General features: G+C 53.4%; 11 protein-coding genes and 1 non-coding gene across 15 annotated transcripts; 6 read left to right on the top strand and 6 right to left on the bottom strand.

Moving 5' to 3' along the window:
* Positions 1 to 11,799: 11,799 nt before the first annotated feature.
* On the top strand, positions 11,800 to 16,283 carry LOC128063485 (dipeptidase 2-like). The gene is made up of 10 exons (XM_052656253.1): positions 11,800 to 12,002; positions 12,272 to 12,398; positions 12,698 to 12,827; positions 12,915 to 13,056; positions 13,350 to 13,419; positions 13,539 to 13,715; positions 14,324 to 14,408; positions 15,058 to 15,133; positions 15,798 to 15,933; positions 16,026 to 16,283. Exons 1-10 carry the CDS (start codon positions 11,800 to 11,802, stop codon positions 16,281 to 16,283), a joined length of 1,404 nt encoding a protein of 467 aa, XP_052512213.1.
* A 2,059-nt stretch (positions 16,284 to 18,342) lies between these two features.
* On the top strand, positions 18,343 to 22,350 carry DPEP3 (dipeptidase 3). Its single transcript, XM_052656271.1, has 10 exons — positions 18,343 to 18,608; positions 18,900 to 19,026; positions 19,513 to 19,642; positions 19,731 to 19,872; positions 20,104 to 20,170; positions 20,283 to 20,459; positions 20,751 to 20,835; positions 21,338 to 21,413; positions 21,887 to 22,022; positions 22,111 to 22,350. Exons 1-10 carry the CDS (start codon positions 18,343 to 18,345, stop codon positions 22,348 to 22,350), a joined length of 1,446 nt encoding a protein of 481 aa, XP_052512231.1.
* Positions 22,351 to 28,932: 6,582 nt separating this feature from the next.
* SLC12A4 (solute carrier family 12 member 4) lies at positions 28,933 to 50,693 on the top strand. 2 transcript variants are annotated; one of them, XM_052656669.1, is made up of 25 exons: positions 29,010 to 29,092; positions 32,987 to 33,150; positions 33,979 to 34,073; positions 35,431 to 35,562; positions 39,242 to 39,388; positions 39,477 to 39,531; positions 41,410 to 41,540; positions 42,765 to 43,006; positions 43,152 to 43,366; positions 43,924 to 44,088; positions 44,166 to 44,264; positions 44,550 to 44,607; positions 44,943 to 45,117; positions 45,570 to 45,688; positions 47,100 to 47,198; positions 47,357 to 47,476; positions 47,678 to 47,782; positions 48,036 to 48,204; positions 48,497 to 48,692; positions 48,793 to 48,962; positions 49,048 to 49,179; positions 49,262 to 49,369; positions 49,538 to 49,725; positions 49,847 to 49,978; positions 50,138 to 50,693. In XM_052656669.1, the coding sequence occupies exons 2-25, from the start codon at positions 33,039 to 33,041 to the stop codon at positions 50,229 to 50,231; spliced, it is 3,258 nt and encodes a 1,085-aa protein (XP_052512629.1). In that variant the 5' UTR covers positions 29,010 to 29,092; positions 32,987 to 33,038; the 3' UTR covers positions 50,232 to 50,693. The 2 variants fall into 2 exon arrangements, with proteins under 2 accessions (XP_052512628.1, XP_052512629.1); XM_052656668.1 differs by lacking the exon at positions 32,987 to 33,150 and having other exon boundaries at positions 28,933 to 29,092.
* A 125-nt stretch (positions 50,694 to 50,818) lies between these two features.
* Positions 50,819 to 54,173, top strand: LCAT (lecithin-cholesterol acyltransferase). The gene is made up of 6 exons (XM_052656671.1): positions 50,819 to 51,089; positions 51,807 to 51,963; positions 52,040 to 52,155; positions 52,250 to 52,345; positions 52,428 to 52,652; positions 53,590 to 54,173. The coding sequence occupies exons 1-6, from the start codon at positions 50,819 to 50,821 to the stop codon at positions 54,162 to 54,164; spliced, it is 1,440 nt and encodes a 479-aa protein (XP_052512631.1). The 3' UTR covers positions 54,165 to 54,173.
* A 1,355-nt stretch (positions 54,174 to 55,528) lies between these two features.
* PSMB10 (proteasome 20S subunit beta 10) lies at positions 55,529 to 59,459 on the top strand. Of its 2 annotated transcripts, none has more exons than XM_052656263.1 (8): positions 55,529 to 55,802; positions 56,039 to 56,126; positions 56,218 to 56,315; positions 56,427 to 56,567; positions 56,844 to 56,959; positions 57,070 to 57,128; positions 57,759 to 57,910; positions 59,123 to 59,459. In XM_052656263.1, the coding sequence occupies exons 1-8, from the start codon at positions 55,747 to 55,749 to the stop codon at positions 59,163 to 59,165; spliced, it is 753 nt and encodes a 250-aa protein (XP_052512223.1). In that variant the 5' UTR covers positions 55,529 to 55,746; the 3' UTR covers positions 59,166 to 59,459. The 2 variants fall into 2 exon arrangements, with proteins under 2 accessions (XP_052512223.1, XP_052512222.1); XM_052656262.1 differs by lacking the exon at positions 59,123 to 59,459 and adding an exon at positions 58,036 to 58,226 and having other exon boundaries at positions 55,565 to 55,802.
* Positions 59,460 to 60,509: 1,050 nt separating this feature from the next.
* CTRL (chymotrypsin like) lies at positions 60,510 to 62,418 on the top strand. Its single transcript, XM_052656690.1, is given in 11 exon segments — positions 60,510 to 60,570; positions 61,184 to 61,292; positions 61,382 to 61,466; positions 61,571 to 61,655; positions 61,709 to 61,730; positions 61,831 to 62,013; positions 62,055 to 62,089; positions 62,092 to 62,127; positions 62,130 to 62,202; positions 62,260 to 62,366; positions 62,369 to 62,418. Coding segments are annotated over 11 exon segments (846 nt in total).
* A 237-nt stretch (positions 62,419 to 62,655) lies between these two features.
* On the bottom strand, positions 62,656 to 87,497 carry PSKH1 (protein serine kinase H1). Its single transcript, XM_052656172.1, has 3 exons — positions 87,387 to 87,497; positions 76,635 to 77,661; positions 62,656 to 64,922 (listed from the first exon to the last, which is right to left on the bottom strand). The coding sequence occupies exons 2-3, from the start codon at positions 77,589 to 77,591 to the stop codon at positions 64,605 to 64,607; spliced, it is 1,275 nt and encodes a 424-aa protein (XP_052512132.1). The 5' UTR covers positions 77,592 to 77,661; positions 87,387 to 87,497; the 3' UTR covers positions 62,656 to 64,604.
* Positions 87,498 to 88,337: 840 nt separating this feature from the next.
* On the bottom strand, positions 88,338 to 88,419 carry TRNAS-AGA (transfer RNA serine (anticodon AGA)). Its single transcript has one exon. It is a non-coding gene; the product is annotated as a tRNA-Ser (tRNA).
* Positions 88,420 to 92,110: 3,691 nt separating this feature from the next.
* Positions 92,111 to 93,711, bottom strand: NRN1L (neuritin 1 like). The gene is made up of 3 exons (XM_052656934.1): positions 93,337 to 93,711; positions 92,505 to 92,619; positions 92,111 to 92,396 (listed from the first exon to the last, which is right to left on the bottom strand). Exons 1-3 carry the CDS (start codon positions 93,422 to 93,424, stop codon positions 92,111 to 92,113), a joined length of 489 nt encoding a protein of 162 aa, XP_052512894.1. The 5' UTR covers positions 93,425 to 93,711.
* A 97-nt stretch (positions 93,712 to 93,808) lies between these two features.
* EDC4 (enhancer of mRNA decapping 4) lies at positions 93,809 to 104,880 on the bottom strand. Of its 2 annotated transcripts, none has more exons than XM_052655357.1 (29): positions 104,628 to 104,880; positions 102,207 to 102,363; positions 101,728 to 101,839; positions 101,327 to 101,426; positions 100,868 to 101,057; positions 100,614 to 100,761; positions 100,420 to 100,524; positions 99,977 to 100,086; positions 99,816 to 99,899; positions 99,628 to 99,723; positions 99,429 to 99,531; positions 99,137 to 99,317; positions 98,970 to 99,042; positions 98,760 to 98,851; positions 98,479 to 98,678; positions 98,292 to 98,407; positions 98,054 to 98,204; positions 97,299 to 97,732; positions 97,101 to 97,205; positions 96,865 to 97,017; positions 96,744 to 96,780; positions 96,430 to 96,607; positions 96,168 to 96,323; positions 95,949 to 96,064; positions 95,702 to 95,867; positions 95,429 to 95,615; positions 95,118 to 95,337; positions 94,583 to 94,746; positions 93,809 to 94,346 (listed from the first exon to the last, which is right to left on the bottom strand). In XM_052655357.1, the coding sequence occupies exons 1-29, from the start codon at positions 104,710 to 104,712 to the stop codon at positions 94,154 to 94,156; spliced, it is 4,212 nt and encodes a 1,403-aa protein (XP_052511317.1). In that variant the 5' UTR covers positions 104,713 to 104,880; the 3' UTR covers positions 93,809 to 94,153. The 2 variants fall into 2 exon arrangements, with proteins under 2 accessions (XP_052511317.1, XP_052511318.1); XM_052655358.1 differs by having other exon boundaries at positions 98,479 to 98,666.
* A 732-nt stretch (positions 104,881 to 105,612) lies between these two features.
* NUTF2 (nuclear transport factor 2) lies at positions 105,613 to 121,618 on the bottom strand. Its single transcript, XM_052655592.1, has 5 exons — positions 121,505 to 121,618; positions 110,969 to 111,096; positions 109,266 to 109,337; positions 109,083 to 109,181; positions 105,613 to 107,397 (listed from the first exon to the last, which is right to left on the bottom strand). The coding sequence occupies exons 2-5, from the start codon at positions 111,065 to 111,067 to the stop codon at positions 107,284 to 107,286; spliced, it is 384 nt and encodes a 127-aa protein (XP_052511552.1). The 5' UTR covers positions 111,068 to 111,096; positions 121,505 to 121,618; the 3' UTR covers positions 105,613 to 107,283.
* Positions 121,619 to 124,005: 2,387 nt separating this feature from the next.
* THAP11 (THAP domain containing 11) lies at positions 124,006 to 125,870 on the bottom strand. Its single transcript, XM_052655833.1, has one exon. It carries the CDS (start codon positions 125,612 to 125,614, stop codon positions 124,712 to 124,714), a length of 903 nt encoding a protein of 300 aa, XP_052511793.1. The 5' UTR covers positions 125,615 to 125,870; the 3' UTR covers positions 124,006 to 124,711.
* Between the last annotated feature and the right edge of the window lie 1,530 nt (positions 125,871 to 127,400).

Here is a 127,400-nt window from a genome sequence, read left to right as displayed (position 1 = left end):
GGGGTCCAGCCCCAGTGGATCCAGGGAATTCGAAGGGTGGATGGAGTCGGCGAGGAAAACTTATTTATTTATTAATATAAGATTAGATTAGGAAGAAATAGTGTAGTAAGAAAATTAAGTGGAGAGAAGAGGCTGATTAACTTGGGTTACGTGGAAAACCAATAAAGCTCCAGACAAGGAGCTTGCACCGTCTACGTTAGGCCGCCAGCGCCAGTTCGAATATCGGAGAGTGCCCCGCCTTGGGCTCTCTCTCTTACGGATCTTAGAAGCCGGGACAAGTAGACACAGTGAGCCTCCACGTTCCAAGGGATCAGCCTGAAAAGGAGAGGGAGGGAGCAAGAGAAAGAATCGACACGGGGGAGGCCAGGCTTGTGCGAAAACCCCCTCCAACTTTATTATTTAAAAGGTGTTTATATATATAACCCTAAATTTTACATAATGGAAGATACAGAGTCACGCAGGGGCAGCAGTCCTGACCCTTTCTGAATATCTTTTTTGTATACAAAAGGTCTCAGGTGATTTACATTATCTTCTGGCCAGAAGGCTTGTTAATGCTTTTTGGCTCTCTTCCTTAATGAATGTTAATTTCGTTTCCCCTGAAGTGTTTTTCTTTAATCTGCATCTCCTTAAAGCATTAAAGTTACATCTCTATGGAACAAAGGTGCAGTGGGTTATAACAAAGAAGGTACTTAACACAAAAATCTAATGTTGCTAATACCAGGTCTACTACTTGTTTTTCTATATGCCAACTATATCTAAAAATAAAGGATATGAAAATTTGGCAGCAAGTACTGGCTCAACAAATGAAACTTTAATCAGTCCTATTCTAGTGATTTTGACTCCTCGGAAGCCCCTACATTCCTAGGATGTTTTAAGCTTCCTGTGCCTCCTGCGGTCAGGAGGCCTCAAACAATCACACGCGCAGCTGTACGAGTCCTGCAGGCAGGCTAGAAAGCCATCAGAGGGGTTTTTGGATTGAAACACTCTTTCAAATGCAGAAGACTAAAGCCCTGAATTGACTTTTTCCAGAGAATGTCAGAAGAGTGGCAAAGCAGGCAGATTCTTATTTTTGGGGGGTGGATGCTCAGGAAATTCCAGGGGGAAAACCTGAGGTCTGATTAGCCTTGCTATCAGAGCTCGGCCGCATGACCTTGTCATGGGTGGAATTCATCACGCTGGCTCCCGGCAGTTATTACCAAAGGCTGCCCCAAACTTTCCTTCCTGTGAACCTGATCAGGCTAAGGGCAGAGCTGTCTCTTTCCTTCTTTGAGTCGGATCAAACTGTCTTAGTAACACCTCTTCACGGTGTTAACCATGTTTTTCACCTGGGTTGCTACTTAGCCTGTTATCTCATCTTTTCATGGTGGAGAGAAGGGGGATTATAATGATTTTTGCTTTTAAGGGAGAGGGGAGTGTAATGCTTACGTTGTCATTTTGTCATGAGTTTGTTTTGAATTTCCTGTTAAAATGGGTCTATCACTCCCACTTAGTGAAGTCATTAGGGCCCTCATTTTGCACATTTAACATCTCTTGGTGTCACTTTAAATTGGGATGAGCTTGTCCTCACATTCCTATTGGCTGTAAATCTGGACCCTGATATGAACCTACCATTGAGCAGAACCACTCCACTGCCTGTGTAGCCTTGGGTAGGCCCCTTAACCTCTTGGTCTTTTAAGTCTTGGCAGTTGTAAAAATGTGAGAGGGCTATTAATTTATATTTGGCGTAGAACAAGGTCGAGAAGAGTGTGTCTTTGCTTTTATTCTTTCAAACTGGTATGACTCCCCACTCTTCCCCATGGGTCCATATCTCACTAGTCCTTCAGGCCCACTGCCAAGCAACCTTCCCCAATTCCCCAGTCCACACAAATCTCTGTCTCTCTTTGGGTTAGTACCATACAGCCTAGTGTCTCTTAGGTCAATTTTGCCTCTCAAGCCAATCTCAGAATGTGGGTTTCTCTTGCCCACCCATGGCACCAGGGGCTGTGCCAGCCCACAGGCATACTCCCCAGAGGGTGGCTACTAGACTAGGGCACATGTAGGGAGGCCCAGGTGTGAGGGGCCGGGCAAGGTGCCTCTCTGCCTTCACTCTGCTCTCCTCCAAAAAACCCCAAGAGCCTGCAGCCTGCCCCTCAAGTCACAGGTTCCTTATATGACCTCACTGGGTAGTGATGACCTCACAGCCCTTATCACAGTTTCCATGGCCAGGTAACTGCACAAACATGCTACTCTCGGAGAAACTTCCCTACCAGTCCTCTACCAGATAGCAGTCTTTGGCTGTGTAAGAGAGAATGTCTGATCGAATCGTCTATATTCACTCTAACTTGTCCTCTGTCCCCTGGGAGGGCAACACAGCAGGTAGGCTGAGACTGGACATCTGTATAAGAGGTGTTGTGTACACACAGCCTCACCTGGCCACCACGTGTTCCTTTTGGGCTTGCCCACACACACACCTCAGCACTTTCCCAATGAGTGCCCTGGGCACCTTCAGGGACCCACAGTGCTCGTTGCTGAGGATAAGCAAAAGGTCACCCCTGGGCAAGTGAGCAGGAAGGTCCTGGTCTTTAAATGTAGCCTTCCTCTTTGGGCTACAGGACGCTTCCATTCAGATCCTTTCCTGATTGGCCTCTTAGCAAGAGGCAAGTGCATTTTTGTCGGCAAATAATAAATGGAGCAGTTTGAGGAAGAGGGCTGCTCTTGAACTGCACCTTCAAGCCCAGGCACCTTCGTGCAGTTATGGGGACATCTACATGGGTCCCCTAGGACACATTCCAGACTGAGCTGCTGCATACTGGGGGAAACAGTGGTGTGGTATTGAGGGAAAGACCAGAAGAACCCAGGGGAGTGATGAAATGCTAATAAGACTGGAAGGCTGAGGAGATGGTGTCCCAGGAGGCTGATGCGAGTCTAGACTTGGTACCCACAATCTGGTTCTGAATCTCCTGGTCACTCTGCCTCAGTATTTTCTAATCTAGATACAAGTATCAGAGGGCTAGAGTTCAGTGTGGATGAAACAGGCAATATAAATGGGGCCCAGGAGGGGTTGCCAAGGTGGGAGGGGTTCTTACCAAATTAGACTCCTTTTCCCAAAACTTGAAATGCATTTCCATTAAAGACAGACCTTAAGGAATGTTTTCTCTGGTGTGGAAGGGAGAGAAGGAAGGGATCCTGATTGCAATTATTTTCAGGTTTTCTCTGGAAACGGCAAACAGAGTTCCTCATCGGCTGCAGTCACAGGCTCTAGGAATTGCTTTGGCAGCCAATGTTCCTTCTCTAGGGACTCATGGGGTGATGGGCAGAGGCTGTGTTTTGGATATCAAGCAGACTAAAGGGCTTCAGCCAGAAACTGGGAGAGAGGTGAGAGGGGGAAATTCCGGCAGGAGACTGTGTACAGCAGAAGCGACTGATCAACGGTTTTCTTTGCAGCAGTTCTGGCTCCCATTTTCCCTCCTACACCTGGTCACTGCCATGTCCTCTACCGAGGGCATGGAGAAACACAGGCAGGCTGGCATGGGGACACATGCCTGGTCGGTGGCTACCGGGCCTATGGGGATGCTCCTGTGGCCACCCCAGCCAAGGTGGAAGCAGAGAAGCCAGTCCTCAGCCGCACTCCCAAGAGACAGCGAGCTCTGGCGGAGTCGGATAAAGACCTCAGTTGCTCCAGCCCCAGAATTCAGCGACTGCAGCATGGTGGCAGGAGGCTGACCCCGCAGAAGCTTGCCAGCTGAGCCACACTCTGAAAAGAGGGCGATGGTTTAACTGCCTAAGGGCAGCAAATGCTGCTTCCTGCAGTGACCCCCACTGCCACAGATTAGAACCTGCGCCATTCTGTCTGAGCCTTCCTTCCTCAACCAGGAGCCTCCTTCCACACTAAATGGCCATGAACAAGGAACCTCAGAAACAGGGTTGAGAGTCTGCTCTGAACATCCCAGGACTGAAGCTGGCCTGGAAGAAAACCTGATGTTCCTCTGCTCAATTCTCAGGAGCCCCTCTGTGAGCAGAAGAAAGAATAATCTGCACACTGTGAGCCAAGGAGGACCCAGGAGCAGAGAGAAGTGTGGAGTAGCCTTTGCAGGGGCCCTGTCTACCACACAGGCTCCTGCCTGAGCCATTGGCCAGCTGCCACCACTACACACCAAGGGGAGCTGGGCTTTTCCAAACTGAAAGAAGCAATGTGCGACTTCCCAAAAAGCCTCCTGCCTTGGATCAGGAGGCAGGATAAAGAGACCCAGAAAGACCTGCTCCCTGGAGCAAGAACATGATGGAGAGTCAAGTGGCAGCAACCCCTCCCCGAGGCTCACATGCTCCTTTATTCCCAGCCCTTTCTGGCCCCAACGGGATCCCTTACTGCTCAATAAAATGTTTTTCTGTAATAGTGTCTGACTTGAAATCCAAGTTATCTAAGACCAGGTCCCAAACCTCCCTGTTTCCTTTAAGTATATTCCCACAGGGGGCTCCTGGTCCTTTGAGAACTTCTACCTCTAAAAAGACCCTTGGGGGTAGTTTCTACCTATGAGGCTTCTGCAATGACACCTGTGCAAATTGGGGCAGGATGTAGGCAGGTTCTTTAAGAAATGTGGAGCCTGATGGGTACTTCCCTGGGTGTGTGTGTGTGTGTGTGTGTAAGGAGAAAAGAGGAAGGACTGGGAAGATGTCGTTCCATCTGTTGATCCATTTATTCAACAAATACTTACTGAGTACCCTGGTGGTGCTAGTGGTAAAGAACCTGCCTGCCAATGCAGGAGACCTAAGAAATGCAGTTTCAACCCCTTTTTTTTTGGAAGATCCCCTGGAGGAGAGCATGGCAACCCACTTTGGTATTCCTGTCTGGAGACAGAGGAGCCTGGTGAGTTACAGTCCATTGGGCTGCAAAGAGTCGGACATGACTGAAGCAACTTAGCAAGCACACATGTACCCGTTACATACGAGCCGCTGTGCTGGTTGCTTGAGATGTTTCAGTGAGTGAGATGATTGAACACCCTCTTCTCATGGCACCCACAACCTAAAAGAAGATACAAACAATAATTTCAAGTAATTATAATTGCTATACAGAAAAGTAGAACAGGATAATGGGGTAGAGTGATGAGGGGTTGCTATGTTATACTAGGTAGTAAGGGAAGGCTTCTTTGAGGAGCTGACATTTCAGTGGAGATGCAAGTGAAAGAATCCTGTGAGGAGCTGGGAAGAGAATTTCTGAAGGAGGACATGGCAAGCACAAAGACCTTGAGGTAGGAGTGAGGCTGGCCTGTACTAGAACCGGCAGAAGGGCCAGTGTGACCAGGGAGGAAAGAGAATGAAAGATGTGGTTGGAGAAGTAGGAACAGGCCAGATCATAGTAGGCCTCATCAGCCATACTGAAGAGTGTGGCTCTTAAGTGTGATGGGAAGTTGCAGAAAGGATTTGAGCAGGGGAGTGAAGTGATCTGATGCAGGTGCTAGAAAGGCCACTCTGACTGCTGTGTGCCATGTCAGTGAGTTGCTGGATGTTACTGGTGGAATGCCTCTTTCAGCAGTTAAGGGGACAGTTGATCCTGGAGAGTTGGGGCAGGGGAATATTAGGAGAGAAGAAAGATTACAGGGTTTGGGCCTGTATCTCAGGCCCATCTTCCTCATCAGCGAATCGGATGTATATACCGCATCTTTTTTTTTTTAGCTACTTTTAAAATTTATTTTAATTGGAAGCTAATTACTTTACAATATTGTGGTGGTTTTTGCCATACATTCACATGAATCAGCCATGGGTGTATATGTATTCCCCATTCTGAATCCCCATTCCACATCTTCTTTATCCACTCATCCATGATGGACACTTAGGTGGCTTCCATATTTGGTTATTGTAAATAACGTTGCAGTGAACATGGGGGTGCACATATCTTGAGTTAGTGTTTTTGTTACCTTTGGTCAAATGCCGAGAAATGGAATTGCTAAATCATCTGATAGTCTTATTTTTAAATTTTGAGGAACCTTCAAAATATTTTCCATAGTGATTGCACCAATTTAATTCCCACCAACAGTGTGCAAGGGTTCCCTTCTCTTCAGGTCCTCTCCAACAATTGTTTTCTTCTTTTGATAACAGCCATCCTAACAGGTGTGAGGTGACAAGTCATTGCGGTTTTGATTTGCATTTCCCCAAAGGTTAGTGAGGCTCAGCACATTTTCATATACCTCTTGGCCATCTGTTTGTCTTCTTCAGGAAAATGTCTATTTAGATCCTTTGCCAGGATCTGACTTTTAAAAAGAGCCCCTCAGGAAGTTCCGCTGGAGAAGAAACTGGCAACCACTCCAGTTTTCTTGCCTGGAGAATCTCATGGACAGAAGAGCCAAGTGGGCTAGAGTCCTTGGGGTCACAAAGAGTCAGACATGACTGAGTGACTAACGCACCTGTCTTTTAGAGATGCAACCTTAAATGTGGATGAAATAAATGTCTGATTTGCTTTAAAATATTCTGCAAAAGTGGATGGGTAAGGTATAAATGAAATAAGATAGGGCATTAGTTGATAACTGTTGAAGCTAAGCAATGGGTACAAAGGGGTTCAATATACTCTTCTCTCTACTTTTTCATATGTTTGAACATTTTCCCTACTAGGTAAAAAGAAATAAAAACTTCTCAGATGGAGCCTATGCTCAGCCAGATTTGGAATCAGTGAGGACTCAGGTGGTCAGCTTCACAGGGTAAGCTAGTTTGGCAAGCCCTGGAAGTGAGGCAGAGGAGGGCAAGCTCCCCGTATGAAAGCAGGGAGCGGGGCAGGCAGGTCTGGGGCAGGGCGTGCTATGTGCAGCATGGTGTTGTGGAGGACAGGTCTGACAGGCCTCAGAGATGAGCAGGAAAGAGACAACAAATCTGAACTCGAGGCTAAATGAGCAATCACGTATGTTGTCGAGCAAACGATTGCTTGCTCGGGGCAGGCTCCCAGCACCTGGCGCCCCCATAGCCAACTCTTCTGTGTGTTATGCCAGTACATGTGATTGATCACCGGAGACTCGTCCAGCCCTCTCACTGCACACCTCAGCAAGAGGCCAGCACCGGCAGGTAATCAGCAAAGGATATCAGGACAAAGAGATGAATGGAAGGCATTCTCCACGAGAGAGGGAGCAGCTGGAAGTCGAGACGTCCAAAGAACTATCTGACTTGCCAGGAGGGCACTACTGCGATCATGTGCCTGCCCAGCAGCTGGTCTCCCCACACCTGTCCTTCTCAGCCAGGTTTAAGGCAGGTAGGTTCTACTCCAGGGCCAGTGGGCTACTCTGCCTACCACTGCTGGCTTCCCCAGGTGCCTGCCTTATGAACCATGAACTTTCCTCACTGAAGACAAGAGTCAACCCTGGTGAGCCCGGCAGCGGTGAACAGGAGGTATGCAGTCAGACATGGCAGACCTGACCAAACAGCTGCCTGTCATTCTTCAGAGCTCTGGCCTGTCAGGGCCTGGAGCACACACAGAGGATGAGCTAAAAGAGACAAAGTCTGAGTAGGTCTGGCTTGGGGTCCCAGAGCCCAGACAACAGAAGACTAAGGATATTTCTCCTTCATAGAATCTTAATTCCATTGTCCTTACAAGCTTCCCCCAAATGGGAGGCATGGGGATAAATAAGGAGCTTGGGATTAACATATACACACTACTGTATATAAAACACAACTAACAAGGACCTACTGTATAGCACAGGGAACAATATTCAGTATTTTGTAATAAACTCTAAGGGAAAAGAGGCTTCCCTGGCGGCTCAGGAGTAAAGAACCTGCCTGCCAATGCAGGAGATGCAGGTTCCATCCCTGGGTCAGGAAGATCCCCTGGAGAAGGATATGGCAACCCACTCCAGTATTCTTCCCTGGGAAATCCCATGGACAGAGGAGCCTGGCAGGTTACAGTCCATGGGGTCACAAAAGAGTCAGACACAACTTAGTGACTAAACATCACACCAACACATAAAGGAAAAGAATCTGAAAAAGAAAAAAATATACACACACACATATCTGTGTGTACATGTGTGGCTAAATCACCTTGCTGTAACCTGAAACGACACAACTTTGTAAATCAACCATAGTGAAAAAGTGGAAGTGTTAGTCGCTCAGTTGTGTCTGACTCTTTGCGACCCCATGGACTATAGCCGCCAGGCTCCTCTGTCCGTGGAATTCTCCAGGCAAGAATACCGGAGTGGGTAGCCATTCCCTTCTCCAGGGGATCTTCCTGAGCCAAGGAGATCAAACCTGGGGCTCTTGTATTGCAGGCAGATTCTTTACCATCTGAGCCACCAGGGAAGCCCAAATCAACTATAATTCAATTTTAAAACAAAAAGAAAATATCAATCAGAGGAAAAAAATGAGGCTGGTAAAAACCTACCTCGTGGGCTATTGTGAAGACTGAATGTACTATGGGCTACTAACCGGCAGCATAGCTCTGGGCACACAGTAACTCTGGCTCCCTGGATGCACTGCCACTGGCTGTCACATCTCCGTGTTCTGGGAAGGAAGGGAAGGCAGCAGCCTCCCATGCTCCCAGTCAACTCACTCTTCACTGGATGCTGGTCTAGTGCTTGCTGTGCTCAAGTGTGGTGCCAGGTGCCAGAATGTGGTGGTCGTGGCCTTACTGAGTTCACTTGCCAGCTCCAACAGGGGCAACCACTTCTGACTGCTGGGGCAGGGTGGGGTGGGGAGGAAGAGGGAGAGGTCCCAGCAAAACCTGAACCTGAGCAGTCTGAGAGGTTCACTCATGCCCCTGTTTTTAGAGAGGGTAAGTTGCCAAAGAGGGTTTGGATTTAGCAGAGTTCTCCATGGTATGTTCAGCCTTTCCTGATGGCAAGATTTCCTCCCCTGGCCCTGCCTCAACAGCGCCACCATTTAGAGGCTGAGGGGCAGCATGGCTGGTGTGGCTAGAAAATAGGGGGCAGAGTGGTGGTGGTGGTGGTTTAGTCGCTAAGGCTAGTCCGACTCTTGGGAGCCCGTGGACAGTAGCACGCCAGGCTCCTCTGTCCATGGGATTTTCCAGGCAAGAATACTGGAGTGGACTGCCATTTCTTTCTCCAGGGGATCTTAGAGGTTTGTGTTATTTGTTGAAACTGGAGAAGCAGGTGAGGGCAGACTCCCCAGGACTTGAAAGCCAAATAAAGGAATACAAGGTTTAGGAGCAATAAGAAGCCACAGAAAAACTTTGGGCAGGAGGATGGCACCAGATTTTTCAAAGAGAGAAAGGTATGCCTGCTCTGTGGGAAATGAACTGGAGATGGGGAGACCAGAAGGAGGTGAGAGATGAAAATGACCTGTACTGGGAAAGGAACGGTGGGCATGGAAAGGAGACATACCCAGGAGCTGTTTGGAGGTTGAATCAGCAGAACTTGAAGATGCCCTGAAAGAGGGGTAGGCAGAGAGTAGAGGGTATCATGGATGACGTTCAGGTCAGCTCTGGAGCCAGGCCCTGGGCTTCTCTGCCTCCATCCTCTTTTCACTTCCGCCCATTGTCGGCAGCACCTGGGAAACTTTTGTCACAACCTCTGCCCCCAAACTGTCCCTGTGTCCGGGGGGATCCTAGAGGACGAGACTTTGCTAGTGTGCTCGTTTCCCCCTGGTGGGGACAGGGCATGAAGATGCCTTGGGTGAGATTAAGGGAACAACACATCACCTTGTTGGCTAAAATCTGCTTGCTGCTTGGGTGTGAGTAGTCCCACGCCCCTGAGTATATAAGAATGTACATGTGTGTGTGTTTCCATAATCAGCTTTATATGGTCACCTCAAGGCCATGGCCACCAGTGCCAGCCTGTTTAAGGACTGAAGCTGAACGTTACAGAAACGTTGTTGCCTGGCTAATCTACAGTAATGGTGCCTACCTCCTCTAGGTCAAAACAGCCTGTCTAGACATCTGGTCCCCTCAGAATAGCTAAAAAAAGAAAGAACAAAAAAAGGCTAAAGTCTCTCTTTTCATTCCTCTGTCAGCAGCTGCTGTTTGTCTGCACTTCCTGAAGGTCTATCAAGAGTGGAATGAACTGTTTATCCCCCAAACTCATATTTTTTTTGGCCTGGAAACCAGCCCAAGAATTTCTCCTCCCTCTCCCCACTGTGAGAGTGACTGTGGGGCCTGCTGACCAGCAAGGGGAGGGAAAGGAGTCAGGTCTGAGTTTGGGTGCCAGGGCAGGGATACACCATGCTGTACTCAGAAGCAGAGCCCTAGGGGACCCACGCTCTGCAGGCAGGCTGCCTAGAGAACCCTCCAGCTGCAGTGAGCAAGGAGCAGACTCACCTCCGACATAGCACTACCAGTGTGCCCTTCCTCTGGCCTGTAGGCACTGGGCAATGTCAAATTCAATATACATGAGCCTTGAAATATACACAAGCAGGGACCCTTCCCCTCCCAGGTAGCCCAGGACCTCTAGTTCTGCTGGAAGAGTTTTACTCATTTCATTTTTAGAGAGATTTCTAGGGTCTCCAGCACTCAGACTTAGGTCCCTACCTCTGAGCTAGTCACTCCTGCCACCCGGGAAAGGTTCCAAAGGCCGAACAGCTCCATGGGCCACCAAGGATCAGAGCAGAAACTTGAGAGGCTGGAGATGAAGGAGTTTGGGCAAGGTTCCAAAAGCATCTCAGTGGCTGAGCTTCTGTAAGAAGGCACATCCCCAGTGTATGTGTGTGGTGGTGGTGGGAGGGGAGCTGTTCCTAGAGGAGTCAGCTAGGGTGAGGGCCTGAAACTAGAAATGAGGAATGGGGTGGGGCCTCAGAGCAAGCACAGGTACTTAGACCTTGAGGTTTCTGGGAGAACTAGACCCACAAGAGCCACGAGATACAGCGACTGTAGCAGCAGAGCCCAGAAGCCAGGCATTCCACACTGAGGTAGGAGGGATCCTGGCCAGCAGGTCAGCCCGCAACTCTGGGAGGAAACTTCCTGGGGTGGGGAATCTCCTGCCATGGAAGTGACTTCAATTCCTTCCACTTAATAGCCTACTAACTGGGTTCTTGCTCTGTTGAGTAAAAGGGTCCTTGACTTTTCCCAGATGGTTGTTCAGTTCACATCACCAAAGTTCCTCAAGTGAGGCCCTGGAGAAGTGCAGCAACTCCTGAAGGCGCTCTTTCCAGAGGGTGACTGGGGGAAATGGGGGAGGGGCGCCCCTGACAATTCCCAGTTGCTGGCTGAAGTCCCCTGAGAATGGTCACGCACGCTGGGGAGTCAAATAGTGGGAGACAGAAGGTCGGGGGCAGAGGGGCCGTTCCTGAATCTAGAACCCACAAGGTTAACCCTCCATTTCTAAAAACTATCTCCTCCCTCACACCCACCTCTCGTGGCCTAGCACATGGAAACTGGGAGCCCAGATCAATGGAGACAGAGACACTGGCACGAGGCCCTGGGATGGGCGGGGCAGGCTGCAGACAGATGGGGACAAGCTGTGCTCCTGGGAGGGGCTGCCTGGGGCTGAAGGCCACTCTCTGACAGAAGCGACCTGGCCTCTCTCTTGGACAGCAAGGTTAGAGGCAGGGGGAGAGCAATTTAGGGCGGCGCCCTCAGAATAGAGGGGTCGGGAGAGGGGTGGGGGCGGAGGGAACCCGAGATGGGAGGGGAATGGGCCCAAGGTGGAGGCCAGGTTAGCCCACAAGAGCAGCCTCTTAGCAGAGGGCAGGAGGGTAGTTCGGGCCCCCATGGCACCCGGGCTTTGCAGATTATGGCTCTCTGCACAGGGGTCGCAGGGTCCTGTGACTCTGTATCCCCTCCCTCCATGCCCCTCTCCCAGAGGCTGCGCTACTGCGTGATCTGTGTCAACTGGCAGAACCCCAGCACCCCCACCGCTCTCAGACCCACCTCTGCCCGCCTGCCCGGCCCTGTGCAGCATGCCAAGTGGGGGCCTCGAACATCCCCACATGCTCACCCAGCGGCCTCTGCTGCTCCTGCTGTGGCTGCTGTTGCAGCTGGTAACCCGCGCCCAAACAGCACCGGATGCCCCTATCGCCCTGACCAGTCTGGACACCTCCAGCACACTGAGTCTGGGGGAGCGTGCGCGGGCCCTGATGCGGGACTTCCCGCTTGTGGATGGGTGCGTGGGGGATGGTGGGGGCCCAACCCAGCCCTGGGCAGGTGAGGAAGTCCAGAGCATGCAGAGCTAGTGGGGTGGCTCCCTCACACCACCGCTGGGTGTCCTCTCCATCATCCATGGGTGCCCTTCTCCTCTTCTGTCACTCCCTCTCTGGTGGGAACCCCCTCAGCCCAGGCCTCAGCTAGTCTATGTGACAGTGTGAGGTGGGGGAATCCCCTGGCTGGCCCGAGCCCAAAGGAGCCCACGCATTTGCCTTGACCTCCCTCCAGCCACAACGACATGCCCCTGGTCCTGAGGCAGTTTAACCGCAAGGGCCTACAAGATGTTAATCTGCGCAATTTCAGCCACGGCCAGACCAGCTTGGACCGGCTTAAAGATGGTCTCGTGGGTGCCCAGGTACCAAGGGGACACACAAGGTGCCACCATGGCTCTGGGGGAATGTGGGGGAATTTGGGCGGGTTAGTCACATTGGAACTCAGTTACCATAGCAACCTAGAAAGTGCCATGACAAGGATGCTGGGGGCTAACAGGGGTCACAGTGAGTCAACATAATGGGTACCCAAGTACCACAGAACAAGCCATGCATCACACGTGACACTGGGCACAGGGAGTGCTGCACCAGCTGTGGAGGCGGTGAGAAGCCCAGGAAGTTCTAAAGGAACCCCTACCCAAACCATCCCCTGGCCTTCCCTCAGTTCTGGTCAGCCTACGTCCCATGCCAGACCCAGAAACGGGATGCTGTGCGCCTCACCCTAGAGCAGATTGATCTCATCCACCGCATGTGTGCCTCCTATTCTGAGCTGGAGCTTGTGACCTCAGTTAAAGGTAGACAGATGGGTGGTGGCGGGTGTCAGGGGCTTGATTAGGTTACCCATGTCTCTGACAATGACAATCTGCCCCACCTGCCCCCAGCTCTGAATGGTACCCGGAAGTTGGCTTGCCTCATTGGTGTGGAGGGTGGCCACTCACTGGACAGCAGCCTCTCCGTCTTGCGTGCCTTCTATATGCTGGGTGTGCGCTACCTGACACTCACGCACACCTGCAACACGCCCTGGTGAGCTTGGTGCAGATGGTATGGGCCCAGTGAGGCAGGGATCTGCCCAAGATCATGCTGGGGCCCAGACCAAGCTTCACCCCTGGGACTTGGCCCTGAACCTGGAGTAGGGAGGTCTACAAAGCAAGACTGGATCTCCAGAAGAGCCCTCCTACTGCCACACACAGTCCTGCTTGGGTCCCTCCTCTTGCTCCAGGGGAGTTGCAGGTGTAGAGGGCTCGATGGAACCTCTGTCTAGCTTCTTGTAGCTGAGTCATGACCACCAGTCAGACTGCCTCCTGGCCACCCTGCAGGGCAGAGAGCTCAGCTAAAGGCATCCACCCCTTCTACAGAGATGTCAGTGGGCTGACCAGCTTCGGTGAGGTGAGGACCCTGGCCCCATACCCTGCCCCATGTGAATGCACAGCCCTACCTGGTCCCTCCAGATAAACGCACCTAAGACAATGCAGCCCTGACATCCTCTCCCCAACCCATCCCTGCAGAAGGTGGTGGCAGAAATGAACCGTCTGGGCATGATGGTGGACTTGTCCCATGTCTCAGATGCCGTGGCACGACGAGCCCTGGAAGTATCGCAGGCACCTGTGATCTTCTCCCACTCGGCTGCCCGGGCTGTGTGCAAGAGCACCCGGAATGTTCCTGATGACATCCTACAGCTTTTGGTGAGAGACTGCCCTTGCCTGCAAACCTAAAGCAAGACATTCAAACCAGGAGCCCTTGAACCTGAGCTTCTGCTCCCTCAATTTCCTCAAACCCCAGGTTAAAGATCTTCTGCCCCCAAACGCAAGAACCACAGCCCCTGAACTCTTGAACTCTAGGTGGGGGTTCTAGGTGGTAAACATTCCTCGAGAACCTCCCTGGTGATCCAGTGGCTAAGACTCCGTGCTCCCAATGTAGGGGGTCCGGGTTCCATCCCTGGTCGATAGATCCCACCCACCACAACTGATAGCTCACATTTTGCAACTAAAGACCCTGCCTGCCACAACAGAAGATCCCGCATGCGACAAGTAAGATGGAGGATCCTATATGCCACAACTAAGACACGGTGCAGCTAAAAGAATAAATAAAAATACTCCTCCAAACCCACAAACCAAGTGCCAAGACACCACCCAGACCCAGAGCTGAGGCTTCCCCATTCACACAAACCCAGAGAGGAGACGTCTCTGATCTCAAAGCCAGGACTGAACACCTTCCTCAGAGGGCTGAGAGAGTGAAGAGGCAGGTGGTTGTGCCAGGGGCCAAGTCAAATGTCCATTGTCCAACCCTGCAGAAGAACAATGGTGGCATCGTGATGGTGTCTTTGTCCGTGGGGGTGTTACAGTGCAACCCGCTAGCCAACGTGTCTACTGTGGCAGGTAAGCCTCACCCTGGGCTCTCTGAACAGTTCTGATTTGGACTCAAAGCAGGGCCCAAATTTGAGGAGGACCTCAGAAGGGCCCCAGGGGTTTGACCCACTGTTGGCAATAGACATTGCTCCCCCAAGCCCAATAATGAACAGTACACAGTTCTTGGTGCCATGTGGAATTGGAGCCATGGAATTGAAACGGATGCTGATGGATATCCGGGAGGCAGTCAGACAAAGAGCCCGTGTGCTGCCCATCTGCACCTCTGCAGGGGCTCCAAAGCACATTGTCTGTGCCTCTGGTCAAGGGATTGGGCAGCTCCATAGGTCTCTGGGGTCTCTGTCAGTTGTTTTCTTGTTCATTTCTCACCACCCATGGAGAGGCTACCTCACAGGTTCTCAAGGGAACTCAGAGGCAGAGTGAATCTTGGCCCAAATGGGTGGCTCTGAGGTCCACTCCAAATCTGAAGTCCAGTCTGGAGCCAGCCAGGATCACTTCAGACCAAACCTCAGGGCTCTCTACTCGGTGCTCTGGGTGCCAGGCCATGAAGGAATTGGCCTGTTTGGCCTACAGGCTGCAAGAAGGGGAATCAACAGAGGCCAGTCCTTACCACCAGGCCTCCAACCCTGAAGTCCCACACTGCTGACTTTCCATCCTTCAGATCACTTTGACCACATCAGGGCTGTCATTGGATCCAAGTTCATTGGGATTGGAGGAGATTATGATGGGGCTGGCCGGTGAGTGCATCCATGTGGGCTTGTCTTGGGCTGATGTGTCACGGAGGGCTTTCATAGCCACGGTGCCCACCATACTATGGTCCTCATGGCCTTGACCATAGCCTCAGGTCTGCTGGCCCCACTGGTATCTCCCCTCTCCCAGGGTCTGTTTGCTGGGCTCTCCTGTCTATCTGCATCCCATTGGCCCTACTCTAGACCATCATATTTGGCTAACCCAACCAGACAGACCTCATCTGCCCAGCATCTGCACCCAGCCAGTGCCAGCAGACCCATGGCCTCTGAGCAGACTCTTAGCAGATGGTTAGGGTGGGCTAACCATCTTCTTTGCCTGCAGTTGGGTCTGTGCATGCAAGGGGGTCAACCCAGTTCTTCAAAAGCTTTTCTTCTTTTTATAAACAGAAGGAAAACTTTGCGTTCAGTGAAAGGCATAGATCTTAATAGTTCAATTCAAAGAATTTTGATGAATATTCAAGGAGCTTTAGGGCTCTTCTTCTGAAGGATGAAGAGCAGGCTTGAATCATTTACTCTCTCCAAGTCTCCATTTCCCATATTTGACCAGGGCTGGGGTTCAGTGGACCCTGCACACACAGGACACTGGTTCTGACTCAGGACCGGGGGCAGGTCTGAGGCCCAATAGCTGGCTAGCTGGCTGGTGGCCATGCAGGTTCCCACAGGGTCTGGAGGATGTGTCCACATACCCAGTACTCATAGAGGAGTTGCTGAGGCGAGGCTGGAGTGAGGAAGAGCTCTGGGGCGTCCTTCGCGGAAATCTGCTGCGGGTCTTCAGCCGGGTAGAGCAGGTATGCTGGGCTGGGGCAGAGGGGCTCTGAGCAGGTGTGTGTGTGTGGAGGGGTTGCTGTGGGAGCTGCTGCCCACTGACTAACGCCTCCAGGTTCGGGAGGAAAACAAGGGACAGAGTCCCTCAGAGGATGAGTTCCCAGATGAGCAGCTGGGGAGCTCCTGCCGCTCCGTGCTCTCGCATCTGCAGCAGAGAGAGAACCTGGCTCAAGACCAGAGACTAAGCAGAACTCCAAGGCATGGGAATCCTATTTTGTCAACTATGCGGTCATTCTCAAAATCTTCCCCCAACACAGCCCCAGGCCTCACAGTTATTGCTGCCTTCCTGGTCCTCATTCTTTGGCTCTGGTGATCCATTAATCCTGCCAGATGTCACTTTGGCAGATGCAGACATCCACAAAGTTTCCTCTCATGCAAGCACAAACATTTCCCCAAAATAAATGTTTCAGAAATGGAATCAGCATGAGCTGTCCTTCTCTGCGGTTTGGTGGGGGACCCTGCAGTTCAGACACCAGGTACTCAAGGCAGACCTGCTGGCAGTGGCCTGAGGAATCCCAGGGGGTTTGGCTCCGCAACAGGAGAAGACAGTGGGAGGCTCTGGCTGCAGGAAGGCAGACTTTACTCATTCCCTCTGAGTAGCTCACCTCAATCCTGACCCACTGTCTACCACCTGGAGATCTTTTAGGGAATTCTGGCTCAGATTCCCAAGAAGAGAACCTGCCTGGATCACAAATGATCTTTGTTTCTATTTGGACAGAGCCAGAATGTCAGGCTACTTAATAGACTACAGACCTCTAACGGCTGGACAGCTCTAGAGGTGGGCCCACCCCTCCCCCTGCTCCTCAGGGACTTCCTAAGACATTCAGTCTACTTAGCCACTACATCTTCCCCCAGTCCATAAATGATAATGAACTAGGGACTTCCCTGGTGGTCCAGTGGCTAAGACTCCGCATTCCTAATGTGGGGGCCTGGGTTCAATCCCTGGTCAGGCAACTAGATCCCACATGCAGCAACTAAGAGTTCACATGCCTCAACTAGAAGGTCCCGCATGTGCAACTCAGACCCTGTGCAGCCAAATAAGCTAAAGAAAAAATATAAAAAAATATGAGACGTAAATTGACCAGGGAGTAGGTAACCCCCTTCCTAAAACGGTTAGGACTACCCTGTAGCTCAAACGGTAGAGAATTTGCCTTTGATGCAGGAGACCAGAGTTCAATCCCTGGGTTGGGAAGTTCCTCTGGAGAAGGAAATGCAATCCACTCCAGTATTCTTGCCTGGAGAATTCCAAGGACAGAGAAGTCTGGCAGGCTACATTCCGAGGGGTCACAAAGAGTCGGACATGATTGAGGGACTAACACACATAACACACAGGTAACCCTCTTCCCAAGATGGCTATTATTAACTAAAGTTAAGTATGTATAGTCCTCTAGAGTCTTTTTTTGTGTATGTGTATGTCAACATAGGTACAGAAGTAAATTTGGGGGAGGATTTTTGTTTTGTTTTCTGGGCGGAGGCACACCCTACAAAACGAACCTATGCCCTGCATTAGGAGCACACAGTCTTAACCACTGGACCACGAAGAAGTCCCCAGAAGTAAATTTTAATACGAGATGTGGTAAAGAATCTGCCTGTCAATGCAAGAGATGCAAGAGATGTGGGTTTGATCCCTGGGAAGATCCCTGGAGAAGGAAATGTCAACCCACTCCAGTATTCTTGCCTGGGAAATCCCAGGCACAGAGGGGCCTGGCAGGTTACAGTCCATGGGGTGACAGAAAAGTCAGACACAACTTAGAGAATGAGCAGGCACTAAAACAAAATGGCCTCCCATAAATATTATACTTAAATTTCATTTTTGTTAAAAATATATAGGGGATCTTTTTCTTCTGCCAGTCAAAACATACAGATCTAAGTCACTCTTTTAAATTTTAATTCTTCCCAGAATTTCATGGAATATTTAACCAGTTGGAGTGCAGGCATATCCCTGCAGCTAAAACCCCACATGGGCTTGCGACCTGTCTGCCTAGAGGTGAAATTGGGAAGATTCCTGGGTCCCTCCTAGTCACCCCCTGGCCTCCTCCCCAATCAGTAGGCCCCTGGCGCTTGGGAGGAGTGGGTGCAGGGCAAGAAGCAGGGACAGAGGTAACCGGCAGTGCGCCGCCTGAGGGCGCTCGGGGCAAAGGCTGGCCTGGCCCAATGGGGCGCCACCCTAGATGTGAAGTAAGGGCCTACCGCCCCCTGGCGGCAACGCTGGGCGGCGGCATTGCGGATCCCGGAGCTAATCTGCCTCACGAAGCCGTGCCGCTGCGTCACCAGCATCGACGGTCGGGACCCCACTGTCGCCCTCTGCCCCTCTCCCGCTCCTCTTAGCTCTCGAGACCCGCCTCTGCCCGGCTGCTCGGCCCTGTGCAGCAATGCTGCCCCTTGGCCTCGAGTGTCCCCACATGCTCACCCAGCGGCCTCTGCTGCGTCTGCTGCTCCTGCTCTGGCTGCTGCTGCGGCTGGTAACCAGCGCCCAGACAAGCCCGGGCGGTCCCAGGGCCCAGACCACGTGGGGAACCCCTAGCGCCCTGACCAGGCAGGCCACCTCCAGCACCTCAACTGCGCCAGGCACCCCTAGAGGCCTGAGTCTCCAGGAGCGCGCGCGGGATCTGATGAGGCACTTCCGGCTGGTGGATGGGTGCGTAGGTGGGGGTGTGCGGGCTGATGGGCGCTGAACCCGTTCCTGGACAGGAGAGGAGGTCCAGAGCGTGAAGGGTTAGAGAGAAGGCTCCCTGACACACCCCTCTCCTCCACCACCCCCATAGGGCGCCTTCCTCCCCACTACGCTGTGGCTGGTAGAAACCCCTAACTAATAGCTGTTCTTCAGGACTATCATCTGTGTGAGGTGGGGACGTGGGGTGGCACAGGGTAGGCCCATGACCTGGAGGCCATGTCCCCTACTCTTCTTACTTTGTCCTGACAACCCCAGCCACAACCACCTGCCGCTGCTCCTGAAACGGCATTTCCAGAACAAGCTACAAGGTGTGAACCTGCGCAATTTCAGACTCGGCCAGACCAACCTAGACAAGCTCAGGGATGGCTTCGTGGGTGCACAGGTACCAGAGGGACACACATAATGGCCTCTGGGGAATCTGGGGGCCACAGAAACCTTGGTAGACAGGGATCTGATGGACATAGGACATACTATGTGCCATCATGTGGCTGCTGGGGAGTGAGTATAGGGGTGTAGGAGGTCAAGACAGGCCAGCTGCATGGGTGCCCAGGTTCTGTGGAGACACAGAAAGTGATCGGAAAATCCTTGGTGAGGGTGGGGGCTCTGAAACCACAAAGGATATGTATGGTGGATTGTCCTTGGGGCATTCACATAGCCCATGGACAAACAGCAAGCAATGATGTGTCATGATTTCAACTGGGCTGCTGGCAGCAAGCTGAATAGTCATCAGGGTACCACAGGGTCATGCGATGCTACACTCAGGCCACTGACCCACGTGAGTACCTTGAGGGCTGAGGAGGAGTAAGTAGCAGGCCTATAGCATTGAGACCAGCCTAATCTCGTTCTGGACCCCTGGGCCAACCACCAGTTCTGGTCAGCCTACGCCCCATGCCAGACTCAGGACCAGGATGCCGTGCGCCTCACGCTGGAGCAGATTGACCTCATCCGCCGCATGTGTGACTCCTACAATGAACTGGAGCTCGTGACTTCAGCCGAAGGTGGGCTGGGGGAAGGGAGGGGAGTCAGGGGCTACTCTGGTGGTTCCGGCCCTGGCCTCTGACCACTTGATCCTCTATCTTCTTCTAGGACTGAACAGCACTCCAAAGCTGGCCTGCCTTATTGGCGTGGAGGGCGGTCACTCACTTGACAGCAGCCTCTCTGTGCTGCGCAGTTTCTATCTGCTGGGAGTTCGCTACCTGACGCTCACCTTTACCTGCAACACGCCCTGGTGAGCAGACTGCCTGGCCTGGGGTAGAATGGTAGATGCTTGGTGGGGAAAGTGCCAGAGAGGTGAGGATAGAGGCTGGACTCTCAGCAGGTCCCTCACACTCCCAGAAAGCAGCTGGTCCGAATCCTCACCCTGTTCTGAGGTGGAACGCATGGACAGAGAGCCTGGATGTCCAGGCTCTGTTGGCCAAGGTGTGGCCTGCTAGATTGCCCTCCTCTGGCTGTCTTTCAGGGCAGAGAGCTCCACCAAGTTTCAGCTCTTTTACACCAACATCAGTGGGTTGACAAGCTTTGGTGAGGTAAGGACTCCTTTTCAATACCCTACCTCAGCCGCCCCTACAGGTAAGCACACACATGCATCCCTCCTGACAACCACCACCCCCCAAAAAAATCCTCCACTTGTCCCTGCAGAAGGTGATAGAGGAAATGAATCGCCTGGGCATGATGGTGGACTTGTCCTATGGGTCGCATGCCCTGGCAGAGCAAGCCCTGAAGGTGTCAAAGGCTCCTGTGATCTTCTCCCATTCGGCTGCCAAAGCTGTATGTGACAACATGCTTAACATTCCTGATGACATCCTGCAACTTCTGGTGAGTGGCCACCCCAGCCCTCAAACCCAGGACTTTATCCAAAGATCCTTGACTCTGAGCAAAGCTGCCAGTCCAGTCCTCACTCATCCTTGGACCTCTGCTGGTTAACCCTCTCCCATATCTGGAACTCAAGGCCAAATCAGTTCCCACCCAGGGGCCAAGAGAGGTAAAGCCTCACCCAGGCCCTCAGGTGAGGACTCCGAATTTGCCTTATCAGGGCCCCCAGGGCATAGGTGGCAGGCTGTCAGGTCAGAAGGGGCAAGCTGAGTGTTCCTTTGTTCATCCATGTAGAAGAAGAATGGTGGCATTGTGATGGTGTCGCTGTCCATGGGGGTGCTGCAGTGTAACCTGTTTGCTAATGTGTCCACTGTGGCAGGTGAGCCCCACTTCAATTCTTTGTGCAGTTGTAGCTTTGCCTGTGGCTGCCTAGCACACCCTGGGCCCTGGGCAGGCCTCCCAACAGTTTAGGGGAGCAGACACAGCTCTTCACTGCCCTGAACCCAGATCTGGGGCTCCAACCAGTGCAACAGGTTTTGGGGGAGGCAACTGCCTCTGCTTCTGGGTCTCTCTTTTGCTCCCATATCTCTAGACAGGACAGGCAGAGCCCTGTGAGCAGGCTCTCAAGGAACCAGAGGCATGGTGGCTCCTAGGCAGGAAAAGGTCCTAAGGGGTTCAGGCCCTGAGGTTTACTCTGGGTCCAGTGTCTAGCCTGAAGCCACTCCAGAACTCACAGCAGGCTAGGAGCTCCATGGAGTCAGCTGTCCTGTCTTGGATTGCCTTGGGCAGGGGAATTGGCCACGCTGAGCTTCCTCAGATCAGGGCTGGTCCCAGGATCTAACTCCAGCCTCATGCTACCCACCACTACCCTCATCTCCTAGATCACTTTGACCACATCAGGGCAGTCATGGGATCTGAGTTCATCGGGATTAGCGGGAGTTATGATGGGTCTGGCCGGTGAGTGTTTCCCTGGGGTTTGTCTTGGCTGGGGTACAGTGGGGAGTCCCTTAGTCTCAGTTCCCCATCCATGGTCCTCCCATCCTTCATCCTGCATTACAGACTCTGGTCTTTCAGCCCACCTGGCATCTTTCCCCTCTCAGGACCTGTTTCCTGGATTCTCCTTGTCCCTCTATGGTCCAGTGGACCCATTCCCACTCCAGGGCATCACAGTTGTTAAGAACCCCACCCCCTCTCAAGACCTGTCCAGCACATACTCCACTGCTGGCCCAGCAGATGTGCTGTGGGCTGAGCATTTGCTCAGCAGCTAAGTGCTGCTGAAGCCCAGTCTTCCAGGAGCTTCCAAAGTTGCATTCAGTAGCCTGAGGAACACGGCCTTTAACTTCCCACATGTGGTTGGGGCTGGTGCGACACTGGGCCCTCAGCCAGGATCGAGGCTGAGGAGCACAGTTAGCCAGCTGGTGGCCACGCAGGTTCCCCGAGGGGCTGGAGGACGTGTCCACATACCCGGTACTCGTAGAGGAGTTGCTGAGGCGAGGCTGGAGGGAGGAAGAGCTTCAGGGCGTCCTTCGTGGAAACCTCCTGCGGGTCTTCAGTCAGGTGGAGCAGGTATGCTGGGCTGGCCGCAGAGGGTTCAGTGGCTTCAGCGGGTGATGGGGCACTGTGGAAGCCACTGACTGCTGACTTTCATCTTCAGGTGAGAGAGGAAAACAAAGGTCAGAGTCCTTTGGAGGATGAATTTCCAAACAGGCAGGTGGGCAGGTCGTGCCATTCCCACCTCCTGACTCAGGGTCAGATTAAGCCTCGGGCCACACACCGGGGGAGAAACAAGTGGCTAACCAACCAGGCCCTCCAGAGGACCCCAAAAGCCTCCCCACAACTCATTCTAGGCCTTGTGGCTGCTGCCACCTTCTCAGTCCTCATCCTGTGGCTCTAGTGACCTGGCTAGTCCCCCAGAGGTCACTGGGGGACGAAATAACCCAAAGTCTCACGAAGTTTCCCTTCTAGTCATCCAGGCACAAACATATATATGCTGAGAATAAACATTTCAAGAACAGAGCCAGGTGTGACTGTCCTTTCTTCACGGGGAAAGGGGTTGGGTCTGATGGGCTCTTGGTTGGTGAGGGGTCTTAGGTTCTACCCCCAGCTGCCCAGTATGTTTGGTTCCCATTGGCTTCCAGCTTTCTCTCTCTCTCTGGAAAGGCAGAAGAACCTTACCTTATTCTTACGCTAAAAGCCTGAGCCCACAAAACAGCACTAAAGAATCAAGTTCAGAGTTGATCTCATCATGGAGTATAACAGAGGGTACATTCCCAATCTCTCTCTGAAAGGTTTAAAAAAAAATTTTTTTTAAGGATACCATTTATAGAATAAATTAATGTGTTTGGAAATATCAATAGAGAAAGCGTGTGAAGATTTTCCAGATAAGGTACTCTGATTTTTGTTAAACTGATTTTTTTTTTTTAATGGGCAGGGGTGGGAATCAAGTTGTTGAAAGAAAGAAAAGAAACTGTTCAGGTCTACCTCTGCTCAGCTTCCTACAGACCCTCCATCTTTTGGTCACTTTCCTCTCCCAGTCCACAGGCTGGGCCAGAGCCAGATCTAAGTTCCTTCCATGGGAACTTTAAATTAGCAGAGAGACTACAGTGCCAACTATGTTATAAATTGTGTCCATACACTTGTGGGTCTCTCTTTGAATTCTGTTCCATTTATTAAAACACATTGATATCTAGGAGAGTGAGTCTTCCACTTAAAGTATATCATCTCAGGAACTTCCCTGGTGGTCCAGTGGGTAAAACTCTGGGCTCCCAGTGCAGGGAACCCGGGTTCAATCACTAGGGAACTAGATCCCACATGCTGCAAGTAAGAGTTTGCATGCCGCAACTAAATATCCTGCCTGCTGCAATGAAGATCAAAGATCCTTTGTGCCGCAACTAAGACCTGGTGCAGCCGAATAAATAAATAAATATAAAGAAAGTGAAAAAAGCAAGTCAGAGAGTGGGGAAAGTTTTCAACATGTATACCTGACAAAAGGTATATATCCAGAGGCAGACAGGCCAGTATAAAAATGGGCAAGACATGTGCAAAGGAACTTAACAAAAGAGGATATCCAAGTGGCCAATAAGAAAATGAAAAGACTGCCAACCTTACTAATAACTAGAGAAATGCAAAATAAAACTCACAGAAAAAGATAACTAAAATTCAACAGATGAACAATAGGGTGTTATTAAGGATGTGTAGCATAAGGTTTTCTCATACCCAGCTGGTGGCAGTGTAAACTGATAAAAAAAAAAAAAACCTGCTTTGAAAAACTGTTCCACATTATTTACTAAAGTTAAAGACACGTATCAGTTCAGTTCAGTTGCTCAGTCATGTCTGACTCTTTGCGACCCCATGGACTGCAGCACACCAGGCTTCCCTGTCCATCACCAACTCCCGGAGCTTGCTCAAACTCATGTCCATCGAGTCAGTGATGTTGTCCAAACATCTCATTCTCTGTCATCCCCTTCTCCTGCCTTCAATCTTTCCCAGCATCAGGGTCTTTTCCAATGAGTCAGCTCTTTGCATCAGGTGGCCAAAGTATTGGAGTTTCAGCTTCAGCATCAGTCCTTCTAATGAATATTCAGACACATATACCCAAGATTTAACCATTTTTCTCCCCTAAAGACTCAACAGAAAGGCCTGCACACATGTGCACAGAAAGACATGAACAAACATAATTAGAGAAGGACTATTTTTAGTAATTTCAAACTGAAAATAACCCAACAATAGAGAAATCAGTGGTGTGGTATTAACTCCATGGAAGAGAACACAGCAATGAAAAAGAACAAATTACAGAGGACTTCCCAGGGAGGCCAGGTTTGATCCCTGGTCAGGAAACTGGAACCTACATGCTGCAACTAAAAGCATGCGCATGGCATCGAAGATCCCAAGTGCTGTGTCCAAGACCTGATACAGCCAAATAAATAAAAAATAAAGTTAAAAAAATTAAAAATAAAGTGAATAATTCAGTGGCATTTAGTACATTCACAATGTCATACAACCACCACTTCTATCTAGTTCCAAAATATTTTGACCATCCTAAAAGGAAACCCTCTATCTATTAAGCAGTTGCACCTGATCCTGTGATTCCCCCAGCCACCAATCTTCTCTCTGTATCTATGTATCTCCCTGTTCTGGATGTTTCTTACAAATGGAGTCATATAATACATGACCTTTGTATCTGGCTTCCTCAGTTCAGTTCAGTTGAGTTCAGTCGCTCAGTTGTGTCCAACTCTTTACGACCCCATGAATCGCAGCACGCCAGGCCTCCCTGTCCATCACCATCTCCCGGAGTTCACTCAGACTCACGTCCATCGAGGCCGTGATGCCATCCAGCCATCTCATCCTCGGCCATCCCCTTTTCCTCCTGCCCCCAATCCCTCCCAGCATCAGAGTCTTTTCCAATGAGTAAGCTCTTCTCATGAGGTGGTCAAAGTACTGGAGCTTCAGCTTTAGCATCATTCCTTCCAAAGAAATCCCAGGGTTGATCTCCCTCAGAATGGACTGGTTGGATCTCCTTGCAGTCCAAGGGACTCTCAAGAGTCTTCTCCAACACCACAGTTCAAAAGCATCAATTCTTCGGCGCTCAGCCTTCTTCACAGTCCAACTCTCACATCCATACATGACCACAGGAAAAACCATAGCCTTGACTAGATGGACCTTAGTCAGCAAAGTAATGTCTCTGCTTTTGAATATACTATCTGGCTTCCTACAGTTAACATAATGTCGAGGTTCATTCATGTTGCATTTTTTCTCCATTTTTGTTTTACTCTTTTTCTGGAACTCCTATTGTGCAGATAGTAGAACTTCTTTTTCTATCTCATATCTTTCTTGTTTTCTTTTGGGAGAATTCCTTAACTTGGTCTTTCTAATTTATGGATTCATTCTCAATGAAAACTTTCTGCTATTAGATCACCTATTGTGTTGTCTGACATACTATTGTGGTAATTTTTATACATGGTCCTGTATTTCTTTGATACTTCTCCCATCCAAAGATGGATTCTATGTCTGCCCACCCCTTGAATCTGGGCTTTGTACCTGCTTGACCAGTAAAGTATGGCAGAAGTGATGTTGTGCCCATCCAGGCCTGGGCCCAGGGAACTGTCCTGCTTCTTAGGATGCTTACTCACTCATGGACTGTAGCCACTGTACTATGAGGAAGCCAAGCTGCCCAGGGAGAGGTTCACATGAGAAGCACCCAGTGTCCCTGGTCCACAGTCCCCCTGAGCTCTTAGCCTACAGCCAATAACAATCTATTGGTCATGTGAATCATCCTTTTTTTGCTCATGCTCCTCGGCTTGTGGGATCTCAGTTTCCTGACCAGGGCCCCTCGCAGTGGAAGCACAGAGTCCTAACCACTGGACCCACAGGGAATTCCCATGAATCATTTTCAAAATGAATCCTCCAGCCCCAAGTGATGCCATGTGGAGTAGAGACAAGCTTACTCGGTTTACAGATTTGCGAGCAAATAAATATTTTTGTTGATTATCACTGTAAGTCACTATCTTTGTGGGTAATTTGTTATGAAGCCATATTTCTTTACCTTATATTTCTGCTTGTTCTTTTAAAAGATATTTATTTATTATTTGGTTGCCACTCTCAGGGGCTTTTCTCTTGTTGCCATGCAGTGGCTTCTCTTGTTGCAAAGCATGGTCTGTAGAGTGCACAGGCTTCAGTAGTTGTGGCATGCAGGCTCAGTTGCCCTGCAGCATGTGAGATCTTAGTTCCCTGACCAGGGGTCAAACCCACTTTACCTGCATTGCAAGGCAGATTTTAACCACTGGACCACCAGGGAAGTCCCCTCTGCTTGTTCTTTTTTATACTTTCTTGTTTCATATGGCTAATATTCTACCTTATCTTTTGTAATATGTTTATTAGGCTAGTTTTGAATTTTTGATCCATGTATTCTGATCCTTTCCCCAACAGATGTTTCCTTTTTTAAAAAAAAAATTTATTTATTTTAATTGGAGGCTAATTACTTTACAATATTGTAGTGGTTTTTGCCATACATTGACATGAATCAGCCACGGGTGTACATGTGTCCCCCATCCTGAACTCCCCTCCCACCTCCCTCCCCATCCCATCCCTCTGGGTCATCCCTGTGCACCAGCCCTGAGCACCCTGTCTCATGCATTGAAGCTGGACTGGCAATCTGTTTCACATATGATAATATACATGTTTCAATGCTATTCTCTCAAATCATCGCACCCTTGCCTTCTCCCACAGAGTACAAAAGACTGTTCTTTAAGATGTTTTCTTTTGAAATGTCTGTGCTTGTCAAATGTCTGTTTCTTTTTGTCTATTATTTTTGCCTATGAGTACCCTAATGGTGCAGGCTACTTGACCAGTCAATTGTACAAGGGAAATTGTATCCTAGCTACAGAGTCTTGAAGAGTCTAAGGTTTCAGTTGGACTATAGTAGCCTATCTTCCCCACATAGCACCTGACCCTACCCCTGAGGAGAGAGGTCAGGTGTGGGGGCCAGGTAAGAACTATGGGGAGCCTTTGTGGAGCATCAGGAATGACCGAGGAGGAGGCACCTATTCGTTCTTTAGTCAAAAGATGTGTTGGGGCCAAGACTGAAAATACCAAGGTGAGGAGACTGAAATGGTCCTGCCAGTGTGAAATCCACACACAAGAAACATTAAAGATCTCCACCAACACACTTCTCCCTGCAGTGAGTCCTATGAAAGGAAAGTGCCTCACAGGAGGATGAAGTGGGGTGGTGGGAAGGTGAGGTGTGTTTCAGAGATGTTTTCTGGAGAAGAAGTAGTATTCCAAGCTGAGACCCCCTCTATACAAAGGAGTCTGGTAAATGGCTGGGGTGGGGGCGGGTAGAAAGGCATCCTGTCAGGCACAGGTGCTGCACAGAAACCCCTTGAGTTTGGGGAAGTGGAAGAAGCCAGAAAGGTTGAGGCTGGGGCAGAGGATGAGGAGAGAGACAGCTGAAGAGACTGGAAGGGCCGGATGGAGCAGAGGTTTGTGGACCAAGAGAAGAGTTTGGGCTTTCTTTTCAAAAGAAGTGGCTCTTAGGACTTCCCTGATGGTCTAGTAGCTAAGACTCCATACTCCCAATGCAGGGGGTCCAAGTTCGATCCCTGATCAAGGAACTAGATCACATATGCCCTAAGAGTTTGCATTGGCTGCCGCAATGAAGACCTGGTGCAATCAAATAAATAAGTAACTTTTTTAAAAAAAAAGAAGAGATGGCTCTACCATGAGCAGGGAGTTCATTGGAAGGCTGCTACTGTGAGCAACTGAATGTGGCATGAAAGGCCAAAGCAACAGGCCTTGGCTGGGATGAGAGTAGGGTAGGGACCAGAATAGAGGTCAGCTCCCAGGTCCTCCTGCAGGGCCCAGAGACTGATTCCTGATTCCATCCCAGAGACAAAGGTCAGAGAATGCAAAGTCTGTAGTAGGTTGGAAAGATACCACTAATTCTGATATTCTAAAACCCTCTGAGTCATAAAAGGGAGAAAAAAATGGAGGTGGGCACTGGGGTTTTCTGATAGAGAAATAGCTGAAAGAATGGTCTAGAAAGATAAAGATGTTAAAGTAAAGCCACCTGAATAAACTTATCTGAAGCAATGGTGTAGAAAGTGAAAGAAAATTAAGAGTAAAGAAATAAATGGCTTGGGTAAATAGCATCACCAACTCAATGGACATGAATTTGAGCAAAGGGAGATAGTGGAGGATAGAGCAGCCTGCTTCAGTCCCTAGGGTCGCAAAGAGTCGGACTTAACTTAGCGACTGCACAATAACAAAAAGGAATCCCCAGGAGGTGAGACAGAAAAAGATAAAACTGAGATGAAAGAACTTGGCTAAAGAATCCAATGCAGCGTCTGAAGAGGCCCGTGGGGCTGGACGAGGCGGAATGGGAGTCCTTACTTCCAAGAAGGAAGCAGCCTCTAGTGAAAGGGCACGGATCCCCCAAGCAGCCTCTAACAGAGACACACTGGAGGGTGGGCGAAGGGATAGGATCTTCCTGGGGCTCCCTTGGTTTCCAGGGATGCGGAGGAGAGGTGGAAGAGATGATGAAAATGGGGATAGGGTGCCGAGGAGGCCCCTGGGCGGTTCTTGAATGAGCTCTGAGCTCCTGCCTACTCTTCCCCGGCCCTGCATCACAGAAATGTCACTGAGCGCTCACTAGGCACAAAGCTCACCTCGTGCCCCACCTCAGGAGCCCTCATCAGCCCCAAGTGCATGTCCTCATTTTACAAGCACTGCATCTGAAGCTCAGAGAGGGCGGCTCACCACCCGAGGTCACACTGGAATCGGGCCTCCCCAGGGCGTGGAATAGTACTCCCGCCCCGGGGGTTTCACTCCTCCGGGGCCCCCCTCAGGGAGGAGCCGGCCTCGAGCCCCTCCTGCTCCCCGCCCCCGAGGGGCGGCCCGGGGGGCGGGCGGAGGAAGTGAGCGCAGCGGGGAGGAATGTGAGCGGGCGGGGCGCGCCAGCCCGGAGCGGCGGGGACAGCCGGGCAGGCGGCCGGGGCGGCGGGCGCGGCGGGGCCGAGCGCGCGGGATGCCTCACTTCACCGTGGTGCCGGTAGACGGGCCGCGGCGCGGCGATTATGACAACCTCGAGGGTCTGAGTTGGGTGGACTACGGGGAGCGCGCCGATCGGGACGACGCGGACGGTGAGGGGCCGCCCGGCGGGGTCCCGGGCCGGGGCGGGGAGCGGGCCATGCGGGGCCGGCTGGAGCACAGACGCCGGGCCGTGCGCGCACACGTCGATGAGGGCCCAACTTTTCTTAGACTCCTTCGCCGCTAAACAGTCCCCAACTCCTCGCGCGCAGACACAATTTTCCTGGGCCCCCGACGCCTGCTGTCGCGGTCGGGCCTCCCTCCTCACCCCAGCTCCTCCCTTGAGGGCCGCGGGCGGGGGCTGCAGACGTGGCCAGGCCAGCGGGCCGCCTGGGGCGCGAAGAGCGCTGAACCTCCATCTGTGGCTCTTCCCCGGCCCTCTCACCTCCTGCCAACCGCCCCTAACCTCTTCTCGTCTCACCTACACTTCTGTGCTTCAGCATCTCTTTCCCTAAAATCACACTCTCTCCTCCGCTCCCCTCCCCTTCTTCTTCCTTCTGTGTGCCGCCCAGCACTCCAGTCCCCTTGGAGGGAAGCCTGAAGGGGTCTGTGGGCCACTGCCTGAGTGCTACATGGATCCCAGCTTACATCTGTAGGTACAGTGGACACTCCACCCTTGTGGAGCACTCACACGGGACCAGGCTTGTCTAGGCACTTTACCTGAATTAACTCGTTTAATCCTCCTAATTTCCCACCCTGGGATAGGTAGTGTTACTATTAGGAATGAGTGAAGTGAGGCATGGAGTAGTTATGTAACTTGCTCTAGGGGATTCAGATTGAGGGTGGGAGACTCCAGAGCCCTAACTCTTAACCTAGCTGTTAAACTGGGCCTGAAACCCGGCTTCCCCCTCCTAGCTGCCTGCCCTTGACTTTGACCATCTCTTTCCCCAGGAGGCCCCCAGAGCCCTGTCCTTGCAGGGCTCACTCTTGTGTGAACACTCCAAGAACCTGTGTCTGGGTGTGCAGCAGCACATGCATGTGTAGTTGTGCTTGTGCAAATGTACAGCTGTGGGGTTCCGCAGAGCCAGCCTGGGGTCAGGATAGCACGTTCTTGTGGCCTACGGTGATGAGGATGGTGATGTGACTGATGACAAATGCTTGGTCTGTTACTGACCGTGATGGAGATCTGCAGAGGACATGCATGTTGGTGGCATGTGTCAGGTGATGTTATCTAGATCTGACTTGGATTTGTCTCTGATGGGGACCTGACTGAGGTGATCCATGCTTCATGTGGGTGATGGCTATATGTGTGTCACTTGACTGCTGTGTGTGGAGATGGCACAGCGCAGTGGCATGGGCTGCTGGACATCATGGAGATTCAACAGGCTTGACAGCTTGTGAGGGTGTACACACCTCAACCCCTGCCGGCACCTGCCCCAGCCTGGGACCAGTGGACAGAGCAGGAGCCAGCAGCCACCCCTGCTCCTCTGCTAGCCCTTGGAGGCTCTCTCTCCCCAGAGGCTAGGTTGGGCTGCATCCCTAAGATCAGCCTGGACCAGCAGGTAGGCAGAGCGAAGCCCAGCCTCAGGCTCCGCCTTGGCCTCTCACAGAGGACTAGAGGGAACTGGCTGCCTCACATTGGCTGAGTCCTGCCAGGTCCCTCCAGGCTGGGCCAGCTCCTCCCACTATCCCCCCACCCCACCCCGCCTCCTCTTCCTCCCTTTCAGCCAGATCGTGACTGTGTCTGCAGTATGGGGGACATTCTGCACCCTGGTGAGTGGTTATGATCCTTCTAGTTGAGGGCTACAAAGGGTCAGGGGTACAAAAATAGTGACCCTGAGGGCATCTCATGGGACCCCCCCCTCCCCTCCATCAGCCTGGTATCTGAATCTCTCAAGACCCATACCTCTGCTCCAAGGGCATAGATGGACTTGTACATCCAGCCCACCGTGGGCAGAGGGTGAAGAGGTTCTAGAGGAGTACCCCTGGCAGATACCTGTACAGGGATACCAGGAGTGTCACCTGGATCCCTGCTTGCAGCTGGCGCATTCACAGCTGCTGGCCAGAACACACATATCAGAGGCAGCCCCCAGGCCCAGCCTTCATGCTGTGGTTCACCAGGGGTCTCAGGTGGCGTCTGAGTAGCTTTGGCCTGGCAGGCACGCCCAGACCTGCCCTGGGATTTTTGGAATAGCTGAGGGCAGTACAGATACCCAGGCACTGCTTAGACCCCACCTCCCCCCAATTCCCACAACCCCATGGGAGCTGTCCTTAACTGAGGTGGTTTTGGGGAACTCCATGGAATCCCTGCTGGGTGTCTGGCACCAGGCTGTCCCTTTTCTGAGGCATTTGGAAGAGTGGATGTTATTAGCTCTACTTCATAGGAAAAGAAACCAAGGCAGCACAGAGAGGGTAAGCAGGTTGCCCTAGGTCACACAGAGGGAGGCACAGGAATCCAAGCTTGGCTTCTGGCCACTGAGCACCAGGAGCCTTGGATAAAACTGCAACCCCCAGACACTCTTTAGTTGTGGCCTGTACATGCCTCCTGGGATGGAAGGGGGTCCTAAGCAGGAGTAGGGAACCCACAGCTCAGCTTTCACCTGGATCTAGGGGACCCTGGGACCCAAGTTTGGCCCTTTCACTGAGTCACCTTGCCTCTGAATCTGAGCTTTACATTCCTTGTTACTAAAAGAGAGTAAATGATACCTACTAGAGTATTGCTATGAGAACTAAAGGTAACCTTTGGAAGGGCTCTGAGCTGCCCTGGCATCATGGCTGAAGGGACAAGGGATCAACTGGGTCTTGCAGACCATCCACAGGCATTTTGAGGGTACTGCTATGTGCTCAGCTCTGTGTTTTCTAGATGCTAATACAGTCCTTAGAGAGGTGAGGTTAGGGTTAGACAATGGCGGTGGTGGTGGAAGGAAGGCTGCAGTGCAGTTTAGAATGATTTATCCTTTATACTTCTACAGAAGGGTCAGAAGAGATAGACAACAAAAATTCCTCCCCAAAGGACTCTTACTGTAAGAAAGATCAAAACCATGCAGAGGAAAGGGGCAAGGACTCTGAGGCAGCTGATGACTGGATCTAAGAAATAAATTTAGCTTAGAGATTCCTGGCAGCCACGGCAGAAAGGGAAACAAGATGAGCTTATATAGTTGCCTTTTTTGGACAGAATAAAGCCTCTGACTTATTCAGGGAAAATATTTTTGTCACAAAAATCTAAGAGTAGTTTTCAGGGACTTCTCACTGAAGGACCATCCATGTACTGGGTTTTCAGGTTTTTCTTGACTCCTTATCCTCATCCTGAACAAGCATCAAGGGCACAGCAAATGTCTTAGGGTGTCTGAGTAGCTACGTGACCACCCACCTCCCCGACCCCGAGGCTTTAAAGTGATTCTGTAGGCTGGCCTCACCTCTCACTATCTCTGTCCACTTTGCCCTTAGCACTGACCTACACACAGACATGTAGCTTCTGGTACTGAGCTGCTTCACTTACTTAGCTAGTCCAGGTTCCTAGAGAAGGTGATGTACTTTTTTTACATCCTGTGGGAAGGAACAGCTGATTTTGCCCCAGAAATTGTCATCAACATGCTTTACCTGTCAGTCTCTTGGGGCAGTAAAGAATCCACAGCAGAGCACCTGCTGAGTGATTGTTTGCTCAGAGAAGTTAAGTTTCATATTGATGGCAAAAGGATGTATGAAATGGAGGCGGCGTCATTCAGTATTTTTCGCTGCAAACAAGAGAAATGGATTGGGGGCTATTTAACAAGAAAAGGTTGCCAGGTAGCTCTCACAAAACCAGGCATGGCCAGAATACCCCACTAGTCTGGATCAGTGAAGACACTTCTGTTGGCCACCTCCATCACAGGACATCAGGCCAACACTGCTGCTGTAGTCATTGCCATCCAACACCAACGTGGCTTCTTTGAACCAAGATGTCAGCTGTGAGGCCTTCAGTCACTGCCACCACAGTTTCCAAACTGAAGGGTTTTTTTCTCCCTTAGCAACTAGAAAAGGACTCTTGGTGTCTTCTGCCTGCTTCATGGAAAGCTGGGAATGTCACCCACTGAGACTCACAATGAACAGTTTGGAAAACGAAAGAGTGAATGCTGGATGGCCAGAAAAAGCAGCCCAGTTTTGAGTGTTGAGGCAGCCGTATTGAAAGAAGGTGCATCTGGCTTCTTTCTGTGAGGTTTCCTTGGTGCTGAGGCCCTACCTCACCGGCCTGGGGGGTAGGTGGACGTGGGGACTGGCCACGCGCCTAGTTTCGGGCAAGCGGCTGGTATCTGGGGACAGGGAGGTAAACAAGCGAGTTGTGCCTACAGTCCTTGCCCAGCCCCACACCCACCCGGTCAGGCTTTCGTAGGGCTTTCCCAGACGACCCTAGACAGCTCTGGGCGCCCACTTCCATACACTGGACAGTCTCCTGCTTGCCGCTCCTCCCGGCATGCCTCAGGCGGCCCTCAAGAATGCCGTCCCCGCGCGGTGCATGATGGGGTGGCTAGGAGGTGGCTGGCTGATCATGGCGGCAGAAGGCGCCATGTGTGGCTTTCTCTATCTGGAGGGTAGCTCTTGGGGGAGCCCTGAGGACACTGAGCCCTTGGCACCTGGCACACTGGGTATTCCAGAAGGGCTGGGAAAAACGGGAGTGTGTGTCTCAGGGGTGGTCTGAAGGCGGGCCTTGACTGAGCCACGCCCTTCTGCAGCAGATTCCGCCCCTTGGTGTTAACAGTGCTGAGCTAGTGCGTCTGGGCGCTTCGCTCCTGTGCCCCCTGCTAGATGAGTGTTCGTGCTGGGTTTTGATCATTGGCCAGTCTGCCAATTCTGGCTCTTTCAAGGAGGCTGACAGGGTATGTTGGGGAAACTGAGGCCCAGTATTGTTACACTGGTCCCTAAAGTGCTCCACAGAGATGACAGCAGGCCTGCTGGGGAGAAGTGCGTGCTGGGGGCTCAGTAGGCAGCCCCTGACTAGGATTCTGTTTCTCTCTCTCTACAGGACATGGCAACCATAAAGAGAGCAGCCCTTTCCTTTGTCCCATGGAGGCTTCCAGAGGAAATGACTACCATGACAGGAACCTGGCACTGTTTGAGGTAGCTGAGGAGCCATTTTGGGCCATGGGTGTGGGCACGCAGGGACCTGTCAGGACCTAAGCCTTAGCTAAGCAAGCTGGCTGGGTGTTGTGCGTCTTTATGTCTGCGCTCCTCCTCCAGTCTCTGCTTGTCTGTCTCTCTCCCTTGGCAGCCAAGCTGCGGTTCTCTTGGCCCTTTCAACTGAAACTGCTTTCCCAGAGGCCTCTACCCCATTACTACCTCCAAGAGTGTTTACCTTTGACTTCCATGCAGCCCCTCAGCAAGGTCACCACCTCTCAGGATTTCTAACCTCAGTATTTCCTTTGTTTCTTTCACATCTGGGACTTCTCACAGTCCACAATTCTTCCCTCTCCTGTGAACTCTTCCTTGTCCTTCCTGATTGACTCCCCCAACTCTAGCCCCATCAAGTTCACCAAGACCTGGTCCTTCTCACTGAATCTGCCCCCTCTCTCCATATCTATAACCTCAGTGGATCTCTCTTTGGAAACATTCCCAGTTTTGTGACTTTGGCCTTGAATTTTATCATTTTCAGACTCAAATCAGAAGTTGGCTCTGAATTGAAGTCATGGTTTAGGCCCCTAAGTTCTGACCCACACCTACCCACATTCTGTGGAAGTCTCGTAGGCTCTTCAGTCTCCATAGACTTTCAAAGACCTGCATCTTCACTTCTTACTCCAAGCCAGTTTCTCCTTGTGTGTAGGGTCAGAAGGGAGCTGATTGATAGGGAAAAACTAAATGTGGGCAACTGGCAGGTAGAGACACAGCGCTCTGGAAGCTGTGCTAGCTACTGTGCCATATCTTGAGCCCTGGGAGGCCTCTTGACTTGACCCCTCCCAAAGATGGGCTAGGGGGCTAGGATCCCACCTTGGGGGTTGAGGTGGGTTATTCACAGGGTGTGGGGAAGACCATCCAGGAGGATCAGGGTTTGGGCAGATAAGAGAGACTTCATTTGTCCCAGACATCTCTCTTTTGACTCCTCTTTTAATTTCTTTGTTTCCCTGGGATCACTAGGGTGGCTGTTGAGCACAGATGTGTGTTCCAGAGGCCTGCTCATAGCAGGGAGGTGGCCAGCCAGAACAGGCAGGATGAAGTGTGCCTGTCTGTCCTACCCTTTCCCCTGAGGCAGGTAGTTTTGCAAATGGGCTGGTAGTGATTGAGCCAAGGTGGGGCAGAGAGAAGTGAGTGCTGGGGTGGGGCACCCACACCTGCCCAGTTGGCTGGCTTGGGCTTCCCCAGGCAGGAGCCCAAGCCTGCCTCAGGGCTTGGCAAGGGACCAGAGGCCTGGCTGCTGGCTACACACAGGTAGCCTGGTGCCAGTTGGGCCAGTTGCCAGAATGCCCTGTGGCTCTGTTTACAGGAAGAGCTGGACATCCGCCCAAAGGTGTCATCTCTTCTGGGCAAGCTCGTCAGCTACACCAACCTCACACAGGGCGCCAAGGAGCATGAGGAGGCTGAGAGTGGAGAGGGTGCCCGTCGGAGAGCAGCCAAGGTGAGCTGGTCAGAGAGGCTGCTCCTAGGAGGACAGTCAACACCATGGAGTTGGCAGTTTCCCCACGTAGCTGTTAGCATCCTGGGGAAGTAGGTGCCAGGTGTGGTGAGCATGGAGGATGGGCACTGAGTACTTTGGGCTTAAGGAGGCAAGGACTGGGCTGAGGAGGAGCCCCTCAGGGCAGAGGACCAGGGAGACCCTCAGAAATAATGGTGGGAGCGACCACTGCCTTTACTTAGGCCTGTGTGTGTGTGTGTGTGTGTGTGTGTGTGTGGCATCATACTAAGCAGTGGGCCAGGGTTCTTGCATGTTATCTTCACAAAAAATCTGTGAGGCAGTTTCTGTTATCATCCCCGCTTTACAGGTGAGGAAACTTGAGTGTCAAAGATGTTACGTAACTTGCCTAAGGTGACTGAGCTAGACAAGGTCAACACATAACACTGGGAGACTTGTGGGTTTCTTGTGAGGTATGTGACTGTGTAGAATGCCAGATCACTGGCATCCCATCAGGATGGGTAAGGGTGTTACCTTTGGAACTAGGAGCCTTGGGGCTGTGTGACCTAGAGCAGATGACTAAACCCTTCTGCCCCTTTCTTTGTTGGCTCCATTGGCAGACCTCTCCAGTAGCCCCTTGGAGTGCTGAGACTGGGGGTGACAGGAGTAAAACACTGCCTCCTAGGGCTTCCCGATCTCTCTCCTGGTCTTACCCCTGTTCACTCTCTAGGCCTCTGGCCCTCCAGTTGTCCTCTCTTTGGGATGACTTTGTTGTTGTTCAGTCACTTGGTCATACCCACCTCTTTTGCGACCCCATTGTAGCCTGATGGGCTTCTCTATCCATGGATTTCCCAGGCACGAATACTGGAGTGAGTTGCCATTTCCTCCTCCAGAGGATCTTCCCAACCCAGGGATCAAACCCACATCTCCTCCATTGGCAGGTGGGTTCTTTACCACTGGAGCCACCAGGGATGACTTTACCCTATCCCTAACCTGTGTGATGGGGCTCAGTTTAACCAAAGGCTGGGTTGTTTTTTTTCCCCTACATATTCAGTTTAGAGGCAAAGCAGCTTCCCTCCATGTCTCCTGACTCCCTGAGGTTTGGGAAGCAGCTGTGACCCAAAAGGAGCTTGGGTCTGGCACTAGCTGACCTCTTGCTGGAGGTCAGCACAGGCAGGAGGAGCCCTTGGTTGGAATAAACCACATCCCCCAGTCTCAGACCTGCCCTTGACATTTGGGCAGGTATTTGAGATTGCCCTTGAGATTGCCTTTGCCCTTGAGATTACTGAGGTGGGTGAGGAGAGAGGATCGACCAGGCGGCTGGTGCATCTCTCATGCCACTCTTCTCGGAGGCAACCCAGCCCACACTTGAGAGAGGACAGCTGATATCTTGGGGTCACACAGACCTGACCCTCACCCTATCCTGTTGGTTGTGATTTTGATGATATTTTCTGAACTGCAGATAGCAGAGAACTCTGTTTATCTCTGGCTATCCCTATTTAGCCCTGCGGTGAGGGGTGAGATCCTTGGGTAAGATCTGTCCTTTTCAGGCCAAGTCCAGGAAGCCACTGGCTGGGAGTAAAAAGGTCCCTAAGAAAGGCTAGAGTGCATCTCAACAAGGTGTTCTGGGTTGGTGAAGGGCTGTGGTCCTTGGCCTTATGAAGAGCCCATGAGGATGCTGGGTTCCAGCCTCAGCTTACCTGCCACCTCCCCTGGCCCTGGGTTTAAAGAGGCAGAGGATGACTGAGTGTCCCAGCACTAGTCGCTGTTTCATGGAGAAAGGAGGAGCCTGGTCAAGTCCACAGCAAATCAGCAGAAAGCTAGGGAGCTGGGGCCACTGAGCTGTGGTCCTCACCCAGGCGGGTGTGAGCAGGGGCCTCAGAAAAGAAAAGCTTAAAGCCGGAAAGGTGGGCCTTCAGCCAGACCACACCAAGACCCAAGGCAGCCTCTCCATGGCAGCCACTCTGGCTGTGGCCTGGTGACCTTCTGAGGCTGCCAGAGGTTATTTAGAGATGCAGAAAGCATTTCCGGCCCTGCCCTTTCCCATACTGCCCTTTTCCCAGAGTGACTCAGCCTTGAATGGGGAGGCTGGGAGCTGCCACTATCCAGTGGGTGGTCCAGGGCCTCTGAGAAGGGCTCAGTCAGAAGCCACATGAGGTGTTTCCATCACCTGCTCTGTACAGGACAGCTTGAGAGACCATTTGTTTTTACTCAGGGCCCTCCCAGGCCCTTCTGGGGTCCTTTAGGCTGTGCATGGATCCTGCACCCGGCCTGGGCCCTGGGGAAGAGTTCCTGTGGCCACAGAGTTCTTTCTCCCACCTCGGCTCTAGAGCAGCAGGCTTTGCTGGGGGCTCTGGTAGAAACTCTTAGGACCCCACAACTCTGTGCTATTCTCATGTGAGGCTCAGTTCTTCAAGAAGATACCAGCCCTAACTCTGTGCTTCAGTGTTTGCCCTGGCCTCCTGTTTAGCCCCTACTCTGCTCTTAGGTAGTTGAGACATCCTGCCTGGATGTGCCCATTAAGACAGACTTTGCTTACCTGCCCTCCAGCCTGAGTCTCCACTCTGTACGCAGGTCTTTCCCAACAGGTTATCCCAGAGGCCTTCTAAGGCATCACTCACTGGGCTTAGGAGCACCTTTTGAGTACCTTCAGGGCCTGCTGATGACAGAACAGTGAACAAGCCACGTTTACCCCACTATGGTCATTCAAGTGAACAATTACCGTGACCTGTTGTGACCACTGTGATAGAAGAGTATATCAGATACTGAGGGAATGCAAGAGGAAGTACCAACTCTGCTTAAGGCAACCTGGGGTAACTTCCTGGAAGAGGCAACAGTGAAGTCTCCTGAAGGTTTAACTGAAGAGGAATTTGCCAGGCCGTAAGGCAGGGATAACCATCCCAGGCAGTCCCCAGCACATGCCCTGGTTCAGAGGCTCTGAGGGTCTGATGTTGTCCGGGGCCGAGACTGACAGAGGTGATGGGGCATGCCTGGTAGCCCAGGCCAAGGAGCCTGGCCCACACTGGATTACAGTATAGACAATGCAGAGGAGTTTTAGTAAGGATGATGCAACTGGTCTTGGTTTTCAGAGTCCTGCTCTGGCAGCAGAGTGAGCTGGAGCATGGAGAGGTTGACAGGCATAAGAAGGCACTATCCAGGTGGCCCAGGTGTAGCGTCCCAGCTTCAGGGGATTAAGACCAAGGCAAGGCAGACTGATCTCAGGGCACCTTGAGAGGTACACTGGGTACGACTTACTTTCCCCTGGACTGGATGGGGGCGTGGGAGAGAGGGAGGGTCAGGAACAACTTTTTAGATTCTGGCCTGGGTACAATAGGGCCTGCTGGCTGAGAAAGTGGAGGTCTGATATAGACTTCACTTTCTGGAAGTGTGAAAGAAGAGAGGAAGGGAAGGTGGCAGGACCATGAAGGGGAGGTGAGGCTCAAAAGCTCACACATGGGGTTTGGAAAAGAATCAGGTTTTATACCTTCCCACTCCCTAACTATTTCTTAATGTATGAAGGTCAACATGGCCATCCAGTCAGCTCACCCTCTGTATCCCCAGGTCTCCACTTGGGATGTCCTTTTCCAGCCTATTCTCTGGCTGAATACCCTCGAGGTGGGGGACTGCCAAGCAATGAGGGGCCCCTCTGATGCTCCATCTCCCCCACTCCCCTCCTGCTCCATAGGCACCCAGCATGGGCACCCTCATGGGGGTGTACCTGCCCTGCCTGCAGAACATCTTTGGGGTTATCCTCTTCCTGCGGCTGACCTGGATGGTAGGCACAGCTGGTGTGCTGCAGGCCCTCCTCATCGTGCTCATCTGCTGCTGCTGTGTGAGTATTCTGGGGGGGCGGGCAGGGCCACAGCTGCCCCACAGAGCCCGCCCAGCTGAGCTGCTCACCTCCGTCCTCCTTCCCACAGACCTTGCTGACGGCCATCTCCATGAGTGCCATCGCCACCAATGGCGTGGTTCCAGGTGGGTGAGTGCCATTCAGGCCTGAGGTGGGGAATGGGCCCAGAATCCCCCTTGACATGCCTGGAAACACTTATTCCCTGCCCCCCAGACAGTTTTCTGGTGGGGTCTTAGTCCTTGAATCCATGAAAGTGTCACCACTTAGGAGCATCCCTGCTTGATAGAATTTGAGATCGCTGTTGTTTTATGTTTTATTTGTTCGGGGTTTGTTTTGTTTTGTTTTTAGTATAAAAGTAATTTTTTAAAGTGGGTGCTGAGGCTGATAAAGAAGGTGATAGGGCATTGTTGGTGGCCCAAACCAATGAGCCTGGCCCACACTATGGATTATAGGGTTTTCCATGATGAGACTGGACTTGGTTTTCAGAGACTCCATGTATTTATACCTTCCCTTTGGACTCCTGGATACTTATTTTATTCTTTGGTTCATAACCTTAGTATTATAATTTAATTTTTTGCTTGCACTGTTCCACTTTGGCTATTTGGCTATTTTAGGTTGGTTCCTGTGTTTGAATCCTTTTTTATTTTTTTCAAATAACAGTTTTATTAGTTTTAGTATAAAAGTAATAGGGAAAAACCAATATATGTTTATCAGAAGAGGGATTTAAAGTATAAAAAAATGTAGAAAAAAATTGAAGAGTACCCATAATCCCACCATCCTGAGTTCAAAACGATTAGTTGGCCTTTTGGTCCATGGTTTTAGGGTCTTATAAAGTATTGAGATGTATTGTTTTCCCCAAACTCTGTGTGTGTGTGTGTGTATTTCTCAAATGCTGAGAACAGTTTATTTGGTTTTTTAAAACAGATTGATGTTATCTAATTTATGTGATTATTCTCCTATTCTCTACTTTTTCACTGTTGTAAACATTGTCTCGAACAGTCTTGCACACTGATCTTTGTTCATGCCCCTGGCAGTTTCCTTAGGAGAAGGTCCTCAGTTCAGTTCAGTCGCTCAGTCATGTCCGACTCTTTGCGACCCCATGGACTGTAGCACGCCAGGCCTCCCTGTCCATCACCAACTCCCGGAGTCTACTCAAGCTCATGTCCATTGAGTTGGTGATGCCATCCAACCATCTCATCCTCTGTCATCCCCTTCTCTTCCCACCTTCAGTCTTTCCCAGAATTAGGGTCTTTTCAAATGAGTCAGCTCTTCCCATCAGGTGGCCAAAGTATTGGAGTTTCAGCTTCAACATCAGTCCTTCCAATGAATAAGAGAAAGTCCTAGAGGTGGGATTATAGCGTGAAAAGGAGTGGCCTTTTTAAAGCTTCTTGATCCTTGTTCCCAGATTTTTCACAGATAAGATTTATCAGGAGCAGTTTCAACCAGAAGCATGGGATGGCTCTTGTCGCCTGCACCCTCACTGGCCCTGAGGCCCAGGGTTGACTCAGTCTTGCCAGGGGTGTTAGACTGTGATGGAAGCACAGATTCAAGGCAGGAGAGTCAGCCATGGGCAATTAACATGTGGCTGGCCCTAGGGGCAAAAAACTAGATAAGATACAGTCCCTTCCCTGGTCTGGAGGGTCAACTAACAGAGTTAGCCCTTGGGAAGGGTGCAGTGTGCTGAGATAGGACACAATCAGCCAGGGGAGTCAGTGGGGACTGACCTAACTCCACTGAGGCTTTGCAGCGGACCTAGAGCTGCCCCAGCTGAGTAGTCATCTCACTCGCCCATGCTGTGTGTTGGAGTCAGATGAAATCAGGTCCACCCGCAGCCTGGCCACTTATTAACCATGCTATGTTAGGTAAGGTTGTCTAAACCTTCTGCTCATTTGTAAATAGGAAAAGCGGTCCCTGCACCCCTGTATGGTTGTGAAGCGTTGTCATGGGAGAGGCCCTTTTGAAGAAAAACCAGCCTTGACCTGTGTATGCTTTTTCTGTTGTAGCTGGGGGCTCCTATTTCATGATCTCCCGCTCGCTGGGGCCAGAATTTGGAGGTGCCGTGGGCCTGTGCTTCTACCTGGGAACAACATTTGCGGCAGCCATGTACATCCTAGGGGCCATTGAGATCCTGCTGGTAAGTCAGGCTAAGTCCTGGCCGTTTCTGTTCTTGTTGGAACAGCCCCTTTCCTATAAGCCAAGGCTCTTCATGCTCCCCTCATATCTGGTCCAGATCTAGGGCTTACAATGAGGAAGGCCTCTCTGAGGGAGAAAGATCTTTGTTCAAGCCAGTCTCCCCTTCAGCCCTTTCCCAGTTTGGATCAGGCATGGAAGGGGCCTGGCAGTCTTCACCTTGGCCCTGGATGTTCTAGCTGCCGAGGCACTATTTCACCTGTGGCAGGTGGTCTGTGAACTACCGCCTGTAACGCTGTGACGGGCCTCGGTGGTGATGCAGAGCCTGTCTCCCGGGCTCATGTGGGCTCTGGCCAGCTCTGTCTTCAGGGTTCTGTGCCAAGGTCTCTCAGATCCATCTTATCCTCTTACTGAAATCAGGGAAGTCAGTACCCTCTCTGTGGGCCCCAAGTGTGCTCTGACTCAGCTTCCCGCCTCCCACTGGACTGCCCGGGTGGTGGGGAAAGAGTGGGAGGGGCAATGGGGAGCATAGGTTAACCAGTGCCCGCCCCTGGGCATCCAGACAGTAGATGTTTAGAGGAACTGCCTGCCTACTTCCACCTCCAGATCCTCTGTCTGTAGCATGGAGCCTATTCCTGGATATTCTGGGGGCTTTATTTTTGTTTTTCTATTTCCCACATTCCTACATTTATTATCTGGATTTTTTCTGTAAGGAAGTTTGTCCTTTTTCCATTTGTTTATTTATTCAATTACGTATTTATATCAGTATGGACTCCTGGATATTTATTTTTATTCTTTGGCTCATAATCCTATACTGTCATTATTTATTTTGTTGCTCCTCAAACTATTCCACTTCTGTTTAGCTATTCAGGTCAGTTCCTGTGTCTGGATCCTTTTTTTTTTCTTTTTTGTAAATAATTGCTTTATTAAGATATATTTCCAAAAAAAAAAGATATATTTCACATAAAATTCACTGCTTCCCAAGTAACTAAGGGGTAAAGAATCTGCTTGCCAATGCAAGAGACGAGGGTTTGATCCCTGAGTCTGGAAGATCCCCTGGAGGACGAAATGGCAACCCACTCCAGTATTCTTGGCTGGAGAATCCCATGGACAGAGGAGCCTGGCAGGCTACAGTCCATGGGTTGCAAAGAGTTGGACATGACTGAGTGACTAAGGACATACTCCACATAGGAAAATTGAACCTCCTTTATCTGTCTTCTTGTTTCAGACCTACATTGCCCCTCCAGCCGCCATTTTTTACCCAACAGGCACTCACGACACATCGAGTGCCACCTTGAACAATATGCGGGTATATGGGACCATTTTTCTGACCTTCATGACCCTAGTGGTGTTCGTTGGAGTCAAGTATGTGAACAAATTTGCCTCGCTCTTCCTGGCCTGTGTGATCATCTCCATCCTCTCCATCTATGCTGGAGGCATCAAGTCTATTTTTGACCCTCCTATTTTTCCGTAAGTAACCTGGGAGTACCTCCAGGCGTTATACTGACATCCCCCCTACATGGATGACCTTCTCTGTAGAGGCTGCCAGATGGGAGCAAGTTGGGGTCTCGGGCTGAGCAGCTGCTGATACTTTCACCTCCCCCACGCCCCACAGAGTATGTATGCTGGGCAACAGGACACTGTCCCGGGACCAGTTTGATGTCTGCGCCAAGACGGCTGTGGTGGACAACGAGACAGTGGCCACCCAGCTCTGGAGCCTCTTCTGCCATGGCCCCAACCTCACAGCTGAGTCCTGTGACCCCTACTTCCTGCTCAACAATGTGACCGAGATCCCGGGCATCCCTGGTGCAGCTGCCGGCGTACTCCAGGGTGTGTGCTCCCTTCCGCCTGCTTCCCCCACCCCGCCGGGCCCCCGCAGCAGAGCAGAAGGAGGGAATGAGCATGGAGGGACAGGGTAGCACAGAGCCGCCCTTGTGTGGCCAGCTCAGGAATGGAGGGTGGTTCTGGCTGCCTTCCCAGCCCAGCAGTGTCCTCTCAGCCCAGTTCCTGGCAGCTAAATTTCGGTTGAACGGAGCCTGTTTTGGCCAGTGTCCCAGGCCTGCAGCAGCCCCCCAGAAAATTCTGGCAGCCCCTCTCTCCCCAGCCACCAGCCCCTGACCCTGCCTGGGATAGTTCTCACAGGAGCCATAAAGGGCCTCTGTCTCAGAGGCAGGCAGTGGTGGACAATGGCAGTTCAGCTACCTTTGCCTTCCAGACTTCCAGCCAGCCAGTCCTTTCCTGTGGCCAGAGTGGCCCTGTGGCTGAAACCACAGCCACCGGGCTGAGGTCACCCCCTTGAGCCCCCAGAACCTCTTACACCTGCAGCCCCTGGCTGGGCTGCCCCAGACTTCCCTGGGGCTGCAGTGGTGATGCGGCCGCCCCCACAGAAAACCTATGGAGCGCCTACTTGGAGAAGGGTGAGGTCGTGGAGAAGCACGGGCTGCCCTCTACGGACGCCCTTGGCTTGAAGGAAAGCCTGCCCCTGTACGTGGTGGCTGACATTGCCACATCCTTCACCGTGCTGGTTGGCATTTTCTTCCCCTCAGTAACAGGTGAGCCCTCTTGCACACCCACACTCCCTGCCCCTACTCCTAAGGGAGCCCCTGAGGGAGTCTCATTGTTTTTGGAGGCATCATGGCCGGCTCCAACCGCTCTGGGGACCTCCGAGATGCGCAGAAATCCATCCCAGTGGGGACCATTCTGGCCATTGTTACCACTTCCCTTGTCTGTATCCTTTCCCAGGCCTGGCGCTGTGGCAGGGGGGTGCGTGGGCAGGAGGCACTTCCTTGTGTTTAAGTTACCACCCGGCATGTGCAGACATACCACACACGCATGCACGTATACATCAACCCTCACACACATGCACACGTTCAAGGGGTTTGTTTGTACCCGACATGAAACCTCAGCTGCAGGTGTTCTGAGACTGGGCGAGAGGGTCCCTGGGGCCCTGTGTGGGGAGTGAGCAGGGGCAGCAGTGGCAACAGAGGTCCAGCTTTCCTTGACGTGGCTGCAGACTTCAGCAGCGTGGTTCTCTTCGGCGCTTGCATCGAGGGTGTGGTCCTCCGGGACAAGTGAGTGAGCTGGGCCCCTCCCTGTGGCTGTGGGCTCAGCTTTTGCTGCCCAGACCCCAGCCCCCCTCATACTTGTGGTCCCACACATGTCCTCAGGCTGCTGGCTGTCAGTGGTGGGTCAGTTCCACCAGGACTTTGGCTTCTAAGAGAATGGTGACATCAGATTGGTTCTGGGCTGGAAGGATAGGGGCTGGTAGACTGGCCTCTGCTGAGGGCCAGAGCTCTGTCCCCCATAGCTGTCCCTCCTGACCCTTGCCAGCCCTCACACTGGGTGGCCCCAGCCAGGGTTTCAGGGGCTCCTTGTATGGAGCATGGTCTGAGCCCGGCCCTTGCAGGTATGGCGACGGTGTCAGCAGAAACCTGGTGGTGGGCACGTTAGCCTGGCCTTCGCCCTGGGTCATCGTCATCGGCTCCTTCTTCTCCACCTGCGGTGCTGGCCTGCAGAGCCTCACTGGGGCACCACGCCTGTTGCAGGCCATCGCCAAGGACAATATCATCCCTTTCCTCCGGGTGAGCCTCTTGCACTCCCCTACCATTTGGGTGTTCCTAGCCCAGGGACAGGAGCCTGATGGGCTGCTGTCTATGGGGTCGCACAGAGTTGGACACGACTGAAGCGACTTAGCAGCAGCAGCAGCAGCAACAGCCCCTCACGCTGGCCAGGGAGAGAAGTAGACAGTAAATCGGGTGCATGCTATCCTGCTAGGGGCCAGGGCCAGGCAGCCATCCAGGGAGAGCTGCTGTTGGCAGAGTTGCCTGGGTCCAGAAGCCCCAATGCCTGTCTCCACTCACAGCGGAGAGGCCTGGGGAATTGGAGGGCAGAGTACCTGTCAGGATAGGTTTGGCTGTGATTTGAGCCCTTGAGGGACTTGGAGATGATGGAGGCCAGGCTGTGACTTGTGTCCTGATGTGTGGAATGGGACCAACTTCTTCACTTCTGACCCCATTGCCCCTGGTGTGTACAGGTTTTCGGCCATGGCAAGGCGAATGGTGAACCGACGTGGGCCCTCCTCCTGACGGCGCTCATCGCCGAGCTGGGCATCCTCATAGCCTCGCTGGACATGGTGGCCCCCATTCTATCCATGTGAGCTGGGGGCCAGGGCAGGGCAAGGGCCTTGGGAAAGTCTTCTCGCACCCTCAGCCACACCCTAGCCGGGAGCTCTGCCCAGCAACTCGCCTGTGACCCTGTCTAGGGTTGAGGATGCAGGTGGCAGACGGGTCAGGCTGTTGGGGGATGTTTGCCTAGCAGAGCTCAACCTTCTGAACCTCTGCCTTCCAGTGCTTACTCAGATGTTTTAAAGAGACCAGTAGGTCCCTTGTGCCTCTATGGGAGATACCCAGAGCAGGGACGGGCAAGCAGCAATCTCAGCACCCTTGATGAGCCGCCACTGTCCATACACCTGTTTTCAAGTTGCTTGCTTTTAAAGTTCTGGAGTCAGCTGGGCATTTGAATCTGGCAGTGCCCTGCAGGAGGTGACAAACACGCAGCAGTTTCCAGGGGTCTCAGAGACAGTTAGTGTCCTCGTTCTGCTCACCTCCACCAGTGCCAGGGCCACTGTGCCCTCCTCACACGCCTTGCTCCACAGCCAGTGCCCTCTTGCTTGTTCCATTGTGTCTGAGCCACCCTTCACCACCCCACTTGGCCGGTAGGACTGACAGAGCTCCCTTCCCCCTGAAGCTGCGCCCCCAGCCACAGCCAGGCCTGCCGGAGTCAGTGCTCCCCTGTTCCCCCAACACACCTCCGCCCGGCTCCACTTACACCTGAAACTACTCTTGCCGCAGTTGTCTCGGGCAGTGGCCCCTTACCACCCATGTCAGGATGTGTCAGCCTTGATGCTGAGGCTGCTTCTCCTGTAGCCCTAACGGGACTGAGCATGCCCCTACTGTGAGAGTCCCTGCCCCCGGCCTGCCCTCTCTCGTCAGCCCTGCTGCCTCCTTGTCTGTCCTTCCTCGCCCACCAGCTGAGGGTAGAAGTGGGCAGCCACTCCCCTCAGCCCTCTGCCTTTCCTGTCTTTCTTGGGGGGCTCAAGCAGTAGGCCTCTTCCGTCCTGGTCTCCCACACCCACTGAAGTGTCCCTCGAGTGTCTCTAATGCAGTGACTCAAAATGGCCCTCTTTGGACGCCCTCTCCCCACACTCATGACAGCCCCTCATCCAACTGGTCCCCCAGGCCAGAGGCCTGGCTTTTGTCTAGCTGCATCCAGGCACTGAACTTCCCTTTATACCATCCTCTTCCACAGCTGTTCCCCCTGTCCGCAACCCCCTCGTGGTCTCTACATCCTCTGAGACCAGGCTCTGCAGGCACCACCACAATGTCGCATCCACATCTGGCCCGGGGTGTGGGCGAAGTGAGGCCGAGACGACCTGCCTGACTGTGCCGGGCAGGGCTGTGACAGTCTCGGCTCCTCGCCTAGGCCCAGCCTGGGGAGGGTCCGGGACGTCGGGCACCTGGCCACCAAGCGGGCCGCTCAGTCCCAGCTGCTCCCTGTGCCGCAGGTTCTTTCTGATGTGCTACCTGTTTGTGAACCTGGCCTGTGCTGTGCAAACACTCCTGAGGACCCCCAACTGGCGGCCTCGGTTCAAGTACTATCACTGGTACGTGCCAGCTGGGCCCCTGAGCCAGGTTCTCTGACATGAGAGTTATGTGGGAAACCATTCTGGATGGGGTTTGAACTTTCTGGGCAACAGTTTCTATTGGTGAGAGACTGGGAGGTCCTTCCCTGACTCTGGCCCTTTTCCCATCTCTGGCCCAGGGCGCTGTCCTTCCTGGGCATGAGCCTCTGCCTGGCCTTGATGTTTGTCTCCTCCTGGTACTATGCCCTGGTTGCCATGCTCATCGCCGGCATGATCTACAAGTACATTGAGTACCAAGGGTGAGTGTGGGAGCACCCACTCGGGTGCTCAGGGCTGTTGGGCTGGGCTGTAGTTGGGTGTGGGGAGCTGAGCCGTCCTTCTTTAAGCCACCATGGCACGGGGGTTGGGGGGCTGTAACTTGGGCCTGGTCCCTTCCATCCCACATACACATGGACACAAGTCCTAGGGGGGGACCCACCAGCCTTTGGGGGCTTCTGCAGGGCTGAGAAGGAATGGGGCGATGGGATCCGAGGCCTGTCCCTGAGCGCTGCCCGCTATGCCTTGTTGCGGCTAGAGGAGGGCCCTCCTCACACCAAGAACTGGCGGTGAGTCACCCGGGCCTGGCGGGGGCATTTGAGGTTCTCAGGGGGCGACCCTGTGAGAGGGGAGAGTCACGAGGTGCTGGCTTCCCTTCCTAGTCCGTGTTCCCTGTCCTGAGCTGCCAGGGGCACCATCCTGCTTATCGGGCCCTTGGATCACTGCTACCTGAGGGGGCCTGTGAGCCAAGAGAGGAGGGAGCTGGGCTCCCTACAGACCTCTGGCCCTGGTCTCAGGCTGCCTCTCCATCCGGCCACTCAGGCCTCAGCTGCTGGTGTTGCTGAAGCTAGATGAGGACCTTCATGTGAAGTACCCGCGGCTCCTCACTTTCGCCTCCCAGCTTAAAGCTGGCAAGGGCCTGACCATCGTTGGTTCTGTCATCCAGGGCAGCTTCTTGGAGAGCTACGGAGAGGCCCAGGCTGCTGAGCAGGTACTGCTGGGGCGGGAGTCGGGGGTAGAAGGACCCTAAACCAGACTGGAGATGTCTGGGCTGTAGCTAGTGCATAGGGGAGGGGACCAGTCCTGGCCAGCCAGGTGAGAGCTGAGAGCGGGAGCCAGGTGGGTATGAAGGTTCCATCTTGCAAGCATGGTCTCTGGGTGGGCAGCTTGCCCCCATCTTCTCCCCCACCACCAAGCAGGTCTGTACCCTGGGGCCTGGGCAGGGAACCCAGCAGAGGGGACATGGGTGGCCTTGCCTTCTGACCCGGGTATGTTCCCTGCAGACAATCAAGAACATGATGGAGATTGAGAAGGTGAAGGGCTTCTGCCAGGTGGTGGTGGCCAGCAAGGTGCGGGAGGGGCTGGCTCACCTCATCCAGTCTTGCGGCCTGGGTGGCATGAGGCACAACACCGTGGTGCTGGGCTGGCCCTACGGCTGGCGACAGAGCGAGGACCCACGTGCCTGGAAGACCTTTATTGGTGTGTGAGACACAGGGCCTGGGCTTGACCACATAGGGCAGGGGCCAGGGGTTAAGCGGGGGCAGAGGCCAGAGAGTCATGGGCTGCCCCTCTTCCCTAGACACCGTGCGCTGCACCACGGCTGCCCACCTGGCCCTGCTTGTGCCCAAAAACATCGCCTTCTACCCCAGCAACCACGAGCGCTACCTGGAGGGTCACATCGACGTGTGGTGGATTGTCCACGACGGTGGCATGCTCATGCTCCTGCCCTTCCTGCTGCGCCAGCACAAGGTGGGCCAGGCGCTCAGGCCATGGCGCGAGGGGCTGGGCCCATGCAGGGGGGCTGCAACTGAGCCACCACCCTCCGTGGCCGCAGGTTTGGAGGAAATGCCGGATGCGCATCTTCACGGTGGCCCAGATGGACGACAACAGCATCCAGATGAAGAAGGATCTGGCCGTCTTCCTATACCACCTACGTCTAGAGGCAGAGGTGGAGGTGGTGGAGATGGTGAGCCCCCTGCCCACTGTAGCCCTGTGGATGCCCTGCCCAATCCCCGTAGCCTGGTCCTCACGGCTCACCCTCTCCCCAGCACAACAGCGACATCTCTGCGTATACCTACGAGCGCACACTGATGATGGAGCAGCGCTCCCAGATGCTGCGGCAAATGAGGCTGACCAAGACAGAGAGGGAGCGAGAGGTCAGTGACCTTTCTCAGCTCAGGGCAGGGTCTGGCTTGGGGAGAGGCCATCAAGTGGGGGCATCAGAATGACTCACTGCGGCCCCCCTCATTTTCCCTGAGGCTGGGTGATCACGCTGGGCCAGCTTGGCTCCCCACGGCACTGAGGCGACCTCTGGTTGTCCTCAGGCCCAGCTAGTCAAGGACCGGCACTCAGCCCTGCGGCTAGAGAGCCTGTACTCGGACGAGGAGGATGAGTCTGCAGCTGGGACTGACAAGATCCAGATGACATGGACCCGGGACAAGTACATGGCCACGGAACCCTGGGACCCCAGCCACACGCCCGACAACTTCCGGGAGCTGGTGCATATTAAGCCGTGAGTGCAGCAGAAATGGACCCAGCCGTATCCCGGCCTGGGGGTGGAGGTGGGATGGGGGCAGATGAGCCCGGTGGGGTGATCCAGGGTTGGGATCCACGATCAGCCACATTATCTGCAGGGACCAGTCTAATGTGCGGCGCATGCACACGGCTGTGAAGCTCAATGAAGTCATTGTCGCACGCTCTCATGATGCCCGCCTGGTCCTACTGAACATGCCCGGACCACCCAAGAACAGCGAGGGTGATGAGAACTGGATCCTTTGGTGGGGAGATGGGCAGTGTATGAGGTCAGGCTTGGGACCTCCTGTCCCTGGATGCCCTGGGCGTTTGCAGGGTACTCCAGCTCTGCTTGATGGGCCAGACTTCCCTGGGTGCTTCCCTGGGTGCTACTTCCTTGACTGATGCCCCACAGACATGGAGTTCCTGGAGGTGCTGACCGAGGGCCTCGAACGAGTGCTATTGGTACGTGGCGGTGGCCGTGAAGTCATCACCATCTACTCCTGAGCCCAGTATAGACTTGTGGCCTAGAGTGAAGGTGTCCAGGGTAACACAAAGCCCCCCTCCAGCACCCACCTGCCAGCCGCACTTTGCCTGGCCTCACCCTGGACCCAGCTTTACTAGGTCTCCTTGGAGACTGGGCCCAGACCTGGCCATGGAGATGGATCCGAGGTCCCTCGGGACCCTGAGAGGTTCGGGGACTTGCCCGTCCAGCACGCCAGGATGCTTGTCCTGACTGGAGAAGACTGGTGGGGGCTGACATGGGGATTGAAGGCAGCTGGCCCGGGAGCGCTATTTATTGCATATTTATTGTTTGGATGTCACCATCAGAGAGGAGGGGAAGGGTGATGAGGGAGGGATCCGGCCCAGCCCGCCTGCAGGAAGATCTGACTCAGCTCCTGTGGGCGGGGACCCCCACCAAGCCAAGTTGAATGGAACCAGCCAGCTGAAGCCTGACTTTTTTCAATAAAACATTGTGTACTTCTGGGCCTCCCGCTGCCCCGGCTCTGTTTCCCCTGGCACAGGGGAAGAAGGCGGGACTGAATCCAGGCCCAGAGCCGGCTCCCTGAGGCTGTGCCCCTTTCCAGCAACTGATGGCCAGCCCCATTGGCCAGGCTGTCCCTCCCACTGGCCCTGGGGCCCCTCCCACCCCCACTCCAGATAAGGCCAGCCCAGGACCGCTTTACCGGGCACCAGGCGCTAGGGCTGGAATGGGGCTGCCCGGCTCCCCGTGGCAGTGGGTCCTGCTGCTGCTGGGGCTGCTGCTCCCCCCTGCTGCCCCCTTCTGGCTCTTCAATGTGCTGTTCCCCCCGCACACCACGCCCAAGGCCGAGCTCAGTAACCACACACGGCCCGTCATCCTCGGTAAGCCCCCGCCAGGCCCGATACACCCGGGCTGGCCCTTGGGGAACCAGGGCCCCCGCCCCTGGTAGCAGAGCCTGCTGACGCCCTTCTGCCCATGCGTTAGCCCCGATTTTTAACTCAGTGTTTGGAGGGGCCAGAGGCTTGTCCTGAGGAGAAATCCACCCCTTCTCGCACCACACTGTTCCTGTGTCTCCAAGGTGTCTCCCCCAGGTGGGTGGAGTGGCGGGTGGGTGTGCCGGAGGGCTTGGTCAGGGCATTACAAGCTGTGGTCAGCTGTAGCTGTAGCCAGACCCTGGGTCCAGCCCCCTCTCTCCCCCCGGCCGCTCCTTCCTCAGCCCCCACCCCTGCAAGGACGAGGTGCCCAGCCCAGGAGAGCAGGAGAGGCCTGTCAAGTCCTGCCCCCGCTCCCCACACTATTTGTTCTCCTCTTGGACTTTGGCAGAGATGGAGAGTCGTGCTAGCTGTTTGCTCTGTGGGGGCAGGGGTCAGTGGCCTTGGCCCCTGGATCTTCCCTCTCTGGGGGGAGTCTGGGCTTTGGGGAGAAGGAGCAGTGGATATGAACAGAAAGAGGATCTTGTCCTTAGTCTCTGGGGGTTGACAGTGTGTATAGGAGAGGAAGGGGTGGGGCTAGTCACTGTGGTGTCGGGGAGGTGAGGCTAGGGTGGGGTCCACCACAGGGGAATGGGAGGGATCCAGAGTGAAGGCTGGTGCCCGCAGTGCCCGGCTGCCTGGGGAATCAGCTGGAAGCCAAGCTGGATAAACCAAGTGTGGTGAACTGGATGTGCTACCGCAAGACGGAGGACTTTTTCACCATCTGGCTAGATCTCAACATGTTCCTGCCCCTTGGGGTAGACTGCTGGATCGACAACACCAGGTGGGTGCCGTCCCCTCTGGCCTAGTCCCTTGCCCTGCTCCTTGGCCGGGTCTGCTGAATGTCCCACTGCCCCCAGGGTTGTGTACAATCGCAGCTCTGGGCGGGTGTCCAATGCCCCCGGTGTACAGATCCGTGTCCCCGGCTTTGGCAAGACCTACTCTGTCGAGTACCTGGACAGCAGCAAGTTGGCAGGTGTGTGTGTGCTGAGGGAGAGGTGGGGCTCTAGGCTGTGTTGGGCTTGCAGGGGCCATGGCCACAGCCCCTGGTGCTGCCGCCTCCCCCACAGGTTATATGCACACACTGGTACAGAACCTGGTCAACAATGGGTACGTGCGGGATGAGACAGTGCGGGCCGCCCCCTACGACTGGCGGCTGGAGCCTAGTGAGTGTGTCTATGTTTAGGGGGCTTGGGGGGCAGGGCGGAGGCCCCCACCACCAGCCATGCTGACCCATCCCCGCTGCAGGCCAGCAGGAAGAGTACTACCTGAAGCTTGCTGGGCTGGTGGAGGAGATGCATGCCACGTACGGGAAGCCGGTCTTCCTCATTGGGCACAGCCTTGGCTGCCTGCACCTGCTCTATTTCTTACTGCGCCAACCCCAGACCTGGAAGGACCGCTTCATCGACGGCTTCATCTCTCTCGGGGCTCCCTGGGGAGGCTCCATCAAGCCTATGTTAGTCTTGGCCTCAGGTGAGAGGGCCTGTGATCACTTGGGTCCCACGGGATGTGGGGGCGTGGTGGAAAGAAGCTGACTGTGGGCCTGGCCCTACTCCTATTTTCTCACAATGCCCAGCTGGGGGGTGTTGTCTACCACCTCTGGGAAATAGCCCCTTTCGTTGTCCTTGGAGAGCAGTGAGCCCAGCCTGGACTGTTAGACAAATTCCTGACAGTTTGTCTCAGCGATGATAAAGGGGAGGTAAACAAAGATGAAGTGAATCCCAGCAACCTGACTCATTGCTGAGTCTGACTGAGGTCTGTTCCTTCTGGCCTCAGGTCTACCCACTCAGCTCCCAGGAGCTGCTTTGCACACGGATCTTCCCTAAGCCAGGCCACAGCAGATCTGCCAAAGCCAGGGCCAGACCCCAGGAGCCCCTCCTGCCCTTCCCTGAGGAGTGGCACAGATACCTCATGTGGAGCATGTACTGTAGGCTGAGCACACCTGGACATGGTCTTACCCCTAGGAGCTGAAGTGAAGGAAACACCAGACCACATCAATGGGTGTCAAACAGAGATGGGTCTCACTTCATCCTTCCCAGAACACAGCTCTGAGCCCTGTGCAGCACAGGCCACAAGGGTCAACAGACACTTACCTGAGACAGAACTGCCAGCACTATATCCCCCCAACTCACACTCCCGTCCTCATGAAACAGTGCTCCGCTACCCTCCTGTTGTAGCCCTCCAGCTCTGCCTGTCAGAGGTGCCATGGGGGCTTCTCAGTTAACAAGTACACATGAGCACTTCTTGAATGCTAGGCCGGTTCTAGTCTAGGACTTGGAGTCTGTGTTTGGATTGGGCAAGGACAAGATTGAGTGTCCAACTGGCCTGGGCTGGGGGGCAAGTTGTGGGCCTGGAGTAGCCAGGCCTGCTGGCTGGAGTAGCCCTGTCCCACCTTATTCTCTGTCCCCAGGTGACAACCAAGGCATCCCAATCATGTCCAGCATCAAGCTGAAAGAGGAGCAGCGCATGACGACAACGTCACCCTGGATGTTTCCTGCCAGGCAGACGTGGCCTGAGGACCACGTGTTCATTTCCACCCCCAGCATCAACTACACAAGCCGTGACATGCAGCGCTTCTTTACAGACCTGCACTTTGAGGAAGGCTGGTACATGTGGCTCCAGTCACGTGACCTGCTGGCAGGCCTCCCAGCACCTGGCGTGGAAGTGTACTGTCTGTATGGTATAGGCCTGCCCACTCCTAGCACCTACATCTATGACCACGGCTTCCCCTACACAGACCCTGTGGATGTGCTATATGAGGATGGTGATGACACTGTGGCCACGCGTAGCACCGAGCTCTGTGCCCGCTGGCAGGGCCGCCAGAAACAGCCCGTGCACCTGCTGCCTCTGCCAGGGACACAGCACCTCAATATGGTCTTCAGCAATCAGACACTGGAGCACATCAATGCCATCCTGCTGGGTACCTACCGAAATAGCACTGTTGTACCCCCGACTGCCAGCCCAAAGCCCATGCCCCCTGAATAAAGACTTTCCTTTGCTGTTAAAAGCCCTGACATGTGTGCTGTGGGTTGAAGGAAAGGCACTAGGGTCCTCACACCAGGATGCATTCATCCGCAGCCACAGGCCTGGTGCTTTGCGGAGTTAGGAGCTGTGCTAAAGCCTGGGACTGAACTGGGCACCTTGAGATGTATAGCTTCCCACGAGAAGGGCATGGCAACCTACTCCAGTATTTTTGCCTGGAGAATACCAGGGGCAGAGGAGCCTGGCGGGCTACAGTCCATAGGGTCACAAAAAGACACACGACTGAAGCGATTTAGCATGCACAAACTGCTGGTTGAGCTGTTTAAGCAGCCCGCCTGTGCCTGCCTCTGCTCTGGGCACTGGGGACTGGAGGCAGCTGCACACATAGCAGTAGAATGGGCATACATGGAGCCAAGAGTACAGGATGTGGAAGATCTGAAATGTCCCTCCTAGCTCCCAAAAGGGCAGGCGAGACCCCGCCTCTGGACAGAGGCTTTTGAGTGCTAGGTGCGTGACAAGAGTTTAGAATCTAGGAGAGCGACAGCCATTAAATAGGTCACTTCACTAGTGAAGATTTAACTTTTAGGTAATGGAGCTACATGATCTGAGAGAAAAGTATAGAGAGCAACAAGGTGGCGAGTCTTGTGGGTCAGGAAAGGCTTCCCAGAGGAGGTGTTGTCAATGCAGAGATCAGATGGAATGAATGAGAAGGGTGACTATAAAGACTCATTTGAGCCTAAGAGCTGTGTGCAACTGATACAGGGTTTAACCAAGGAAAGAGTGTGACCAGATTTCCAACCTAGAAAAGAGTCCCCTCTCTGTAGCATGGAGTATAGTCTGGGGTGGAGGGTGAGGGGCAGGAATTGTGGGGAAACCAGTGCTGTGCCCAGCGGAGAAAGGATGCTAGCTGAGACAAGCAGTAATCCAGAGAAAGAAGTGGCTAGATAAAGGGTCCTTTGGGAGGTGAAATAAGGCTTGGCCATGGGCAGAGCCCAGCATGCCTACAGGCCACCTGAGGGACAACCATGATGCCCCTCCTGAGAGAGGAAGGATGGCATCTGAAACATGGAAGACAGATCAGCATCGCCTTGGCTGAGAGGACTGAGCCTCAGTGTTTGGGTTCTGGGAAGAAGGCAGAGGCAGCAAACAAGAGGCAGGAGTTGGGAGAAGGACAAAAGGTAGCCATGACTGATGCCGTTGAAGATTGATAATAATAAGAACAGAGACTTCATCAATGCGATAGCCTTAGGGCACTGAGACTTGAGGTTAGAGATGGGGTCAGGGTAGGCAGAGCTCCAGCCTCAGGCTGGACAGTGGCTAAATAGGAGGGATTTGTCCCTCTGTTAAGTCAGAGGACCCAGGAGCAGCTTGGAGTGCCAGGCAAGGGACATCTCCCCTCTTCCTAAGCTGCGAAAGACCAGAGCTGAAGGTGAAAGTGAAAGAGAAGATGCAGAAAGGGACCAGCATGCTCTGAGGAAAGGTGAAAGCGAAAGGGGGAAACAGTGCAACCCGGCAGAGGACAAGCCTTCCGGCCTTCTTTCTTGCCTGCTGATCCCACTCCTCTGACCCCCTTGCCTACCTGGAGATGCAGAAAACAGTGCTAGAGCCCCAGAGCGGCTTCTCCTTCGAGAACTGTGAGAGGTGAGGGCGGGAATGGTTGGTTTCCCAGCTGCCTATGCCCTTCAGCGAGGGCTTCCGGGAGTGAGAACCCCAGGATCTTTAAAATTTCTGGGGGCGAGAGTAGGGAAGGGTATGTGTGTTGAACGACTTCGGTTCCCAAGTTTACCCCAGGAGGTGAGGGAAACCGGGACAGAGGTAGGGGATGTGATGAGGGTCCCAGAAGAACTGAAACCTGGGCCTCTCCTCTCCGTTTCCAGAAACGCAGCCTTGCAACACGCCCTACCGGGGCTCCGGGTCCCTCACGCACGCAAGACCGGGACCACCATTGCAGGCCTTGTGTTCCAAGTAAGCAGGGAGCTGGGATGGTGCGGCCTAGAGGGGCGGCGGGAAATGGGACGTGGGGACTAGGCCAACGGCTCCTCCCCCCTACCCCCAGGACGGGGTCATCTTGGGCGCGGATACGCGGGCCACTAACGATTCGGTCGTCGCGGACAAGATCTGCGAAAAGATCCACTTCATCGCCCCCAAAATCTAGTGAGCATTCCTCCGCCTAACTCTCCCCCTCCAAGAACCGCCCCCTCGTTCCCATCCCGGGTGCCAGCACGTCCTAGCAACGCCCACACGGACCCCTCCTTTCGCCCTCAGCTGCTGTGGGGCTGGAGTAGCCGCGGACGCCGAGATGACCACGCGGATGGCGGCGTCCAACATGGAGCTACACGCGCTGTCCACGGGCCGCGAGGCCCGCGTGGCCACCGTCACCCGCATGCTGCGACAGACGCTCTTCCGGTGCTGAGGCGGGTCTAAGCTGACCCCGAGGCGGGGCAGCTGCGGGGAGGGCGGGGCTGAGAGGACACAGGACCGGGGAAAGGGCGGGGCTGCGAAGTCCGAGAGCCCGGAAGAGGCGGGCCTAAGAGCAGCTAAGAGGGCGACAGCGGGGAGCGCTGTCAGTTATGGGGAGCCAGACCGCGGGAAGGGGCGGGGTTCGGACGCGGGGGCGGTTTCGTGGAGGGGCGGGACCTGGGCTCCTGTGCTTTCCACTGACCGTACCCACTCGGCTAAAAGGTACCAGGGCTATGTGGGAGCGTCGCTGATCGTGGGCGGTGTGGACTTCACAGGACCGCAGCTCTACAGCGTGCACCCCCATGGCTCCTACAGCCGGCTGCCCTTCACGGCCCTGGGTGAGCGCTTCTGCCCGCTCCCCACGAACCTTGCTATGCTACCCTGACCTCAACGTTTATCCCACGACTGGGCGGCCGCAGTTGATCTCAGATGCCCCTCTTGCTTGCAGGATCAGGCCAGGATGCGGCCATAGCAGTGCTAGAGGACCGGTTCCAGCCGAACATGACGGTGAGTGACACCTGCGCCCCCTACCCCCACCACATTACGCGAGCATTGATGGGAAGTGCACCCACGAGCTGGGGAAACGCAGAGGAACCCTGGCCTAGTCGGGGAAGGCTTCTCGGAGGTGACTTGAGTGGAGACTGAGGGGCCAGTGGAGTGAGGGTGAGGTGCTATTCGAACAGTGCCAAAGCTTGGACTGCCTCAGAAGTCAAAACTCAAAGTGCCATTTGAACTTGAGGAGAGGGGAACAGCAGGTGCGGTCTGGGGTCTGGATTTTGTTTGGGATGGATGGAAGCAGAAGGCATATGTATGTCACTTTATAAGCAGCTAAGGCCCAGAAAGAAAAGGCAGTGAGTGGGGAATTGGGGGTGGGTGAACAGGCCAGTGGAAGCAGAGCCACAAGTGTGATTCAGAAGCTTGTGAAGATGGGGGCAGTGGGAACATGGGGTCACTGTACAGGGGGACACTGAAACCAGGATAGAGGAGCTTGGGGTGGAGATGGGGGGGTAGGGCGAGAGAGAGGGAAGTTTGGGTGTGAGCAAATGAGGCCTGGCTTCAAGATGAATTGTCTCTAGGCTACAGCCTAAGGGTGATCTAGAAGGGTCCATCAGGCCTCAGTGACACACATCATTGCAGCTGGAGGCAGCGCAGGAACTGCTGGTGGAAGCCATCACTGCAGGGATCCTGGGTGACCTGGGCTCTGGGGGCAATGTGGATGCATGTGTGATCACCGCGGCCGGCGCCAAGATGCTGCGAGCCCTGAGCTCTCCCACAAAGCCTATAGAGAGGTAGGAGCACTGGGGGTGGAGGAATCCCAGGGGAGGATGGATGGGGTGGTAGTGGGAAGACAGGGCTATAGAGGACGGGACACTTGATGGGCCCCTTTTGAGGGGTCATCCCTGCTTCTTCCCAGGTCCAGCCAGTACCGCTTTGCCCCTGGGACCACACCTGTCCTGTCCCAGACAGTGGTGCCGCTGACCCTGGAGGTGGTAGAGGAAACTGTGCAGGCCATGGATGTGGAGTGAAGTAGGCTGAGGCTCAGAGCTTGGAACAAGGAGGAATAAACCCAGAAAAGACAAATACCTACTTCGGCAGATGACTGTGTCTTTCTTGGGTGGAGGGGAACAAGCAGCCAGCAGGGCTCTGTGGCTAAGGTGTCCTGCAAAGACCATTCCTTCCAGACCATGGCTGCAATCTGGCCTGAGGGGCACCATTCACTCACCTTAGTCATCTACCCCTCTAGAACCCCAGCCCTGGCAAGCCATTGCAGGCTCAAGGTGGAAAGCCCCCTCTGCATACCATGGAGGCTCCCCCTACCACTCCCATGCCCTCTGGTCCACTGGAGACCACTGTACAACCCAAAGGGCTCTATGTACTGCCCCCACGTAGAGCCTTTACTTGCCTCATCAGTGATCAAGGACAAAGCCCACAGCTCCCAGTCAGATCGCGCCCCCCATCCCCCACCCCGCATTGCCCCACTATGGCTAAAATGCCGATGGAGGAGCTGCTTCCTGATTCCAAGGGCAAGTTCTCACAAGCACACTCCTATAACACCTTCATCTGTGGAACCCCTCCGATGACCAGGCACACCTGAGGTACTAACACGACGCTGAGCTTCTGCTTGCACTTGTTAGGCTATGACTAGGGGAACTGACTCTGTTTTCTGACTGCCAGGGGTCACAGGGCTCACGTGGGAAGAGATGACATGATACATTTATCCAGCAGACTTTTGCCGAGCACCCAGATGCTAGGTGCTGGTGGGAGCGTCCTGCCCTGGGAGAGAATGGCTGAATTCCCCTGGAGCTTTGAAACTGCTAGAATCTGCCCAGTCCCTGGGGAGAGCCTAATCCAGGCTGGACATCCCTAGGTCCCTGATTGTGCTTTTTCCCTCAGTGTTTTATTATGAAGGTTTTTATTTTTATAAACATAAAAACTGAAAAAATTGCACACTGGGGGCTTCCCTGGTGGCTTAGTGGTAAAGAATCTGCCTGCCAATGCAGGAGATGGGTTTGCTACCTGGTTCAGGAAGATCCCACATACTAAGGAGCATGGGCCACAACTACTGAGCCTGTGCTCGTGAGCCGGGAAAGCTCAACAATCAAGCCCACGTGCCGCTTAAGCTCAAAGGAAGATCCCACATACTGAGGAGCATGGGCCACAACTACTGAGCCTGTGCTCGTGAGCCGGGAAAGCTGAACAATCAAGCCCACTGAAGTCCATGTGTCCTCCAGCCTGTGCTCCACAACAAGAGGAGCCACTGCAACGAGAAGCCTGTGCATTGCAACGAAGAGTAGCCCTTGACCGCAACCAGAGAAAAGCCTGCATAGCAACGAAGCTCCAGCACAGACAAAAATAAGTAAATATATATATATATTAAAAAAAAAAAAAGCTTCTCCCTGAAATCCATCAGAGTGTTTGGGTTAAAAAAAAAAATTCCACACTGAACACCTATATACCCACCACAGGCTTTACAATTAGTATTTTGTTATATTTGCTTTATTACCTATCTATCCTTCTCTCCAGTCAACAATTAACTTTTTTTTTTCATCTTGTTGTTTTGACTGATGTGTTCTTGAATCAGCCACAGTGCTCACACTCCTAAAAGGAGGCAAACCAACTTACCCATTGCAACTCTGCACACAGGGGTGTCCTCTCTCTCTCAGTTCAGGCTTAGCTTGGAGCTCTTCAGTGAATGGGCTGTAGATACCAGGGGTTGTCCATGGGAGCCCCAAGGGCTGGACGCTGGCAGATTTGATGGCTGTCACCCTTCTACCCTTGACCTCTATCCAGGGTCGATCAGTCACCAAGAGCTCATACCTTGCCCTCCTGTGCACAAGACCCTTCCTAGACATCATCATGAACAGCGTGAGCTCTGAAACCAGACAGGTGAAGCTTTGGGTCCACGCATACCATGTGGCAGGAGAGTCATCACCTCCCTGAGCAAACCATGACTTCTGTTCCAAGTTGATAAGGAATCTCTGAGATGATGTGTTAGGATTTGCCCTGTCCTGGCCACTGGCCCTTCTACCAGTCAGGAACACTCCTGAGTGCTAAGCAGACTTCTCTGGGTCTGACACTCCAGACAGCTGTGGGAGACTTCCCTGATACCACCCACCAAGTGGTCGCCATTAAGGCTAAGCACAAGTCCTTAGTACCTGGTGCTCAACACTTGGGATGTGAGGTGGGGACCCAATCAGAGGACAGGATTTGGGGGATGGAGGAGGTGAGAGCCTCACACCTGGGCTCTATCTGATAAGGCCTGGGTGGAGGGCTCTGACACAGAACCCTCCTGCTGACACAGCATGGGAAGGAGCTGCTTGGCTTCACTCCTGGGACTTTGGCACAAGGACAAGGAGGCCCATAAAGCCAGGCCCAGTTCTCAGCCTCATGTCTGCTATAGTGTTGCTGCTCAGACTGACCCTTAGCCTCGTCCTCCTTGGCTCCTCCTGCGTTGAGTGGGCCTGGCCCAGCCCTGACTGAACAGCCTTAGGGCAACACAATACCTGCCCAAGCTTCCTGCTCAGGGGCTCAGAGAAGGGGCTGGGGTGGCTAGAAGGCAAGCAGGTAGATAGAGTGGGCAAAGGAAAAAGGATGTGGCAGGGCTGGGAGAAAGCACGAGGTGGGCAGGGGCCAGTCTCCCAAATGGGATGGGAGCTTGGGACGGGTTCAGGAGCAGGGGAGGGTTTAGGAAGCCTTGAAGCAAAAGGTGGATGTGTAGTTTAAGAGCCATCTGGCTGTATGTGGTGTCCAGACTGCTAAGGTCTGGAGTGAGTGGAGAGGTTAGGAAGGGGACAACATACACCTGGGTCAGGGGGAAGAATGGCCTGGGATGGGAGGTGGAGTAGAGCTGGTGTGAGTAGGACGGAGAGAGGTGGGAGAATGGACAGGATGTCGGGGCTGGTTGGATGGGGCAGCTGAGATTGCTGTAGAGGCCCAGAGGTGCTCATGAGGGAAGGAGCAGTGATAAGAGCCCTCTTGATCTGGACCCCTTTGGAGACACAGCCTGAGGGCACCCAGGAGGAGAGAAGTGGGCTGGGATGCGGGAAGCAGGTCCCATCCAGTCCAATGGCCAGGCTGTGGCGTTCCTGCCATTAAACCAGCGCTGCACTTCAGCCAGAGGACTGTATATGGGAAGAAGGCAGTGCTGGGCCCCTGGCCCTGGGACGTGTCCCCGTAGGTACAGGACCCTGCGGTGGGGCAGGATGTCAGGTGTTTCATGCCTGGGTTTAGCCTGGGCCCACCCCCACTGCTAACCCCTGACCCCAAGACAGCAAAGGCTTCTGCTTCTGTGGTGGGTCTGTCACCGGCCAGTCCTGGGCAGTCACGGCTGCCCACTGCAATGTTGTGGGACTGCTTCCCCTCTCCCTGCCCCACCCCTGCCCCACCTCCCCACCACCTTGCTCTGGAGGCCCCTCTCTTGTCACTCTGCCCTCCCTCTGGCTGCCCAGCCCCACTCTCACTGGAGCCCTGGCTGCCACTTTGTCATCCTGGGTGAATACGACCCAGCATCTGGTGCTGAGCCTTTGCAGGTCTGTCCATCTTGTGGTGAATGCCTGGGCTGCAGACGGGAAAGGAAGGGTGGGCAGTGTAGGTGTGTAGGCCCTAGGGGTGAGGAACTCACAGGATGCCCTGGTCTAACCCCTGGCACCCATCACCCTGGGGGCCTGTGCCCACGCCCATCCTGCACGGCCCCTTCCTGGCTCCACAGGCACCCTTCCTGGAATCCCACCACCATGAACAATGATCTCGTATTACTGACACTCTCCTCCCCAGCCCAGTACACAATGTGCATCTCACCAGTTTTCCTGGCTTCCTCACATGGCTGGGTGCCTCAGTGGTGTGGGTAGGAACTTGGGTCAAAGATCTGGGTGGAAGGGAAGGGTAGGGGCAAGCCATGTGGGGCATAAGCAGCCCCGCCCGGCCCACAGGCAGTGTGACTCGGGCACACCTGCGGCAGCCGGCTCTGCCCTGCTCACCGAGAGACGGTGCCAGCAGTACCAGGGCTCATGCTCACCAGCTCCACAATCTGTGCAGGGGCCTCCTTGCGCCAGGTGAGCACTGGCCCCCTGTCCTGTCCTCGGCACTTTCCTGTGGTACTCTCACCCCCATGCAGACTTCTCCCCTCTCCTTCCGCCAGGGTGACTGGAGGCCTGCTTGTCTGCCAGAAGGGGAACACATGGGTGCTCACTGATACGGTCTCCTGGGGCACCAGGGACTGCAGTGTGCTCACACCTGCCATGTACACTCCTTCAGCAGGTTCGGTACCTGGGTCAATCAGGCCACAGCCTACAACTGAGCCCACCACAGGCTCCGCTGAGGTCCAATAAATACTCCCAGTCCTGCTGTCTATTCTGTCTTCCTGGTTCAGGAAAAAGGAGAGGCTTTTGGGGGTCCCACTCCCCAAGGGAACTCTGTCCTCTGGCCCAACACATGCTGAGGAGTCAAGAACCTGCTAGACTAGCTGCGTCTGGGCTGAGCTCCCCATCCCCACCTCCTGGGCAACCCCTTGGTCCCCAGCAAGGAGGCCGGGCTGTCAGAATGAAGCGGCAGCTTTCCCTGGGGAAGGCAGCCTGTTTATTGAGTACAGAGGATACCTTTACAGACTGAGTACACAAAATAAATAACTGCACATTCTCCATCCACAGTCCATGGCGTCACAAAGGCCCAAGTCTCCAAACTTCCTCGGTCCTCCTCTCAGGACCAGGTGCATCCTGGCCAAGGGGAAATAAATCCCCAGAGGCACCCGGGGAAGTGGGGGGAATTCTGAGGACAGGGGACTTGGGCTTGCCACTGCCTTGTGCAAGGAGCACTGGAGACAGAGGAGCGGGTGTACAAGGCACAGGTGATGTGGCCCAGAGTGGTCTCTTTGGGCGTGGTTCCCACTGAAGGTGGCACATGCAAAAAAGTTGAGGGCCTGGCCCAAGGGAACCCACTATGAGGAACTGAGAACCAAACCCTCCCCGCTGGCAGGGGACCCGCAGTCCAGCTAAAGCTAAAGCTGGGCCCTGGCTCCTCCCCACCTGCAGAGAGCAGCTGTGGAGGGAGAGGGCTTGGGCTCCAGCCCCCGTCTGTGGTGGAGGGGAGGCACAAGACTGACAGGGGATGGTCTTGCTCAGACCTCTGGGAAAGCAGTCATCCAATTTCACCCACCTCTCGTGGGGCATCCTCCAGACGGAGATTCAGTGGGGCCCAGAATGGAAAGGTAATGCTGTGAAAAGAAGCAGGGACAGGGTGGACCAAGCAAGGCCACCGTAAGGAGGGCAGTGCCCCCACGCATTCAGGGTTCAGAGGCAGGTCACACAGTATGGCTAAGTTCCAGGGGGGAGCTGCAACAGAAGCTCAGCAGAAAGGGAGACAGTTGAGCAGTCCCAGGACCTTCCTTCCTTCCCACTTCCTCTTGGAGGATAAAAGGAGAGCACAGTGGGCATTCCTAGGCTGTCCACAAGAGTGCCCGACACTAGATGGCGCCTTTGTGCAGCTGCAGAGGAGGGAAGAGCAGCGCCTGAAGTGAGGCAACAACCGGCAGCACCAAGGTTGGAACCAGGGCTGATGCTGGAATCCGAATGGGGCTCTCCCTCAGAAGCCCCCGTCCTTTGCTTTGACCCAGGTGCCCCATCCCCCAGGTAGCAGCAGTGGGGCTCCTTTTAACCCCCCACAGTTGGGAAGGAGGCACCTGGGGAACAGAAAGAACGGGCATCCAAGGGAGAGAGTGAGGTGATAGGAGGCTCTGCAAAGAAGGCACTGAGGATGGTGGACTGGTGGCGAGAACCCTCACGGCCAGAGGCTGGAGCCTGGAGCAAGCCTGCTACCAACGCAGCCACACAGTCCAGAGGGCCAAGGGCCACTCCACGGCCTTCCCACGAGAGATCCTGGCAAGTTCTAGGGCCAGGAGGGGTCCCTGGGGACACCGGGAAGGAAGACAGATTTGGGCTGGGAGGTGGAAGACTGTTTAGACTTAGCCAGGGGCTGAAAGTCCAGCCAAGGCACAAGGTATGGGCCTACCTGGGCCTCTCACTAGAGCATAATCATGAGGGTCAGGATGCCATGAAACATGCGGGCAGGGGGTTAGGGAGGAAGGCTTGGTAGAGGAAAGCGGAGTTCCAGAAGTAACTGTCCCAAAGAGTCCTGAGACCACAGGATACCCTCTAGCTGGCAGTGCATGCCCCTTTGGTCTGGGGGAGAGCCAAGAAAGAGGTGAGACTGAAGGCCAAGTCCCGCCCTTCCCCCAATATATACCAGAGCACTTGTCCACCAAGAGGAGCATCTGTGCCAAATCAGGTTCGGGGCTCATAGGGCCCAGGACTCCCTTTGCTGTCGCACCAGGTTGAGGCCCAGAGTGAACATGGGGGCGCTGCAGGCACAGAGAAGGGGCTGAGGCCATTCACCTACCCTGGACCATGCAGGTCTATCTCTAGAGAGGCCGCTGGGCCCAGCAGTGTGTGCCCCGGCTGGGGCCCGCCATGTCTGCATCCTGCTGGCAGCTCAGCCGTTGTACTGCTGCTGGTAGCGCAGGTTGAGCTCCCGCAGCTCTCGCTCCCGCACTCGGCGGGACTTGTTGGAGCGTGTTGAACGGCTGGACCGCGTGGACTGGGCAGATTTAGTGCTCTGGCAGCGTGAGGAGGCACGTTTGAGGAGGTTCTGGGAGATGGAGCGGTGAAGATTCTTCATAGACGAAGAGGCTGCCATGCTCACCACCCATGGATGCCTCAGGGCCTGCAGTGCAGTCATACGGGCGCCAGGGTCCACCGTCAGTAGGCGGTCAATGAAGTCCTTGGCCAGGTTGGACACACTGGGCCAGGGCTAGAGGCCAAGGACAAGCATTAGAGTGAGCACACTAATCACTGCCCTCCCCAGGATGAAGATGTCACCCACATAGCACTCTAGACCTGTCCAGCAGCCCTGCGCTTGCCCCCCAGAGAGGCAATGCCCCGCTCCTCCCATGTAGATCATTCTGAGCCTCCCCTTCCCACCCAGTGCTGAGCAGAGGCTACTCTCCAGGTGACATGGAATGTGACAGGAGAAGGACCCACCCCTCCCCAAGGAACAAACTTCTAAGGTGCCCTGGACTCAAAGCCTATTTCAAGGAGGTAGCCCCAGTCAAGACCACCCATCCTACCCTAGGACAGTGCAACTCAGGGGGATCTAATGAGAATGACCAAATCTTCCACCACATCTTAAGCTGCACTTAAGCTCACATCCCCAGACACCCCATTCCAGGCCACTTCTTAGTCCTTACAGAGAGGGCCTGTCCTCTCTCCAACTGAAAGAGTGGCCAAAATGACCACCGCATTCTCTGCGTCAGCCTCAGCCTCTCAGCCATGGAGAGAAGAGGGAAAAATTCAAGGCAACTAGATTTCTTCACCTGATGGGAGGGCAGCGGGATCGCAGGAGCCCAGCAAGGACTGGGACCCTTCTCAGGGGTACTTCTCATGTCTGCATGACTTCCCTAAGTCACACAGCACTCCTGGCAGTGTCCTGTACCAGCCTCATCTTAGTGTATTCTTTCCTCAGCACAAAGCCTGCTCAGCTACACGCACCTTCATGGTGTGTGGCTGCCTCATCACAGCCACACACCAAGCAGCTGTCTGTCTCCAGGTCTCAGCCTGCACAACCCTTCAGCTGGCTGAATCCCCAGTTCTCAGGTTAAAAGACATTTGCTCATACTCCCTCTTAGCCCCAAGTCTAAACAATTATTCCAACAATTTCAAGTTTACTGTGCTCATTAGACCATGCTCATTAGACTAGTTAGTCATCAGTGCCTATTGCTGGGTATAAAGGAGGCACTCAGCAGAGAGAGACTCAGTGAGTAAACAACCCATGCATGGCACCTGATGGGTACTCTCTCCTGCAGCTGCTTCTAGGACATGGGGCTCAGAGGCCCAGGCCCTCAAGTTACTCTGCTGAAGGAGGGTGCATGCAGCACTGCTCTGAGTCCCTGCCTCTCTTGGGAGCACTCTGGCACGGGGTCTGACACTCTCCAAAGGGTAGGTGGCTTGGACTTTTGCTGAGCCTGTTCCAGACGGGAGGCTGGAAGATTGATTGGGAGGTCAGGGAGACCATCACCCTCCTTTCTGCGAGGTGAGAGGGTGGTCTGCCTGGTCTACCCCATGGTGCTCTTCACCTTAAGGAACCCCTGAACACACACACCAAGGGACTCAGGAAAGTCTGAGAGCCCACACTTGGGGTGGCTGCATGTCCACCCAGCAGAAACTCTCACACACCATCACCACCCTGCTTCTGGCTTCTTTGAGCTCCAACTCTTCCCCAAGCCCTTCCCCACTGATGCTGATGTACTGATAGGGGGCAGGGGAGCAGTGGGTGGGGAGGGGTAGGAGACAAAGAAAAGACCCATCTGGAGTCCTGAAGACAGGATGGGACAACATGGAGTTGTTATCATTACTTGCCCTTTGGAAAGCAAACCTCAAATCAACTTCTACTGAGCCAAACTGGAAGAAAGTGACTGAAAGCCCAGGTTTCTAAACAGCTACCTACCAGGGTCCCCCTCACCAATGGGCCAGCTCCCAGTGATTCCTGGGGAGCTACTGGCCTCCAGGAGGCGGGCAGTTAGGGACCCTAAGTCCTGTGCTAAGAGCAGTGAGGGAGAGCAGGGAGCAACAGCCCGCCCACACCGGCAGCCTGGTCCAGTTTCCCTGCAGGCGGGCCTGTGTAGCTCGGGGCTCCGATACTGAGGCCGACATGCAGGGGGACTGGACTGGACAGCTGCCACGCAGCTCCAGGCTCACAGTGCCAGAAAGCCTGGGGCGTGCTGCTGCCACCTGAACACAAGCAACTACTGTGAGGGGCCAGCCAAACTAGACCCCAGACCATCTGCACCCCCGTCACTCATGTGAGAGCGAGAAAAATGAAGGCATAGAGCAGCACAGATGGACAAAGCAAACCCGGAGCTGGAACGGCTGGGTCATGGGAATACCTGGGCTTGTGCTGCCCTTTTATGGTCTCCAAGAAAAGGAAAAATCACTGGGGAGCACGCTGCCACTCAGCCTGGCCTGCTGGTGGGACAGCTCCAAGACAGGGCTGCAGCGTAGGCTGGCCAAACAGGGCTGGGGCATGGACTCTGCCCCTGGCCCTTGGTCCAGTCAAGCCAGAAGAGAGGCAGCTCCTCCCCAAATGACAGAACAAACAAGTCAGGAGCCTGAACATGGACGGATGGGAGGCACCCCCACTTCAGATCCACACCCTGGCAAACCAAGGCCCCCTGCAGCTCCGGACCAGGCCAGGGCGGTCTCAGAGGCGCCTCTCCCCAGACCCGTACTGGGGGCTTAAGCATCTTCATCTCCAAAGTGACACAACTCACACCAGGCATCACCTCCTGCTGCTTGTTGCCGTTAGCACCCAAGTGAGCCCAATTGATCGGCCCCTCCTCCTCCCCCCAGGCGCTCGCCTCTCCAATTACTGTGTTCGGACAGCACTGTGAGGAATGCCGATGAGCTCATTAGTCTGAGGGCCAGCACACCCTTGCTGGCAGTGCCCCCCGCCCCCAATCTTTGAAGAGCTGTGAGCAGCTGAGCCAGATGGGTCCCTTAAGGCAATGTGACTCGCGCTATCCCGTCCTGAGAGCCAGATTGTGCAGTGGCACCCAGCCTAACCCTCACACAGAGGGACTTTGCAGTGGGAAGCCAAACAGGCCCAATACAGAAAGGTGGTCCCCAAGCCAGCCCCCCTGACAGCGGGGCAGGGGCTTATGCCGACCTCCAGAAGAGTGACCCCTTGGAGTCCCACTGAAGCGTCCAACAGGGCTCACAAAGGAAAGGAAAGGCTTCCCACATTCACACCTGGCCACGCTTCTAGCCAAGTCAAACTCAGCACCTCCTAAGAAAGTGATCAACACCTGCAGACCAACCCACTTGCCTCCCCAACATGCTCGGGCCTCTGCAGCCACATGAGCATGTCTGGCAGCATCTGACTGACCAGCCAGGTAGCATTCTGTTCCTCACATGCAGCCAAGTGAGGATAAAGAAAAGGAACGAGATGGGAATTCCTTGGCAGTCCAGCAGAAAGGGGTGCGGGTCTGATCCCTGGTCAGGGAACTAAAATCCTGTATGGCTGCATGGTGCAGTCAAAACGAGAAACAGAAAAAGGGCAACCTGTCCTGCCCTCTAGTTTCCACAGCTCTAACTGCTGGCTGTGGGTAAGGGATGGAACTCTTGCCTCAGTATACTTGGGGCCAGATCAAGGACACATACGGGCCTCAGGTGGGTGGCAGAAGGGATAGGCCCCAAGTACCACTGGCCAGTCTCCCAGAAGCTTCCACCCATTTCTGGGCCGGCAGAGGCATGGAAGGGAACGTCACAGTGTCAGCCTGCCTCGGCACCAGTCGCTCCAGGCTCCCTCTGCTGTGGGGCCAGAGGACAGCTGCAGTTCTCCAGGTGACAGCCCCCATGCTTCTGTCCAGACTCTCATGAGCTGTGCAGGCGAGGGACCCGGCCGCGAGGACGACAAGGAGAGGCTGTAGGAAGAAGGGCATCACCTCTGCCCTGTTCCTGACCAGCCAGCCAGCCACCCTCCTCCTTACACTCCAACCCCCCAAGTCCCTGCAATTCCCGATACTGTAACAGCACAGAAACCAACAGGGTGGAGAGAGGACCTCACACATGAGCACCCTCTTAGCAACTTCACCCCTCTTCACGGCCCTGCTTCTGCAGAACCGCTCCCTCCTGGTGACGCTCAGCAGCAGAATCTGACTCTCCCTTTGGAGGGGGCACCAGACCAGAAAGGGCTTCCACTCCGGCTCAGAGGCTGCACTTCCTCCCGCCCCAGTCTCACTCACTCGCTCCAGCTCTACCATCACAAGGGCCCAGCAAGGATGTTACCGGAACTACAACCAAGTAGCTAAGTCCAAGGGCTAAAGCATGAGAGCAAGGACAAACCAGACAAACCTCTTGGCTGCAAAGGGAGGAGGAAGATGCTTCCTTCTGGCAGCAGGCCCAGCTCACGGGGCTCACCCGAGATTCCCTCCGGTAAGTGGGTCTGACCACTCTCAAGCAAGGGGAGAAAGAGGTCCAGTGTCTCTTTGGGATGGCATCTGGGTGACAGACTTAAGTGATGGGCTGGAATGCCCGTGACCTGCATCCTAGGTCCAACTTGTCTGCTCACCATGGAGAAATCACAGCCTCCTCACTTTTAAAATGGAGGAACTGAATGAATGCTAAGTGTTTTTGAAGCCTGGGTTCTAAGAAGATGGCTCCACATCTTTTTTTCCCATTCGGCTGCATGTGAGGAACAGAAGCAGAGCCTTTGTTCTGACACTTAAGCTGCGTTGATGTTCTGACCTCCACAGGTTCTTTTCCAGCCCATGACGACTCTGGGTAAGGTTCCCTGGCAGAGGACGAAGGCCCAGCAAACAGCTGTTGGGGGAAGAAGGGAGAAGCCTGGGCTTCGCTGCCATGACTCAATTCTTCCCTCAGCTTTGTCTCAAGACGTGTTTTCAGCTCCAGCACTGCCGGCCTCAGAGGTCCCCTTCCTGGAGTGATGCGAGCCTGAATGAGAGCAGGCAAAAGGGCACAGAGGGAATTCTGGGAAGTGGAGCTTCAGGCTTTCTCAGGAGAGTGGAACTGTTAATATGACAAGAAGAGCACACTTTGATGTGGGCCATGAGGAAAAGTCTTTTGAAAAAATCGGCAGAATTAGACACTGTGTGGCAATAGAGCCTGCACCTCCTCCTCTGAGCAAGACACTCACACCCTGGTGTCTGGACTTCCAGCTAGAGAGAACTCACCACGCTGGGGTGGAATGTGGGTAGGGGGACCTGAGCAGCAGAGAAAGATGTTGAGGGAAGGAGTCTGACAGGAGAAAAAGAAGGACGATAATAAGAGTTTTTAAAAGAGGCAGAGAATCTCGAAGATAAAAATAAAATGAGAAAAGGCGTGATAACTTAAAGGTTACCAAAGCTGTGTTCTAAACTTGAGATGAGTAACGACATGAAATCTGCGCCCCCATGTGTCCCTGCTCAGAGTCCGCAGTGTGAGGACAGCGACAGGGGGGCGACAGGGCGCAAGTCAAGAGTGAGGAAGGGTGCTGCGTGCTGGCCTTGGAATCGAGGATGTTGACAACCTGTGTCAGTGGCCAAGTGATGTCTGCTTTTACCAGTTCCTGGAACAGCCCCGAAAAGGTTCTGGATTTCAGAGCCAGCTGCATAATGGCCTCCTCTATCTCCACTGCTGAAGTGAAGTGATTTCCAAGGCCCCCCTGGCATTTGTTTTTTGTAAAACTTCCTACCATTCTAACAATTTCTGAGGGAGTTTGAATCCTGGTGGCTGTCAGCATGTCATCCGTACCATGGCCTCTGTCCCCAGAGGCCTGTGTCTCTGCAACCCTGGGTGCAAATGATTCAGCAGAGGGCAGGCACTTGGTCTGCGTGCGCAGGCAGGAGTGAAGAGATGAGGTGACTCAGGGACCCCCTGGAGCAAAGCTCAGGTCTGGGTGTCATCCTCACACTGGAAGACAGGAACCTCTGAAGAAGGAGAGCTTGGAGAGGTGCGGCCGTGCAGGGTGGTTGGATCAGGTCATCATTAAGCACCTCGGTGGGGGTGGCTGGGGGATGAGTGTGGGAGGTCACAGCAGATTTAAAGAGGTCAGAATGTGGGAGCAACCGCCCCAGCAGCTCCCAGAGAAACTCAAGGGCCTAGAAACAACAGGGCCTGTGAAACAGCAGAGCTCTGCAGCAGAGACAGACAATGGGAAGAGCAGGAGAGGGAGGGGATGGATGCAGCACCAGAAGCTGCTCCAAACACAACCCATGATAAACCCCTTTGTTGACGAGACCTTGGCAGGGGGTGGGAAACAGCAGTGATGAAAGGACCTTGGGGTAACAAGGTGCTGTAGGTGGGTAGAGTATTTTGGCTAAACTGGCTTAGTGCAACAATGTGGGGAGATGGGCATTTGCTTCTGCCAGCACAGGAGGTGAGTGTGTAACCAAGGCAACAGCAGCAGAGAAGACAGCAGGGCTCCACGGGGCCAGTGGTGGCCCAGCGGCACACATGAGCCCCTACCCACATGGACAGCGGGAACACAAGGCAATTAAAGGCATCTAGTAGAATCCAAGCACAAGCCTAGAAATCCGCCACCTGCCTCCTTGCATTCTGCTCTGCTGCCTGTAACGTCAAATCTCCAGTCCCATGGCCCCTGGCCGCCCTCCCTACAGCTCCCAGGCAAGGCCCTACCCTGCTCCCCTGGCAGCTCCCTGTCGGAGCACCTGAAGCAGGCTGCACGAGCAGCCCCACAGGCTCTGGCCCGCTTCGTCTGGAGAGCACCAGGACACACCACACGCTCCACACCTCATTTTATCTTTGACATCCGAGGGGAGAATGGCACGTGTCTCAGTTACTATGAGATGCGGCGGCAAGCTGGGATGGTCTCGTAAACGTCCACTCTGGCTCCAGGCACTCACCCTACTGCAGGGCTCTCAGAACAACCACAGGGTGCAACTCGCCGGCCCTGAGCAAGTGTCTCTTGGCCCAAATGGATGGATGGTCAGCCTGCAGCCCAGAGACGGCCCCCTGGAGAGCCAGCCCCTCACAAACACAATGCCCCGGGGAGTGGCAGGCGGGCTTCCTCTCCCATCGGGGTTCAGGCCCCTGCCTGGCAGCACTCACTCTCCTAAGCAAGGTTCCGGGAGGAGCTTTGCCCAAGCCCACCTGTTCCTGGTGCTGTCACCTGGGCCCGCCCACAGCTCACAGACTGCCCAAGCAGAGGAGGGTGACAATTAAAAGCTGCTAAATGTGGCAGACAGCAAAGCTGCTGATGGCCTAACTCTGTCATCAGTCCCACAAGAACCTCTTCATCCATCCTGCCTCTAGGAATAGAACTCTTGACAAAAGTAATGACATTAGGCCCACAATGTTACATTTCATGTCAAGTGAATCACAGCATCTCCAAGTTGGTGGGACCACAACAGCCCTCTAGTATGGCCTACAGATGGTGATTCACCTTCTGCGTCACTCCTTTGGCAGCAGCTGCGCCAGATCTCCTGGGGCCTCCTATGAGAGGAAGCTCCTTCAAGGTGACTGTGTCTTCAACCTGCTCTCAGACTCACACAGGCCTTCCTCATATTTGGCCAACATGTCTCCCTATCACTTCCAACATGACCCCAGCTTGGCCCTCTCCACTCCAGTACCTCCAGACACTGGACAAAAATTCAGAGTTCTCCCCTCAAAATCACCTGCCACAGCCTTCCCAGAACTCTCTGTTCTCCCAAGATTCCTGCATTTGTTTCTGGGCAGGTTTGGCCAACAACCCCCTAACTGTATCTCCAAGAGGTGCCCCACTTCTTCCTGGGGTCCAGCCCCAGAAAAGAACATTCCAGGTAGCGGGTGTGACCTCGTCTGCCTGACAGTCACGTTTGGGTCCTTGCCCAGGGCATCACTGACAACCACTGGTGCTGCCCTCGAGAGAAGCTGGAGAAAGCACTGTGAATATATGTGCTGAAACACATGCTGTCCTCAGAAACCTACAGGCCTGGGAGGGAAGAGATGTCCACAGATGATGGCCTGGGAGAGGGCAGAAACGAAAACTCCAGCAACATGCTAACGCACGCGTGCTGGGGAAAGCAGACTATGGGTCTAGGAAGGCCAAGAACTCTGAAGCCAAGAGGGCCTAGATTCAAATCCCAGTCCTGCCACCCTCTGTGAGGCCCTGGACAAGCTACTTCCTCACTAGCCTCAGTTTACTAATCTGTAAAACAAGGGGATTATACCCACTGGCAAGATTATTGTAAAGATTAGATGTGCTGGGTGTAGCATCCTCAGCCCTGTGCCTGGTACTCAGCAGGCTACACGATGGCAAGGGTTGGCGCTATTTTTAATGGAAGCAATCTTTGAAATGAATAACTGAGAGCTGGTCAAACTTCTTAGGTTGACACTGGGAACAGAGGGAAAGTCCTGAGCAAAAGCCTAGTGTGAGGAGTGAAAGGAGCAAATGTCTCAGACCTGGATGGAGGGGAGTATGGGACCACGGCTGGGGGCTGGAGCATCCACAGTGTCAGCATCGAGGGGCAGATATGAAGGAGGCCCCACTTGTGTGCCTCCTTCCACTGCTGGGCCCCAGACAGGGCTGTCAAAGCAGGGCTGGACACACTCCCCAGGTAAGACGGCAGCTGGAGGTCCCTTCTAGATACGCCTCATAAGATGATGCTCCTCCTGCAATTCTATGGGAGGGTTCTGCCCCACAACTCCTCTTCCCTAACTACGGCTCATGTGTACCACGTGGGGCCCACGCTCAGGAATCCCTGATCTGCCCCAAACATCCCCAGGACACCAGGATCCCTCATTCCAAACAGGGATTATTCCACCAGCCCCCAGTGGGTCTTCCTCTGTGAGTCTCCTGTAGCACTTCCCGATGCATTTCCCTGCTATGGAGAACCCAGACGCCACCCTCCTACCTAATGCTTGGAATCTCCAAAGAATCCCTGGCACTACAGAGCTCCCAGCAACACACACAGGCCCGGCCCAGCCTCGTCAACCTCGTCAACCTCTGCTCTATTGCTCCCAATCATCTCCTGTTTATTCTGGAGCACAGTCAGCAACATCCCCTTCCCTGAGCTTCCACCTTCTCAAAGCCCACCTGCTGAAGGATGTCCTTTATTCAGGTCCACAGAAACCACTGAGTCTGACAGAGGGCTCAGGGACAGAAAGGAGCACACCAGAGAGGGCCGGTACACATGAGAAACCACTATAAGGGGGCAGGATGCTGCTTAGAAAGGCACCAAGTGCCACAGGACTTACTGTCAGAAGAGAGATGCATACCTCCCAGACTCACTGGGCTCAAAGTGGGCAGGCCTTTACTTGTACAAAAAGCTAGATGGAAACCCCCCTGTAAGACTGTCTGTCTTTCTGACTCAGAAACACCTTCTTATTCAGAATGCCTTCATAAGGGTGAATGACCATCACACAGTAGAAGATAGGTGGCTACTGAGGATGGAGGCAGGGCCCAATGCTAAGAAGGGGGAACAGTTCTACCACCTGATGGGAGCCCCACGGCCCATGTTCCAGACCGCCAGGCCTGTGCTGGAACATGCCTGCCAACAAGGGTCCATTCTGTGCTCACTTCCTATTCCTCGTCCTTTCTCCCGGGCAATCTCAAGTTTCCTGGGGGTGGGGAACAGGACTTCCTGTCTCTCTGTGTCTTCCCCAGTGCACTGATGGGTAGGCATGGACATTCTTGTCCATTGGGACAAGGACAGAAAGATGCCTGGTCTCCAGCTCAGAGCCTGATCTAATGATAAGGCCTGCTTTCCTAGTGAACATCCCGGACAAACTCCTCCCAGCCCAGAGCTCTCTGCACATGGTGGTGGAACCTGGCCCTGGGGTCAGCCAAGCTCCTGGGAACAGAGAGGGGCCACCAGGGCTGCCCAGGGATTTGCCTCTGGAACTGGGAGCTGTTTTCAGCTTCAGATGAAGAGTAGGGGGGCCAATGACTGGGTAGTTCCCCCTTCACACTGGGAGCCCAACTTAAGCCACGTGACTGCAGGGGAGCAGAAAGCAGAGACTTGAGACCCAGACTGTGCCCACAATCCCCACCCCATTCATTTGTCATTCTCTCATCCTCAGGTAATCAATAGCCAGTTAGCAAGACTCTGCAAGCTCCCATTAGATAAACTGCCTGATCAACAATTGCCAGAATCAGGAACTCTTGGGCAAACCTACAGACTTTTGGAAAGTCTCTCCTTTGCTGGCAACTCCTGGGAAACCTCCTTCCTCCGTAACTTTGCTACACCACATGGAGCTCCAAGGGCAAGCCAGGCAGGGTCCTGGCACAACACTGCCACTGTGAGGTAGATTCCGGGTCTTCTGACCTGTGATGAAACCTGGCCCAGAGGGTGACCAGGGCGGTGTCTGCTGTGACCACCCCATCATAGCTGGGGCTTCCCAGCCAGTGGGTGTTTGTTCTATTGAATCCATTTGCAACAAGAAAGAAAACGTGAAAAACTTTAGGGAAGAGCTAGAAAATGTCACTGTTTCTCCTTCATCTGTGGTCAGCACAGAGTTGAAGAAGACAGTTTCCCCTCCCTTCTTCACATCACCCTGAAATATGACCTGGGGAACCCCCCCAGGGAAGGCCTGCCCCCAGGCCCACAGGAGGGAAGTCGCTGACTGACCATGACTATGGCCTGAAGCTGTCAGGGAAGATGATGGCATAGGATCTCAAGCACTGAGGGCTCTTTGCCTTCAAGAGGCTTCAGGGAGACTCCTGCAGGAAATGCTGCTCTGGGCCAACCGGTTGAGGCTAGGGAGGAACATTCATGGGAGGAAAGCTGGGTTGCAGAAAGGGGCTAGTCCCAGAGCCCCTTCTGCTCTCTCTGGGCTGTCTGGGAGGCAAGAACAGCAGTACAGGCCTGGGAGGAACACCGTGGGGAGCCCTCTGCAGGCTCCCCCCCTGCCTTGGCAGAATCCTGTCATCAGCAAAGCTTACCTCACCTCCCACATAAAAGTCACCCCACATACTTCTCTTCATAGCCTCCCCAAGCGCACCATTCTATCCAACTTGCCGTGCTTGACATTTCCTGGGGTGAGCCTTGTCTCCTACCCGGTCAGCACCCTGCCTGAGGACCAACTAGTTCTTACTCTTTCAGCACTCCCTTCGGCTTCCAGCAGTGCTAAAACCTAACAGATCTTGTCAGGCATTAGGATTATCGGTGGATCCAAAGACACAAGACTGAAGGCCGCCCGGCTGACTTAGGCTGGGAGGTAACCATCTGCTGGGTTAAGCACAAGGTACTGCTTAAATTATACTTCAACATTTTAAGATCAGATTTTCTGGCTTCTCTTTTAAAAATTGGACTGTCTGGGTGCATGGAGTCCTCCCTGTTCTGTGGCAAAATTGGGCTGAGATGAGAAGCAGCTGTTCCATTAGAGAAGGCATGGTCAGTGGCTCACTCGAGGCTGCTGGAGCAGATGCGGGGAACGCCCTGCTCCACGGTCTCTCGGCCCACCTCTGGGCTCGCCTGCAGCGGCAGTGCTCTCAGCTGACAGCTTCCCACTGCCAGCGCCTGAACCTCTCTGCTTCCTTCGCCTGAGGACTTTCTCCACCACTAGCTGACATGCAGAACAGCCTGGAAGTGCCAGGGATTTAAAGCCTCAACAAAGAAGTCTCAACCCACCCTCTTTCCTGCCCTTCGGTGGGACGATTCTGAGCATGTTCCGCATCATTATTCGCAGGGCCCCCAGTGGAGCTGAGTTTCCTGGGCCACAGCAGCTGTCCACTCCTCCTTGTACCCATCACGGTGTTTCTCCCTTTCTGCCTCACGCTTCTTACCCTGCGCTTACTGAAATCGCATCCCAATTAAACTATCTGCTCCCAAGTCCTTGTCTCAGGGCTCACTTTTGGGGGAATCCAAACTAAGATACCCTACTAGTCTCACTTCATTATTTTTACGTCATCTGCCTGGCCCCGCGAACATGGTCCTGAGAGCAAGTCCACCCTGATCAACAGCTGCCTGATAGGAACCCCCACCCACTCAGTGCCCTCCCCAACATCCCTGAGATGGGGAAGACTCACCTCCCCCGAATAACTGTACTTGCCCCGGAGGATCTGCCGGTACAGCCGGGTGCGGTTGTCATCCTCGAAAGGCATGGTGCCACTGAGCAGGATGTAGGCAATGACGCCCAGTGCCCACATGTCGACAGAGTTGGTGTAGGGCTTGCGGACCAAGACCTCAGGGGCAATGTACTCAGGTGTGCCACAGGTAGTCTTCATCAGGCAGTCGTCACCCTTCTTGCGGGCACTGGCCAGGCCGAAGTCGGTGATGATGATCTTGGAGTCGGTGCCAGGGTGGTAGTAGAGCAGATTCTCTGGCTTGAGGTCTCGGTGTGTGATGCCTAGCGCGTGCAGGTACCGGACGCCATCCAATACCATCTGTAGCACCCGAGTGGCGTCGCGCTCAGTGAAAGAGCCCTTGGCAATGATGCGGTCGAAGAGCTCTCCGCCAGTGGCCAGCTCCATCACCATGTACACGCGCTCCTGAGTCTCAAACACTTCCACCAGCTGGATGATGTTGGCGTGGCGCACCCGGCGCAGCACGCGCAGCTCCGACTCACACACCTCCCGCCCCTCCCGGTACTTGGTCTCGATCATCTTAATGGCGTAGGGCTGCCGGGTGGCCCGATGCTCCACTCGTACCACTCGGCTGAAGCTGCCTCGGCCGATCAGAGCTTTGATGTCGTATTTGGCCGTCACACGGGGGTCAAACTTGGCCCTGTACTTAGCTACCCTGGCCCTGCGTGGTGGTTCTGAGGGAGGCTCTGTGTGGCCGGTGGGGGGGTCACCAGGGCTGGGGTTTGTACCCTGACCGGCTGCTGGGAACCCACCTTTGAGAGGGCCAACGCTGTCCACCTCTGTGATGAAGTGCTTGTACACATCACTCTTAGTGCCACTGAAGGGCTCCACCTTCTTGACCAGATCCAGCTGGACATCCTTGGGCGGCTCGGGAAGGACCTTGCTTGTCCCACAGCCCATCACGGACACGGGGGCATCCTCTCTAGCGAGGCTGGCAGGACCTGCTCTGCAGGCAGTGCCCCGTCTACACCTACACACATGGAAGAAAGGACAACTCAGCAGAGCAGGGACACTTTTGAAAGGACCCCAGCCATCCTCCTGACTCCCTCCCCCTCCATCTCTGGATAAACCTAGCCTGATGACATGACCCTAACATGGTTCCCTGGAAAGGAGGATGGCTTTGGCCCCTGAGTGCTCAGAGACCAGATGCCATGGAGGACCTTGATGAAAGACTGGGTGTGAGTTCCATGGTCTTGATGGATCTCTCCCTGGGTCTGCTTTTCAAGCTGCTCTTCAACTTCAAAGAGGGGCAGGAACACACACCAGGCTCAGCTGTCTCTGCCTCCACCCTCCCCACTACTCTCCCTGGGTCCCTTATCACAGCTGAAGTCCTGTGTTTTTTAAAGGTTAAAATCATTCCTCTTATTACTCTGACTCATCTTTTCTGAAACAAGGGTGTGGCATGTTGGAGGCCTGTTCACCGACACTTATCACCCACTAGGGCGAGGAAAGCTGCTTTTCCCCAAGGCTTCCTCCCTCATGGATACTTTCCTGGCCCCCCAAGCCCTCTGTAGGCATTGATCCCCACCCCACTACAACAAACCACCACCCCCTGCCCTGGGTCTCTGCCCTACCTTCACTCTGCCCTGGATTGCGCCTACTACTTTGCTAATGAACCATCTTCACCCAAGTAGTTGAACACTTTGTTCCTTGTGTGGCTAAAATGCCACACAAGTCCCAGCACTGGATAAAATCAATCCCAGTGAAACAGGGACCACAAGCCTTAGCATGCTGCCACCAGGGGGCCACCAAACTAGCCTGTGCTTCATTTAAGAAGCAGAGACCTTGAGCTCAGAAAGGACACTAACAACTTCATACAGATGAGACTGAAGCTGTGGATCGGTGCACTTTGCTTCTGTGGGAAGAGGATCCAGGAGTCTTCCCCATTTGTTTCCTAGACAAAAATGTTCCAACTATTAACACCATGTGGCTAGTGGGGCCCTGGGAGAAGCTGAAGTGCCAAAGTACCACTTTCTAGAGGGTGCTTCTATCCAAGTTTCCCTTCTCAAAACTTACATGAGGGCCTCATGGGTGAAAGAAAAAAGCTGAGAATGTTCTGTTCATGAGGACATACAGAACTGGGGATAAAATGATCAACTCAGACCAAGCGTTTACTGAACATCTACTAGGGATACAAGAGTGAATAAGACGTCCAATGCAGGTTATAGTTTAACATAGCCCAAAGTATGTTAACACTTGGCAAATACCTGGCAAAGCATGGTCAATAAACTCATAGTCTAAACGAAGGGCAAAACATCAAAACTGGGAATTTCAACAAAACTTTCGTTGTAAGTTCTAGGCTTGAGAAACAACAGGGGACATATGTAGAATGACACTGGGGTTGGGGGAAGCTTCGTGGAGGGGTGACCCCCATGCTGGATTTGAAATGAGAATGAGTCAGGTGAGGAAAGGTGGACGTGTTGTTTCCGGCCGAGAGAATAACACACTCAAAGCCCAAAGGTCCAGAGCGGCGCCCTGTGCCTGGGAAGGGACAGTGTGGTGGTGTGAAGACAGGACTGAAGACAGGACTGGGGACTGAAGTGTTAGAAGGCCAGCGGGAACTAGGTTGTGGAGAGCAGCTCAAGTCACAGTGAGGAGCCAGGACCTTCCTGGGAGGTGACAGGAAGCTACAAAAGGGTTTACAAGGAGAGGTGATTCTGTGTTTCCAAAGAAATATAAAGCTGAACTGGGGGAGGGTCAAGGTAGACTGAAAGGGCCAGCAAGGACGATAGCAGCCCAGACCGTGGGATGGAACGGAGAGCGGTCAGCAGGAGAACTGACAGGGACTGGAGGCTGGACACAGGAGTCAAAGGGAGACAAGGACGGCACTCCAGTCTGTCGCTCAGGATCCTGGGCAGAAGGTGAGAAGTGCAGCAGTAAGGACAGGCTTGGGAAGCAGTGGGAATGGTTCACTTCCGGATGTTTTGAAGTGGGGTGACTGGATGTAGAATCTAATGGTTGAAAAGAGCTGGTCAGGTTCAGAGACTCTGTGACTGACTGCCCAGGGGCAACACCAACCCCCATCTGCAGCCCCATTCAAAGCCCACCAAAGATCTCAGGAAAGGTGGCAGAGAGAGACCCAGGGAGGCTTTGCTGGGGCACCACGAGGGCCACAGAGCACCCACACAGAGACTCTGAGGGGGATCTGAGTCCAAGATGGTGCTGACTGATCAATGCCGCCAAGTTTCCCCCAAAACAAGCTTATCTCGGAAACATACTCAAGACCTTGATTACCAATCAGCCCATCAGATACAAAGACCAAAGATTAAGTGCTCAGGTCTTAATCAGTGTGTCAATAAGACTCTCAGAATGAGACTTATTATCATTCCTCACAGAAGAAGAAAAGAGTCCTCAACCATCACAAGGCTTTTCTCATTCCAATGCCCAGGAGATCCCATATAGGAGCTTCGGAAATCACGGTTTAAACAAAGGCATTTATAAACCAAGTTCTTTTTCAGAGGCCAAGGATTAGGACTTTGGACTTTGGGGCTTCCTTGGTGGTTCAATGATTGGGACTCTGCACTCCCACTGCAGGGGGCTTGGGTTCAATCCCTGGTGGGGGGAAGTTGTAAGGTGCGGCAAACACAACAAAAACTGTGGACTTTGGAATTCTGCAGACTCATCTCCTTCTTTAGAGAAAATACATGACTGAATGCAGTAAAGGGCGACAGCTCAGGGAAAAAAAAACAAAACAGCTCTTGGGCCAGGATTCCTGAGGCAGAACACAGGCCCAGATCCCTAAGACCACATGCTGAGCAACACCTACCACCCTTCAGAGAGAAGAAAAACTGCACGGGTGACCCCAGCACAGCTCCTCAAGTGTCACTTCTTCCCAATGGGGAGGCAGAACCCTAGAGCCAGAAAATAAATAACTGTCTCCAGATATTCCCACTGGCTCTTACGGTTTAAATGTGCATACCTAGTCTGGTCCTGATGAGAAAAACTAAGGTTTACAAAAGAAAAGGCCTGACTTTTCACTTTAAATTAGGCTAAGCAGGGATCTCAAGTCAGCAGTAACACAGTCAAGGATAATCCCTCTCTGACTTTCCTTCTCCCTTTCTGGGATGTCATTTCTCTCACATTTGTTCCAGTTGGAAACGTTTCAAAAATAGGCTGATGCTGGTACTCCACCTTCCCAACCACACACTGAGAGTGGAGGAAAGAGGGTGCCAATTCTGAGAAGGGGGACTGCTGATGATCTCCAGATCATCACAGCTGCTCCACACTTCAATCGTACCTGCTAAATTCTCTTTCCACAGTGGTTAGGTGAAAAGGCAAACACAAGAGAAGAGGCTCGCAAAATTCCCGCTGCGAAGCAGGGCAGAGTTTTCCTGTCCTTAGCTCTCATGTATGTGTTCCCAGCAGAGTGACCAGGGTGGCGGTGAATGAACAAAGTCTCAGGAAGTGACCTCCCAGGAAGGGCACACTATACCAGCTCTCACAAGTCACTATTCCATCTCAAGACACCGATGTTTGTAGAGTCGGTTTTCACACTTTCAACTCTGAAAGTGAAAAGTGAAAGTCGCTCAGTCGTGTCTGACTCTTTGTGACCCCAGAATGCTGGAGTGGGCAGACTTTCCCTTCTCCAGGGTATCTTCCCAACCTGGGGACCAAACCCAGGTAGGCATTGCAGGCAGATTCTCTACCAGCTGAGCCATAAGGGAAGCTCTGAGCTGGAGTCAAAGGACTGCTCACAGAATGTAAGTGTGAGTAGCAGGCGTGCGCACTCAGCACTACTGTCCTCACTTACAGATGCGACAGGCCAGAAAGGCAGAAATTTACCGAAGCCACGCAGAGAGTGACGGCCGACACCAAACCAAAGTCTGGTTCTCCATCCAGAGCTCCTTTTGCCAAACCATAAAGACTCCAGTAGTGCCTGGGGCCCAGCCAAGCTCCGACTCACCAAGTCAAGGCTGTGATCCCTCCTCATACCACTCAGCTCATGAATCAAAGAACCTTTACCATGGATCTTTTCTGAGGGGCGTGTCTTCTGAAACCTCCATTCCAGGCATGACCTGGATCATGCTGCTCACTGCTATGCTCTAGATTATGTTTAGATCTAGATGTAACAAGCCAAGATCACCAGACTTGTCAGCCTCTTGAGGGAAGAGGACACTTCTCAGATTTCTAGAACCCTCTGGCTCCCAACAAAGTGGTGAACTCAGGGCAGCCAGTGTTTGTTAACACTGAGCAAAAGGTGGTCTGGTTCTCAGATTTCTTTTGGCTGCAGGGCAACAATCCCAGAACCTCAGAAATTTTCAAGTGGCAGGAAAAGGCCACACTGGCGGTTAGACCAGAGCCACCATTTCTGGGCGTCTGTATAAATGTCCTCAACAGAGGAAGCTGATGCTCTTGGGTCTGTTTGGGTCTTACGGATTGTTATCTGAACTCCAAAGCAGTTTGTCCATAAGCTGCCAGACCCATCTGTGGGGAGCTCAGGGGCCTCGCAGCAGGAGACAAGGATGGATCCTGAAAGTTTTCCTGGCCACAGGAGTCTGCGGATGTCTCCCAGGCCAGTGCCCCTAGGCACCCAGCCCTCTTCAGTAACACCCTGTAAGATTGTTCTCCATGGCAAAGCTTCGCAACCTCTTGCCTGCAAAGATCTCTATATTCTGCTCTCGTGTTTTGAAAGGGTATCAGAATGAAGTAGGCAGTTATCTCTCAGGAATCCCAGAAATAAGGAACTGCTTAAAGCTCAATATTCAGAAAACTAAGGTCATGGCAGCTGGTCCCATCACTTCATGGGAAATAGATGGGAAACGGTGGAAACAGCATCAGACTTTATTTTGGGGAGCTCCAAAATCACTGCAGATGGTGACTGCAGCCATGAAATTAAAAGACGCTTACTCCTTGGAAGAAAAGTTATGACCAACCTAGACAGCATATTCAAAAGCAGAGACACTACTTTGCCAACAAAGGTCTGTCTAGTCAAGGCTATGGTTTTTCCAGTAGTCATGTATGGATGTGAGAGTTGGACTATAAAGAAAGCTGAGTGCCGAAGAATTGATGCTTCTGAACTGTGGTTTTGGAGAAGACTCTTGAGAGTCCCCTGGATTGCAAGGAGATCAAACCAGTCCATTCTGAAGGAGATCAGTACTGAATATTCGTTGGAATAACTGATACTGAAGCTGAAACTCCAATACTTTGCCCCCCGATGTGAAGAATTGACTCATTAGAAAAGACCCTGATGCTGAGAAAGACTGAAGGCAGGTGGAGAAGGCGACGACAGAGGATGAGATGGTTGGATGGCATCACTGACTCACTGGACATGAGTCTGAGCAAGCTCTGAAAGTTGGTGATGGATGCGGAGGCCTGGCATGCTGCAGTCCTTGGGGTTTCAAAGAGTCGGATACGACTGAGCAACTGAACTGAACTGAACACAGCACTTCTAACCATCAGGAGGCAAGTAAGGATAGCAGGCAAGAGTCTATAACTTTAGATAAAAAACCCCTGACTCTCACATCATACACAAAAATAAACTCAGAATGGCTCAAAGACTTAAATATGAGACAAAACACCATAAAATTCCTAAAAGAGAACATAGGCAATACATTTTCTGATATAAACTGTACCAATGTTTTCTTAGATCAGTTTCCCAAGGCAACAGAAATAAAAGCAAAAATAAGCAAATTGGACCTAATCAAACTTAAAAGCTTTTGCCCAGCAAAGGAAACCATGAAGGAAATGAAAAATGAAAAGACAACATACTGTACTAATGTATAGATTGGCAATGCATAAGAAAAAAACTGGAGGAATATACACCAAATACACAACAAATTATTTTTTAAAAATGACTAGTGTTTGCATCTAAAGACACAGTTCATTATTCACTTCCATAATGCTTTAACTTTTAACAGTTTCATAATAAGAATAGTTACGCCTTCTTTTTGGAATACAGTTAACTCAGGACCCCATTGCTTATCAAACTTCACCTATGCACCACTGCTCTACATGGTAATAATTAGTGAGCAGAGACTTCTGCTTTAGGGCTGAGATGAAAAATTTTAAAGTTTGTCATGTCCTCATTTATCCTGACCCACAACTGCATCTGAGACATCCCACCAACTGCCCATCCCATCATCAGAAATACAGCCTCTGGCAATGTACCTGGGGGTCTCCTTCCAAAATACCAAAGTTCAACCCACAATTATTTCCTGAGCTCCTGCTCAGGGCCAGCTCTGCCAGGGGCTGTGACGGACAAAAAGAAGGCAGTTATAACCTCTGCTCTCAAGGAGCTTATAACACAGATGGTTCCACATCAAGAGTCCCCTGATTTACTCCTCTTATGATACCCTGCTAGGCCACTTCCAGGCCAGCAAACTAGAAGGGGGCCCTTTGTGATCATTTTCCTCCAACAAATGAAAACAGCACATTTTTCTACTTTAGCATCACATGGGATGCCATGGCAACAGAGGGCTGTACCAAGAATTAGATCAGTGATGACCAAGCCAACACAAATTGGCTTAATACTCACTGAGTAAGATTCTTGGAAGAAAAGAAAGTTCAAATAAATAAATCTCTCTCCAGCTCTCAACAAGCAGAATTGTTTCCTTTCTTTCAGCGCTATACTTCTCAAATACTTCTCTGTGCGCTTCGGGTCAATGGAGCTATTCTCAGCTGTCTAAAAGCTTAAGGGTCAATACTTAGGCACAACTACAGCCAATTCATATCACACACTTAGGAAGCACTGAAGATCAAAGCTGCCCACATAAAGTGCTCACATTTATTAAGTAAAATAAAAGCCTAAACCGAAGTCTCACTCGTTTAACTATGAACTTGTGAGTGACAGGGAATCCTAGTATGTATTAATTCAAATTTCACAGACACTAGTATCTTCAGCAGAGAAGGCAATGGCACCCCACTCCAGTACTCTTGCCTGGAAAATCCCATGGACAGAGGAGCCTGGTAGGCTGCAGTCCATGGGGTCGCTACTAGTCGGACACGACTGGGTGACTTCACTTTCACTTTCATGCATTGGAGAAGGAAATGGCAACCCACTCCAGTGTTCTTGCCTGGAGAATCCCAGGGATGGGGGAGCCTGGTGGGCCGCCGTCTATGGGATCACACAGAGTCGGACACGACTGAAGCGACTTAGCAGTAGCAGTAGCAGTATCTTCAGAGTATTCCATTCCAAGTGAGGCGCAGCTTCAGGTCAGTGTAAGAAGCAAACAGGTTTCCTGAAAGCTGCACTTTCTTTAGCTCATTTATATAACTTATTAGGAACTGCAATTAGACCTGGACAATGTACTGAGTTAGCAAGCCCGCCCTCCAATGAGTCAGCAATCCAAATGTCTTCTAGGGGAACAGCCAACTGAAACTGCCCTCAGTAGAGGCACAGTTTTGCCAAAGCTTTCCCGGATGACTAGAAATTATCTCAAGAAAATTCATAACATAAGGTAGCTCCCTACACAATTCTCTATCTGAAGAGCAAACAGGCTTACTAAGATGAGATCCTCTTTTGATAAGGGATGAACTCTGGGAAGAATAGCCATTAGTAATGACAGTGTCTTTCATTTCCTGAGTTCCAAGTGTGCTAAGCATCTTATATAAGGGCTTCCCCGGTGGCTCAGCTGGTAAAGAATATGCCTGCAGTGCAGGAGACCGGGGTTCAATCCCTGGGTTGGAAAGATCCCCTGGAGAAGGGAATGGCAAACCACTCTCCAGTATTCTTGCCTGGGAAATACTGTGGACAGAGGAGTCTTGCAGGCTACAGTCCAAGGGGTCGCAAAGAGTCAGCCATGACTGAGCAAGCGTCTTATATGCACTCTCACTCCTCTCTCCAACCACATAAAGTAGGTGTGATCACTCCTATGATGGGATGAGCAAACTAGGACTCAAAGAACCTCAAGATATCATCAAAGTCAAGAACTGAACCTAGTTTTTTCTTACCCCAAAGCCCATACTTCTAACCACCAAATCTTCCTGCATCTCCAAGATACAATGAGACTGCAACAGTTGCGTGTGCCACAAGGCACAGCTAGCCCTTCCCACTGGACAAAGATGCAACCGTTTCCTGGTGTGATGACAAAGATCTTCAACCAAGGAGAACAGTAAAGTCATCTAAGGAGGTTTTGGCTTTTTGAGATATTTTTCGGCTATGCCGACAGAGTCTTAGTTGAGGCACACAGGATCTTCAATCTTCGTTGCAGCATGCAGGATCTTTAGTTACAGAATTTGAACTCTCAGCTGAAACATGCGAACTCTTAGTTGTGGCATGTAGGAATCCCTGACCAGGGATCAAACCGGGCCCCCTGTATTGTGAGCAAAGTCTTAGTTAGTTAGCCACTGGACCACCAGGGAAGTCCCACATGGAGAGTTTTTGGTTTTTTTAAAATACAGATTCCTACCAGATTCCAGATACCCTAAATAAAAATCTCAGAGAATGAAACTCTTGAATTTGTATTGTGAAAAACCACCCCAGGAGACTTCAGACCAAGGCTGCCAAGGCTACACCATCTACCACATGCATAAATGTGCATGTGCAAACAGGACATACACATTTGCTGTGGTCATCACAGGTTGTGGCTCCTGATATGTGCTCAGGGGCATAGCTGAATTTGTATGCATTCTTAAATCAGCAACCTATCACAGCCAAGTTAGCTCCTATGCCAGCAGAGTCAGACACTGAGATGCAGGCAGAAGACACAGTCCCCAGGCCAACCATCAGATGACACAACACAATAAACTCCAAAAGTAGTCACACGAACTGAAGTACAGAGGAGTCAACAGTTACGTGTGAAGGGAGGCTTTTCCAAGGAAATTAAATCTAAGGTGGATTTCAAGGGACAGACGTAAAATCTCCATACTGGTGGGGGGAAAGAAGAGAACTGCAAAGTGAAAAAACTGCATATCTAAGGCAAAAGTGTATTAAAACATGAAGTTAAGGGCACATTCACATACTTCCAACACCAAACTGTAAACAGGAGACAGAAGGGCCCAGGTGTTGACCTCGGGGTTATGCCTCTACCAGATTATGAAGAGACCTGAACGCCTTGCTTTAGGCTTGGTCTTTATCCTGTAGGTACCAAGAAGCCAGTTTTAGGCAATGAAAGGACTTATTCAGATTTTCAAGTGGGAATTAGCACTTCACAGCTTCAAGGAGAGGGCGTGAACGTGGGGAGCAGGATTTCCCTTATAAAAGCAGAGGGATAACTGGTTTGCAAAGCAGGCGACCCGGCTCGACTTGGGTGTGCTCTTCCCCAGCCTGAATAAGGAAGCGATCAACTGTCCCCAAGCCCTGGCGTTCAGTCGCAAAGGAGGAGGTGTGGAGTAGGTGCCAGACACGAGAAGGCAGTGAGGACAACGAGGTTAGTTCACCCTGACCAACACCGACTGGTTGGCCAGCAGGCAGGTCAGCTGACCACGTCCACCTGGCCCTGAGACAGGCTACTCAACAGAGCAGCATGTTCAAAGCCAGTTAAGCCGTGGACACTGGGGACCCCAAGCAGCCATAGCCTGGCCTGCTCCGCAGTCCCGTAGGCCCCGGCGCAACCTGCATGGGCCGAGGACTTCGGGCATGGGCCGAGGACTTCGGGCATGGGCCGAGGACTTCGGGCATGGGCCGAGGACTTCGAGCATGGGCCGAGGGCTCCGGGCTGGGCAGGAATGGGCCCAGTGCTCCAGAAAGCGACCGGAGCTGCAGCTCGTCAGCCCCTCCCGCCCATGGGGCCGTCGCCCTGAGCTGGGCCGCCTCACCTCGCGCGGGCGGCGGGCTCTTCGGCGTCTGAGCGACTGTGCCGACCCTCTCCGGGCCGCGGGTATAGCCACGGCCACCGCCGCCGCCGCCATCCTCAGGCGTCAGCGTCGTGGCGTCATCATAGCGCGCGCTTGACGCCAAAACAAATCCCAGCTACCCACGGGGCGGGGCGGAGGCGGGCTCGGGAGAGCCGGCTACGCGGTTGGTTGCGCTCCAAGCCTGTCCTGCCAATCAACGTCTTAAGTACTGGGTAGTTCTCATTTCCCGGAGGGAGTGTCTCTGTATCTCCAGGTGTCTCGACCCTAGGTTTGGGCAGGCACGGTGGGTAGTATGGGGAAAGTTCCAAGATCCTGGTTGACGTGGAGGGCGCATTATAGTGCGAGGTTGGGGACGTAGTGCATTTTAAGAGGTTTCTGGAAGTGTCTCTGGAACTTCGCAAAGGATCGGTCTAAATGTAATTAAGAAATCTATATTTTTTTAAACTGCCGTTAAAATAATTCAGGCACTCAGATGTGTTGAATTTGACCTCCATCACCGCGGAGTTGGAAGTAGTTAACTTGAGAATCGGTGAAATTAGTTTGGGGCCAACTACAGAGTAACAGTTTTTTTGTCCGTTTTAAATGCTATTTTGACTGAATTTAAGTATTGATATATCCTGCAAAGCAAGTAGATTAAAGAAAAAAAAATGTTACCATTAACGATTCTATAGGATTAGAATTATCTACTTTACAATCAACCCAATTGGGGGTAGAGATCAGAAAATGTTAATAGAAGTCTCAATAAAGTGGTTTTTACCCCCTTTTAAAATAGTATTTTTACCATTATTGTTGGTGTGCAATGTGGAACTTTTCACCGAGCAACCATAAAGAGCAAGATTGGAAAAGACCAAGGCAATAGCATTCTTCTAAACTGGCTATGCCCCAGCAGGAATCATCATAAGGGAAACATACCGTAGTCGGCAGGATTTGAACCTGCGCGGGGAAACCCCAATGGATTTCTAGTCCATCGCCTTAACCACTCGGCCACGACTACTTTCAAATATTGAAGGGATTGTAATCTCCATACATCTTCCTCATTTCTGTCTGTTTATTTAAATTTTTATTTAACCCTTATTTCATACATGGAATTGTCTTTGACTGTATAAGCTAATCTTATACTTTAAACCTGAACATATATTAACACCATAAAACATCATGGTCTGTTTTATGTACTGGGCTTCATAAAAGATTAAAAAATAAAACTTTTAGGGACTTCCCTGGTGGTCCAGTGGTAAAGACTCTGTATTTTCACTGCAGCGGGCACAGGTTTGATACCTGGTTGGGGAACTAAGATTCCCTGCAAGCTGCTTGGCCAAAAAAATATAAGTAAATAAACTTTAAAAATTATCTCCATATGTCTAGTGTGATGCTTCAAGGAATGAACTTAGGGGCCAAACAGAATTATATCCCAGCTCTGACACTTCCACAGTTGCATGAACTTAAGGAAGATATCTTCCCCTCCCGAAATCCCATGTTGGTTTGTTTGTTTTCCTTTTTAAAAGATTTATTTATTTAGTCTGAACTGGGGTTTTGTTGCTGTGCTTGGGCTTTCTCTAGTTGTAGCAAATGGGGGCTATTCTTTGTTGTGGTGTACAGGCTTCTTACTGCAGAGGTTTCTCTTGTTGCAGAGCAAAGGCTCTTAGGCATGCAGGCTCAGTAGTTGTGGCCCGGTGATATGTGGGATCCTCCTGGACCAACAATTGAACCTGTGTCCTCTGCATTGGCAGGTAGATTCCCAACCCCTGAACTACCAGGGGAAGCTCTAACCTCATGTTTCTTATTTGTATAATGGGGATAAAAATCCTGACCCCCCACAGTTATTGTGAGGTTAGAAAATAATATAGAATTCCAAGGTTGATGGGGTTTAGAAATCCACACCTCTATTTTACAGAAATTCAGCAAATTAATTCAACAGATATTTATTGAGCAAGCTATGGGCAGGTGCTGGGCTCTGGTGAAGAACTCCAGACCCCTGAGATAAAGAAGTACGTTGATGCAAGAGCGACTGGGCTCAGGATATCTAGCCCCCAGATTTTCCCCTGAACCAATAGCTATTCCATGTCTGCAGAGCTGCAAATGTGAGAAGCACCATTACCATGATCCTCTGCCCTGAACAGCTGTGTCTAGGACCCAGTCCAGTTGGCCATCAGCCCACCCTTTCCCTCTAGCTCTGGGATAAAACACACAAAGCTCTTAAGCCCCTGGCCAGATTGCAGATTCTGTCCCCACCCCCAACCCCATGCATACACTCCAGGTCACTCAATTCCAGGGAAGAGAAGGGATTTAGGGAGCAAAAACCAGGGGAAATTAGGTCACAGCAGGAGGATGGTAATCCCCTTGATGGCTGGCCAACACTACAGAGCCCCTGCTCCTGGAAGCAGGCTGCTCCTGGAAGCAGGCTGCTCCTGGCCACCCACCTCGAGTAGCTCTGGGAAGATTTTTGGGGTTTGGAGCCCCAGCACCATCCGTCCCAATAGTATGCTCAGGTTAATAGCCCAAAGAAGACATACCCTCCATACTGAAGTCATTCTTAGGCCAAGCTCTTGCTGACTGTAACATTTCCTATGCAGGTTTTAGCGATTCTGTTTTTCATTCTACACACTCCCACAAGTGCATTCTTTATACCCACCCCTATGTTGGGTGCTGGAGACACAAAGAGGACCCTTGATGAATCCACGGTGGGGGATTCTGACCTAGACCCAGACAGTAACAAGCCAGTGAGCCAGTGCTATCAATACTGAGACAGAAGAAAGCCTGGGAGCTGTGTGGACCTGAAGGAGGCTTCTGATTCAGCCTGGATTCAGGGATAGGGAGGAGGGAATACTGAACAAGAAGTAGGAGTTTGCCAGGAGAAAATAAGGAAGGGTATTCTGAGCACAGAGAATAGATGTATAAAGATCCAGAGGAAGAAAAGTCCCGCGTTTCCTTCCAGAAGATACTGGTGGTCAGCAGGGGTGGTTCTGGGTTTTTTTGACTCGAACTTTCTCCTTTAGGTGAGAAGATGGGTAAGGAATGGTTGGGAGGGCAAAGCGGGGATAAAAGTACAGGTGAAGGAAGTACAGGAGCAAAGACAGGGCAGAGTGAGTTAATTGAGGCATCTTAGCTAACTCCGGGAGATGGTGATGGACAGGGAGGCCTGGCCTGCTGCGATTCATGGGGTCGCAAAGAGTCAGACACGACTGAGAGACTGAACTGAACTGAACTGAACTGAACTAGCTAACTGGAATGAGAGGTGTTTGGGAAGCCTTGCTGAAGTAGGGCTCCTCTGGATGAAGTAGAGTGGAGGTCTCTGGAGGCTCCTGTCACCTTGGAGCCTAAGCAAGGGTCCTACCAGGCCTGATTCTGTCCTAGGGCCAACAACCCCCCAGCACGCGCTTTAGTGCAAACCTGGCCTGACAAGTTCTGGACTCCCACCCGTCCTCCCCTCCCAGCTGATTCCTTGGGCCCCTCTTGTAAAGCCCTCTCCAACTCAGCCCCACTTCTCCTCCACCATTTGTCACTCTGGCATTTTTACTATCTATCACTCTCTATCATGCTCCTTCTCTGAAACCTCCCCTTACCCCAAGGACTGAGCAGGCAGATCATTCCTCTGTGCTACTATAGAGTGGGAGTTACTCAGTAGACTGAATAAACCATCCTACATAGACACACAGCTGACTTACATAGGGCCTTGCAGACAATGAAAAAGAGTTTAATATCGGGATCAGTTTTTCAATGGAGAATAAAGTAGAGGGAGTGAGAGTAGAAGCTGGTGAGCAGGCCATGGCAGTGTTCACTCAAGTCGTGTAGGGGTAAACTTGGTGGAGGGTCCTGGCAGGGATGGTACAGGGTCGCTCCCTCTCCGAGGCCTTCTTCTTCCCTCAGGATCCTGCTCATGCTGATTCTCGCTCTTCTTCTCCACCATGAGGAACAGGGGCTCCTCACACATGGCACATTCATCTGTGCTTCCAGAAAGTCCTCTGGGATTTCTTTGACCTCATGCAGCACACCTCTTCTCAGAGAACAAGCTTGTGCAGAGCAGAGGACAGAAGGACCCTCATTGTGACCCAGTTTCTGCTGCTCCCGGTCACCTCAGAGACTCCAACGTTGACTCCAACAGGGGGTTCCCCGTCTTCTGGAACAGGCTCCCCTCAGATGAACCATGACCCCAGAGAAGGAGAGGAAAGGGTACTTAATCTGAGCTGTGTCTTGAAGGCTAAGGGGGTAGTTCAGCAGAGGGAGCATGAGGTGAGATGGTCAGGAGCCTGGAAGCTAGGAGAGGGGTGGACTGGCTGGGGGGGGGGGTGATGGGGACGCTCCACCACCTCACAAGGCCCCTACAGGCCAGCACGGGAGGGCCAGGAAGGTAGGAGTGCCAGCCTGGGAGAACAGAGAGAGAGAGACATTCCCGGACAGAACTCTTGGAACCTGCTGGCAGTGGAAAGCTCTGCCCTGCCCCTGGGAAATGAGTGTTTGTGAGGAGAAAGACTGAGTCCCCTGTGGTGGCCTTCAGCTCCGCCCATGTCATCTTGGGGATCAGTTTCTGGAGGCCTCAACCCCAGCCAAGCAGGCCTCAGCAGAAAGAAAGGAAGGAACTTAGTACAAATATAAATACCTTTAATGAAAGCCAAGTGTGCTCTGAGGAGGCCGACGGCAGCCACCAGAGCAGGGCTGGAGGCGGGGGCATCACTACCCAACTGGACTGGCTAGGCCAGGGGCCCCAGGAGGCAGGCCAGCGCCAGAGCAGCTGCCAGCAGCCGGGGAGTGGGCGCCGGGGTGGGCATTGGCGCTGTCGCCCGCAGGGTTTCCTGGTTGGTCTCTGGGCCCACCCCGCGCTCCTGAAGGCGCACAGGGGTGCCACAGAGAGTGTGCAAGTTATCTGGGTGTGGGGCCCGGCGAGCTTCTTGCTGTAGTGACTCCCACACGGTGGCTGCCTCCTCTGGGCAGCCCAATAGGACTCGCGAGGCACAGGTGTGGAAGTCATTCCAAGACCTGTTAAGGGTATGGGGTTAGGGGAATTAGGTGGGGCAGGGGGGCTTTGGGATGGAAGGGAAAAGGCTCAGATCCCAAGGGTGATGTTGCCCTCACACCCGCTCATACCTGCAGATGGTCTCCAGTTCGCCTCCGTGGCCCATGCTGTCTCCCAAGCGGACGAGACACTCAGCAAAGCCCTGGTATATGGTGTCGCAGCGGCCTGCGCCCGCTGCAGCTGCTGCTGCCAGGGGAAATACAGGGACTGCGGGTGGGGGTGGAGACTAATTGATAGGATGAGGCAGTGCACCCTCAACCCCCCAACCCCCAGAGGCTTGTTTACCAGGGAGCTTTCTGGGGACGTGACTCAGCGTGAAAGGGGCACCCCAGGGAACGAAGGGGCACACCTGGGGACCACCTGCCACCACCCACTTCTAGGATGACCCAGACAGGATAGGTGGGCATGGGGGAAGAAGTCTCATCCCAGGGGTTGACTTTCTCCGAGTTCTGGGCCCCAGGTCAGGTGAGAACAGTCCAATTGAAGGAGCATGGACATGGGTAAGGGGGACAGGGCCCCTGGCAAAAGCCAGTTTCTCTGCAGCCTAGATACCTCCCTGAACACAGGTGTTTCCCAATGGGTCAGGATAGAAGGGGTTGAGATCCAGGCCCGACCCTAGGAGAGAACCTCAGAGATCCCAGGGTTGGTCTGGGAGTCCTGCAAGAGGTCAAACCTCTGCTTATCAGACTGTGGAATTTGAGGTTCTTCCCTCTGAAAATAGGGTTCAGTTCACACCCCTCACTTTACATCTTTCAGTCACTGATCACATTCTTCCCTCCCTGAAGCCCTTTCACCTCTCCACCCTGGCTCTCGGCACTCAGCGCAGGCTGTGCCTCCGCTCCCACACAACCTACACCCAGCCTGTGGGGAGGGCGTGTGGAGGGTCTGGGTCCGGGCACTCACCGAGGGGCGACAGCAGCAGCAACAGCAACAGCCCCAGCGCACAGGGCGGTTGCCGGTGGTGACAGCAGCAGCAGCAGCAGCGCATCATCCCCAGCTGGGAGCCTACTAACAGGGCTAGCAGCTTGGAGGAAGCCCTTCGGCCCAGCCTCCGGGAGGAAGCACTGTGATTGGATGGGAGGCGGGGCTCAGCCACCCAGAAGCCCCACCCCAGTTCCAATAGGCAAAAGAGGAGGGAGGGACTCGAGAGAGGAGAACCCAGGAGCAGAGTGGGGTGCTGAGCTGACCCGGAGCGGGGGGCCCTTGCCTCGGAGATGGAGAGATCTGGGAGAGTAGCTGGGCAGATGAGGGTGGTGTCCAGGCCCCCTGGGATGGGATGGCCTAGACAGAGCTCCGCATAGGGAGAAGAGAGGGGGCAGGTTAAGAGAGGGCAGTTATCAGTCACACCAAAGACACATAAAAAGCACACACATACTCCATTTTATTCCAAAAACATTTACTTGAATTTCTCAATGTTTTTTCAAAAACAAAAAGACCCAAATTGGAGGTAAAAAGGAAATTGGAAAATTCAACTTAAGTGGTGTCATAATCCCAGGGGTTATGCTCCAGGCATGGCAGAACCCAAGAAGGCACAATACCCACCCTGGGCCCAGCCTACACCCACTGGCTACCACACCCTGCAGACCACAGCCAGTGCTATCCCCATAAAACTCTCCAAAGGTGGGAGCCTGAGCAGGTAACTGGCAGGCATGACCCCACTTTGGCCTAAGCCTGTCGGTTGGCCTTCAGTGCCACCTCACCCTGGACAAAGCAGGCTTAGCTAAGGGAGGCTGGGGGTCATAAGGCCGTGCAGCATGAGGCTGAGACGCCGGGCTGCTTTGCCAAGTGAGTTGTGTGGCTCCGCCTGCAGGAACTGGAAGAGCTTCTGGCGCACCTGAGCCATGACGGAGCCCATGTGGTCCCGAGTGATGGGGTCACTGTGGTCCAGGTGCATTACAGCCTCTTCCAGGTAGCTGGGGATGGAGGAAAAAGACTGACTAAGGTGGCCTCCAGCAGAGGAGAACGCCCCCTGGTGGCTATGAGGCCCAGAGGGGCTGCTGACAATGGAAGTCTCAAAGCCTGAGATAGGTGGGGCGGAGGGGACTGGTGGAGGTCACCAGGGAGGGGAGTCAGGTAGGAGTGGGAGTCTCTGCTTCGAAGTACTCACCCACCTTCACCCCAGCTCTAGTCCCCGACTATTCCCACTCACCTGAGCTTGAGGTCAGTTCGAGTGCCAAGATCAGAGGCCAGTTGCTGGATGAGAGAAAGGAGTACAGGCTGGGAGAGGGGGCAAGGTGGCTGCCCAAAAACCTGGCCTGGGTCCACTGTTTCACACACGTATAGCACCAGGTTCAGGTCGGCAGCTGTCAGGGCCTGAGTAGAGAACAGAGTTTATAGCTGTTGTCAAGATGGAATGCCTGCTTGTCTGGCTATGTGGCCTGGGAGAGGACAACTGCCGAGTAGGGCATCCTGAGGGAGTTGCTCAGGGGCCCAGAGAGAGCACTGAAGGGCTGCTGTTACTCTAGGGGATCAGAAAAGATTTCTGAGAAGGGTAGTGACGAAGCAAGGTGGACTGAGGTAGAAATAAAGGGATCCAGGGCCCAGGCAGAGGGAAAACCAAGGGAAATGGCCTGGAGGCAAAGAGAACCAAAAAAAGTCTGCTGCCAGACCACCCGAAGTCTGATGGAGAACGTGAGTCTTGTCAGGAGACACTGGCCTCTACCTGGGCCCAGTGCCTGGCTTACCTGCTGGAAGGCCTGATTGAGGTGGCCCTGCTGTAGCAGCTGCAGGATATGGGCTTGCTGGGCTTGGCAGTCGAGGTGGGCAGCGGGGACAGGTGTGCCAGCAGCTGAGCGCATGGCCTGCATGATGCTAGAGGTGACGGCGGCCTGCTGCTCCTTGAGAGCCACACTCACTTCGCCCTTCACGATGCGCTGTACCTGTGCTAGAATCGCCTCCTGCAGGCTGCGAGGCAAGTGAGGGAGACGAGGTCAATATGCGGTTGGGTCTGGCCCTTTCCACACCCACCACCTAGCTCCGTGCCCAGGCCACCCACCTGCCTACGGCCACGTGCAGCTGGTGCTGCACCTCAGCCCGAACGCTGCCAGACACAGTGGCCGCCATCTGCTCCGTGGCCCCCTGCAGGGTGCTGACCAGGCCCCGCAGCTGGGCCAGCACGGGCTCCCGTGCCTCCTGCTCTCGTGCCTTGCGGCTCTTCATGTGGTTCTCCAACTGCTGCAAGTCTGAAAAGTGACCAAGGGGGCCATGAGAGGGACAATGGGGAGAAGAGGATGGCTTCTCCCTCCCTGAGGCAGAAGACCCCACTCACACTCCTGTGTGCCCAGTCGGAAGCTGTCATTGATCTGCTGGAACATGGCCTGGCAGCTCTTCTCGAAGGCGGGCAGGACCACGCTCTGGAAGGCTTCCCGGTAGGCAGCCTGCATTGGCCCCTGTAATGTGTCTGCGGCTGCTCGGGCAATGGCATCTGTCAAGTTCTAGGAGTGGAGGAAAGGCTGAGTTGAAAGTCTTGAGCTCATGCCCACCACCCACTTCCCTTATCTTGGGCCCTACAGCACCTTGGACTTGAGCAGCTTAGAGATATTCTCTTTCATGCTACTCTCCACAGCTGTGAGTTTGGTGGCCACCGAGTTGCTGAGCTGGCCAGCCACAGGCTCCAGACTCCGGGAGACACCTGGGACAGGGGAAAGAGAGAGGAGCCGAGCCATGAGACGAGGTTTGACAGGGAGAGGGCCCTTCGAATCTGGCCCGCCCAGAAGTCTCCATGTGAAACTCACATGGAGGAACCGTCTTCTTGATCTCGTCTCGTATGCTGCGCTCCAGCCGCCCTGCCACCGCTGAAGACAGCGCCTGGGATAGCTGCTGCGTCAGCTGCTCCTGCAGCTGCCCACCTCGCTGCTGCCCCTCGGCCAGGGCCCGCTCCAGTCGCCGCTCTGTGCTGTCGCTAAGGAACAGACCCGGAGGAGGTCCCACATCCCGTCCTGGGCTGAGAACATGGCTGCCTCCCTGTCCCGGCTGCGCCCTTGCCCCCAAGGATACGCTCCTGCTCGTGCCTCGACTCCAGGGCTCGCTCCACGTGGCCAGTGACAGTGCTCTGCATGCCTTCAAGCTGGGCGCACAGGCGCTGCAGCAGCTCTTCTTGGCTGTGCCGCAGCTGTGCCAGCTCTCTCTGCTGCTGCCAGATCAGTGCCGGCCAGTCCTCAGGGGTTTCTGCCACCTGCCAGTAACACCAAAAGTCACCTGATGCCTGCCCTGCTCATCCCCACATCAGACCAGGGGAAGGTCTGGGTACCTCCCCCACACCCACAGGCGGAAGTCCCAGAAGCAGAAAGGGACTCTTTCTGCTCACTCACCTGGTGCTCTGTGAGCCGGGATCCCAAGGATGAATCCCTGCCATAGGTGAGAAGCACCTCAGGCCACGTCACGCAGGCAGCCTGAAGACCACCCACTCCCTGGCCCCAGGACCCCTCCTACCCGTCATCCTTTTTGCCCTTTCTCTTGAGCTTGGGTGAGGCCCGAGGGGATCCCTTGGTCTTCCAGTCCTTGGCTGGAAGACGTGGAGTGGGCACTTTGGTGCCAAAGTTCCCTGCAGCAGAGGCGAGGCTGGCCACCTCATCATCATGGTCACTGGGGGAAGAGGAAGGAGAGAGATAGGCACTTGCCCACTGGCTGGCCCTCCCAGGAGAGGAATGGTGCAGGGTGATGCCTACCTTTGCTCGGCGCTGGCGTCCTGGCTGTCGTGTTGCTGCAGCAAGTGATAAGGTGGTCGGTGGAAAGCCAGGCTCTTGTGCTTTTCCTGGAGGCCATTCCGGGGGCTGAGGAGGGCCAAGCCAAGTCAGTGGTGGATGACTCTACCTGAAGCCCCTACCACTGGGCACACTCCCCCGCCTACCCTCCAAGCTCCTCACCTCTCTGCCAGGCTGCTGCAGGTCTCGCGAGTGATGTCTGGAGCTGTAGGCCAGACCTGACTGTCAGGGGCTGTGGCCTCCTGGGTCAAGGCTGCCTCCAGGAGGGAAGGGGTACTATGCCGATCCCCATCCCCAGGGCCCCCATCCAGGCTAAGCTGGGGGCCGAGCTCGGGCCCTGGCCGGGGCCGTGGAGACAACAGGTGGAGCGCCGAGGCCGCTGAGGCCATGCTGTCTGGCTCCAGGCCCTCAGGAGCAGAGGCGCCAAAGCCACGGGACAGCGCCTCAGATGCGATCTCAGGGATGTCCTGGGACAAGGCAGTGGAGGCTGAGGAGATAACATCAGGGGAGCGGGTGCGGCTGGGGGAAGCCTGAGGCAGCCCCAGGGGTTCCACTTCTTGCAGCTCCAGGGCGAGTGCAGAGGCAGCAGTAGGCACCTGAGGGACCAAGATAAGACTTAAATGGTGGGAAGTAGGGCTAAAACAAGTATGGAGATGATTCACTGGAGTGTGCAGTGATGAGAGATGGGGCACGGGGGATGGGGACGCAAGTCATAAATGGTCACAGTCAGGAGAGGAGGGGGAAAGAGAGGCTAGGGGCTGCTCTCCAGGGACACCGGGGGCTAAGATACCCTCAGGGGAAAGATGGGCCATCTGAGGCAGAGTAGGACCAGCACATAGGAAACTGGGAGATCGCCACCAACCTCCCCACCCTCATATGCCTGCCACCCTGCACTTCACACACCCACACACACACACCTGACCAGGTCCTTTGGGAGTCAGTTTGTCGGCCGGACCTGGGAGCAGGCCGGGCAGGAGCGCACGTGGGCTTGCCTGCAGGCTGCTGCTGCTCATGGTCAGCCCACCATCCAGCTGTAGCTTGGGGCTCAAGGTCAGCTCCTCAGGTGGCCTGGTGGCAGGAGGATGAGGTGTAAGTAGACAGAGCCTGGCGCCACCTGGCACCAGCCCCTGCTCCTCCCTCTGCCCCTCACTTCACCTAGGCAAGGCGGGGTCCACGGCCGAAGTACTGCTCATAGCAGACACGGCTGTGAGAGAGGAGCTGCTGCTGCTGCTACTGCTGCTGCTGCTGCTGCTACTGGGAGATGCAGCGATCTGGGGAAACATGGAGAATGAGGGCTGTGGCCGTGGAGGGCATCCCTGAGGCCCACTCCTCCCAGGCACACCTGCTGCAGGGAGGTGCTAGGCGTCATGAAGGCGTCAGGTGTCATCAGCTTGGGCTTGGTCTCACTGCTCAGACTGAGGAAGTCAGCCGGTGCAGGCAACTCCACGATACGTCGGAGGTCAGGCTGGGAGCCATGAGCAGCCGATCCCAGGCCCTCTGAGCCCAGCTCCGGCCGAGACTCTCCAAATGCTGTGGGGAAGGCTGCCACTTGAGTCAGATCTCACACTCTGGTCAAAACCCGCTTCGCCTAACTTCCCCTAACTTCCCTCACCCCTAACTCACCAAAGTCTTCATGGGCAGGGTGCGAGGGGAGCGGGGCCACAACGTCAGGGTTCAGCTGTGGCTGAAAGCGGATCTGGACATCCTGTAATGCCCTGCAGGATGAGCAGAGGAAGAAAATGACAGTCAGAGGGAGAAAATGACAGTCAGAAGCAGCACGGTAGGGAGGGGCACTGACCTCAAACAGGCAGCCCCCCTCCCCAACACACTTACTTAGTGTGCACACAAAAGAGCTTGATGAGCACGCCGGCTGAAGACTCCATCGCACCAGCTCCGTGGGTCCCGTCTATAAGGACAATGTGGATGACTAAGCCCCTGACACTCTGTACCTTAGCACGTCCCTGCCTCCCAACACAGACCCCCGACCCTGAGCAGCTCACCGGCCCCGAGGCTGTCATTCTCCTCCTCGGCAGGCAACACCTCTGTGTGCCGCAGCCGGCAGCGACTCACAACCTGGATACCGAAGCTCAGTACAGGGTGGGTGAGAAGGAACTCAGAGATCGAGCTGAAGCAGGCCCGGCCCTCCTCCTGGTTCTGCAGCAGTTCCATCACGTAGAGGACCTGCACAGGCGGCAAGGTCACAGCTGAGTTCAGGGGCTAGGAAGACCCCAGATGAGCCACACACGCCTTCGTCCCCCCAGTGCTACCCACTCTGCTCCCACTGCAGCCTACCTTCCGCTGTACATCACTGAGGATCAGGTATTCTGCTGAGAGGTCCAGGCAAACCTTGAGGCTGGGGGGCACACTCACTGGGCTGAAGATATCTGGGGAGAAGCTGGACGGGGGGATGAGGCAGGATAAATGAGACTTAGGATGGAAAGGACCCATATCACCAAGTCTGCCTCTGCCCAGCCCAACAGCCCCTGCTTACCGAATGGTCTGCAGGCAGGTCCAGGACACCGTGCACCACATCTTCAGCTCCCGATTCTGGTCAGCGCCAGTAATGAGGAATCTCCAGAAGGGGACCCTGCAAAGCAGCAAGGCACTGAGTGGCTGGCGGGGCCCTTTATGGTAACCCAAGATCCAGCCCACCACCCTCCGGCCTGCCCACTCACTCACTCAGGATCCTGTTTCTTGTGGTTGTCACAGAACAGGAGGCAGGAGAGGGGCCGCCCATCATGAGGCTTCCACTCATGTAAACACCTGCGGTAAATGAGGGGCCCGAGTGGGTGATCTGATCCCCTATCTAGGGGAGCCCAGTCCCTCAGGCTCTGCCTTACCGTGGCTCATCCTGTCCCTCAATGTAGATCTGCCAGAACTTGACGAAGCCATCATGACTTGCGGTAGCCAGGACAGTCCCATCAGGTGAGAGGGCCCCTTCACTCAAGCACTGAGAACAACCCAAAAAGCCTTGCTTTGCCACTAACTAGAGGTGGGAGCAAGTCCTTCTCAGGTGAGGATGGAAGTGAGCTAGGCTGACCCACAGTGGATCTGCATGTGTGTATGAAAGACTGACCGAATGGAGCCCTGTGGAGAAGCCCAGATCCAGGGGGGTACAGCCAGGTCAGATGTGAGCACCACAGGAGACAGGTCACTCTGTGCTCAGAGGTCCCATGGGCAGAGTGCTGAAAAGCTGTCTGGGCAGCTGTGGGTCCAGGGAATAGATGAGGGACACAGTGGGGTGGGGCGAGAGGGCAGGAAAGGCAGTTGGTTGCAGGCTTACTGTGCTGTGGCCTTTTACCACGATGAAGCCCTGCTTGATCTGGCTGACATCCACGGGCCAGGTGCTGTGGTTGGTGCGGAGCATATCCAGGTCCCACACCTCAGCCTGGCAGGTACCGGGAGGTGAGCACTCAGCCCATGACTACCCCACTGCTACTCAGCCCCTTCCTTTCCCCCCAGGCCCAGCCCCCTCACCCGGTCCTCATGCAACAGGGCCACCGTTGGGCTGCCCTCCTCACAGCAGTCTTCACTCTCTTCGGGGATGAAGGGGCACCAGATGATCCTGCGGAAGTGGTTCAGTGGAGTGCCCTCTGGCTGGCGGATGTGGACCAAGATCTCCTCTCTGAGCAGGGTGTTAAGGGCTAGTCGGAGGGATGATGCGGTGGGCCTGGCAGACCCAGCTCCACCCACTTTTCTCCAGTCCCCCGTCCCACCCTGGGAAAGGATACTGAATTTTGCCATTAATCAGGGCCAAGCGCCATACAAACAGGTTGCCTGCCTCATCCAGGCAGGCCAGCTGTGGGGAATTGAGATGTGCAAAGGCCAGATCAGCCACGCTGCCTGTGAAGCCTTTGAGCAGGGTCCGCTCTGAAGTGCTGACACTGATCACTCGCACCATTGCTGAGCCGTTGTTGGCAGCTGGAGTCAGGAGAGTGGTAGACCGTGAATAAACTCAGGACCAGGTGGCAACAGAGAAGCCCTGCCCTTGCCTGCCTCTCTGCCATTACCAGTCTGAGGCTCAGTTTTCTCACTGGGCTCCAGAGGGCTGGGCAGAGCTGGGGGCATCGCAGATGAGCCTGCCATCAAACCTCTACAGTCTGAGGGGGCTGAGTGACCCGACAACCGCAGAGGTTTCCCTCTGGGGTGTCAAGCAGAACACCTTCCTCCTCTGTACTGCTCCTACTCACCCCGAATAGCATAGGCCAAGAAAGAGTTGGACACAGCAATCAAGTTGCCATAGTAGTATTTCTGCTCCCAGTCATACTTGGCGACAGGCTGAATTTTCACCTGAGAACCAAGAGTGAAGAAGGTCACAGAAGTCAAGGGCCGCGGCGGCTTTCCTGGAGCTGAAGTAGCCCCCAGCATGCCCGGGGACAGGAAAGGCCGTATGTGCAAGCCCAGCCACCCAGTCACAACTCTTGGGGTCAGATTCCCACAAAAACTTGGCAGCCAACACTGGCTTCCTGAGACTGGGGTACACTATCTGTCTGTTAGGATAATCCCCATAGGAACTGGCCGCATGGAATAGGGGAGGGACAGCCTAACTGTGCCCCAGCCATAATACATGCCACAACATTTTGGTGCCCACCTTGTTGCTCCCCCGTGCCTTGCTCGAGATGCTAGAATCACTGCTGGCCACAATCTCCACCTCCTTGGCCAAAATTCCAATGCCAGTGGAACTGTCGTCTCCTAAGAGGCAGCTAGAGGGGGGGTGCACAAGCATAACTCTTGTTCACCAGAAGTCTCAATGGGCAGGGTTGAGGGGAGAGGATGCAGCCACTCTGGTGAAAGCGTCAAGCGCCAGATGCCCTGCTCTGCCTGAGTCACTGGTCCCCAAATCCATAGCTTCTCTTGCTCACCTCCCTCCTTCCATGCTAAACCAGGAGCCCAAATTTCAGACTGAGGCTAAGCCCTTGTCCGTGGCCCTCATCCAAGTGAAGCATTCTACCCCAGGGCGTCTTGCGGGGAAGCAGCAGATTGCCAGACCCTCTTCCCCTACCTTATGCCTTTAGTTAGCAAATACCTCAAAGACCCCATCATCACCACTACCATCTCCCAGACACTCACATGACCTGCTTTTCCTGCAGGTTAATAGGTGGCATGGCTCGGAGACCAGGCTTGTTTGTTGAAGCACTGTCACCTGAGCAGAGGGGGTCTGGGACCAGGAGCCCATTGAGATCTCCATTGTAGGCATTAGATGGTCGCTGGTTCTCTGCACTGGGGCCTAGGGGCAGAAAGGGCCACTCTGACGAGTTTGTTCCACCTGCCCACTGGCCTCTCCTTCTGCAGGGTTCCATTTAAGAATCATAAGGTGCTCTAGGAACACTCAACAAGGCACGTCAGTGGGGAGGAGGGCCCTTTGTTCAATTCATTCTATAAGCACTGATGGTGAACCCAATGTATGCTAGGACCAAGGATGAGCATGAGGCTCTTCTACCTGGGGAAGGGGTGTAAGTCATCAAGAACCCTCTGTGGCCAGTTAATATTCAGGCCTGGGTCAGTAGAGAAGGACTCTGTGTACTTGAAGAAGGGCAGAAGAATAGTCAGGACCACAGTAGTACTGTGGCTGGAACACAAACATGGGAAGGACGGAGGGAAAACAAGGCAGCAGAGGTCTCAGGAATGAGGCTGGGGTGCTTTGATTTTCCCTGTGGTAATGAGAGCCACGAAAGAGTTTTGAATGGGAAGGTAACATGATCTGCTATGGCCAGAGGACTGACTGTTCTAAAGTGACATGTAGGATAGTTGAGAATCCAGGTGAGAGATATCAGGACCTGGACCAAAGTAGTGGAGGCGCTGGGGAAGAGAGGATGGGCTCCTAAGGCATGGAAAGATATGATTAAATGTGGAAGAAAGAAAGGAAGGAGACTGCCTCACACAGACATGGGTTCAGAAGAAACCACTATGGACATGAAGGAGCTGGCCAAAGAGGAGAGAAATTAGGGGGTAGGGTGTATGAGTAGGACAGATAGCATTTCAGTTGTTTACCATCGGCTTTACCATTAGCTGTATTTCAAGCAATCTCATAGGCTCAAACACTACTCCAAAACTCCCAGGTGGCAAGGAGACTAGGGCTTCATATTCAGGAATCTGGCAAGTTTTTAGTCACAAAACAGCCTGGGATTTCACATTGTCCTCCAGTAAGAGGAGACAAGCAAGTATCAATCTAAGAGGAAAAACTACAGGCCACCTCACTTGCATCAGAGTGAGTGATGCTCAGAGGTAAGGTGACCACTCTCCCTTCCAGGGAGGCTACTATGAGGACAAACAAGCCACATGTTACCCGTGCCAGGCTCCATCAAACCTTTGTGGCAGTTAAGAAGCATGAGAGGGCCACGCCAAGCCTGAGAGTCACAGGAGCACACACTCCAGGCCTGGGGAAAGGGGTTTGATAGTTTCAGGCAGCAGGTGGATTTTCTCAGAGATTAGAGGTTAGCTGAACCCAGCAGTGAGGACCCCCGCCTGTGTCCAAAAGGAGCCAGTTTGGGCTTTTCAGCAGGTTTAACAGGGTCTGAGGAAACACAGTCCTCAGCTCTGGCTGCTGCACATCCACACCACCATCACCAGCCAGTCAACTTCCCACAGGTCTCTGAATCTGCCATGAAAACTTTGGTACATTAACACGTGCTATTTCCTCTCTGTAGAAGGTCTTTCCTGACACCCCAGTCCCTCTCTGTATTACAAGACCTGGCCTAAATACTGCTCTTCTCTCAGCTCTTCTCAGGCATTGACCAGCCCCTACCCCACCTACCCCATCCTCCTCATAGAACCGAAACACTTCTCTCTCTCATTGAGAAGAACATTATATTACACCTCATTAACTCTGTGGCCTAGCAGCTCATTGAGGGCAGGAGGAGCTCTGGAAGTACCATTGCAAACCCAGGTAAATTTGAAATAAATGGAAATTAACTACCGCTTGCAAATGTTTGCAGCCTGATCCAATCAGCAGTGTGCAATCTGTGATTTGCCTTAATCCCAGAGAGCACACAGGAACTGGTTGGTCATCTTCCTCCAGAAAATCAGTCTTAAAATCGCAGGCCTAGAGTGTGCATTCCAGAAGGAAAGGCAAGTTGCTTTGCTGCTCAGCACAGCGCCTAGTTCTAGACCCAGAACTCGGTGTACAGAGCCCAGATTAGGCCTCTGAACTATGGTAAAAGGGTAGGGAACCCGGGCCAGTCCCAGGAACACTAGAGACGTTGCTGCCAGGACATCTGGTGGGCTTTGCGGATTCAGAGAAGAGCCCTCACCTTCAGCCGAGATGCTGAAGGACAGGGCAGAGCGGCACCGCTCGGGGATGGGGAAGGATCGCATCCTGGGCTCTGCGCACTTGGGTAAGCACGCCCCTTCGACCCTCCAACCCTCGTCTGCCCTCACCAGATGGAAGGATGCGGAGCTGGTCCTGAGGGACACCAGGGCCATGAAGGCAGCCAAGGCCCGCGCTGCCCTTCTGCCCGCTCACCGGGGCCCACCCCCACGGTCCCGGCTCACCTCCTGCCGGCCGGTCCAGCTTGAGGATGTCCCGCAGGTGCTGCGTGGCGTCCTCGATGTCGATGCTCGCGCAAGAGGAGGCCATGGGCCCAGTCGCCGGCGCCTGAGTCCGCGCCGCGTTGGTTTCACTGCCGCCGCGCTCCGTCCAGCCGGGCACAACCCCGCTAGGGCCAAACAGTGGGACGCCGGTCACGATACTCGATCCACCCGAAGCTCACAAACCACCACCCGCGCTGCGTCCCTGAGCCCCGCCAACCCCACTAACCGCCTCCACTTCCGGCCCGCCCGAGCTTCGCCTCCCGGAACCTGAGCCGGGCGGAGAAGAAAGGTTCCGGGCTGGTGAGGACGCCTCGCCCCTCCAGAAGCCCGCCCCTGCGCTAGTAGGGTAGGGGGAGTTCCTTGGGGCTGAGGCAGAGCAAATGTCCACCTTCTGGACCCATCCAAACCCTACTTGCTTCAGAATATCCTGCCCAGTCCATGTCCACTCCCAGAGCATGGACTCATGATGGGCCTAGACCGGGTCAACTCTGTTGCCTAAGCCAAACCCCTCACATACCCCAGGAACAAGCTGAACTGGCAAGTTTAGGTTTCTACTTTGGGAAGTGGGTCAGTGTAACCCAAAGCCTGAGCAGGCGAGCGTGCTGTCGCGTCCGACTCTTTGCGACGCCATGGACTATAGCCCACCGGGCTTCTCTGTCCGTGGGATTTCCCAGGGAAGAATTCTGGAGTGGGTTGCCATTCCCTTCTCCAGGGAATCTTTTAGACCCAGGGATCAAACCTGTCTCCTGCATCTACCTGCATCGGCAGGCAGATTCTTTACCACTGAGCCACCTGGGAAGGTCTGAAGGGACCTGTGAATTCATGAACCCAGGAATTGCAAGGGCAGAAGAGATGGTCCCACCACAAACATCACCTTGTTCCCTTATGTCTCCCAGCATCCCTCTGCATGACCTTGCACCGTCAGGCAAAAATAAAGAAACCATGGTTTACAAACACTTCTTTATTGCAGACATTTCAGGCACAGGTACATGGAAAAGCTGTATTGCAAATTTTATACAGGGTGGTTTAAGAGGCAGCAGATTTCTACCTCTCTCCCCAACCTCTATCCCCCAAATACAAAGCAGCCAAGAAACTAGTCCCACTGAAACCTCCTGAGTATGCTGTTATTTCAAACAGCACACCATCCAGCCCAGTGCCCAGTATAGCTAGGCTACCAGTGGGGGTCTGAGGAAGTTCCTGGCTTCCATCCAGAGTGCAGGAGGGAAGGGGGCTGTGCATGTCAGGCAAAGCTCTGGTGCCCTCACCAATCCTAAAACCCCAAAAAGGGCACCAGACCAAATCCTGGGTTTGGTTCTGGTCTGTGGTTGCTACTTTGCCATCAGTTTTACACCACCAAAGTCTCAGCGCTAAAGGGCTGGATTTGTATTGATATTAGGCAAAGTCTGTCCCCAAAACTAAGGAGGGGAAACTGCCCCAACAGTGGAGATTTCCTGGGATTTGAGGATAGTAGTGTGAGGTTGTGTTTGTGGTCAGGGAGGGAATAGGAGAAGGCCTAGAGATGTCCTACAACCTGAATCCCTCAAACTCAGAATGCTTTCTTTCATAGTTTTAAATCTGTACTCCAGCCCAACCAGGCCTGGCTCTGGGCATTGGAGCCTGGCTGTTTGAGGCACTCCTGTTCTGGCAGTGATATCCAAAGCAGATGGTACAGGATAAGAGCTGCCCTCCGCTTGGCCTGGGATTTACAGGGCATGCTGGATGTGATACTGACCCTTCTGTGGCTAGAACAGGCCCTTCTCCCTCAAATGCCTGCTCACACTTGGTCCTGCTGAGCCCTCAGTGCAGAGGGCCTGAACCTAATGGGCCATTTTTGCCAAGGCTTTTCAATCTTCGGTGGGATTCTGCATTATCTCACCTGTCATTAGAGCCCTGACCCTATCCAGTGTAGAGGTCACAGGAAACGTCAGAACTGACTGCCAAGGCTTCAAGGGAATCTTCCGTTCAGACCTGAGCTCTCCCTGTCTGCAGCTCACTTTTCCAAGACCAGGTGGAGGGAACACTGTGCCCTACAGGACTTCTAAGAGAAGCGACTTCAGAGTGCTGCCTGAGCTCAGAGTGCTGCTTCGGTGTTTTTCCTTACAACAGGTATTGCTGAGTGGGCGTAGATGTGGGACGGTGAGACATGAGACAGCCAATGAGGCAGGGTAGTTATGGATGCCCAGCCCACTATTCAACTAATTCAAACAATTTAAACTGTTAAGAAAATTTTCGTGGTTTTATTGTATCATGAGGCATTGAAACATCTGAACAAATCAATATCTGGGCGGTGAGGCAGCTGCTTTCTCCTTCACTTCTTTGGGTTACTAGAGCAACTTGTCAGTAGATTAAAAAAAAAAAAAAAAAAAAAAGACAACCTTTTGCATTACTTAAGTCTTTCCAAGGCATGCGCTGGTACAACACAAACTTCTCCTGTCAGATGCAACTAGTCTAGCGTCCAAACATCATGCACAACACCTCGGTAGCAGCAGCGCACTGCGCCCACGCCCACCGCGGCCCTGCTCGTTTGTGAATGATATTTGGAGCATCTGGAGGAGTGTGAATAGTATCGGGAAGAGGAGGGAGGAGGAAACAGCATGAGTGCCTGGCTGGGAGGAGGTCAGCCAAAGTTGTGCAGGGCAAGCCTGAACATGTCATTGGTGCAAACCCAAGCATCGTTGATGTTCTTTAATAGGAACATCTGGTGGAACCCCATGATGGGGTCTTCATCGGCCTGTGAGGAGAGAAAAAATGGTTCAGTTAAGTTGGCCAAGGAACAGGAAGGGTGTTCAGTTGGAGGAGAATGCTGACTTGGCAATCAGGTCCTTCTATCTTGGACACAAATCCTAAGAGAGCCCGTGGTACTCGTGATTGTGAACTGACATGATGTATGTAACATTGAACTTGGCACAAAGGGGACTTGAGGTGGCAGCTCATACTGCTATGTACACTTAAACTGCAGAACAACTCAACAGTTAGCTACAGCAATATAGAAGACAACATAGCGCCTCTGAGTCCATGCTTCTGGGCAAAAGTGACCAGTCTGAAAGAGTTCTGTGGCGCTTATCATGTAACTCATGGTAGTCTAAAAACTAAACAGTCTTAGTGTCTGATTATGTTAGTTAGTCCAGCCACGAGAAGATACTACTAATGACTTTGTACCTGAGAAAAGGCTCAAAACCAAGCTCACACCAATTACAACTCTACAGAGAAAAAAAAATAATGCATCCCTATCAGGTAATCTCTTTCTTGTCATGTAACGTATAATATTTGCAACAAAAAAAGGGTGAGAGACCTCCAGCCAAACTGCAGAACACCCCGATGAGGCCTAGTTGAGGTAGAAGCCTAACTAACCAGCTGTGTTTCTAACATCACTGTTTTTTCCAGGAATTATCATCAGCAAGGAGGTAAATCAGTCTTTTGGGGGTTGGACATAAACACCAGAAAGAACTTAAAGCCAGGTGAAAAGAGGCACTGCTTACTGACCTCAGCCTGGGAAAGTATACCCTGAGACCCCAGAAAAGACCTCCTCACCCCCAAGGCCTATCTGAGTACACTCTCTGGGCAGGCTATCTTGGACTGGCAGAAGAAACTTGACAGGAAAAACCAGGCCAGAAGGCAGGTCCATCCAGGTCCAGTGGAGAGGCCTAGAGGGTCACTCTTTCCCTCCACCCTTGTATTGGACTCAGGAAGCCCTGCCTAGCCTAGGGAGAAGGCATGTGGGTCTGATATTCTGGGGACCATAATGCCACATGCCCAGGAGGCTGGAACCTGGTTAAGGGGCAGCTCATCTGTCCTACTTTGGGAAGGAGAGGCTTTTTGGAAATCTTCAGTCTGTTAGAGTATAACAAGTAGGAGTTCCTGGAAGGGCGGTGGGGTGGACGGGCAGAGGCACCAAAGGACCACAGGAAAGCTTTGAAGGTTAACAGGTCTTGAGAAGTGGAATTAGAAATGCAAAGAGAAGCAGGAGTTCCCAGAATCTGCTTTGTTCAGCAGGTGGAAGAGCCAGCAGCCAGCTTGGGGAGTGGTAGCATGGACTCCAGTTCAGGGTCAGCTGCCTGCAGAAGGCTCCCCTACAGCTTGGGGGCAGTACAAAGGCCCAGTGGCTGGGATCACAGCCCTATCCTGTTCCTATACCTCACTGTCCCTTTTCCAAGAAGGCTTTATACCAGTGCTCTCCAATAGGACTTGTTGCAATAACAGAAATATTTTAGGTTTGTGCTGTCCAATAGACAGCCATGAGTAACTCTGAGCACCTGAAATATAACTAATGCAACTGAGGAACTACATTTTAATTTTATTTCGCTTTACTTCATGCAATTTAAAAATCGCCGTGTGTGGCTGATGGCTAGAGTGCCGAGCTCGTCTGGGCGTCCCCGAGGCGCAGGACGGGGACCTGCGAGGCAGCAGCATCATTACCTTGAGCTGGCCCACGACCATGCTGATGATGCAGCTGTCCGGTGTGGGCTGATGGTCCTGCGCCGTGATGCTGTGCTGGATCTTCTGGAATGGAAGGCTCTGCAAGGGAAAGAATAGGTGGTGGGCTGTGGCCAGCAGTGGTGGGAAGGAGCTGCCTGCAGTCCAGCCCTGGCCCTTACTTACAGACAATTTCTCCACAATGGCAGCTTTCCCTTGGAATTGCTGTCCTTCCCACGTAAGGCATGACGCATCAATCTGAAAACCAGGAAATCTGGGGTCAGAGCTTCAGAGCACAAGGAATATCGCTGAGGCCCTGAAAAGACCCCCAAGAGGGTCCTGCTTGGGGAACATGAGTCCATGTCTGTTTCCCTGTCTGTAAAGAAGGGAAATGAGGGTAACTTCCAAACTTCAGACGATTAACAACTTTAATTATACCCCAGCATCGCAGAGTCCAAGCTCTGAAAGACTATGTAACAAAACACAAACTTCTTAATAAGTAAGCTAATCTCCCACTTTTTATCCAAAAAGTTGTATGGCCTTTGATATGGATGAGCTCCAGGATGGCCACATGTGACCAAGACTCAGTCAAAAACCATCCTGTTGTTTGGGCAGTCAGCACCAGTCCCAGAATAATCATCGGAAATAACTTGGAAGAAAAAAAAGAACGAACTGGGAAACATCTATGTTCAACACCATCTCTAGAGCCCAGAGTCAGTTCCACAGAGGCCCCTCCCGTGGGGTCAGGGAGAGGTGGAGGCTGACACAGCCTCTTCTGGGACCCTCCCAACCATCAACGTGTAACCCACAGCTTCATTGCCTCCCCACCCCATCTTTCCTACCATAGCCTCCTGGGGCAGAGCTCAAAAGTGCCTCTGCTACTCAGCAGCTCTGACATTAGGCAAACTAGTTTTTATCCACCCCCCGACCCCGCCCCAATCTGTTTCCTGATGTTTAAAGGGAAAACGTGCTGAGCTTTACGTAAAACAACATATAAAGTACTCCTTAAAGACATTGCTAACTCTTCTCTGGGTCAGACCTGCTTTAATTGATTTCAAAAGCAATAAGACAGAAGTGCCAAAGATCCCAGTCAGACCAGTTTGAGTTTTTAAAACCCTCTACCTGTGATAATGACAATCAATTACCTGGGCCGGATCTGGCCTTCCACTGCTAAGATCCCTTTCTTTTCTTCAAAATGTCTGAACTGGCCCTGACTTTTTGAGGGAGACAGAGGAGTCTGCCCACAGCCCATCAGGCTCCAAGGCTGTGCGTGATGACTCCTATCACTTCTATCCTGGGCAGACCTGCTAGGCATGGCCTGATCAATCACATTTCTGTTTTGGGCAGGGTCAAATCCAAGTAACTCTTGGTATATATGAACATCATTAACATAGCAGTAAAAAATGCCTGCATAGAAGGGTTTCTCAAGAAACACCCATCTCCCATGAGCATTCAGGGGCTTTTAGCTCTTCAAAGGACACTGGACCTGGGGCCTCCAGGAGCGATCTGAGGTGCACTGATGATTCTTACCAGCTGCTGCCTCCAGGGGGCACCAGGAGCCCTAGCCTCTGTTGGCCGCTGCCTGGTCTGGAGCAGAGGCACTCCCAGGACCATGGAAGGGCGAGCCCAGAACGTGCTGCCTATGGTACCACTCACGTAGATCCACTAGATCACCTAAGAATCTCACTCATGCAGAAGATGACAGAAAGGCCCATGTGGCCCGGGGAGCTGGGCTAGGCCTTAAGCCCCATATCCCGCGGACAGTAGCTCAGATAAAAGGGCTCAGCCAATCGAGTGAGGGGTACCAGAACTTGTGAACTGGAGGCACTGGCCCCACATCTGAATTGATCCCCTGGAATCCCGTTTTGGTGCTAGAGCAGAAGACTTACATAAATTGCGCCTAGTTGAGTTCTGTCATTATCAAATAACTGGTAGTAATGCTGAATGAAGCTGGATCCAATCTGCTCCCAAATTGGCTTGTCTCCCATTCTGGAGCGTCACCCGGCCTCGTTGAGACCTGTAAGTCCAGCAAGACAGGAAGAGAAGTGTTGGTACCTTGGTACCGTGGAAGCAGCAGGTAGCCAGTCAGTCTCTTCACTGACCCCCACCCCTCCCAAACCTCCTTGAGCAGGCAGTGCTTTTGCTGAGGTCTGTGTTCCCGGAGAACACGGAGAGGACCCAGGGAACTGATAAACAATCCCTCAATACAGACAAGTGCAGGGAGCCCAGAGGTGGACAACTCAGACCCTCCTGGTGTCAGAATCATGTAGAAGGATGGGTCCTGAGGGCGGAGCCTGGATGAAGGAAGGTCAGAGCAAGTACTACAGAGGATGAGCTTTTGAGGAGGAGCTAAGCACTCTGCCCATTTCTTTTCATTTAATCCTCTCAACAACCTGCACAGCCAGTTACTGCTATTCTTCCCACTTTGCAGGTCAGGAACTACGGATGTCTGAGTAAAGTGTCTTCGACTGCAGCACTCAGGCCCTTAACATTACCCCAGGGCCTTACTGGCAGGTAGAAGACCCAGTGAGAGTGGGGAGAAATGGTTCCTCAAGGTCCCACTTGCAACAAAGACAGCAAGTGATCCTCCCTCACTTTGTCTTAAGGGTGAAGTTTACTTCTTTGAGGCCACATGACATCATTTCATCACCGAGAAGGGTTACATCTACCAACTGGAGAGCTGGGACCATGAGTTCAGAGGATCTCAGATGACAACAGAAATGCTGGGAGGGCAAAGGAAGGTTGGGAGGGGAAAATGAGTCATGTTTCTACACCCCATCCCAGCACTGGCTCCATCAGAAGGGCTGCCCCTCTCCGGTCTCCAAGCAAGAGGGGAGCCGCACCCCCTCCACCCCATCCTGCTACAGATATCAGGGATCCAAGGCTGCTAGATGAAAAATCCAAGCCCCAGACAAAAGAGCTTTGGTAGGCTTTGGTAGGCTCCTCCTGGGTACAGTGGAGCACATCTCGCTGCAGGACCCACGACAGCAGACCTGTTTTCTACTATAGCTGTTTCTGACTGCACAGGACCCACCCACTCTCTCCTAATAACAGGACTCTGAACCCAAGTTGTAAGGAGGGGGGTTTGACCGTGGCAGACAACCACTGGCAGTAGTGGGATCTGATGCAAGTCACTGCCATCCTGAGGGCCTCAGCCCTCTTCTCTATAAAGGGGTGGAACCCTGCTATTGACAGTGGGGTCTTACTAAGGGAACCCAGTAAAGCTCTTGACTCAGCTTGGTTAGTGCTGGCTTGCTCTGGTCGCTATGACCTCACCCTAAGCCAGAGGAACCAAAGGAAGGACAGTGGAAGTGGGTAGTAGCTTATGCCCAATTCAGCCAATCTCCCAGCCTTTGACCAACGCTCCAGCCAATGAGGGGCCAGGAAGCTGAGCCAGCTTTATTTTAGGTTCCCTAGGAGGTGGCGGCACTAAAAATAGCAGCACGGTGCTGGGATGACTAAATGTCCAGGAAAGTCTAAAAGCAGCACAGGAGAAAGCTTGGGCCCAGCTGCGCCTGCTTGGGACAAGGAGTGTCCCAGCTTGCTCTCTGCCAAGAAATAGAACAAGTGGGAAAAACATAGGATACACAGCTGCTCTCAGCTGCTCTGTCTTGGTCACATTTTCAAGGGGTCAGACTGCAACAGCACCACACGCAAACTCGGGTCACTGGAGGCATGACAGAGCCCAGCATTGCGCATCTCTGCCCCTTCCGCCGACGACTCACCCATCGCAGCCCAACCCCACCACATCACACTCCCAAGATGCCCTGCTGAGCCCCTCAAGACCTCTGGGGCAGGGGAAAGCTGGAAGAATGAACTAGGGCCATCTTGCCCTCTGTTCTCAGCAGCACTCAGAGAAGGTCTTGGAGGAGTGTGCCCATCAGGAGAAACAACATGAGCACGTGCCTGGGGACACAAGAAGAGATAAGGGCAGGAAACCGGGAAGCGGGAGATGGAGGGTGAGGGGAAATAAGACCAGAAGCTATCCAAAGAAAAGTGGCGCCATGTGGTAGGACACTGAGGTGAAGGAAGTGAGGTGTTTTTTCCTTTCTCAACATTGTTCTTAATGGTGTGTAAGTTTCTAACACAAAAACGACCTGGCAGAGGCAGAGGTGGAGTAAAGAGGTTGGAGGGATAAAGGGACAGAAAAGCCCTTTGGCTGGGTAGAGGGGACAGGGCAAAGGGAGCTCTCCTGAGAGACAGGATTACTCAAAAAGGGTGGGCAGGAACCTTCAAAGCTATGTGGATTGAAGACTTTGCTTTAGAGATGTCAAGTGGTGCCCCTGAAGCCCACAGCAATCTTGTTCAAGGACTGCTTGACCCTGATGTGTTTACCTTTGTGTAGTAATCATGTGGTCGATTTCACTGTCAGCCCACTTTACAGGTGGAAAAACCAAGGTTCAGCCTGTGGCCCCAACTTGCCCAGTACATCAGTGCTGATTCTGAGTTCTCTGGTTAAGGCCACTGCTTATTTTCTGCTAATTTTGCGTCCTTGAGTTCTAAGCCACAAGACTGGCCATGTCCCTCCCCTACAAACCCCTCACCCTTGGGTTCAAAGTCAAACACCTGAAGGCCCACAGGTGGCTATCCACACCTGTCCCTAACTCCTCAGCCATTCTCTCCTGCCTCGATCCAGCACCACACCTAAACACACCGGAACTTCAGAGTTTGCTCCTGGGGTTTTTGCATAGGTGAGTCCTCCCACTGGGATGCCCGCCCTCCCCTCATGTCACCGTTCAGATGCCTCCCATCTGGGTCTTCCTCTGCAGACCCAACTACTGACCCCCAACCCCATGTGCAAGCCTGGATCAGCACACCCAGGGCCCACTCCACTGTGGCTCTGGGCTGTGAGCATTCCCATGTGGTTCTTGCCAGATCCCGTCCCACCCCCTGAATCTCCCAGCCCAGAGTCCAGCAAACTATGGGACTTCCAGTTACTGACTCCACATCTTCCACAAAGCTTTCACCCTGTAGTTGGGAGGTGGTTATTCTTGAGCCTAGAAAAAGCAGCAGGGTGCAGGGGCCACCTCCCATCCCTATGGGACACAGGGGAGGGGTGGCTGGGCTGGGGGTTCCCCAGGATGGCCAGCCAGCCCCAGCCTTGCTTCTAATATATTTACTGTGGAAAGAAGAGCCTGGAAAGAAACACAATGCCAAGGCTGACGGACAGCCTCATGTGAGGCTGGGGACTGACCTTCATGACAGCTTCTACAGCTCTTCCGAGAGGGTCGCTGACCATCTCCTCCTGCTTCACTCAGGCTGACTGAGGCCAGGCTCCTCGAGGAGCAGAAATGATCTCGGTGACCTCTCACCCACTGAGCATCAGCCTTCACTGACCCTTAGGTCTCTGTGGGTGCAAAGACTCTCTAAGAATGTCTCATACACTGCGGCCCGTTCCCAATCAAACCACACAGAGGCAGAGATGCCCCAGTCTTGTCAATGACTTCAAGTAGTTCATAGTCCCTGAGGCTGTCATACACATCAGGTTAAAAGCTCTGGCCCAGGAGATCTCACTGGGTAACAGAAAAAAAACCCTTCATTTTGCTCCTCAAATTCTGGGTCAGTGTTCCCAGTATTTTGAAACTTGAAACAGTAGTGTCCAGGTGATGTCTCGTTTTCACTAATGCGTATTCAGTGTAGAAATGTGCTCATGGCTTTACATGCATTTTGTTCTAACACCGTGTGAGTCAACTCCCATGTTAGAGATGAGCAAAACAAGGCCCAGCAAGGTCAGCTAAATTTGCTCAAGGTCACAAGCCTAATAAATGGTGGAACTGGATGGAACCAGGCTTAGTGGGCTCCAGGACCAAGACTTCCAGTGACAACCAGTCTGGAGATAAAAACGAATGATACATAGGGCTGAAGCCCTGGTCTCTAACCTTGGCTTTTTCTGAAAGGGGCAAGACAGGCTTGAACCAGGGCTTCTGCCTCCAAACAAAGGCACCAGGCAGACTGCCACACTAAACAATGGACGTTTTCATGGGGAATGATCTCAGGGTTTTCCTAAACCTTCAAAGTCACAACCCCATTCCGCCATCTCAGCGAAGCAGAGATAAATGTGGGCCTAGCTGGATCTGGGGCAGGACTGGGGTTAGGAGAGTGATGAGAAAGAGGAAGAGGACATTCATTACTAACTCCACACTTTCAAACAGAAGGATGCTCATGTTGGACGGCCTATCACTGAGGCCCACAGAGAACACCAGATGTGCGAGCTTATAGTGGGATCCTTGAACTCAGCACCAAGACCTTCACACCTACTGTCTGCTAGGCCTCAAGAGCCCTGAAGCAGAGGCTGGGAAGGACTCCGACAGGTAGAACTGACAGACAACTCTGGCTTAAACCCAGAGCAGAGGCGTGGACCAAACAGAGTGAGCACTGTGGGCTGCAACCAGAGGGGAAGACACTGATCTGAAGAGTATTGTGTATCATGTGCAGCAGCCTTCCCATTCTCCACTGACAAACTCTCAACCATTTATCCTGCCTTCAAGGCCCTGGGTGACCTGGCCTCCCAGCTATCCAACCTCATCTCCGGCCACCCACTCCTCCTCGTCCTCTGCAGCCACTCTGGGCATTTTCCTATTTCTGGAACATCTTGAGCCTGTTCTCACTGGAGGGCTCTGCAGCTGTTGATCCTTCTACTTGGATCATCCTTCCTCCTAGATGTATCCAGATCCTCCTTCATGTGTCTAGCTCCTTGTCACATGTGTGTCCACTCAAAGGTCACCTCCTCATAGACACCTTCCCTGACCATTCAGTCTAAAGTAGCCTCCCGGTTACTCATTTCACCATCCTGCTTCATCTTCTTAGCACTTGTCACTGCATGAGATTACCATGTTTACATATTTGTTAGTGGTCCCTCTCCCTGACGGGGGCACCCCGTCTCTGTCTGCAAGGTGCCTCACCTAGGCCCTCTTCTCTGGAGAAGTGTGTTCTGGGAAACCCTTGTTCAATTTAAGTGGCCAGGTGACCCACTTCACCTCCACCCACACCTTCTGTCCAATTTGTCAGGAAACAATCCTTTACCTTCCACCCAGCCATCTGTCTGAGCTGTGTGTTAGTGGTGCTTGGCCCCTCCCTCCCACCCCAATTCCCAAGGTTCTCATCACCTGAGGGACAACTGTGGCTGAAGAGGAGGCACAGGACCACGCTGTCAAAGGCCTGGCTGCTAGCCTGCTTCTCCTCTCCCTCATGGCAGGACCCTCCAACCCTGTCTTCATCAGTAATTATGAGGATGTTAGGGGTAATCAAATGCGGATATAAAGCAGGACTCAGCTGGCAGGTACGAGGTGAACACTGGGTCAAGAGCTGGGAAGGAGGGTAATCTCAGCCTCCTGTAGGACACCACACTGAGGAACAGCCTTGACCCAGGACTGGCAACAGCCTCGTTCACCACTCACTTGCCTGCAGCTGGGAGAGAAAGCAGCCAAGGTCTGCTGCCCAGGACAGAACCCTTTCTCAGGGCAGACCCCTGAGGTCTAGGTGCCCCAAGCACACTAAGGGCCTTCTCCTCTTCTATTTGGAAAGGGCTCCAGGGGTGTCAGGTTGCCCTGGTTGGCCCAGAAGCGGAATCCTGAGACCTGTATTCTAGTCCCTCTGCTCTGCCCATACTCAGTTCCTGAGTAGCCCTCTTTCCGAGGTGGTTCAGGGATCTCTGGGGCCCTGTCCTAGACAGTTCCCATCCATGAACTTGCTGCTTCATGTACCATCAGTCAAACCCCTGTAAACCAAACAGTTATTACATACATGTGTTCTCTCATTCCAGCCTCTCAGCTCTGTAAAGCTGGCATGATTACTGCAACTTTGTAGATGAAACCAAGACTCTTGAGAAGTTAAGAATTCAAGACCACACAAGGCCACTGGGGCATAGCTGGCATGAAAATGTCTACAAAACTGGCCTGGACTGGAATAGTTGAGAGCCCATGTCAAGTAGCAAGAAGCATAGATGGAAAAATGAAGAATGGAGCCCAGGCCTTTTCTTCCCCTTTGAAATTGGCAAGCTCTATGCCCATCAGAAGGGAAGCCCTCTAAGTGCATGCTCGGCCTGTCACAGCAGGTGTACAACCTACAAATGAGACCGTGCATTGACCTGGGCCTGAACCACCTCTGCAAGTGAAACCAATGTCTCTATACAGATGTCCTTCCAGGGGGCTGCAGTTTCTGCCCTGAAGAGACCAGTGGCTCTGATGGGCTACCTGAGGCTTTAGGAAACAACCATTCCTGAATTCCCCGTTTACTGAGGCAAACTACCCTCAGTTCCCAGGTTCCTTGGACACATCCCTCTCATGAGAGGAGATTCTCCTTTGCCAGGGTAGACCGTTCTCCAGCCTGAGTGCTTAAGGAGTTGGCATATAGCAGGTACCATCAATAAAAAAAGCCCAGGGTAGTGAGAAGGATGAACCCCGGTCCTCTTGTGTCCCTCTTCCCTGGCTACCTTCCTGAGTCACAGTCAGACTTGAACAAATGATTCCTCCCAGGAAGACACACTTCAGCTGAAAGAGTGAGAATGGAGATGGTGCCACAGAGACCTGGTGGTATGGGAGCTGACCAGCAGCATCGGTCACCCCTGGAGCCACTGCAGGGATAACCCGCACGCTAGCACCTCCCTCAGGAAGAGTCTTCAGGAACTCCTGCTATATGTGGTCAAAGCAAGAAATCACAAAATCTCAAAACTGGGGAAGGCGTTGTTGTTCAGTTGCTAACTGGTGTCTGACTCTTGGCGACCCCATGGACTGCAGCATGCCAGGCTCCCCTGTCCTTCACTCTCTCCAGGAGTGTACTCAAATTCATGTCTTTGACTCTGTGATGCTGTCTAACCATCTCATCCTCTGCCGTTCCCTGCTCCTTCTGCCCTCAATCTTTCCTAGCATCAGGGTCTTTTCCAATGAGTTGGCTCTTCACATCAGGTAGCCAAAGTACTGGAGCTTCAGCTTCAGCAGCAGTCCTTCCAATGAATATTTAGGGTTGATTTCCTTTGGGACTGACGGGTTTGATCTCCTAGTAGTCCAAAGGACTCTCAAGTCTTCTCCAATACCATGCAAACCCAACCCCCCCCCACACAAACATTCTCATGGCCCATCAGAAAAAAAATACGGACTTTAAAAACAGGCCCATCAGGAGGTTCAGCTCAAGCCGTCCACAGAAATCCTGCCTAACATTCAAGGTCCACCCTGTGGAGAACTTTTTGGATCCACTGCCCAATCTCCAAAAGAACTACTACTCCCTTTCACTTCTGGGGAGGGCACCTCTGTTTCACTCTGGAAAGATGTCCTGATAGATATCATTCCAAGAGCACTGGGCACTTGAATAAGTGACCTGAAAGGGTCTCAGTCAAAGAGGTAGAAGGCACCAAGCCAGGTTCAGGCAGGGAAGGAGGTCATGGGCCACAAAATGCTGGTGAGGTTCTCAGGTACTGGGAAAACACCCAGCAGAAACCTCTGAGGGACGAGGAGCTGGTGACAGATCATCTATCTAGACTCAACAGCAACAGCAATTTGGAGTGGTGATGGCCAAGTTGCACAAGGGATCCCAGACCTTCCTGGGCCCAGCATCCCGAGGGATACCTTGCTCCATGGTTTCTTCAGGCTCTGGAAAGGAGAGTGGGCTCACTAACAGCCTTTACTCTTTGGTGCTCTGTCACTCAGAAGCCCTCTCCCCCCACCAACCTTTTGCAAAGAGTCCCTTGTGGGTCTCTTCAACTTAGACCTCAATACATAATAGCAACATTCTGTCTCCCTGACTACTGTGACCTCCTTTCCCCAGCACCGGGACTTGGTAGGAACTCATTATTCTACCTCCAGCTTCTGCCCAGAGCCTGACATACAGAAAAGGGCCACAAAAATGGTGGCTGAGTAAAATGTATCATTGGTGGGAGATGAGAAAAAAATAATTTCAAGCGAGATACTAACGCCTTAGTAAAGGGATTCTAGAATTTTTTGATATAAGGTGCCTTCCAATCCTAAAATTTGAGCATTCTTTTACATAAATCATTCTTTCCATCCCAACCCACCAGTTGGAAAGTCAGAAGAAAGTGAAATGTGGCTCAGAGAGGTGAATTCCACGTCACCAAGTGACAGAGTTTTGAGCTGGTTGAGAACCCAGTCTCCTCACAGCCTGACCCTTTATTACGCAGCCATATCCTGAATGTCCCAGGCCAGGCCCCACCACCCAAGTCAGCCGTACAAGACTAGAGAGGGTGCATACTGATTGTGGACAATCTCGGTGTTCTCCTCTTATCTCTGAGCTCTGAGCCGCAGACAGCTTGCCAAATTCCAGAAGGGTCAAGGACTTATGGGGGTCAGGATGCGTAGCAATGGCTAGATGATTGACCCCAGACACAGAAGTTATACGGAACTTAAGGTGTGGAATGAGAGGGAGGGACCTGAATCCCTCCTCCTCCCAGGTAACTTATGAGAAAGATCAACAGCATTTTGACTTCAAAGAAAACCCTTGTGATCAAGTCACCTAGGGCTTTGGAATCTGTGAACTAATCCACAGCCATAAAGCCTAACTCACCTGACACCAGTGTCCTAGAAAGAAGCAACCCAGACAATCTCAAGAAGATCTTGAAATAACTGCTTATGGCACGGTAAAGACATCCAATCACACTGATCCTACGTGTGTCCTGTGGGTACGCCCTCCTTGTTGCCCACCTCCACGGGCCAACCAGGCCTCTCCTGAGCCTGCTGAATGAACCTGACTAGTTCATGCTCGTAGGCTAGGACGTGAACTAGGAGAAAGTGAAAGACAAGGAGAAAGCAGGCCTGGGTGAGGAGATCTAGACAGATCCTTGCCTATCCTCCTTAACCATGAAAAATGCAACTGCAGGAAAAATTCCAAGGCTTGAGTTCAATGACCAGAAAAATACTACCTGGGGAAATAATCAAGAAAAGGAAAAAAAAATTCCAAGGGTGGTGCATTATGGGCTTAACTCAACTCTCCTAAGAGACCTGCCTGCTGCTGAGGCAGGTGTGCAAAGACTTGGCTGCTTCTTTAGTACCTGGGAGAACTGTGGCTTATTAGCTGCAGTGGGTTAGAAAATTCAAGGCTTGACAAACTGTCTTTTCCCCATATCCCATGGTCTTCTCTGGACTCGTCCCTTAATTTATCATCACTCAGTCAGGAAGGGCCTTCCCAAAGCCAGCCTGAGGATCACTCTATGGCTAGCTACTCCCCTTCCTCTAGAACTCAATGGAGACCCGGTGCCTTCATTAAAGGCAATTTCCCAAGGCCCAACCAGCTTTCTGCCTATTCAGAGGTCGCTCTGAATGTTGGATGAGTGAGCAAGCAAGAGAGGAAGCCGGACTTTCTGCAGTCTCCAGCCCTAGTTCTGCCACCCAGGCTTCAGAAGGGCCTCACAGCCCAAATGTGCCCCTCCCCCAATGTCGCTTGCAGCCCAGCCTCGTTTGGCACTAGGCTCACAGACCTCAGACCTGGATTGTACCTTCCCCTCCATCAAACCCCACCTTATTGTTACCAACCTCATGGAATCATCCTCCTCTATGGAGAAGGGCAGACGACTCTGGGAGCAGCAGATGGGAGGATTAGGCTGTACTGAAGATATCTAACAATGTGTTGGAGGCTCATATATTCAGCTTCACCTTCTTGGCTTCCTCCCTCCCTCCCTCCACTAACGCAGCCGGCCAACCCACCCACGGCTGAGGTCTGGTCACTGATAGAAAGACGGGCGGGGGCTGAGCCTACGAGTCCGGAGCCGCCTCGTCTCCTCAGGCCAGATTTTCCAAGGTTGCTGGGGGTTAAGTCCCACATGGAACCCCCTCCCACGCCAGATTCCTTGACCCTGCCCTCCACGCAAAAGAACCTACGCATGAGTTCTGGAGTGGGAGATAGGTTTTGTGCACTCTCAGCCGGCAAACAAGCAAGTGAGCGCTCACCTACATCCTAGCCGAGCTGTGGTTCAGAACCGGAGGAGGGTAGGGCTGCTGCACGCGGGCGCCCTTACCCAATGCTGACTCCGGAACGGGCTGGGTGGCGTCTACCCATCCCCGAATCCTTGGCGGGCTGGCGGCAGGACGTGGGGATGGGGTCCGCCTGCTAGCCTGCCTGCAGTTTGCGGGACTCGGGCAGGCCTGGCTAGGCCAGACGGGGCGGGGCCCGGAGCGCCCCATCTTGGTGGTCCAGACCAGAGAAAAAGGCCTGGCCTCGGAGCGGTCCGGTGTGCCCGCCACCTGCACGGTACGCCCGAAATAGGTTCCTGGCTTCCTCTGTGTTCCCCCAGCCGCCGCCTCAGAGGACCGGCGGGAGGCGGAGCCGAGCGCGACACATGGCCCCGGCCCCGCGCGGCTTTGGGGCCGCCGGGGGGGGTAGGGGAGGGGCCGCCCGGGGACTTGCAGCAGAAGCTCCAGGCGACCCGGAGCACAGCTCCTGCGGCCCAGCCCCCGCCCCGGCGCGCTAGCCCCGACACTCACCCGAGGGGCTGGCACGATGGCGGCAGCAGCGGCGGCAACCCAGCGCGGTCTGCGACCGACTGTCCCTTCCCCCCTGCCTTCCCTTGCCACCCCGCTGCACTCTGGGAAACGCAGTCCTCCTCGTGCTCTTTTCTGGTATAGGTGCGCTAGGAGAAAACTACCATTCCCGACGTCCTATGCGCCGAGGCCCAGACACGGCCCGCAGCGCGGGAGGTGAGGCTAAGTTAGGGAGGGAGGCCGCCGGGGCGAGCCCCTGAGAATTGTGGTCTAGCGGAAGCCTCTGGAACACCCGAGCTTGGCGCCAGGCTGGGGTCAGGCCTCGGTTGTCGCCAAGTCCCAGCTGGTCCGGCCCCGCCCAGCTTTCGCGGCCTTTCGGTGTTGGCCCCGCCTCCGTGGGAGCTTGGCCTGTTCTCAAACTGGCCTAGCCGCCCCTCCCTGGGCCCCTGAGCTGTTTCCGCTCGCAAGCCCCCCTTCCCTTTGGTGCTGTAGCCGCCCCTGCGGCTCTTCCGAGTGGAGCTCCAAGGCTTCCCTGGGCGGAACCCACAGCTTCTGTTGTCCCAACATTCTTGCGCCCTGCCTGATGCAAGTTGGACCCAAAGCAAGCGAGGCTTTCCTGGGCTGGAAACAAGATTACTCTTAAAGATTTCTGCAGTTAGGGTGTACAAAGCATTCTCACAAGTTTTGTTGTTGTTGTTGCTTTTTGCATCAGGCAGGGCAGCTAAGAATCTTGGTTTTATTAATGAAAAAAGATAAACAACTGGCGCGCCCAAACCTTGGCGTGATTTAAGTGATTAAGTTGTCCATAATCTCCCTCCCGCCCATTACCCTTTTCTTTCAACACCCATTTTCGTTGTAGTTTCCTGGGTAGCACAAACATTTGAAGTAAGGTGTGTATCGGTCAGGGCTGCTGGGGAAATGCTTTGCAGCTAAGCGGGGGGACCACAAGTTAAGTTTATAGAGACAAGGTTTCTACTAGTCAGAGATTTCTCAGTACTCCTGTTCGTCCAGAAATTTTATACCTTCACAGATCCTCACCATCAGCCCCACCCCTCCACCTGGGGATGGCTGGTAAGACCAGACCAGGCTTCTGTCATTAAATCCCAGATCTGTATTATTTTGCCTGCCTAGATTCTTCTCTTATTACTCAGTCAGGGAGACTGCATTGCCCTGCTTGTGATGTATCTAGGGCCTCCCTTGCTCTGAGCTGTCCGCCTCCCTTCTAGAAGATAAAACACCCCAAAGATTGTGTGCTCATCACATCCAGACACTAGCGAATCCTGACCAGTTTGGCTCTTCTCACTCTGTCCTGGGAGTGCTGCTGAGAGGTTCAAGAGACCCAAAGTTGAAAATCTTAAATCCCTTCAGCAAACAGGAGCTAAATGATACACTAAGGAGCATGGCTGGAGCCTGGGAAAATTCTCACTCCTAATGAAGGCGGGTGGGGACAGCTGAATGAGTGACCCAACAGCTGCCCATAAAGGGCTACAGTCCCTGCTGGCCTGGAAGGGTACTGCTGTGCTTCCACCACCTTATGACCAGCCAGAACTAACCCCAGGAAGGGACAGATACAGTCCCTTCCCCAACTAGGCACCTGCACAACCTATTTCCCACTTCTCGTCCCCAACAGACACTTGTTTCTCAAGTCAATGCCAAGGGGTCAGAAGAACAGAGACTGGAAGGATATTTTAGAGTCATTCCAGTTCGAAACTACGGGGAAAGCCCCCAGGTAAGTGGCTTTTTCCATAAGCAACAGAGAAAAGAAACATGTTTGGGGAGCCCAGTATCATTTGTGACCCAATACACATGTTAAACACTGCTAGCTTTAAAGGCATTTGTTGCCAGGTTTGAGCTAAATGACTTGGAACCACAGATAAAAATGTCACCTTGTCACTACATCCAGTCTAAATAAAGATGCTAACAGCCAAGAAAATGAGTCAAGAGATGACAAATCTCAACTCATGCTTAAATTCCTCTGAGGATCCACCTCCTTCACAATGAAAGTGCACCAAGGTCAAAGGTATCCATATTCCTTTTAAGAACCCATGGCTGGCTCCAGCTGTGGTCTTCACTGATTTAAGTAACTGCATGTCCATGTGTGCCAGACACTGTACTAGGCCTAAGGAGAGAATAGTAAGCAAAATTCAATTCCAGCTGAAAATTCTTAAGGAATTCAAAACCCCCAGGGAAGTGCCACAATTCAGCTTAGTTCTCAGTTGCTTCTTCCCCAGCTGAAAGCACACAGGGAGCTAACCTACAGGCAAACCAGGACCATTTGGTGCAATTTCCAAACTCTTCAGGATGAGCTGGAACTCTGAGAAGACCTTTTGAGGGTTAGGGCCCCTTTATGGAGAAACCTGGTCACCGAAGCATCTCTACTCCCAGGGTCAGCCTGGTCCTTGAGACCAAGGCGGAGCAGGGGAAGGCCTATCAGGAAGTCCATCTCCTCATGTTTCAAGGATCCTTAGCTGAGTCCTTATAAAAATAAAATGGCGAGACCCAAATAAAAACCTTACTTTCTGTTTAATTCGTTTTGCCAAACAAACACAGTGAAAACTTTAGTCTGACTAATTGTACAGAAAATAGAATTTGTAACCAGTAGCAAACATAACAGGATAGACCTAAGTCCCTGGCAGGTTGGATTTCCATCAACAGGTCACCTAGATCCCCTTGTAGATGGCCTCCTGGGAGGGAGGTCCTAGGAAGCCGAGGCACAGATCTGCCAGTCCCCATCAGAATCACAGGCTGCACCTGGGAAGGAAAAGCACAAAAAAGTAGAACTGATGTTACTTGGATCTCTTATCACTACACACAGAAGAGTTGTCTCTGATTGCCAGCCAAACTCAAGGTGTTGTCTTCCCAAAGCCTCCAGCATCCCACCTGCATCCCTATGGGATAAATTTCAAGTTCAGTGGTTCTGAAGCCTCTGCTTAACCAGAACCTGCAATATAAACTTGGGGTTAGGGAGTGAAAGTGTGGATGGGTAGACAAAGTCATAACTGCTGGTGTCCCCAGTGCAGTCTCAGACTTCAGGACGTTGCTTCAGGAGAAAATGAGAGGGTACTAGGTCACCAGGAAGAGTCCAGCTGCCCTAAGCCTCAGTACTGTCAAACAGTGCCCCAGGAGTATGAGAGAGTTCAACAACGGTGGCCTCAGGTCCCCCTAAGCTGGCAGGGATCTGGGAGTCCGAAGGGCCAAAAGGGGACTCGTTTACATTCCGTGCTTCTTGCGGATGACAGCCATGGCCAGCAGCCGATCCTTCTCGCGAAGTTCTTCGCGGAGCTTGGCCTCGGTGAGACGCAGGTGACGGATGCTGCCCTTCATCTCCTTCATCTTCACCTCCATCAGCGCCAGGATGTCCCGCTGCTCGTTCAGCTTGCGCAAGAGCTCCTCCTCCGTGGTGCCTGACGACAACGAGTACGAGTGGTCGGAGCCAGTATCAGGGAAGCCCTCTTCGCCCACCACCACCAACTGTGGGCCCATGGGGCACTCGGCGGCCTCCAGCCCTGCTGTAGCAGCCTCTAGCTCCGACGCAGCGGCGGCGGCGGCTGCGCCCTCTGCGGCCGCGAACTCCACTTGCACCGTCAGGTCGATGGGCTTAACGTCTTCTCCCGTGGGAGTGGTGGGCGCCGGCGGCACGGATCCTGGAGCCTGGCTGCTGTCTACAGCGGCCTGAAGGGTGAGGAGCACAGCCGCAGAAGCAGATACCAGGTTAGGCTGCAGCTGGGTGGTCTGGGTAGTGGAAGCAGACGACGACGGCTGCTGCTGCTGCTGCTGCTGTTGCTGCTGTTGCTGCTGCTGCTGCCTGCGGCGGGCGGCTGCGGCCCCCGCGGGTCTGCGTGCTACTTTGCGCTCGTTGACGCCGCGCAGTGGGAAGATGGTGGGGACCCGCACAGTGTAGGTTTTGCGGCCGCCCTGGAAGTGAACGCTGCAGAGACGGTGGCCCGTGGTGGGCTGGAAGGTGGAGAAGCACCCGCTGACGCCCGCACGGGACACATTCTTGAGCCAGAGGCGGCGCAGCTCAGCGTCCTTGGGAAACGTGTAGAAGTGCAACGCCTTGTCCCGGTGTGAGTTGTTGTAGCAGCCCGGCACGCAGCACGTAAATCCAGGCATGGCTGCGCCGCGCGGCCCGACCCGGCCCACCGGCCTCCTGCGCTTTTCGACGGTCGGGTCTGTCTGCCGCCGCCCGCCCCTCGACGGGCGGCGCCGCGCGAGGCCTTGGGCGGCCTCCCACTACTGCCGCCGGGCACGGCCGGCCTAACTCAGCGCCCCGTGCCCAGAATACGCCTCCAGCCGGCCCGCGCCGCGCCGCCGGTCCAGCTGCCTGCCTGCGCTCCGGAGTGGGCCCCGGGGACGCCGCGAAGGACCGCCTGAGGAGGAGGACTACGCCCCCCACAATGCACTGCGCCAAAAGCCGCTCACTTCCGGAGCGGGGGCGTGCTTATTCTGGCCGCTTTCCAGTGCACGGCGACGAGCCACGTAGAGAGGACTCTTACCCTACTCGGCTCACCCTCGGCGGACTAGAGAGGCGTATTCGGTTGGAGCTCTGTCGCCTGGAGAGCCCTTCGCAAGGACCTGGAATCCTGAAGGGGGTCGGGCGGCGCGCGCCTCTCCAGTGCGCATGCGCCCTGGGCATATGCCCAGCGAAACTACAAATCCCGCAATGCCTTGCGCTAAACTTGGCGGCTGCGGCCTGGAGCGCCGCCTAAGGGAAAGGTCGGGTTGCAAGCTGATCAGGATTCGGATTAGGTTGTGCTGTACGCCGGAAGCGGTCCCACAACCCTGAGCCGCTCTGTTCGCGGCATTCCTGCGGGGGAGGGGAGTCAAGGCCTTAGCGTCCCACCGGGGCCTCAGGAGCGTCTTTGTCTGTGTTGGAGACTCCCACCGACCTTGACGCTGCTTGCGTTGACTCACTGACCAATTATCACATATAATCAATCACTGGGTGCCTACTGTGTGCGAACACAGTGCACGGAGTTGGAAATCATGTAGGAACCAAGCCGACCCGATACGACTATAGAGGGACTGAGAGTCGGACTTGGATAATAGATGTGAATGCACGCTAATGGATGTCTAATCACAGAAATTAAACACTCCAAAAAAAATGAACGAGAGGAGGATTTCGGGGGCAGAGGCCCCGGAAGAAAAAAATCCATGAGGGACTTCTCTGGTGGTCCAGTGTTTAAGACTCAGCTTCCACTGCACAGGGCACGTGTCGCATCCTTGTTCCGGGAACTACGCCCCCCAAAGTGGTGTAACGTAAGAAAAACATCTACGAAAGCTTGGGCTAGGAGCAGCTGATTCTTTCTCTGGGCGCCAGCCTGTAACGCCCTGAGGCAAGCAGGAGCTAGGCTCCGCCCTTAAAGAGACAGAATGGCTTAAGTTCCGAAAGATAACCAAACCAGGCCACCTTAAAAGATTGGTGACTTTATTATGACAGCGACTGCGGAACTCTTGGAAGGGTGTGAAACGAAAGGATGGACAGGATTTGTATTGTAACAAGTTACCTCCCAATTCCCTCGACTTCTCTGGGGAAAGTGTTCTAAAGGGCAAGAGACTGGAAAACCAAGGAAGCAGGCTCTTGTCCAGAAGAATTACCTGTAAACTAGCCCTCCTCCTTTGCTGAGTTCCCCGTTCCTCCTACTTCTTGCCCTCTTCCCCCTTTCTCCTGACTCTCCCTCCTCATTTTGTTCTCTTCTGATTACAAACCACAGGTATTCATTCAAAGCCTAGTATACATCATTTCTAATTATTTGATATAAAAAAGAAATAGATCGGGCCTTTTAAAAAGAACAATAGCGCTCCAAGTTAACTGCAGAAGAGAACAGTAGCACTACAAGTCAACTTTTTTTTTTTTTAAAGTTTGTTATTTATTGTAAAACAAACCCATGCATAAAAT

Source organism: Budorcas taxicolor, chromosome 18, assembly GCF_023091745.1.
Source record: "Budorcas taxicolor isolate Tak-1 chromosome 18, Takin1.1, whole genome shotgun sequence".
Taxonomy (NCBI): Eukaryota; Metazoa; Chordata; class Mammalia; order Artiodactyla; family Bovidae; genus Budorcas; species Budorcas taxicolor.
The sequence above is the reverse complement of the archived record's forward strand: the minus strand, read 5'-3'. Positions and strand labels throughout refer to the sequence as shown.

Coding starts and splice junctions, on each gene's coding strand:
- LCAT (XM_052656671.1), top strand. CDS start 50,819: ATGGCCAGCCCCATTGGCCAGGCTGTCCCTCCCACTGGCCCTGGGGCC. Junction 52,156..52,249: donor GGACAGCAGCAAGTTGGCAG/GTGTGTGTGTGC, acceptor CCTCCCCCACAG/GTTATATGCACACACTGGTA. Junction 52,653..53,589: donor TATGTTAGTCTTGGCCTCAG/GTGAGAGGGCCT, acceptor CTCTGTCCCCAG/GTGACAACCAAGGCATCCCA.
- NRN1L (XM_052656934.1), bottom strand. CDS start 93,424: ATGATGCGCTGCTGCTGCTGCTGCTGTCACCACCGGCAACCGCCCTGT. Junction 92,620..93,336: donor GCTGCTGCTGTCGCCCCTCG/GTGAGTGCCCGG, acceptor TTCCCCTGGCAG/CAGCAGCTGCAGCGGGCGCA. Junction 92,397..92,504: donor GAACTGGAGACCATCTGCAG/GTATGAGCGGGT, acceptor TACCCTTAACAG/GTCTTGGAATGACTTCCACA.
- PSKH1 (XM_052656172.1), bottom strand. CDS start 77,591: ATGGGCTGTGGGACAAGCAAGGTCCTTCCCGAGCCGCCCAAGGATGTC. Junction 64,923..76,634: donor AGTACAGTTATTCGGGGGAG/GTGAGTCTTCCC, acceptor CTTGGCCTCTAG/CCCTGGCCCAGTGTGTCCAA.
- NUTF2 (XM_052655592.1), bottom strand. CDS start 111,067: ATGGGAGACAAGCCAATTTGGGAGCAGATTGGATCCAGCTTCATTCAG. Junction 109,338..110,968: donor CTCAACTAGGCGCAATTTAT/GTAAGTCTTCTG, acceptor CCTGGTTTTCAG/ATTGATGCGTCATGCCTTAC. Junction 107,398..109,082: donor TGGTCGTGGGCCAGCTCAAG/GTAATGATGCTG, acceptor CTCTCCTCACAG/GCCGATGAAGACCCCATCAT.
- THAP11 (XM_052655833.1), bottom strand. CDS start 125,614: ATGCCTGGATTTACGTGCTGCGTGCCGGGCTGCTACAACAACTCACAC.
- PSMB10 (XM_052656262.1), top strand. CDS start 55,747: ATGCAGAAAACAGTGCTAGAGCCCCAGAGCGGCTTCTCCTTCGAGAAC. Junction 56,127..56,217: donor TTGCAGGCCTTGTGTTCCAA/GTAAGCAGGGAG, acceptor CCCTACCCCCAG/GACGGGGTCATCTTGGGCGC. Junction 57,911..58,035: donor CCCACAAAGCCTATAGAGAG/GTAGGAGCACTG, acceptor GCTTCTTCCCAG/GTCCAGCCAGTACCGCTTTG.
- LOC128063485 (XM_052656253.1), top strand. CDS start 11,800: ATGCCAAGTGGGGGCCTCGAACATCCCCACATGCTCACCCAGCGGCCT. Junction 12,828..12,914: donor GCTTGTGACCTCAGTTAAAG/GTAGACAGATGG, acceptor ACCTGCCCCCAG/CTCTGAATGGTACCCGGAAG. Junction 15,934..16,025: donor TCTTCAGCCGGGTAGAGCAG/GTATGCTGGGCT, acceptor TAACGCCTCCAG/GTTCGGGAGGAAAACAAGGG.
- DPEP3 (XM_052656271.1), top strand. CDS start 18,343: ATGCTGCCCCTTGGCCTCGAGTGTCCCCACATGCTCACCCAGCGGCCT. Junction 19,027..19,512: donor ATGGCTTCGTGGGTGCACAG/GTACCAGAGGGA, acceptor GCCAACCACCAG/TTCTGGTCAGCCTACGCCCC. Junction 21,414..21,886: donor AGTTATGATGGGTCTGGCCG/GTGAGTGTTTCC, acceptor GTGGCCACGCAG/GTTCCCCGAGGGGCTGGAGG.
- EDC4 (XM_052655357.1), bottom strand. CDS start 104,712: ATGGCCTCCTCTTGCGCGAGCATCGACATCGAGGACGCCACGCAGCAC. Junction 102,364..104,627: donor GCTGGACCGGCCGGCAGGAG/GTGAGCCGGGAC, acceptor TTCTGCCCCTAG/GCCCCAGTGCAGAGAACCAG. Junction 98,679..98,759: donor CCCTGCCCATGAAGACTTTG/GTGAGTTAGGGG, acceptor CTCAAGTGGCAG/CCTTCCCCACAGCATTTGGA.
- SLC12A4 (XM_052656668.1), top strand. CDS start 28,978: ATGCCTCACTTCACCGTGGTGCCGGTAGACGGGCCGCGGCGCGGCGAT. Junction 41,541..42,764: donor GGGCCATTGAGATCCTGCTG/GTAAGTCAGGCT, acceptor TTCTTGTTTCAG/ACCTACATTGCCCCTCCAGC. Junction 48,963..49,047: donor TCCTGCTGCGCCAGCACAAG/GTGGGCCAGGCG, acceptor CCGTGGCCGCAG/GTTTGGAGGAAATGCCGGAT.